General features: G+C 47.3%; 4 protein-coding genes across 21 annotated transcripts; 1 reads left to right on the forward strand and 3 right to left on the reverse strand.

The window, feature by feature from the left end:
* Window positions 1-18,634: 18,634 nt before the first annotated feature.
* Il17b (interleukin 17B) lies at window positions 18,635-23,176 on the forward strand. 2 transcript variants are annotated; one of them, XM_020170013.2, is made up of 3 exons: window positions 18,635-18,745; window positions 20,808-21,097; window positions 22,721-23,176. In XM_020170013.2, the coding sequence occupies exons 1-3, from the start codon at window positions 18,725-18,727 to the stop codon at window positions 22,950-22,952; spliced, it is 543 nt and encodes a 180-aa protein (XP_020025602.1). In that variant the 5' UTR covers window positions 18,635-18,724; the 3' UTR covers window positions 22,953-23,176. The 2 variants fall into 2 exon arrangements, with proteins under 2 accessions (XP_020025602.1, XP_073932776.1); XM_074076675.1 differs by lacking the exon at window positions 18,635-18,745 and adding an exon at window positions 20,270-20,356.
* A 4,379-nt stretch (window positions 23,177-27,555) lies between these two features.
* Window positions 27,556-38,024, reverse strand: Pcyox1l (prenylcysteine oxidase 1 like). Of its 7 annotated transcripts, none has more exons than XM_074076678.1 (7): window positions 37,891-38,024; window positions 35,350-35,440; window positions 33,154-33,360; window positions 32,059-32,233; window positions 30,158-30,369; window positions 28,872-29,012; window positions 27,556-28,414 (listed from the first exon to the last, which is right to left on the reverse strand). In XM_074076678.1, the coding sequence occupies exons 3-7, from the start codon at window positions 33,176-33,178 to the stop codon at window positions 27,756-27,758; spliced, it is 1,212 nt and encodes a 403-aa protein (XP_073932779.1). In that variant the 5' UTR covers window positions 33,179-33,360; window positions 35,350-35,440; window positions 37,891-38,024; the 3' UTR covers window positions 27,556-27,755. The 7 variants fall into 7 exon arrangements, with proteins under 7 accessions (XP_073932779.1, XP_073932780.1, XP_073932778.1 ...); XM_074076679.1 differs by lacking the exon at window positions 32,059-32,233 and adding an exon at window positions 33,003-33,052; XM_074076677.1 differs by having other exon boundaries at window positions 33,154-33,415.
* Window positions 38,025-40,245: 2,221 nt separating this feature from the next.
* Grpel2 (GrpE like 2, mitochondrial) lies at window positions 40,246-50,651 on the reverse strand. The gene is made up of 4 exons (XM_020170015.2): window positions 50,498-50,651; window positions 47,168-47,321; window positions 45,997-46,078; window positions 40,246-43,973 (listed from the first exon to the last, which is right to left on the reverse strand). The coding sequence occupies exons 1-4, from the start codon at window positions 50,572-50,574 to the stop codon at window positions 43,609-43,611; spliced, it is 678 nt and encodes a 225-aa protein (XP_020025604.2). The 5' UTR covers window positions 50,575-50,651; the 3' UTR covers window positions 40,246-43,608.
* A 2,181-nt stretch (window positions 50,652-52,832) lies between these two features.
* Afap1l1 (actin filament associated protein 1 like 1) lies at window positions 52,833-108,028 on the reverse strand. Of its 11 annotated transcripts, none has more exons than XM_020170008.2 (20): window positions 107,912-108,028; window positions 100,502-100,693; window positions 84,187-84,315; window positions 82,992-83,075; window positions 82,185-82,282; window positions 81,075-81,183; window positions 77,518-77,616; window positions 76,716-76,927; window positions 74,407-74,586; window positions 72,451-72,543; window positions 69,939-70,020; window positions 69,587-69,739; window positions 68,318-68,529; window positions 66,527-66,672; window positions 65,743-65,815; window positions 63,791-63,905; window positions 61,154-61,318; window positions 58,971-59,164; window positions 56,194-56,322; window positions 52,833-53,777 (listed from the first exon to the last, which is right to left on the reverse strand). In XM_020170008.2, the coding sequence occupies exons 2-20, from the start codon at window positions 100,524-100,526 to the stop codon at window positions 53,754-53,756; spliced, it is 2,322 nt and encodes a 773-aa protein (XP_020025597.1). In that variant the 5' UTR covers window positions 100,527-100,693; window positions 107,912-108,028; the 3' UTR covers window positions 52,833-53,753. The 11 variants fall into 11 exon arrangements, with proteins under 11 accessions (XP_020025597.1, XP_073932787.1, XP_073932785.1 ...); XM_074076686.1 differs by lacking the exon at window positions 100,502-100,693 and adding an exon at window positions 92,186-92,291 and having other exon boundaries at window positions 107,912-108,026; XM_074076684.1 differs by lacking the exon at window positions 100,502-100,693 and adding an exon at window positions 94,520-94,588 and having other exon boundaries at window positions 58,971-59,149; window positions 63,791-63,902; window positions 107,912-108,011.
* Window positions 108,029-109,327: the final 1,299 nt, after the last annotated feature.

The raw sequence follows: 109,327 nt of genomic DNA on the forward strand, positions 1-109,327 counted from the left end.
GCTGGGACCCTAGGGATGGGGTGCTGTCCTTGGCCTTCAGAGGCTCCCAGTCTACTGGGAGAATAAAAACTTCCTCGTTCCCTGCTCCCCATCCCTGGGCATCGACAGGCCTGTGCACTCCTCCTGCCTTCATCACTCCCTAACTAGGCGGTCTGGGCAACACCACCCACAGGCGCTCTGCCACCGTGTCCTCCTCTGTGACAGGAGGGTACTAACGGCCACCTTGCTGCATTGCCCTGAGGGTTCTGTGGGGTGGCAGTGTGTCCTGAGGGCAGTGTGAGCAGGACTCTGGAGTCAGCTTGGGCTCAGCTCCACCCTCCACTGCTCAGGCCTTGAGAGTCCTGGGGTTAACTTCTGTGAATCCACCTTCTTTCTCTGCTGAATGGGGTGGACGCCATCATTCACTGCCCAAAACTGCTGGGAGGAGGAAGCGCTCCTGTGCTCATGAAGGATTTAGCCCAGGGCCTGCTTCAGAGCAGTTGTCCTCAACAGTAGACATTATTTTATTTGCAGTACTAAGGTTTGAACTCAGGGTCTCAGGCTTGCTAGGCAGGTGCTCCACCACTTGAGCTACTCCCCAGCCCTTTTTTTGTTTTAGTTATTTTACAGGTAGTGTCTTGTGTTTTCCCACTAGGCCAGTTTCAGACAGGAATCCTTCTACCTACGGCCTTCCACGTAGCTGGAATTATAGGTCTGTACCACCATGCCTGGCTTGTTTGTTGAGATGGGGGCTTGCCTCAAACTTGCTAATCTCCACCTCCTCAGTAGCTGGGATTACAGCTGTGAACCATCATGCCCAGCAACAGTAGATGGTATTAAGTGTTGTGGTGCAAGGATCTGACAGAACAGACTCACCACTTATGTTACCCTTTCCTTCCTTCCTGAGCCAAGAAGATGGATTCCACTGTTCATAAAGCCCTGGGGTGTAGGATCAGGAAGGCTTGTGACCCTCCCCTCATCCAGCACAGCATCCTGATTTAAAACTCCAAAGGGTCACCAGCAGAGCTCAGAGGAAAGTAAAACCAGCTCCGAAGAACCATTATGGACAATCCACTGTGGAGACAGTGACACTGAAGTGATGCTACTGAATAAATATCAGAGTCTTCAAGACAGAAAAGAAAAACCATCAGTCCAAACCTGGCCCAGCACTGAGTCATCTCCACCTGTGGGTCGACGGCCTTGGTTATCAGAAAGCCCATTGTGAAACCAGGTGTGGTGGTGTATGCCTGTAGTCCCAGCTACCTAGAGGTTGAGGCAGGAGGAGCCTTGACTCCAGGAGTTTAAGACCACCCTAGACAGCACAGAATTATCCCATCTAAAAAAATAAGTTCATTGTCAGGACAAGGAGTTGAAGAGATCTGAAAACAGTTCTTAGGACATTGGAAGAAAGGTGTTCGGCACTACAAATATTTTTTTAAAAAGCTAGGTATGGTGGTGCATGCCTGTAATCTCATCACTTGAGAGGCTGAGGCAGGAGGATTATGAGTTCAAGATCAGTCTTGGCAATAGAGCAAGTTCGAGGCAAACCTGAGCTATATGACGAGACTCCGCCTCAAAAAAGAAAAAGCAAAAAAAATTTCAAAAGAATAACCAAATGGCAGCCGTTCATGACTCAGTCTGTACAGATCTGTCTCGAACACTGGAAGCTGTTTTCTGTTTCCTGCCCACACTGTCTCTCGGGAGTCTGAGCACTTCAAATCGATGAACCACTGTGTGAAGTGGCTTTTCTTTCCAGACTGTGGAGCAGCAGCCTTGGGATCCCTCTGTTCCCAGGGGAGTCAGATCACCAGCCTCCCGCTCAGTGTGCATGAGTAAGGCTTCGTGGGAGGTGAAGGAGGCTGTTTTTGGGAGCTAGGTTTGAGGGTGCAGCAGAATCGGCGAGCTCTGTATCCTCCATGGTGTTCAGTGGAGGGAGGAGGAACCCCATCTAGGAGACTGAGGGGAGCTAGAGAAGAGAGAGCTGCCTTGACCTCTCTGCAGGGTGACCAAGGAAGAGCTCCCATTGGTACAGCTGGAACCTTTGAGAAGATGGAGTATAAGGCCGGGTGTGGTGGTTTAGCCTATAATCCCAGCTATGAGGAAGGTGAAGGTGGGAGGATTGTGATTTTAGGCCAGCCTGGGCAAAAATGTTAGTGAAACCCTATCTCAAAAAAAAACCAAGCCAAAGCTGGGTGCTGGTGGCTCATGCTTGTAATCCTAGCTTCTTGGGAGGCTGAAATTGAGAGGATTATGGTTTAAGTTCAGCCTGGGCAAATAGTTCTCAAGAACCCATGTCAACCAATAGCTGAGTACAGGGCTGCCCACCTGTCATCCCAAGCTATGAGAGAAGCTCAGATCAGGAAGATGGTGACTCCAGGCCAGCCTGGCCAAAAAAGCTTACAAGATCCCATCTCAGCTGAAAAGATCTGGGTGCCTGTCATTCCAGTTACGCTAGGAAGGGTACACTAGGAGGCACAGGCCAGCCTGGGCAAAAAGTGAGACCCTATCTCCAAAATAATCAGAGCGAAAAAGGACTGGACGCATGGCTGAAGTGGTAGTGTGCCTGCCTTGCACGCTTGAGGCCCTGAGTTCAAAACCCAAGGAGTGCCAAAAAAGAAAAAAGAAATAGGAGAAGATGGAGTCTAGCTTCACATGGGAAAGATGTTAGGTCAGTGGAGACCCCAAAGGTGGAGGCGCTACTGACTGTGCTGGAAGGTGGTGAGCTCCTCATCACTAGAGAGGTGCAAGTAGAGGCTGGAGGGCCACCCAGTGAGTCTCTTCTAGACCTGAGACCCTGTGGACTTCACCTCACACTCCCTGTTGTCACCCCAACCTGCCCTTGGCCTCTATGCCTGACTTCATACCAATTCTACCCAAAGCCACAGCCCCGAGGGGAAACTAAGCCTCATTTGTTCTTTTCAATGAGCATAAGACTTTTGGTGATAGAGTTTGAATCTGGGAGAGTTCATAGACAATTACTGAGGAAATTCTTATAATTACTTGCCTTGTAATAAAACAAATTTTCCCCGAACATCATGCCATAGAAAGTTGTCTACAACATACTGAGGGTATTTTTATATAGCTGGGTGTGATGATTCATGCCTGTAATCCTAGCTATTTGGGAGGCTGAGATGGAGGCCAGTCTGGGCAAATAGTTCAAGAGACCCCATCTCCAAAATGACCAGACCAAAATGGACTAGAGGTGTGGCTCAAGTGGTAGAGTGTCTGCTTTGCAAGCATGAAGCCCTGAGTTCAAATCCCAGTCCCACAAGAGAAAATCATGGTATATAGAAGATACACGTATAATCCCATTGAAGTAGGACGATGTGTCTGTGGGGATGGGGAAGGGTAAGTGTTTGTGCAGTCAGGCGCCTTGCTGGAGGTTGGATTCATGTTCTTTTGCTCCCTTAATCTACTGCACAGGCAGGTCAGGACCCATCTCACTGTGGAGTGCCAGAAGGTTAGTATCTCTGGGAATGGAAGGGAGGGTAAGTCACCCCTTTGTTCTGAAAGAGGAACTTTTTGTGCTGCTCACCAGGGAAGAATGGCTGAGGAGGTGGGCAGAACAATGGAGCAACAGTCTTCCCTAATCTTTGTGAGGGCCTGGCAGGGACTGCTGACAGGAAGTGGAAAAGACTTGCATTGAAGGGCCCTGCATGGTTGGCTAGGAGCCCTTTGCTGGTCGAGGGGGATTATCGCCTTGCCACCCATCCCTGTAACCTCTCTTTGGCCATTGTGAACTTGACCCATGACTTGGTGCGTTACTCAATATCAGCTTGTGCTTGATCGTTCAGGTTACTCTACTACAGTCAGCGCATGAATATAGGACCAGAAGGGGCTGGATACCACCCCCACCAAGACACCTGGAGGGGCTGGGGACCCTGTGTGTAAGAGGGAGGTGGGAGAACCCAGGAGAGAGCAGCTGGGCTGTGTGTCTGACCACCGTGCTCTTCCCAGCTCATGGGGCTGGAACATTTGACCTCCCTGGGCCAACTGAGTCACCCTAATTGCACTCTGAATGGTGCAAAGGGACAGCCCTGAAACACAGGTGAATGTACATGTGATGGTGTGTGTACCAAAGTACACAGTGTGGGACTGCGCTCAGTAGTTAAGTGCTTGCCTAGCATGCACAAGGCTGTGGGTTCGATCCCCAGTACTGCAAAACAAACAACAAAAACCAGAAACAAAACCAAACTGCACTGTGAAAGAAGGTGTGCAAGAACACTCAACAAAGCAAAAACAGAGGTTCCCCTGATTTCCCCTGAGCATCCATTGTTTTTCATTATCAGGGAAAACCAACAATTATCACTTTAAAAAGGCACATAATATGGGCTGGTGGAGTGGTTCAAGTGGCAGAGTGCCTGCATAGCAAGCAAGAGGTCCTGAGTTCAAACCCTAGTATGGCCAAAAAAATAAATAAATAAAAAATCACTTGCTAGCTTACTCTGAGTTAGAACTTAGGTATGTACAAAACTAGAAATTTAATGTAGTATTCAATGTGTAATGAAGTGGTGCCCGCCAGGGCCTGGTTGAAACAAACCATTCCTGTTCATTTAAGCAGGTTGGGCATTACTGCAGGGAATTGGATGCTTGCACAGCGGGGGAGGTTGGAGAAGTGGGCTCTTGGCAGGACCCCTGGGAACAACTAGGATAGTAACAGAGCTGTCAGCTCAGCAGCTGCTGGCTCTGCTGCCATCAGAAAGACATGGTGTGTCCTGGTTAGTTTTTTGTGACAACTTGACTGGGCCAAGGGATGGCTGGTAGCACTGTTGCTGGTATGTCCAGGAGGTGTTTCTGGAAGACAATGGCATGTCAACCAGCAGTCTGAGTACAGGAGATACGCCATCACCAGGGCAGTGGGTACCATCCAACCCATCTAGGGAAGCCCTAAATGGAAAAGAAAGGCGAAGGGAGGGTGAATTCCCTCTTCCCATTCTTAAGCTGGGACACCCATCTCCTGCCCTCAGACATTGGAGCTCTTGCTTTTCTGTCCTGTGGCCTCTAGACTGACACCAGCTCCCAGGTTCTCAGGCCTTTAAACATGATTGAGTTATACCAACAGCTCTCCTGGGTCTGCAGCTTCCAATGGCAGACTGTGGGACATTTTGTTTGTGTTTGTGTTTGGGGTGAGGGTACTTCGTGCTTGCTGGGCAAGCACTCTATCACTTGAGCCACGCACTCAGTTCTTTGCTTTTAATTTGTTTTAGTTAGTTTTTTTTGATAGAGTCTCACAATAACTGCCTAGGCTGGCCTTGGTTGGTGATTCTTCTACCTCCACCTTCTAAGTCTCAGGGATTATAGGCATGGAAAACCACACCCCTTGGATTTATTGACCTCCTTGGCTGCAGGAGCCAATGCCTGTCATGAGTCTCCTCTTTTAACCCTCAGGACACCTGCTGCTTCTGTTTCTCTGGAGGACTCTGACTATGCACAGTAGACTTGGGGAGGGAGCTCCACTTTCAGAGCTAAGAACACACTGCTGTACCTGAGTCCAGGCCAGGTACCTCTGCCACACTGGCTCTCAACACCACTGAGCCAGCACTAGGCCATGTGAGTCATCAAGGACTGCTGTGAAAGTACCACAGATGGTGTGGCTGGAAAAACAGGAATGTATGGTCTCAGTGTCAAGACCAAGATGTTGGCAGGGTCGGTTCCTTTCCTTCTCAGGCTATATGAGTCTGGTCCATGTTCTCTCCTAGCTTCCAAGTGATTTGCAGGCCATCTTTGATATCCCTTGGCTTGTAGCTACAGTACTCCAATTCTGCCTCCATGTTCACATGGCACTGTCCCTGGGTGTGTCTGTCTCCAAGGAATGGTCCTTTTGTTTGTTTTCTTGAGACAGGGTCTCACTATATAACGCAGGCTGGCCTCGAACTCATGATCTCCTACCTCAGTCTCCAGAGTTCTGGGATTATAGCTGTGTACTATCACACCAGGCTCTAATGACCCCTTTGTAGAAGACAACAGTCATGTTGGATTAGGGCCCCACTCAATTCTACTGTCAGTTCATCTGAACTAATTACATTTGCAAAAACTCTATTTCCAAATAAGGTCAAACTGTGAGGTGCTGGGGATTAGGACTTCAGTTTGTGGGAGGGCCATGAGCCTGTAAGCAGACTTTGCTGGGGACATCCCACATGGTAGTGCTTCCAGCAATGACAGTGAAGAGCAGGAAAATGGCCTTCGAAGTCATTAGCTGATAGGTGGCAGCCACAGCTAATCAACCTTACAGTATGGGCAGCTGTCATGCACAATTCACTTAATGAACTCCGTGGTGCCCACAGTGATGACTGCATTCTAGGGAGTAGTGACACATTCTGGGAACTGACTTTGCAAATTTGTTTGACAAAGTTATCCCACCCAAATTCATTTATTATTTCTTGCCCTCCTGGAATTAGTTTGAAAGCTAAATGATGCATCCTGCTGCCACCACTTTCCCTGGGTCCTGAGAATTGTGTGCACACACAACCCGGACCCCATGCTCTCCTCTGACACACGATAAGTGGTTGGTTTAGAAGGGAACCGAACCAGCTGTCCAAGCTTCTCTACTTTGCTGTGCCACTGCCTTGCTATGTGGCTGGGACCTCTGCTACCCCACCTGTGACCAGGATCACTAGTCTCTGCCCACCTGGCAGAGCTTGGGCCTGGGGTGGTAGAGGAGGAGGAACCGTGATGTGTATGTCTTCTCTTCTCTGTTGCTAGCTTGCTCATTCAGGGCTGCATCTGTTGTTCTCTTTTCTCAAAAAAAATATATCTGAGTATCTATTGCTGCGCTCAGCACCATGGTAAGTAGAAAGGGAAGTCAGAGCACTTCTGATACAATTAGGGGAGTTAATACTCACCAATACTTGCTTTTGGAGAGGAGTGGAAATTCCACACTTGATCTTAGTCACAAGGCCGAGAAACGATGAGGAGTGGAAACTGAATTTGAGGTTTTTTAAACAAGAGGGCAGCTCCTGTGATCAAAAAGTCCGAGGGTAGACCAGCTTTAGGCATGGCGGGACTCAATGTTCCTGGAATTGTTCTCTTCATGAGAATGAGTTCTGGCAAATGAAAGAAGGGAAGAGAGGGAAAGAGGAAGAAAGATGTCACCTGTAGATGTGCCCAGGAGTAATGTCACTATAAGGAAGACAGTGTTCTGTGGTAGGAGAGCTCTCAGGGAGATGCAAGAGGATTTCAGAAGAGAAGGAACTGAGACACTCACGCAGTTGCTCATTTCTTTATTTGGGTCTTAAACATTCAGCTCCCATTTTGGACTTCACACTGAGCTCAGCAGGTCCACCAAAGATCAAGAAGTCCTTCTCTCAGGGGTTCCCACCATCTATTGGAGAAGGCAGACAGGTAGAAAGCCAGTTTCTAATTTGCGCAGTGTCACAGGGACACAGAGGGCACACTGAGAGCTCCTTTCCTCCCGGGAGGCCTGGGAAGCTTCTTGGAAGCAGGTTGCCATGACTCTGAGAGAGCAGGGCAGGGCAGGAAAAGAGCATGAGCAGAGCAGAAGCTCAGACAGGCTTGAGAGCCACTGGGGACCTGGCATGTACATCCCTCCCCACTCCTCCAGCCCGGCAACTGGGCCTCAGTTTTTCCATTTGTTAGATGAGTTGCTGAGGCTGAGGGAAGGGGAAAGGATCACACACACACACACACACACACACACAGACGAAACTCACTGACCTCACTGACTCCCAAAGGTGAGGGGTTTAGGTGCCAGAAGGGAGAGAGAATAAAATGAGCCTCATCTGTAGCAGGTATTATATTGTCATTTAAAAATAGTATTCATTGTTTGAATAGATAATGTCGACATTGTCATCATGACAAATGTACAAATGGTGTACTGAACAGAATAGGTTCCTGCAAAACCTACTTCCTTCCCCCACAAGAGTGAGTTAAAACCCTCATCCAGTGGCCCCAACCCTTTCCTTCCCTTTCTTTTCTTACTGTTCATTTTTTTTTGATAGGGTCTCGCTGTGTAGCCCACCATGGCCTCAAACTCGCAACCCTCCTGTGTCAGCCTCCTGATTGCTGGTATCACAACCTCAAGGCTTTCTGATCATAAACCACTAACTCTAAATAACTGGGGTTTTTTTTGTTTGTTTGTTTTGTTTTTTTGTTGTTTTTTGGTGGGACTGGGGTTTGAATTCAGGGCTTCGTGTTTGCACTCTGTCACTTGAGTCACACACCTCCTGTAAACAACTGTTTGTTTGAATACAGTTTATTTTATGTTATTAAAAATAAACCACTAAAAATAAAAATAAATTGTTATTTATGAATTTTTATAAAGAACTATTATATTAATGTTTCTTTAACACAAATAAAAAAAGTCAAAATTAGAAAGATAGATGTAAAAATAGAGGTCCTTAATATTTTTTCTAATTCTCAAATGGCACCCCTTTTGGCAATACTGACTTAGCTTTTTTTTCTTTTTTTTGGAAGTACTGGGGTTTGAACTCAGGATCTTGGGTTTGCTAGACAGGTACTCTACTGCTTGAGCTGGGTTCCAGCTGTGACTTAGCTTTAAGAATGTATAGAGCTAGTCGGGCACCGGTGGCTCCACTTGTAATCCTAGCTACTCAGGAGGCAGAGATCAGGAGGATCACAGCTCGAAGTCAGCCCGGGCAAATAGTTCTTGAGACCCTAACTCGATAAAACCCTTCACAAACAAGGGCTGGTGAAATGGTTCAAGGTGTAGGCCCTGAGTTCAAACCCCAGTACTTGGGAAAAAAAAGAAAAAAGAATGAGCCGAGGAGCTTGGTTGACTGAGGGCCTCGGAGGCCTTCATGTGCATGTACGTATGTGTGTACATGCGTGTCGTCTGTTTGCATGCATGTGTTCGTGTGCACCTGTGAACATGTGAACTAAGGGATGGAGACGTCGGGAGACTTGGAGACTTGAGAGATGTCAAGATCTGGGGGTCCCCTGAGTTGTGGGGGCTTGGGCCAAGCTTGCAGTGAAGTCCTGAATGAGGAGGATGTTCCTATAGGAACCATGGGCTGGGCCTCTTGGCACCAGGAGGCCTGGAAGGTCCTTGTACCCCATTTGGCTGTAGAAGGTAGAGCACCTTTCAACTTCACGATTGCACTCTCTCAACACCAACACCGGTGTCCACCCCTGCCCCCGCCTCTGTGGATAAAGAGCTGAACTACGGGTGGTGCACTGGGAGGTGGAAGCAGGCCCTTCGCTAACGTTTTCTGGGGTTGGGGGAGAGGCCACTATTGTAGGGGAGTCAATTTGATTTACACAAGAGTCAGAAAACAATTATTTCACCTGCTCGCTATAGAATGAATCCCTGTTGGCTCCCCATGCATGGAAGGGTTATGCCATAAAGGGGAGATGGAGAGAGGATTCCAACTGGATTCCTGGTTAGTGGGATTAGTGAAAATCGCTTCACTATCCCCTCTCGGCCTTGGCTTCTTAGGACTCTGCTTGTCCAACTTCTCCTATGCTGTGGAGCCGCCCTCCCTCCCTCGCTCTGCTCCTGCCTCTGCCCTGTCTCTCTGACGCCCCTCAGCCAGACCTCAGGACTGCCACTGACTCCAAGCCTTTGTAAACCACCCAGGACTGTTAAACAAATCCTATAATTAGAAGCCAGGTTTCCTAAACGAAGTGAAAAATGTAATGTTACCCTCTGTTTGTTCACTGGATGCTCAACTCATGTCCCATGACCCAGAGGAGCTGTGACCTTGGGTTTTCAAGAAGCCTTAATAAGGTAATGTTTACAAGGTTCTTAACTTTACAACTCTGCTGGAGTACAACTCTGTGAAGTGAGGACAAGCCATAACTAAAGGCGATCCCCTCTCCCCCATCCCGATGGGGAAGAACAGGTACCCTTAGGTTACACATGGAAAGCCCCACGACGTAATAAAGAAAGTGACTTCTGGTCTCAACTCTGACACTGACTTCCTGTGTGACATTGTATCAGACACTTTCCCTCTTTGGACTTCTGTTTGACTATCCATGAAGGAGAGGAGATGATGGGTATTGCTCTAAAAACGTCTTCCAAAGCTGGGCGCCAGTGGCTCACACCTACAATCCTAGCTATGTAGGAGGCAGAGATCAGGAGGATCGCGGTTCAAAGCCAGCCTGGGCAAATAGTTCACAAGACCCTATCTCAAAAAAATACCTAACCAAGAAAAGGCTGGTGGAGTGGCTCAAGTGGTGGAGAACCTGCCTAGCAAGCATGAGGCCCTGAGTTCAAACCCCAGTACCACCAAAAACAAAACAAAACAAACCCTCTTCCAAGGCTAACATTCTACAATTGTTTTCTGTGTCTACCACTGAATTTCTTCTCAAGTAAGGATTCTTTTCCAATTCCATTTTCCTTCTTTGGATTTCTCAGAAGGACTGGGTAATGAAATTTAAACTGCATAACACTAGTCTGGGGTTGGAAAGAGGCTGAGTTGTCCCAGCACTCAACTCCCAAGGGCCTCTCTGGTGAGATGAAATGCATAAAAGTCAACGTGAAAATGTCTAGGTGAAAAAGAACTGACAAGTCAACTCTCTGGGGTGATAAAACGTGAGGACTGGGGACAGTAGCCAGGACTGCTCTTTTGGGCGGTGGTCGCACTGCAAAGTCAACTTAACAGTGTGCTAGCAGTGTGAGAACTGATGTTTAATGTTTGTTGATTTCTTCCTATGAACCAGACTCTGCATTAAAGGCTTGCGTCTGTCCTCTCAGTTCGCCTCCCAGAAAACCAGGGAGATGGGTACCTCCTCGTTTTAGATGAGATGAAAGAGGGTTGGGGGTGTCAGTCAGTGATAGAGTGTGTGCCTGGCATACTCAAGGCCCTGGGTTTGATCCCTAGCAATGCATTAGAGAAAGACAGAGAGAGAGAGAGAGAGAGAGAGAGAAAGAGGGGGAGAGAGAGAATTTGTCCCTGTTGTGGTCTTGTGGTTGTGAGTGTTATATGGAAGTTCCCATCTCTGTGTCCCTGAATCCTTCTGAGGAGCAGAGCTCTGCCAGCCTGTACAGGACATGTGGCATAGGTAACAAAGACGCTTTTGCTAGGCAGAGCCTCCCAGATTTGGGAGCTGCTTGTTGCTGCAGCACAACTTAGCATCTCCTGACTGACAGAGCATGTGACAGACAGAGAGATCAACTTTGCTTTGCATATTCTCAGATAGCCAGTATGCAGTCAGCAGACAGAAGAAGCAGAAACATTTAAAACAACCAATAAGAGACCAAAGAGGATTTAGAAAGATTACTATCCAGAACCCAGAAATGTGCCCCAGTGGGGCACTTAGAAGTCTAAGTCACTGCTTTTCAGTGACTCTGAAAAGCAGGGTTGCTCAGGGGTTGAGCAAATGGGATGGAATACAAAGGAATCCTAGTATGGAAGACAAAAGTTTTGACCATATCTATGTGAGCGTAAGACTGAGGACCAAACAATCCTAGTTGTTTCCATCAGCACAGTGCTGGGGAGAGGGAGGCCAGGGTCAACCTGACCCTGCCGTCTCTCCAGAGCTCACCCAGAGAGCACGTCCCTCTGGCAAAAAGCCCTCTCGCCATACTCATTCCCTCCACTGCAGAGTGGTGCATGGAGCACAGGTGGCCATGAAAACAGTTTGGAATACTTTGGCTGGCCTTTGCTCCTCTGTGGAAGCTGCCTGATGACGGAGTGCCCACTGCTAACCACTGCCGGTTTCGATGCTTGTGAACTTTCCCTAAGCTGGGCAAGGGTTAGGGAAACTGGTGGCCAAAAATGACCACAGGGACCCAGGCTTCCATCCCAAGATCTATCTCTTCCCCCTCACCACATGGCCATGAGCAGGTGAAAATGGGATGTGAAAGTGCTTTTCAAACCGTACAGTGCTCTATGCACAGAAGGAGTATCAACACTCCTGCCAGACAGTGGGCAGCGGCAGGGCTGCTTCTGTCATCCAGAGCCAGGAACTGTAAAGCTCCTCCTGACATCAGAGCAGTTATCAGGCCTTCTTTCCTGGGAATGATGCTCTGGAAATGGGCAGATTCCACGCTAGCCGCTTCTTCCTCTTTCCTCACAGTATCTATGACAACTGACCTTCCAATGGAAATTTGGCAAGATTTCACATTCTGGAGACGTACTACCTTCCTCCACATGCAAGGTCATGGGCTTCCCAGAGGCCCCAGAAGTTCCCATTGAGGAGGGAGGTGCAGACTACTGAGAGGAGAGGGGCCCAACAAAGGTCTCCAGTGGCAGGCTGCTTTTGAAGTATCAGCCTTGTCATGTCTGCAGTCCTCCACCAGAAACTAAATAAGCTCAGGAACTGTTGCAGTTGTCCCCTGCTGCGTCCCCAGTGCCTAGAACAGTGCTGGGCACACAGTAGGTGCTCAATCTGTTTTTGTTAAGAGTAGTGAATGACCCCTCTCTCAAGAATTGTCAAAGGCTCTTCACTGCCTGTAGATGGTGCCTTGAAGGTCCCGGCTCACAGACACTTCTAGAGCAGACTGGGCAAGATATGAAAACGCCACCTGGGGCCTCCTCGAAGGCCTAGGTCACAGAGACAGCTGTGAGGGAGGCTAGGGTTGTAATTCACCTTGGCCCTAAGTGCTAATGAGTTTTCTGAAGGTCAGGAGGACAGGGACAGAGGCCTTTGCTCTGGTCACCAAGGCTTCTTGCTCAAGGATAATGCAATGTGTCTCAGACTTACTGCCTGTCCCCCAAACGGTGGGTCATGAGTGGCCCTTGGGGTGTCCTTCAGCAAGTCCTGTCCTGGCCATGCTGGCCCCAGGCTCCCAGGCTCAATAACAGAACAAGGAGAGCCTAAGACGCCATTCTCAAGTTCACACCCAGACACACACCAAAACGACTGCAATAAAACAGTTCTGCCTGTGCCCGGAACAGACAGCGATGTGCACTGCACACTTTGACGAGTGCCACTTGTGCAAGTAAACCTAGTGTCAGGGAGCAGGACTTGGAACCTGAGCCGCGGTTCAGGTCAGTCCCCGCCCCAACCTGCCCTGCCTCACCCTCAATCCCAGACTCCTCTCTTGGAAGCAGTCAACCCTTTTCTTTCCCACGTCCCCACAGTCTGGTTACTTCCTACACCTGGGTTGGAACTCTGGGCTCCGAAGAGAGCATTTCTGAGGCAGCCTGTCCCCTTTTCCACCTTCTGCTGAATTGTGGGACTCCCTCCCCCAGACAGACACTGACCCACTAGCAAGAGGAGGAGCTGGAAGCTTTGCTGGGGGAAAGGCAGAATTCTGGCTCTTGTAAATCCAGACGTCCTATAACTCTGACCAGATTATAAACATCCCCTGGGCCTCAAGGGAGGATATGTCTGTGGACCGGGCGCCTCAGCTGCCCAGGGACAGGCTGTTCATTCCATGGTCCCCACAGGCTCCCTTGGGCTCCTTCCTGCTCCAGGTCTGGCAGGACAGCGCCACACGGGGGCCTGAGGGCTGCAGAGAAGATCCAATTTGGAAGGAAACTTTTAACGCTTGAGAAGCCCAGCGCCCTCCCCACCTTGCATGCCCTCAGTGTCCCCAGTCAGGCCTCAGCTGGAACATCGGGCCCTGTGGGGGAGGGGCTCCTTTCTCTGGGCAGTCCATTTTATTCCTGGAACTCTCTGGTGGTTAGAAGTTTCTAGAACTACACTAGAATATTCCTGTGCCACCTGATTGGGCGGATAAGAACCATGTGTGCAACAAAATAATAGCAGGGCCAATCCCAGAGCACCTGCCCTGGGACAGCATTGTACACACATGATCTTACCACTGACCCTCCTCGAGAGCCAGGCTCAGGTTAGCTTACCTGCCCAACGTGACCCAGCTGTTGCGTAGTCAGGCTGGGGTCCAGGTCACTCTGGTTCAAAGTTTGTGCTTTAAATATTAGTCTAAACTGGCTCTTCATGAAAATCAAAAATTTAAAAAAAAAAATAGCTCACATACCCACAAGAACACCACACGACAAACACAGGCACACAAGCCAGATGACAATAATGGTGGCCTAACTGGCCAAAGCTGAAGTGCCATTACGTACAAAGTCCATCCCCAGGGAGCAAAGTCCATCCCTGGGTGGGATGGAGGTCACCAGCAAAGACACTTTAGGAGGTTCCTACATTAGTACTGGAATGACACTGTGTACCCTACCTCTTGATGGTCCATGGGTGGCGAGTGCTAATAAGACACCTAGCTACAGTGTGGAGTCAATCTGCAGCCCAGAAGCGTAAACTTGAAACTAGAAGGAGGGCGTCTTGGAACCTGAAATCCCTGCCCCAACGTGCACTTCTTTGATGTCCCTGTGTGGGCATTGGTGCTGAGGGTCGTGCTGATGTGACCCCTCCTCCCCCCAGCTGGCATGTCTGAGGGACCGCCCATTCACCAGGACTTTCCCTTTTTTGAGAACTGGGAGCTTGCTGGCTGGGGATGTTCCCAACAGTGTTCCCGTCCAGGGAGCTTAAAATAGCCCCTCTTGGCTGGGGCTCTGGAGTGAGCAGCGAGGCAGGCATTTGTGCAAATATGGGCCTGGGAGAAGGACTCCATCCCAGGAAGGAGGGTGGGGTGGGCAGCATGGCAGAGGAGCCAGGACCTCCTGGGGGATGCTCCCTCTGGGCCACAGCCAGCAAGGCGCCTGTTAGCCTCCTTCTGCCTCCCTGACCTTACTGGGTCCACTTGGGCAGGGTTTAGAAAAATCCCTCAGGTCTTCCTGGCTTACTCGAGGCTCCAAAGTGGGCCCACTGAATAGTGGTCTCTGCATTCTTCTACTGGTTCTAGCCTCCTCCCCACCTTTTCCTGCCTGGGAACACTCCGGAAGCATCCTCAAAGGCCCAACTCAAAACTTATTTTAACAATAGCAAAGACAAGCCAGGTGCAGGTTGCTCACGCCTGTAATCCTAGCTACTCAGGAGGCAGAGGTCAGAAGGATCTCTGATCTGGGCAAATAGTTCGTGAGACCCTATCTTGAAAACACCCAACACAAAAAAGGGCTGGTGGAGTGGTCCAAGGTGTAGGCTCTGAGTTCAAACTCCAGTACCACAGAACAAACAAACAAAAAACAAAAGCAATGACAATCTCAGTTGCCATTAATTGAACACTTTTTATATCCCAGGCACTGTGTTAAGCATTTTAACATGAATTGTCTCATTTGATCCTCACATAAATACATTGAGAACCAAGTTGTTATTAGCTCCACTGTGCAGAAGAAATGAAGACTCAGAGAAGTCAAGTAATGTTCCCAGGTCACACAGATAAAGTTTGTCAACCCTAGAGTCTGATCTTACCCCTAAGGTTGCACCTGCTTCTCTGGGTCCCCACTGCTGTGGCCTCCCGCTCTCCATTTTAGCATTGCCATCTTGGATTACAGCTGGTTTGATAAATGTACCAAATATTTAGTGAGTGCATTCCATGTGCCAGAAATGGTACTGTTCACGCCCTGGAGCTCTCAGATCCCCCAAGGACTTTAGTTTGGCCTTGGGTCATGAGCTCCTGACCTTGCAAAGGTCCGGGTTGCTTGAGGATGTCAGGGGAGACTTTGGCATCACAGCCCCTGCTTGATGACCAGCTAACCAGCCGGCCAGTCTCATGCCTCTTCTTTCAAAGTGCCTGCTCCTTGCCCCACCGCAGTGGACAGCAAACAAACTTGCTGTGAATCTTCTTTGACTTTGGGCAAATGGTGAAGTAAGCTCTGTGAGCCTCAGTTTCCCTGATCACAAATTTAGGGGATAAACTAGAACTCCAGTGCAGGGGTCGAGAGGATTTCATGAGCCCACACACACTAAGGAGTTGGCGCAGTCCCCGGCAGTTGGGAGATGACTATTAAGCAGCAGCTATTATTATTACTAGTTGCTATTTATTTCCCATAGCTTAGCAGACAGAAGCCCTCAGCCCCACCCTGGTGGCCATACCATTCCTGCCTGACATGGAAGGGGTCTGGGTGAGCATCAGGTCCTTGGCAGAATCAGACTTGCTCAGGAAGCCCACTGTGCGCCTTGCTGGACCCCTCATGTTCAGCCTCAGTGCCCAACCCAGGCTGAAGAAATGGCTGATGCTGGGGGTCACCAAGGTTCCCTGCTCTCCTGGTCTGTCTGCCTTTCTGCTGGCGCCACCTGGTGGTGCTTGAGTGAGGCACTGCTTCTGGTGGGGCTGCAGCTGAGGCTTCTGAGCACCACTGCCACCCCTCACTGTCCACCCGCTGTCTACCCATCCATCCACTGTGCCCTCTTTCACACATAACCACGGCCTCTTGTGGGCAAAGACTCAAGAACCCCAGCCTTGTTTATGGGTGGAGCCCCTGAAGCCCTGTTTGCTACATCTCCCTCAGCACTGGCACTACTTCTGGGGTCCCACGACTGCCTGCTTTACACTCAGGACACCACTATGGGAAGACTACCCTTTAGTGGTTTCTGAAAGCCAAGGCAGGAGGAAGGGTCTCCTTCCTGGCCTGAGATGGCCCAGGGATGGGAAGTCTACTGATGGCCACTGATCACATCTCTAGGACCTCCCAGGCTCCTGTTGTGAGGTCTCTGTGGCCCCAGAAGGACTAGCATAGCTCCTGAGTCCCCACCAGACCAGCAAGGAGTCCCAGCCTAGCCTGGAGCTGCTGGTACATACTTTAAAGGAAGAGCAGTGAATAGAATCAGGAAGTCGGTTCTGCTCCCAGCTCCACCACAAACATGTTGGAAGGCCACTCCTTACCTGAGTTTTAGTTTCCTGGAAGTACAGTGGGTGGGGGACAGGCTAGGTGAGGGGTGAGGACTCCCATAGCTTCCACACTGGGCTTGTGTTAAAATGCACATTCCCAGGACTCCTAGATCAGGATCTCTGGGGCTGGGGGCCTGGTACCTCTGTTAGCAGACACTGCGGCTGGGAGGCTGTGCATGCGAGCAGTAAGGAGACTGGTGGCTTCAGGGGTCCTCTGTGCCCCAGTACTCATCTTTCAATCTCCCCATCTTTCTGTGGCTATGGGGAGGGATGCCCCAGCTGCATGTCTGTGGGGTCCCACAGCAGCAACAGAGGGAGGCAAAGAGCCGGCACAGAACCCAACCAGCTGCCTCCATTCACTCCCTTTCATTTGTTCAATGACAGTGGCGGAGGGGCTGGGACAGGGGGGCTGGGGGTGGGGGCCCTTATTGCCCGAGGAGGTATTTTCAGAGTCCCCCTCCCTCTGGAGTTTCCAAGGACAGAACAGAGCCCTGTGTAGTATTTGACCAAATATGGTGGTATCTCTCAGAGCTCGAGCCCCAGCCAGCTCCTCAGTTATGCTGTGGAAACCTGCCCCACACAGATTAATCTTGTGACATTCAGGAGCGCCTCTCGCCCTGCCTTCCTACCCTCGCCAATTCCTGTAAATGGCCAAGAATGACCCTCAGTTAGACAGGGCACAGCAGGCTGTATGCTCACAGGGGCCCTTCCGTCCTCCTCTCACCCCCATTCCTGCTTCCCTCAGAGGATTTGCTGCCGATCCTCTCTGGCTGGGCTGTTCACCCAAGGTGAGAAGCCTTGGCCACAGGGGCTGGTCAGTTTATCTTGTGAGTTCAGTCCCTGTGGACCCTGGGGTCAGCTGAGCTTAGGAAGCTGTGGCCTGCATCTGGGAAGGTCATACTGCCTCTCAGCCAAGAGGGGCCTGAGGTATTCAAAGGAGGGGATGGCTGAGTAACGACAGCCATGCTAGTGCTTATGCTGATGAGGCTAGCTTATGTTTACTGTTGCAAAATCATTTTAGAAAAAATAATTTGTATAATGAATGGCCAAGTGTTTATTGAGCACTTACTATATGCAAGGCATGTGCCAGCTATTTCACATGGGTTATCTCCTTTATCCTTCTAGCAGCCTTAAGAGATGGATGCTATGATTATTCCCATTCTAGTGATGTGGGGACTGAGGCTCAGAGAGATTCAGGGAGGAATGTGCTAGGCCACTGTCTATTCCTGGATACAACTTCCATTTACAAAGGGAACTGATGCTGAGACAGACAGAAGGTCACAAACCACACAAGGGGCTGGCCCCAGGAGTGGAGACTTTCCATACAAGAGGGGCACAGGTGCTTCAGGGCCAGAACAAATGGCTGTGAGATCCTCGCAGATCTGCAATGGGGCCTATGTGAAGTACACAGATTCAGAAACATGTTCGCAGCAGGCTGGAGTTGTGCAGAAAATACCCCAGGACAAACAGCGTGGGGGCGTGCATAGAATTCTGGATGGGAACCAGGCCCAGGCCCCAATTCTGACACCTCTAACTCTGTGCAATACTGGGCCTCAGTTTCCCTGCCTGTGAGCTAGAGGAGTGGGCCATTGAGTTCCGAGGCAGGCAGAGGCTGGCATGCCTGAGGTGGTTTCCCAGAGAGATAGGGCCTGTGTCCTTCTCTTGGCCAACACACTCCGAGAACATTGGCTCTCCTGACCTGACCAACCGACAGCCCACCCCTCCTCCACCCTCACCCCTTGCCATCTGCAAAGCAAACGAAGCTGATTGTCTTCGCCTGCCCTGTGGGTGCTGGCCCAGAGGCCGGCCGCAGGCCACAGGCGGAGGTGCCACCGGCCAGGGCCCCCGCCAGACACACAGGGCATTGTCCCTTGGTCAACAGCCCCTGGGCACCTCAGTCCTGCTCCTGGCCTGCCCCCACACCCCTCACCGCCTGCCACTGCGCTGGGCTCAGCCAGCTGGGGGCCCAAGGCTCCCAGCTGATGACGAGCCCACCCACCCACGCCCCCAGCAGCCCCCTGTCGAGCTATAATTGCCTCGCTCCATCCTGTTGCTGCCATTCTCTCCACGGCGGCATCTGGGGTTCCAGGCAGGCGGCAGCTGCGGGGCGACCGCTGGCTTGGCGGGATGGACTGGCCGCACAGCCTGGTACGTGGCGTGTCCCCACCCTGCCCCCACCTCCTTGGGCCGAGGGCTTTAGCTTTTCTTTCCTCCTGATTAATGGCTGCCTCTGTTTGGCTTGGAATCTGCAGAGGCCAGTTCCCCTCTGTCCTCTCCTCCAGGACTGGAGAGAAACAGAGATGGGTCTCAGAGCCTGCAGCCATGGCCAGGAGCTCGGGCTCCGGATCAGGGGTTCGGCCCATCCACACTGAGCTCTTTCAGGCCCAGCCATCGAGGAGCTCCTGGCAGACTCAGGTCAGGTTTTTCCAGGCCTGGTTCCTGGGATCCAGCAGGCTGAGTGACCTTGGACAAGTCCTTCTGTCTCCGTGTCCCATCTGGAAAGTGAGGGAAGGGGACTGTGAGTCTCTGTGCTTCTCCAGTACAGCCAGAGTTCAGGAATGCCATGTGAGGAGCTCAGCTGAGAGAGCCTATTGTTGGGGAGACTTTTTTTTTCTGCCACCAAAAGGAAGCGTTTAGCAACTTGAATCTCTGGGATAGATTTCGTGCCAGGAAGTGGCTCTGCGAAGAGAGGCTCTGCTGGAACTTGTTTTTCAAGAGCCAAGACTTGCTGGGTTGCCTGGATAAATCAGACCCAGGCTCAGTGCACTGTGGGGTGAGGGATGCCAGGAAGGCATAGAGAGATTCAGCAAAGAGATAAAAGACACGTAGAAAGTAGTCTGTTCTGGCAGCTCTGCCGCCACCCAGGTATCCGTGACCCCTCTCTCCCTTTCTTCCTTTTCTTGTTCTTCCACGTGAGCCAGGGGCTGGCAGGTTGCTCCTGGGGAGGGAGAAGAGGGTGGCAGGGGGTGGATGGCTATCAGTGGTGTGGGGCAGGCAGAGAAGGGCAGTAGGTGTGTCCTGGGGATGGAGTCCTCCAGGGAGTCCTCAGCCAGGACTTGTCCATCCCCACACTCACCTCATGTCCCTTCCTCACACCCAACTCTATTTCAACCGTACCATTTCCTCTGGGCAAAGCTCATAAACAGTCAAACCTATCTCCCTCTTCACCCTGCCTGGAAAACTTTAGAGTCCCTCTGCTCATGTCTGTCTCTCCTTATCCTGCAAGCCTCACCTGACATGTCCCCTTCGCAGAAAAAGCTTGACCTGGCTGTTGCCCTGGGCCAGGCTAAGCAGAAGTCCTGTTCTCCAGTCACCCCTGCACTATTGCTACTGCTGGCAGCAGGACTGAGGGTCAGGATGTAGATGGTGGTGTCATCCATTCACTCAAAGTGCTCTCTGAATGCCTAAGTGCCCGGCACCACATGGGGGCAGACAGTGGGTGGAAAGGGACACAATGCTCTCACGGAGTCCATGCCTAGTGGGAGACAGACATAAAGGAAGCACACGTACAAATGTGAGATTGCAGTCAGGCAAGTGGCTGGTGGGTTATGAGAGCCCCAGAGGCACTTGAGCCCACATGTGGGGACGGGAAGTTGTTCAGAAGGTGAGGGGAAAAGGCAGAACTCTGCAGGTAGAGGCCTACGCAAAGTCCCTGTGGCAGGGATGAGCAGGTGAGAACAAAGACTGAGAGGAGGCCAGAAGCTGGAGCACAAGCACCAGAGGAAACAGACAGGGGCCTGGGAGACCCACTGGGCAATGGTGAGGGTGTTAACTCAGAAGGGGACATTACCGAATTTTCATTTCAAAAGACTGTCCTTGGCCTTGGTGTGGAGAATCAATTGGAAGAGCCAGAGGTGGTTTGGGGAGACCAGTCAGGAGGCTGTACTGCTGTCCGAGAAGCAGTGATGGTGCTGCAGATGGAGCAAGTGGGTGGGGGGGCGAGATTTTCAGGAGGAGCCATATCTTTAGGACTTAAAGGTGAGTTGCATAGAGGGGAGGGAGAGGGAGGCATCACTGGTGCCCATCATGGAGTGTGGTGTACAGTAAGTGTCCGTTACACAGAACCAGGCCAGGACATGGCAGAGGCAGAGGAGGCAGCCCACTCAGAGGCCCTTTCCTCTTCTGTCTTCCCTCTCTCCTCTCTGTACTCTGAGCCTTGGTCCACAGAGACTTGGTTCTCCTGCCTTTGACCAATGGTCTTCCTCTTCAGCTGCTCCTTCTTGCCATCTCCATATTCTTGGGGCTGGGCCAGCCAAGGAACCCCAAAGGCAAGAGGAAGGGGCAAGGGCGGCCTGGCACCCTGGCCCCTGGGCCTCACCAGTTGCCGCTGGACCTGGTGTCTCGGGTGAAGCCCTATGCCCGCATGGAGGAGTACGAAAGGAACCTTGGAGAGATGGTGGCCCAGCTGAGAAACAGCTCCGAGATGGCCAAGAGAAAGTGTGAGGTCAATCTGCAGTTGTGGCTGTCTAACAAGAGGAGCCTGTCTCCCTGGGGCTACAGGTAGGTGGGCTGGGCAGTAGAGGGTCAGCTCCCTCCCACCCCCCCACATCACTGTAACAGGAAAGACCTTGGCTTTAGTTGTTTGTGGGTCTGTTTGAATCTTGTCTCTGCCTCTTACAAGCTGTGCGGCTTTGGACCAGTTGCTGAGCCTCGGCTTCCCCAAATGGAGGAGATTATGGTACCTGCTTCATGGGCTTGCTATAAGATGATTTCCATACAGACTGTTTATTATCCTTCAAACCTCAGCTGGCCTTCCCATAATGCACTTTGTCCAGCCCCGTGGTGCCTTGTGCACTCCTCAGCCTCAGCACTTCCGTGCTGTGTTGCTGGCTGTATTCGTGTCTATCTCACTCCAGACAGGGACCTTCCTGATGCTTGCATCAGACTCATCTAAGGGTTCCTATGCCTCACCGGGTCACAGTCTCCACGGATGAGGCTTACAGCGTGGTAGTCTACCTACCTCCATATGTTTAGGGCACACAGACAGGTTTGCACTTGGGAATCACCCTGTCCTAGGTGACAAGGCAGTGTCTGACCTGGTTCCAGTTCCATCTCTCAGCTCAGTGCCTAGCACCAGTAAGTACCAAATGTATACATGTTGAATAATAAATAAACAGCTGACTCTGAAGGGTTCTCACTCACAAACTCACATCAAAGATTTCTAGCCACACAACTTATATTCTGGGACCCTAGAATAGCAACGCTGACGAGAATTTTCTGTGATGGTGTAAGGTCCAATATAGCAGCCACTGGCCTCAGATGAGCAAATGAAGGGCTAATTTTGGTTGACTTAAGCTGGCACATGTGGCCAGTGGTTACTGCATTAGACAGCACAGCCCTGGAAAGCGGCAATGGCGAGAGTCAGCAAGGATCTTCCAGAGCCTGGCTTCCCCACTTTACTGCTCCCAGGAATCTCTCCGGGGTCTTGTAAAAACACAGGCTGTGATTCAGGAGGTTCTGCATTCATTTCTAACATGCTCCCAAGCATAATAAGGACAGGCCATGCTGCATGTTCACAGGTCCAGTTCATCTATAACAGAAGAGGAAACTGAGACACAAGGAAGGAAAGGTTACAGCAAGTCCTATGTGCTCGGTTCCATGAGAACACCAGGAAGGGCTCAGCTGGTTTGTTCATTATTGACCACCTAAAGTCTAGGACAGAACTGCTGAAGGCTGGGGCCCACAAATGGTAGAACCACACCAAAAACAAAACAAAACAAAACAACTTGTTGAGTCACTGGAGACTCAATCATAATAGAATCTGACTCCTCTTCCCTGGGAATTAGGCATCACATTTTATTTCTGTAGATCAAGTTCCCCCAAAGTATAAAAATAGAGTGGGGTAGGTGGAGGGAAGCTTAGGTTTCTTTGTGGTCCCCACAGTACAATCTAGTACCGGGGTGAGCATCGTGGTGGATGAATGAAGGAAGCTGGTGACCTTAAACCATGGGGCAGTGACTTGCCTTCCTGATCTTCCTTTCCTCACTGGGAACGAGGAGTGATTCCTGCCTTTCCTCCAGTGCCGCAGTCTTGCCGTGAGAATCACGTGGGGAAGGCACCATTTGCCATTTTCTCTTTCTGGACCACCCTCACCCCACGCTCTCTCTCACTCGCTCCCGGCAGCATCAACCACGACCCCAGCCGCATCCCCGTGGACCTGCCCGAAGCGCGGTGCCTGTGTCTGGGCTGCGTGAACCCCTTCACCATGCAGGAGGACCGCAGCATGGTGAGCGTGCCTGTGTTCAGCCAGGTGCCAGTGCGCCGTCGCCTCTGTCCCCCGCCCCCGCGCCCGGGACCCTGCCGCCAGCGCGCTGTCATGGAGACCATCGCAGTCGGCTGCACCTGCATCTTCTGAGCCCACCCCGCAGCCAGGCCGCGGCGGAGACCGCCCTCCCCGCACCTCAGTGCCACGCAAGGCTAATGAAAAGTAAACGCTGTCCTTTGTAAATCAAGGCTTTGGGTTTGCTCCTTGTGGCTCGGAAGCCAAATCTGGAGGAGGGCTGGAGACCTCTGGGAGGCAGTTTCCATCACTCTTGGTTCTCCAACACTGACATAGGCTATTAAAAATACTGCCACCGTTTCTACCATTTTGAACAGTGGCAGACCTCCTTTAATTTGGGTTCACAAATCTGTAATTCAGCCATATTGTTGAAGCTTGGGTAGTGTAAACCAATAGGGAGTTAACAAGAACTAACACCACTCAGGCACCTAGCTCCTTTGAAGAGGTGACTGACAGCGTTAAGGTAGGGCTGAGCCTTTCTGGTTGCCACAGATGATCCATTTTGTCTCAGCTTCTCTGCAGATCAAAATTGGGTGAGAAGGCGGCTGTCCAGGTTGCTAAAAAGCAGGCATTTTCCACCTGGGCCATCAACCCCCTAAGGCTTCATGTCATTTACATGTTTTTTTCTGGGGCAAGGAATCCCAGCTTTGAATAGTCACTTGAGCTTGAGAGGTGTCAGTATAGACCATTCTAACCACCTGGTTAGCTGATTTGTTGGTACCAGTGGTTCTCACACTTCAGCTTGCATTAGTTACACCTGCAGAGCTGTTCAGGCAACTGGTGGGCCCCACATCTAGATGTTCTGACTTAAGTGAGGACTAATATTTTGCATTTTTTTTTGATATTTTTCATTCTTATGCATTGGGTTCTTTTCACTAGAGTGGCTCCTGTTGATGCTGCTGATACTGGTCTGGGATCACACTTTGGGAAGCACTGGCTTATCTCAAAACACTTCAGAAGGACTTGTCTTAATGCCCATGCTGGCTCTTGCCCCTTGATGCTAACTCTGCTTCCCCCTTTAGCCCCTAGCAATTCAATCCTCCCCCTGGGCCCTCTTAACCTCCCAGCAAGTCTGAATCAGCTGTCCTAGGATCTAAAAATACCCTCTGTCCCCCAAGACAGCTGAGGGGCTCTGGCTATTTTCTGAGGGTGAGAATAGCTAGCACTTGGAGTTAACTTCCATGGGGCTGATAGCCCCATGCAGGAATACTTTGCTTGGCTGCCCAAGCTTCTGTGGTCACAGCAGCCTCGGCACTGAATGTTTTAAGGGTCTATTCATGAAAAACCAATGGTTAGGTATGTGCCCCTAGTAAGTAACTTACCTTTTTTGGTATTGTTCTAGAGTGGATACTGGTTAAAATTACTCAGGAAGCTTCGGCCTGGTTCCAGACACATGGAAAATAAACTTCATGTGCCAGCCGGTGCTGATCCCTGCAGCAGTCACTTCTCCCTCAGGGGGTTGCCCATCTCTAAGATCCACGCCCTCTCTCCCCAGATAGCTATTCTGGTCTTTTCTTCCCCCTCAGTGCTGGGGATAGAGCTCAGGGCTCCATGAATGCTAAGCACACGCTGTCACCACTGAGCTACACCCCCAGCCCTGTGATCTTCAGCTCTCAAGACTTAGGCCTACATAAAGGGCATGAGGTGCCAAGGCCTTTTGGGAGTGAAGGTGTAGGAAAAGTTGAGCTGCTGGAGGGTTGAGACTAGTCCTGGCCTTGCACAATTACCCTGGGGGCATAGGGATGGAGGGACCTCTCCATGGTGAGAAGGGGCAGTCTTTCCACCAGAGCATCAAGGGCCCCAGAGATGCTCAATAAAAGTCAGTTATAATCCCCAGTCCCACCAAAAAAAAAAAAAAAGCCAGTTATACTTGGATGACACCTTTTCCTCTTTCTGGGCTCTGGTTCCTCACCTGTGGAATGACCAGATGACAGGATTTAGGGACCACTAAATTTCCACTCTCACCATTCTGTGATCCCATGAGCCTGGGCTGGCAGCAGCTGGGTTGAGAACAGGGTCTACATGGCACCCTAGAACCTTCCTTTGCTCTGAGTCTAAATGTGTTTTCTGTTTCCCACTCCATGGGATGGGGGCCTCAACCCCTGGGCTCAGTGTTGCACCTCCAGCACCTGGCCCAATGCCAAGAGCAGAATGGGGTGCAATGCTTATGAAGGTGCTTGCAAATGAATGCAAAGGTCCCTGGGGGAACCCAAGGTCTGCCCCTACTCCCTGTGAGTGCTCCTTCATGGGTGGGTGTGAGGATGGCCTTCCTTCCCTGTCTACCCCATAACTTACCTTCCACAGTGGTCCCTTCCTCCCCCTAGTGCTGAAATTTCGCTCTGGTCTCTTGCTCTCAGAGGCAGAGTTTCTGTGAAGGGTTTTAAATGTCCACTACATTTAGCGGATGAGGTTGGTCCCTTTCTTGTTTGACAGGCTTGCTTTGCAAATGCTCTCCCTTCTCTCAGCAGTCTGTGAGCCTCTGGGGGCTTCTGCTATGGTCTGAGAAGGCCAGGGTGGGCTTTGGGACAAAGCTTTCTGCTGGCTCTCATTCCCCTTCTTGCCTGCAGGAAACCTCGCTTTCAGGTTTAGTCTGGGGAAGCAGGCCTTGTGGGCATGCTGGCTGGCTGTGGCTCGGAGCTGTCTGAGCTTGCCCACCCAGGTAAAGGAGGTTTCTGAAGGATGCAGCCAGCTCCACTTCGTGCTTGGGCCTGGAGCCAAAGCCCCAGCCGAGGATTGAGGACCAAATGTAGCTGCTCTGGGCTGTGCCTTTCCCTGCTTAGAGACACAGGAAGGGGTAGTTATCAGGGATATGTTTTGTCCTTCATCCTCTGGCTCAACAATAGTAATCAATGACACATGACAGCCCGTCCCATTCATTTCAAACAAAGCCCATAAAAAGATGCCATCGTACACTGATTTTACTGAACTTGAGAGTGGGGAAGGCATGGGCCCCTCTGTATGTGGCTGACACTTAGGCACTCTCCAATCCTCTTCTCCCTTGACCTTTGGGTAAGACCACCTCTGCTCTAAGCCAATCAATGTAATCTAATCCCCTGTGTCACAGTGATTGGTCTGGTATTTGAGTGCCAAGCCAATCACTACATGGCACTTCTGTAGCCACAGGAATTGGCTCAGGGTGGTCCAACTGGCCTAGGGCCTAGAATTTGGTTCAGTGGTTGTGGGAGGACTTCTCACCTGGGGAGCTGTTGGCAGCCATCTTTGGCTGTAAGAAAAGTAACAGCTGGGGACTGTACAGTTCTCTGTGCCTGGACATTAAGTCATGATAACCAGTAACACCTGTATTGCCGAAGTCAACTTAAGTTTAGTTTTCCTCTACTTCAACCAAATGCCATCTTTCTGATGTGTCAGTTTCTCAGCTTCTGTGAAAACAGACGCATGCTGCTTGTGCGCTAAAGACTCTATCTCTTTCATTGCCACTGTTGTGAGTCTGGGCACAGAGAACTTCAGAGCCAGTTGGGGTTCCCACTAGGCAGTAGGTTATTTTGTTTCTAGCCAAACTCAATTAATTTGAATGAGAAGCTAAGGATTTGAGCTGTTCTATGAAATCACCAGAAGATGTACGGCAAGTTATTTTCCTCATCTTGGGCTTTTCTGTGTATCTAAAGAAAAAAAAGTGAAAGGAAAAAAGAAAAAAAGAGAGGGAAGTTGCAAGGTGACCTCCAGGATTGTTTCTGTTGGGAAAGCCAAAGTATTGGTACCATTTGGCATTGTTTCCTCTAGGGACCCAGGCCCAGTGGGACTGGGCATCTGCACTTTCAGGCTCTCTCCCTTCTCCAGGAGATTCAGATGTGGTGGCTGGCCCATCAATCATCCTTGTTGGGTGCTGACGGCTCTATTTCTCCACTCACTCCCTTTACAGAAAGGCACAGGCACAAAAGGAATAAAGATAATTTTTTACTTCCTTTTGTTAAAACTACTGCTCTTTAAAGGTCTGTAGAAAAAGCAATGCACAGTTCTCCTCTCCAGTCTAGCTAGTGTCAAAGGAGAAAGCATGAGATTATTAACCTGTGAACTCCACTTCTCCTCTCCTCTGCTGGGATGTTTGGGGATGGAGTATGAGTGCTCTCCACCATCTAGGGACTTGTCTCCTTTGTAAGACAGATCTGTCATGTTATTCCTCAACCCCTGCATATGGAACAGAACAATCAATTCCCCTGGGTACCAAAGAAAAACTTCATTCTTTCTATAGCCTAGTTTGTTGCCTTTTCCCACAGGTTCCAGGAAGCTCAGAACTACACTGATGGCAACGTGGAGTAAAGGTTTCTTCCTCCGGTCCCACCAGTCATCTCCCTCAATGTAGTGTTGTTGGGGAGGCCTAGAGAGGGTGTCTACGTCAGTTCTGAACTAGATGCCTCAGACTGAGTCGCCCCATAGCAAACAGGGGCTATAGGTTTTCTGATCTTCCCTTCTACTGTTTGTAACTATCTGGTGCTCAATGTTTTATTATAGGTTTTACATTCTGGAAGTAGGTAGGGAACACTGAAAAGAGATTAGATTCAGAATTCTCTGCCTTACACTCCCTCCCATAGTCATCCTGGCTCCTAGTTAGAAAACCAAATCAAAAGCAGCTTGAGAAGATGATTTTTATTTCTTCTTAAAAAACAAACAAAACAAAACAAAAACCACCCCAAATTTCCCTTCTTTTCTTACTTTCTCCCTTAAAAAGTAACCCTTCTGAGGAGCCTTAAGACAGATAGGCAGAGAGTGGGTCACCTGGACCCACACTGAAGGAAAAAGATGCTTGACACAAGAGGGGTCAGAAAGAGTGGCTGGGCAGGTGAACGTGGCTTTGCCAACTTTGGGTTGCTGACACATCTTCAGTGTGGCGCAAAAATTCCTGGGGTCTAGCTGGAGCCCTCACAGTTCAGTCTTCACCTTGTGCATTAAATCCTTTTGGTCAATCTTGTCCAAGTCCTGGTACCAGCGATTGTACGCCAGCAAGGCCACATTCTTGGCAGCTACGGCCATCACCTCCACGGAGCTGGCTGCCCATTCCAGGGCACTGAGGTAGAAGAGTTGGTCATGGAGCGCAAACCTTGGGAAGCCAGTGCGAGAGCCATACAGAGGGTGGGCCTGCCACTCAGCTGTCTGGACTGAGTAATAGGAACGGAAGAGGGTCTTCAGCTGGGTCCGAAAGAGGGGTTTGGGAGACTGGACTCGCCAGACTGCTGCCTCCTGGGGTTGTTTCCGCCGGAAGCTGGCTGAGATGTTGACAGGACAGATGTTGTCCAGTGTGCAGAAGAAGTTGGGGAAATCTGTGGTAAGGATATTGGCGAAGGGGAAAAGCTTAGGGTCAGGGAAACCAAAGTAGGAAGAGTTGAGGTAGCCGTGGACCAAGGAGATGACGGTGGGCTGGAAAGAGCCCTGAACATCACTAATTGGTGGGTTGAAGCCTTCGAAGGTGAAGTTGCTGCTGTTGTCCAGATGCAGGGGTGTGGCGATGACCACGATGTCGTAGAAGTTGGAGCCACTGCCCATCTCACTGTCGTACCCCACCTGGTACAAGGCTTTCCCTTCTGGAAAGACAGAAAAGAGAACACACACAGGTCAACTTCTTCCTTGGCTTCTACCCACTGACCTCCCACCTGCGGCCCAGCACTGGGGACGGCTGAGCTGTCTAGATGATGCCGGTCCCCATCTTTCCATAGTAGGGTGGCTGCAGGGCAGGCATTGGACAGGATGTCAGAAGGCTTAAGTTCTTCCTCTGGTTCTGCTGATTAGCTGAGGGAGCTTTCGCAAGGCTGCACTCAACGTCCTCACTGATCAAAGGATCAAGGCCTGATTAATGGAAGACTCAGCTTCCCAACACTGACATTTGACTCATGGCCACAGCGCCCTCTAGTGTCAATGAACCTTCACACTACTGTTTTGGAAAATGCTCCCCAGCTCAGCATAGACCAGGGTAGAGGTGCAGAAGAAACTGTAGGGCTGGCTAGGAATGGCGTGGCCACACCCGCTGCTCTGTCCACTCACCCGTACTGTGCAGAGCCACAGAGGTCACTGTGGCATGGATCAAGTTGGCCTTGGTGAGCTTCAGCAAACCGGAACACACCAGCTTGTTGCCCCCTTCCACCGACCACAGGTTACCTTGGGCCCCAGCTAGCGACATGGCTCCTGACAAAATGGGATGGATGGCTGGTGGGTTCTCAAACCACTGGGTAGTAAAGCTGGAGAGCCCAACACTATTCTCCCTGGTCCTCCCAGCCAGGGCACAGGGAGACTACAGGTACACAAAAAAATACAACCAAGTCCACAACACAGTGAAGGGCAAAGGTGATTCTTAGTCAAACAGCCAGCTCCAAAGGACAACATAGTGTCTGATTTTGTTCCATAGGATGCCCCAGAATGGGCAAATCCACAGACACTGACAGATCTGTGACTGTCCAGGGTTGGAAGGCTAGAGATACTGCAGAGCTGATGGCTAAAGGGTATGGAGTTTCTTTTAGGGGTGATAAAAATGTCCTAAAATCGCAGTGATGGTTGCATAACTCTGAATATATTAATAACCACAGAACTCAATACTTTAATGGGAGAATTCCATGGTAGGTAAACTACATCTCAGTACAGACATGCTATGAAGGATACACACAAGACACTGGAAGAGTGAACAGGGAGGCCACACTGTGGAGATGCTGAGGCAGGACCTAAAGACTGGGAAGGGACCACAGGATGAGTATCTTGGGGACGTGAGAGGTGCTAGTTGACACACACCCTCTCATTTATTCATCAAAAGCACATCAAGTGCCTAGCATGGTGCAGACCCTTTTCCCAGTGTTTGGGGTGGAGCAGTGGACACAAGACAGCAAGAGTCTCCTCTTGTGAAGCCTACATTCTCTGTTGTGGGAGCCTATGTGGGAGAATGGTGGGCTACATGCATACCCATCCATTCTAGTAATGAGCTGGGAATATAAGGTGACAAGTAGATGAACATCAGAGTGTCAGCAGTGCAGTTCTTGAATTCAAACTGTGGACAGTAAGGCACCACATCAACTCTGACACTTAGCAAGCGGAAGAGATTAGCAGACAATCAGGAGTAGAGGATACACATTAGATCCCCACCTGAGCTTTCCTTCCACCGTGGTGAAGTGGGAGTAAATACTGTGCTGCCAACTTGGAGCACTGATGCCAGAATAAAAGAAAGGAGCAACAAAGTGCTAAGGCAGCACAATGAGTGGGACAGATGTGAGGTTGTCACAGGGACCTCAGCTCATTCTTGGCAGGGGTAGGGCAGGCAGGCTAGCTGAGAGCTGGATACTTACCAGCAAAGGCGGGCATTGTTGCAGACTGGCCGTAGCTGGCCCGCAGGACGGCAGAGACGACATCATCAATAAAGCGCTGTGTGACACCCACTTGGAGCAGGGACTCGGCCACAGAACGCTGGGTCATGTTGATGAAGGCAGCCTCCCCCAGTGAGTACAGCAGTTCCTCCACACCTGAGAAGGCATAGCCGTGGGCCTGGTACTTGTAGATCCTAGAAGACACAGCGAGCTGAGTTCCTGTGCAAAAAGGCCTTTTGGCTGACCACCCATCATGGGGTCCTTGTGGACCTGGAGGGCCCACCAGGGACCTGCCACCTCCTCTACGTATGGGTTGGGAGAGGAGGCTGATTGTGTTCCCCTTGGCCTGTTTTGTGGTGGTGATGGGCCTGTCCCTCCTAGAGGGGCAGCATGGAGATAGGGGCAAGTTCTCCGGAATCCCACAAACCCGGCTTCACATCACAGCTCCCTTGAATGCCAACTACATAGCTTCTCTGAGCCACTCCCTGTCTTAAATGACAATCCACAGCCATCCTCATTCTGCCCTGGCATCTTGGACCACACTGGACCTCATGCCACTACAGTCCTCCCCTTGACCTTGATCTGGCAGGGCCCCCACTTACTTCAAACTCATGGCTTGTCCCTTTCCCATTCACCCAGTGCCCAGGACTAGCAGGGACTGGAACCATCCACACATGCATCCTGTGAAATGCTACTCATTCTGGGGCTGCTGTGTAAGCATGCTGAATTTGATTTTCAATGGGACGTGGGATAGAGGTGTCCAGAGAGCTGAAAATGTGGGTCTGGAATGGAAGGGAAATGAGCTGGCAGGAGGAAGTTATCTCCTATCACCAAGAGAAGTCAGCACTGAGGGTCCACATAAAGTTGACGAGAGAAAAGTGTAAGAAAAAAGGAGGGGCACTGGGTGCCAGCGGCTCGTGGTTGCAATCCTAGCTATATAGGAGGCGGAGATCAGGATGATCGAAGTTTGAAGCAAGCCCTAGGCAAACAGTTCTCGAGACCCTAGCTTGAAAAAACCCATCACCAAAAAAAGAGCTGGTGGAGTGGCTTAAGGTATAGGCCCTGAATTCAAACTCCAGTACTGCAAAAAAACCATCTGGAGAATACAAGAAAGAAGTGCCATATTTGTATGGCAGCTAGAGAGTGGGAAGGGAGTGGAGAAGTGCCAGAAATCAGGGAAGGGATAATGCTTGAACATCTGACACTGAAGAGAGGGAGACAATGCAGGGGCCAGAGGAGCAGCCTCTGCCCAGGGTGTTGGGAGGCAGGGAGATCTTGCAGGAGGGGCCAGGGCTGCTTGGTGTGTGAGTATGGAGTAGGCATAGGCCACCAGTCCTCCATACCTGGAGGTGATGGAGAAGGGCTGGCACCCAAGGAGGAGAGAAGTGGTAGAGAGGAGTTTGTTCTAATGCAAAAACTGGGGATGGCAAAGTTTACAATTTCCAGCTTCCAGTCTGAAAACTGAAGATCTAGCTACATGAACTTTCACATGGCTGGCCACAGAGGGCTTCAGCGGTGTGCCTGGTTGCCTCTTTGAGATGGCTTGGTTCCTCAGGTCACCCAACATCCCTGTTCTCTCCCACCTGGCTGCTTCACTTTTCCCATCCCACTTCTGCCATCGTAGGTGAGTGAGTTTGCAACCCATGTTGTCATCAGTTCAGTGGAGGGAAAGACTGAAGACTTGTGCCATAATGCCAACGGCACCAGTCCCACCCCATATGAGGCCACTGCTCAGGCTCTGAGCCTTCACTAAGTTGTGCTGGGCACTTATATCCACCAGGTACCACCTTCTGTTTCACAGTTTACAGTCCAGCAGCACCTTCCCAAGCTTCTTCTCTCCCCCCTGGAATGCCCTCCTGCAGCTCAGCTCAGCCCAGCCCTACCTCATGAATTTCTCCATGACCTCCTCCACCCACATCTGCAGCCTCAGGAAGCTGATGCCGTAGTGCCACCAGAGGCGGAAGAGGTTCAGCAGGTACCAGTCGGTCTCCTCCAGCACGAAATGCTCCCCGCCAAAGATAGCGCTTCTGCCTACCACCTCGCGCCGCTGCCTAAGCCCTGCAGAGACCAGCAGCCCTCAGGTCCCCTTCAGAGCCCCCCACCCCACCCTAATAGGCCTGGTTTAAATTCAGGACCTTCCTGAGGCAAATCAGGACCCAAGATTACATGGAAATAACCATAGCTCCTTCTGCCTATCCAGCACTCAGTAACTTATAGAGCACTGGACTCAACATGTATTGGCCATGATCTTGTCCTTCCCCACCCCCACATCCTATAGACACTGCTCTGCACTGTATCAACATCCCAGATCTTGGAGATTATTCTCTATCTGGCTACAATGGACTTTCCCATTCTGGCCACAGAAAGCCTTGTGTATACTCACAGGTCATGTATTTAACCCCAGCTTCCAGGAGATGGCAAAAGAGGATACTTTCAACCTTTTGCTATTACAAACAATGCTAGAATGAATGAGCTTGGATGTATCCACTTTGAACATCTGCAAGACCACCTACAGGATCACTTCTGAGAGGTGGGATTTTTGCAGCAAACAGCCTGTGTGTGGTTTTGACAGATGCTCTAGGGTCTGACTCACAGATCTCTCACTTCCTAGCTGTGTGGGTTTAGCTGAAATCTGTCAATTTCCTGAGCCACAGTTTCCTTAAAGGCGGTGCTAAAGAGGCCTCGAGGTAATGCCCCGTACCACCTAGCACGGTGTTAGGCAGGTACCAGCAATGTGGATGCTGATATGATCACAGCAAATTGAAAGGGAAAGAACTGGCCTGGGAGTCAAACCTGAGTTCTAGTTCCGGCTCTGCAACTAACTCACTGTGTAACCTCAGGCAAGTTCCTTCCCCTCTCTGGTCTCAGCTGCTCCATCTGTAAAATGAGGAGATTGGGCTACATAACCATCTGGCCTCGAAGGTATGGGCAATCTGGGAAGGGCCTGGTGGCTGCTGCCAGCCCTGGGGAATACTCACCCAGTAGCTTGACGAAGTCCTGCATGTGCAGACTCAGCGAGTGGAAGGAGGCTGCCCCGCTCTCATAGTGTTGCTTGTTGACTGAGATGGTGGCCAGGCGGCCACCAACAGTTCCCTTCTCGTACACGTCGATCTGCACCCGGGGTCCAAAGTGCTGCTGGAGGAAATGGGCCACGGCAGAGCCCCCAATCCCAGCCCCAACCACGGCTGTCAGCAGGCCCAGGAGGCAGGGAGGGACAGCACAGGAGAGGCTGTGGGTTACCTTTACAGGTTCATGACATTTCAAAGAGGAATTTTGCAGTATGAGTTTTGAGTAGACCTAGGACTCGTGAGCAAAGGCCAACTTGAAGACTACCACCTACTGTTACTTTCATTTTGTAAAGAGAAAGACAGGGCTAGAGTATGGCTCAAGTGGCAGAGCACCTGCCTAGAAAGGGAAAAGCCCTGAGTTCAAACCCCACCACCACAAAAAAAAAAAAAAGGAAGAAAGAAAATAAAATAAAAAGACACTTTAGCAGGGAAAGGGCAGGAAAAAAATCTCTGAACTCAGGATAATCATTTAAAAAGAACAAATTTAGTTTTATACATAACTCCAGGGGTCAGTGAACTATAGCCTGCAGGCCAGAGTCATACTAGGCAGATGCTTATTTTTGTAAACCAAGTTTTTTACTTATTCATTTTATTTTTTTGTAGTACTGGTGTTTGAACTCAGTCTTATGCTTGTTAGGCAGGTGCTCTACCATTTGAGCCACTCCCCCCCAGCCAAATTTTATTGGCACGCCTTTTTTTTTTTTGAGACAGGATCTCACTATGCTGTTCAGTCTGGTCTTGGCTCAAGTGAGTCTCCTGCTTCAGCTTTCAGAGTGCCATTATATCTGGCAACAAAGTATTATTGGAACATAGCCATACATTTTCTTTTACTGTCTATGGTTACTTTCATGCTAGGCAGAGTTGAGTAACTGCAACAGAAACTGAACGGTCTGTTAAGCCTAAAATATTTACTCTCTGGCCTTTTACAGAAAAAGTCTGCCAACCTCTGGTTTAAGTCCAACCTACCACCTGACTCTTAAGTCATTTCTACGTCTGTGTTGGCCAAGACTGGAATGCACCCTGTGATGGGCTGCTTGTGACCTTATAGGGCCCTGGATTCCAATCTGGACTGTTGTTACGATTTTTGCTTATTGACATTTTTTGGGGTCTTATCATCCACTGTTTTTAACCACACCTCCTGCCTTCCTGTTCTTTGCAAACTCGGTTGACTTGCCATCAGTATTCTCATCAAAATCACTGATAATAACAATTCACTGGACAGAGCTCTGAGATGCTACTAGGAACTGCTGTCTAGACAGATACTAATCATCGAATAGCTCCAAGGGAGGAGAGCAAACCAGCTATGAAGCTACTGAGCTGGGCCATCACTGTACAAGTGATTTTGCCTACCATATATCTCAAACACTGCTTTCCTCTCATCTGGACAGTCTAGTAATACTATCCAAAAAGAAAATGGCATCAATCATGTATCCTTACTGCACTCATGTTGGACCCTGAGACACCAGCTCCGGTCAAGAAGTGGCAGTAATCCTCAGAGAATACAAGGCTCTTTGAGAATCAGCCTCCAATAACCCAGTCTCCTCTCTGCCCTCCCCTCCACACTCTGCCTCCTGGTCTGGCCCACCTTCTTAAGAGTGTGGTACCCAGCTGCCTTTTCTTTCTCCACCTGGGCCTTTGCCTGAGCTGCTCCTCTTATCAGGAATGTTATCTGTGACCCTGGGCCTTGCTGACTTCTACAGCCCTCAACTGTCACCTTTAGCTTGGCTTACCTGAGCCACCTAAGATGAGTAGGTTTCCTTTGTGTTGAAGCCCCAGACTCTGTTTATCTCTGGCCTATCCTTGCCACATTGTATTCAAATAGTTTGTTTAAGGACCAAGAGGGAGCAGGGTCATTACCATGTCCTCAGATGCTAGCAGGCAGAGTGCATGAAGTATTTGTTGAATGTTGAAAGAATAACCACCCCTCTTTCCTCAGCATTTACACAGCCTCGCTCAAGAGTGTCCTTACTCTTTTCTTAACCACTCGGTTGCCCTCCCCTACATTTGCAAACAGAGTCCCATTTTCTCCAGCGATACCTACATTTCAAGGCCTTAAGCCACCCCAGGGCTGTAGGGAAGACGTCATATCACTATGACATGACATACCGGGGCTCAAAGTTGAACCAAACAGGGCTTCTGTCCTCAGGAACCTAGGCAGTCAGTGGGCACAGACTCACGCACAATCAGCTACGACAATCTGTGACAAAGTAGGACAACAGTGTTTCAGGGAGCCCCAAGGAGGAAGCAATGGATTCTGCCTGTGAGTGTGCAGGGACATAGGCTTCCTAGGGGAAATAACATTTGGTCAGGACCCTCGAGGACAACTGGCTGTGCCAGTGAGAGGAACCACCTGCTCTGCAGAGAACAGCATGAGCAGGGCAGTGTATGTAACTGTATGGTGGGTTCAAAGGATCTTCAGGCCACTCTGAGGTGTTCAGATTGGATCCTTAAGGAGTCCAAGGATCAACTATCTTAACAGGAAGCTCCTTGTTCCCATCTGGGTAGAGCTGAAACCACCAAGAGTGGACAGAGGCTCCTGCCAGAGGGCTGAGGAAAATCAGGAAAGCTAAAGGGCAACCTGGCCTTGCCTGGTCCTGTTCTGGATAACTTCAGCAAGGAGGATGAGGCCAGCTAGGAGGTGGGTAGCAAGCTTTGTATTGCCAGACACTCCTGCTGCAAGGAGGCCCTGCCCTTTCCCCCAAAAACCAATGGTAAAAGTCCTGCCCTACTGCCCATTCCCAGGAGAAAGAATACTCTATACTCTAATCACTGCCTGCCTAACTCTTCCCCATCCTTTCTGTTGGCAATAATGGGCTGGTAGGTTTCAGTTCTTACTGCACCCTTAAGCTTCTGTTTTCCAGGGTCATGGTCCTGCCTCAAGTCTAGCTTGAATCCTCCTTCTGCCCCAACCTCCAATCAGCATGAACCATAAGATCCTAACCAATCAGATCATGCTGAGTCCCACTGAGGGGTATTTAAGCCCCTGCTCCTCTCTCCCTCTCTCTCTTGGCTCTCTGCTCCCTCCCTCTCCCACCCAGCAATAAAGAATCTCTTGTCGAGATCACTCCTCTCCACGTGGTCACTTTTGGGGCCTATGTTTCCTTACACTTTCAAGCCTGGCTCAAAATCCGCATATTCCAGCCACTCTACTCCTCAGGATTCTCTTTCATGAACTGTCTCAAATTCACTTCCAGCATGCTTCAGTCTATCTTAATCCTTTATGGCCTGGTCATGGCTTTCCAGCATAATAAACTTTAGCCCTGCCCTGGCCCTGGTAAATTTGTGGTGCTCCCATGAGACATCCCAAGGCATCCCTGCCAACTGGAGGGCAGCCTGGTAAGAGTTGAGACTCTGTCCTCCCATAACGGAAACCCAGCATCTTTGGGTCAGTCATGTAGAGTTAAAGTGATAATTATTATTATTTTTTTGGCAGCACTGGGGTTTGAACTCAGGGCCTCATGCTTGCTAGGCAGGTGCTCTTACAACTTGAGTCGCTTTGCCAGCTCTTTCTTTGTGATGGGTTTTTTTCTAGATAGGGTCTCACGAACTGTTTGCCCAGGGCTGGCTTTGAAACTCAATCCTTCTGATCTCTGCCTCTTGAGTAGCTAGGATTATGGGTGTGTGCCACCAGTGCCCAGCTTAAAATGATCATCAAGAGGGGGAAAAAAGCAACGAACAAATATGGAGCTGCATTTCATGACAGGCACAAAGAAGTATTTAGCAAGATGTGTTGGTATCTGCAATTTATTCAGAAATGAATCAAAATGTAAGATGGATGGCTAGAAGGACATATGTGATAAAGCAAGAAGAACAGCAATGAATGGCAGTTTAAGTGGAGGGCTTACGGATGATCACTGTGAAATTCTCAGTTTCGCTGCATGTTTGAAATTTTTTACAATATTGGGAAAATCACACAAATAATAAAGAAATGTGACTGCTGTTAAAAAGTTCCCACTGGGGACATAGCTCAGTGGTGAAGCGTGTATCCAGCATGCCTGAGGCCCTGGGCTCTATCTCCAGCACGGAGTGTGTGCGTGTGGATGTTCCCTACTCTTATCATCCAGCAAATCGATCTCTAGCTGACCTATTGTTCTGCAACTGTCTCCTACCGACCGCAAGTTTTGGCTTGGATTTTACTTGTCGGAAGCGCTCTCTGAGCCGGCAAAGCCGAGGTGAAGCGTCCTCGCTCGGAACGCACGGTACTTTCTCAGCCCTGAACGGGCTTCCCGTCTCGGGAGGTCGCGCCTCCGAGCAGGAACTACATACAGCACTCTGCCTGGTGCACGGACGGCCTTCAGAAGACCACTGTGAACGCCATCGCCCTGCTCCTGTCCTCTGCCACCCGCGCGCCTAACCAAGAGCCACATCCACTGCAGATGCCCGGTGACCCTGCACCTTCCGGCGAGATCAGTGGCCAGTCCTGCCCAGCGCTCCAGGTGGCCTTCACATGCCGGTGCCCCCCTCCCCATCAGCACCTTTCCTACTGCGGTAGGTTTCCTTCCTCGCCTCTCCTCCACCCAGCTCGTCTCCCGAGGACGACTCCTTCCCCGACCTGGCCTCCCCTGCCCCCAGCCAGCTGCAAACCCTTTTCCCGCCCAGCCTTCCCCTCAGCTCGGCTCGCCCCTCACCCCCCCGTCCTTCCCGCACCGATTTTTCCCGGCGGGGCGTCTCCGCCCGCAGCTGCGACGACGAGGAGCGGGGCCAAGGCAGCGAGGACCAGGGCAGCGCGAGCCATGGCGGGCGGCGACCGGGGAAGCACGCTGGGGCTCGGCGCTCGCTCCCCGCCCCGCCCTGGAGCCCCACTGACCGTTCCGCCTGCCAGCCTCTCATTGGCCGAGCAGACGTCCCTCTTCAGTTCGAGGCCCTCATTAGCTACATCGCTCTACGAGAGGGCTTTATCATTGGCGGCCTCCCCGTCCCGCCTTCCGGATGCGGGCTCCTCATTGGCTGGCTCATTCTGCCCGGCGCAGGTGTGTGCGCTTTCCGGACCTCAGCATCAGGACCACGTCCCAGCTGCAGGGAGCTGGATTGAAGGGGAAGAACTGAAGTCCAACGTCGGAGGAGTTACTAGCTCTGTAAAGTGCCTTCTGCGTCTCTGTTTTCACTTTAATAAAACGGATGGAATAATCCCCGCTCAATTTTTTTTAGGTTGTGGTGACGATCATGTGAGATAAGAAATGGGAAACACTTTTGGGATTTGACACATTCTGCAAGTGCTGGAAATTGCTGATCAAGCAGGCGGCCAGGCGGACTGGGCTCTACCCTGTGCACAGGCTGTGTGTACCGTACTGTAGTTTTTTCACATGTGTGTTTGCAGTTTCTATCTATACAGTTCTCTTTTTTTAACATAAGGATTTCATTCACTCTTTTCAGAAAGGAGAAATGTAAGAGGTAAGCTGCCATTTTCATCCTCCAAGACAACAAGGGCAGCTCAGTGTGGCTAGTTTACAATACTGTGAAGGGCAGATTTCTTTCCTCTGGCAGAGGAATAGAGTTAGGAGTGAGTTTCAGGATAAATAAGGAAAATCTTTATTTATGGCTAAGAAACTGAAGGGATCCAGAGAATGGTAAGAGCTTGTAGCTGGGGTTCTAAGTCATCTTTGTGACTCTTACTAGGTCCAAACTGGATCCCTACTAATACATAAATATATATTTCTTGTAATCTCAAAAATGTTTTTTGGAAACATTTGTGTCAGAATGCACAGCTCCAAAGATTCAAGACATACCTCGAATTCTTAAAAAGCCACAAGCATTTGATCATTTGATGCCAACTTCTCTTATGTATTGACTTGTTTCTTGTAGTTTTTGTTTTCTGTAGAGTAAATCATATTAACTTAAAAATTCATCTTCTTACTCTTTGCAATGTTGGAGTCTTTTCTGCTAGGAAGTTCTAATTCTAGTAGCCCACTGATAATGTGTGCACTGATGAGGTGGTGGGAAGAGGAAAAGCAAGGAGGTGCAATTTGTACAGAAATGCTAAAACAAATAACAATAAACTTAGCTGGGACTGGAAATAACAAGAGAAACTGTATCAGTCATCTCTTGATGTGTAACAAACCACTCAAAAACTTAGTGGCTTGTTCTTGGCATGATGTTAAATTCCTAGTGTGAACATCAAGATAGGATGTGGGGCTACCAGTTTTTTAATGTTTGGATTCCAAAACTGGCAGTGTCAGTTTCATCGTATCCTGTTGATCAGGCAGTCATAAAGCTCCAAAAAGAGTGGACATAGATCCTCAGTGTGTAAGTCGAGGAACTCTTTGGTTCTACTTTAAAACCACCATAGTGAACCTGAGAGCCTGGCCAAGGCCTGAGTGGATGGGAATAAATGTATTTATTGACTACACTGGAAATAGGTAACAATGGATTGCAGAATTATGTTTTATAGACAAGCCTGGAAAAATGATGGAAGTGCAAGGCCAAATCCCAGGGAAGATTTGCTCCAAAGACAGGAATTGGGGGCATGGAAACCAATTGAGAAGCAGAGGTAAAGACACGGCCAGGCAGTCAGAAGTTGAGAACATGGAAACTGAAGATTAGATTAAGGCCAAATGCTAGGAATCATTAGGAGGATGGTCAGGAGTCCACCAACACAAATACAGCAGTTAAAGCAGGTAAGACAACTAGAACCAAGACGCAAATACAAGAAAACAAGATAGTGCTAAAGAAGATGGCAGAAACAGAAGTCTAGGTCTAAGAACGACATAAGAAATCAGAAAGGGGCAAATCAAGGAGGTAGAAAACCATACAAGATTTCAACACTGAGGTATAGTGTAGAAAGCCAATACTGCATCCATATGGCTGTGCTGAGATCTCAGGTACTTCCCCCCAGCATCCACAGTCAATGAAGTGACTGTAACATACCAGTATATGTGTAAATCAGGCAAAGACTAAACTCCTGCACTGAGACTGGGTGTGTAGCTCAGTGGTAGAGCACTTGCCTAGCACATGCAAGGCCCTGAGTTCCATCCACAGCACTACAAACCAACCAACCGACCAGAATTGCAGTTATTTAGTTTATTAAAGTTATTTCTGAATATTACATTCCATCCTTAGTTTCCTCTTTTTGATTTTGCTTCAGCATTTTAAAACCCTTTCTTCATTTATTAAATCTTTTGTAATGAATGAGAGCACCAAATAACTTACATTAATGTCAAACTGACTGATTCCTTTTTAGCAGTAAGGAAAGTCAGCAAATGATTTGTAGAGTCTAAGTACTAAAACACCAAAATCTCCCCATCAAGTGAGCCAAAGCAAGCCAAGGTCTTTTTTACTTCACCATCAAGACAAAAATAATTAACAGCATGAGCACATTTTCTTATTCCTTCAAAATGGGTTTCTTGTGATATGGCTAAAACCAAAACCAAAACCAAAACCAAAACTGCAAGGAAAGTAAGTCACCGTGAATGACTAGCTTACAAGTTTTTTTTAAAGTAACCACTTACCAGTCTTCCCTTTTCCCTAGACTTTAGGCAACTATAAAAATGCAGGAAAAACAATGTGCATAATTAAGAATAAACAATAAAAATAAATATGAGGGCCTACTGTAGTAGGCAATTTACACATTTCACTTAATCCTCACAGTATCGTAAGAGAATTACTATACCCAGTTTATAAACAAGCTTGAAGAATCACATGACTAGTGCCAGAAGTCACAGAGGTGACGGAGCTGAGACTTACGTTCTAGTTCATGCCTACCAGCCTACACTCTACTGTGCTGCTCTGGCTCCTTAAGCCCTTCAAGTTGAGCTTTTTGCTATTACATCTTCATCTTGTAATTTTAAATGTACACTTTAAGTCTGCGAAACTACTCAATCATAAAAGAACCTAAAATTATTCACAATCTACTTGCAAAAACAGGAGGTTGGAGAGGACTAGAAAACTCTTTAGGTAATAAGAACATTCTGTACCTAAAATTATAGTTAATTCCAGTTCACTGGTAACGATAGCTAGTATTCCCAAACCACACATAGGTAATTTAATTGGTTCATTTTCTTATTGTTACCATCTGTCAGTATCATAGAAGTGAAAGCAAAAAGGACAAATCCCTATTGTAGAATTTGACTGCTAATTAAATTTACAGTGTACAATTAGTGGAATGCCAGAAGAAAAAAAAAAAATCAAAAAACTTTTTTTGAGACAGGGTCTCACTATGTAGCCACACTATCCTGGAACTTTTTATTCTCCTGCCTCACCCTCCTGAGTATGGGGATTACAGGCATGTACCACCACACGCAGCTCAAAGAGTCTTATTACATTTAAAAGTGCACATTTACTTGTCTGACCTCTCCCCTAATGCCACCTACAGCTCTACCACCTCCAGCCCTACTTGTTTTAAGTGTTTAAATCTGATGGAGCTGGTAAGGCCCACAGTACTGGTAATTCTAAGACACCAGGATCTTAAGTAGTGTTCTAGAATTACCAATACTAAGAAGATAACTTACCACTCCAAAATATACTTCTTTGGGAGCTACTGAGCTTGGAAACTGCAGACACAGGAGTAGCTCTGAAAAGTTGTCCTTTTGTAAAATAAATGGACACCTAGAAAGGAAACTCACATTAGCAAAGGTACCTGTATCAAAAGAGGGCTGCTCCAGACAAATTTTGTTACCTTTTTATCTGTACAAGACCATCTTTATTCATCCTTGTTTCCTCCACCCCAGCCCCAGAAGCTCAGGGTACTTTATAAGCATCAATTATCTGACCCTTTTTTGAATCTATTTTGTAGGACTCCCAGATGTACATACCACAACACAGTACATTTTTCTCTTGTTAGACCATCTTGTGTGAATTAATCTGAAGCCCAAAGAACCTGGAAGTGTAGAAGAAAGCCAGTTTCTGCTTCCCTACAGGGTCACAGAGTTCCAGCAGAAATGGATTTTACGGGTAGCTAACTTAAACCTATGCAATCTGGACATCTAACAACTGAAGACATATTTGCATGTACATGAATCTTAAGTGACTAAACTTACTATATACTTGTTCCTTATTCTTACAGACTGACATTTAGTCATTGGAGACTTTCTCCCTTTGGGTCCAGTTCTAAATAGGACTTAATTTTCATACTTCAGAAGCAGCAGAAAGGTTGAGATGAGATTAAGGCCTCTTCTAACATTAAAATACTATTTAACCTTCTTTCTAAAGTCTACCTGATACATTATCCATTCATTAAGTCGTTTACTGGATAAACCTTTTACACAATACCAGCTGTTAAGACTGCAAAAACCACTTAGGTCCATTAACTTTAGGAGGTTAATACATAAAAGCAGAATTAGATGTTTATACAGTATGACTAACAATGGCTACGCTACACAAACTAGGAAATAAAGCTTGTTGGGCTAGGGGTGTGGCTCAGTGGTAGAATGTTCTGCCTAGCATGTGGGAGACCCTGGGTTCAATCCCCAGCACCAAAAAAACCAAAAAAGTTTGTCAACGTAAGAGAGGTAGTGATTGGTATCAACTAAAGAAAAGAAAAAACAAACAAACAAAAATCTTAGAATGAGATGAGAAATTACGAGAACCTAGCATTTTCTCATAATCTAATATAGAATCCTAAAGCAAAGGTAACAAAGAGGCAGAAGAGTCAGGTCTGGTGGAATGAAGAGCTACAGGTAATTACCTATACAGACTTGTTTGGGCCATTAGCTGTTGGTGCTGCCTTGGTTTGCCTGAAACTATAAACCCAGGGAGGCTGAAAATAGTTACTGGCCTGAAAGGAAAGGGGGTATCTTGAATTTGTTAAAGCTACCTGCCTTCCAAGTCTGGCCTGGTCCTTTAGCCCTTCCAAATGGGATCAGAAAGGGATAGGTTTGGGACAGTAAGATAAGAGGGACCCCTAGCAGAGGACTACAAGGATAAAAGATGACTAAATGTAAAATAATAAAAAACGTAAGTTCTGAAAATCTATGTATATAAAAATCAACTCAAATGATCTACATCTATACAAGTGTAAAGCTTTATCATCCAAGTACCCAAATGAAGAACTAATTCCTATTGTTTCCTTTTCCACAAAAGATAATATATACAAGACACTATACTAATTCCAATTAATGTGAAAATACATGCTTAAGAGGATTTTGGATTCAAAGTCATCAGAGAACCAATTTAAAAATAATTTTCGTAAACACATTTTGATAAAGGCCATAAGAACACTTGTCACATTGTTCAAGTGCCCAGTGGCAAGACTTCTGATGAGACCAATAGGTCACATAAAATCAATAGAATAGCTTAGAAATAAAGCCAATATGACTAAATCCAAAAACAGATCACATGAAGTACCTCATGTACAATACAAACCTAGTTTAATAAATAAAGGAAACACAGGTGACTGTACTCTGGGAGAATGTTCAGTTCCTGATGGCCTGTTCAAAGTCGTCTCTGAGACTCTACTGCCACTTCCACCTGGGCAAGTCTAATGGTGCGGCCATGAAGTTTGTAGCCATCATGCCTTACTAATGCCACAGTGCCAGGCTGCACCCCAATACCAGCTGGCACATGACAGATGAGTTCATGCTCATGAGGGTCATATTTGTCACCAATAGGTGCCATCTTCTCCAGGCCATGCTTGGCAAATACACTTTTCAGCTTGGCTTCTAAAAGTGACAACCCCCTGAAGACTTTTTCCAGAGTGAGCTTCTGATCTTCAGGTTCTGTTTCTTCAGATATGCACTTAGTAGTCTTCTCCAAAATGTCTGCCACTTCCACCAAATCCTTACAGAAACTCTGGATTCCTACAGAGAAATCAGACACTTAGTTTGTGATAAAATCACTCTACCTTTAGGGGTGGAGTGTGGAGCAGACCCATATAGGTAGCTAGAATACAGTACAGTGGGTACCCCAGAAACTGAGAAGGTTGGTACACAGGATTTAGGAATCATCATCTTTGCCACCCCAACTTAACTGCCAAGTCAGTGTCTCTTTCAAGAAGTATATATGATCAGGAACCCTACTGAGAAATGGGAAAGAGAACTATGTAAGTCTACACTCAACAGCCTGTTCTTTAAAAGTCAACTATTTTATTTTTCATTTTTATTAGCATACATTCATTGTATAGAGGGGATTCACTGTGCCAATTCCCAATAGCCTTACACTGTACACTGGTTAGACTGCTCTCATTACCCCTGCAACTCCCTCCCTTTTTTTTTGCTTCTTGCATTTTTGTTGTCATTCACCTTTAAATATTGAGTTATATACATTTTGAAAATTTCTTCCTGTATTAGTTGTGTAAAAGCCATTCTCAAAAGGGACAAGATACTACATTTTATGGGTGGGGAGAAACAAACACAATAAAGTCAACACTATGCTAAGGATGCTAAAGAGTGATTTATTCTATTCTATTTGTGATGTTTGTGCTGCTGGGGATGGAACCCAGCGTCTTGTGCATGCTACGCAAGAACTCTACCACTGAGGTATATCCCCAGCCCACAAGTGGTTTATCCTCGAGAACTGGCTAAATAGGAACAGAAGGTAAGATCCACCTGTAGATGAAGCGAGTTTCTAATTGCCTGCTATTAAGTTGCTAGCAATAGGCCACAAAATCTTTTAGAAAACATGAACTGTCACAAGATAAAAAGTAAACTCAGCAGCACTAGGGAGGCAGAGGCAGGAGGATCAGAGAACAACAAAAAAACCAAAACCAAACAAATAAAAAGTAAACTCAGTTGTTGAGAAGTCCCATATTCCATTCCTCTCTTCTCATACTACAAGTTGATTTTTCTACCAGGACGAGGATAAGGAATGTCTTCATTAGAGATCTATGACATAATCAACGGGAACTGGTGAGGGGACAGGTCTTGTGCCAAAACAGGTAGCTGCCTTAACCATACTCACAGGTAAGAAGGAAGATCAGCTATAGCAAGTAATAAAAGATATGACAGGAGAGAACTGAAGAGACTTGCTGTCTATATGGGAGGGAAAAACTGAAGGAAATCTACCTCTTTCTTCCAGGTGAGAGATCCAGTAGAGGTTTATGAGGAAAACAAGTGGAAGCCTGATTCAAATTAGTTGAATAGAAGCATACATAATGGATTCAGGGGTATGACAGATAGAACAGGAAGGATAGGAAAAATAGGAGTGCCAAGTGAAGTAGTCTAGGTGTGATATGGCTTGGTCTGGTGTAGAAGAGGAGGCAATAGTGGGGAAAGAGTGAAACCGAAAGGCATTTTCAAGGAATAGCCAGTTTTTTTTTTTTTTTTAAATAAAATAAACATTTTGAAAGACTTCTAAGCCCTCTAAGGTTATGTGATTCTGTGATCTGAGCCTCTGTCTTCAAGCTGTTTTATAATTGTCTACAGAGTACTGATCTTACACAGCACTAAAAACTTTCTGGTGGCAAATACAATTGACTATCATCCTGTGGATATAGACAAATTTTGCTTCCATTAAGCAAGTTTCAGCATTCCCAACTTCCTATGTGTCTGCTGTTTGGGTTCACCCAATCACTTTCTCAATTCACTTATTCTTTAATGAACTAAACACAATTGTTTGTGTAAGTACTAGAATGTTGGAACTGCAATAATTGTACATGCTTAGAAAATAAACAAAGGTTTGGTTAAAATAAAGGCCAACAATATTTTAGCATATGGCTAATTTGATACCACTCCAAATAAGTAGCACAGAAAGCCTTGGGAAAAGTGGAAGGGTATGGGAGGCATCAGTTCAGTACCCAGATGTACTTTTACTATGCTCAGTTTGCATATCTGCTAATTAAATGCCCTTTAACTGAATATATTTTACTGTGAACAAATCTCTCACCGAATATCTTGGCGTCTTCCACACATCTCTGGGTTCTTCTCCTTATGTTTTCACAATCAGCTACAGCTCTCTGGTATCTCAGCTGAACATCAAAAACAAAATCAAAAAGAGGAAAAAATAAATGCTTATCACTGGAAGAGAAATGCTTTTAATTACTCTATAAATTTCACTCTTGTGATAGGATTTTATAAGACAAACTAGGAGCTGTAAAAATCTTAACTTTCTTTCATTGACTTGAACAATTTAAGTTTTAAAAGTGTGTCATCTAGCCTGGTGCAGGTGGCTCATACCTGCAATCCTAGCTACTAAGGAGGCAAAGATCAGGAGGATAGTGGCTCAGAGCCAGTCCACGTAAATAGCTTTTGAGACCTTATCTCAAAATACCCAACACAAAAAAGGGCTGGTAGAGTGGCTCAAGTGGTAGAACACTTGACAGTGAGAACTTGTCTCAAAAACAACAAAAAACTAAAACCAATCAAATAAAAAGTAAACTCAGTTGTGGAGAAATACCGTATTCTATTCCTCCCCTACTATTCTACAACTTGATATTTCTTACAGAGATGAGGATAAGGAATGTCTTCATTAGAAATCTATGATGTTAATACCTGGTGGGGGTTGGTAAGGGGCAAGAGTGTGGCCCTGAGTTCAAGCCCCAGTATCTCCAGGAAAAAAAAAAAAAAGTGTGTCATCTATTTGAAGGCAATAATTTTAGCCCCTTTGGTCCTTTACCATTCTTATAATTCCTGGTTCCTTTAATTGCTTTCCAGCCTCTCTATCACTCTGAGTAATTTCGCTTTGGAATCACTCTTGTATATCTAGCTTATCTCCCTGTGTGTCAGCCCAGGACTGGCACCAGTATACCAATGTCGTCTGATCAAGAGTACAATAGCCAATAATCTCACTCATTCACAAGTACTTACTGTCTACCACTTGCCACACAATGTATCACCTCAGGGCCTCTCCTGCTTGCTAGGCAGGCAACATACCCCTAGCCTTAGCTTTTTTTCTTTTTCTTTTTTTTTTTTTAACCTAGTATACCTTGCAAGAGAGCAGTGGAGGGGTAAAAAAGCCAATGAGAGGAGATTTCATTTAAAAAAATGACATAAAATCTTTGCTTGAATATTTAAGCCAGAGAAAAGGTATAAAGAACACACAATATAAATTTACTCACTGTTAAATCCTGGACTTCTTTCTCCAGTTTAACAGCTTTTAGCCTTAAGGCTTGTTCAGCAAGAGAGGGCCCAGGCTCATCAGGAGGGTCCTCAGAACTGCAGTCCTCACCAGCAGTTCTCTGGGTGGCAGTGCTAAATGGGTGCAGCCATCCCCTAAAGTAGGAAGGAAATAGCCATAATGAAGAAATGCCATCATAAAAGGTAAAATTACAACAAAATTTAGAGTCTAGAAACTTCTCCAGACTGAAGCTTTAGAGAAAGTGTTTTCAGTCATAGAAACAAATGAACACTGCAATGTCCTTACTAAGCTCCAAACACTGTTTTACTTCTATCACCATTTGTCATCTCACAACATGTGAGGTTAAGCACTACTTTGGTTTCTTGAAGAGCTCTTTTTCTGGTGGTACTGGGGTTTGAATTCAAGGCTTACCTGCTTACTAGGCAAGTGCTCTATGGCTTGAGCCATTCCGCCAATCCTGTTTTGTGTTGGCTATTTTTGAGATAGGATCTCATGAACTATTTGCTGGGGATGGCTTTGAATCCTCCTAAACTCTGCCTCCTAAATAGGTAAGATTACAGGTGTGAGCCACCAGTGCTCAGCTTTTGAAGAGCTTTTTTAAAAAAATAGCTTGTACCAATTAGAAGTCATTAGCTATTTCCATCAAATCCTCTGCCCTGGGTGAGTGTGACATAGTTTTTGTCTTAATATAAAAGGAATCATATAATATGTGGTCATTTGGGAGTAGTTTCTTTCACTTAGTATGTGTTTCTCAGGCTTATCCATTTATCATTATTATGTATTTATCATTAATTGGTTATTTTTTATTGCTAAGTAATATTTCACTATGCAAATATACCATACTTTGTTGGATTGGAGTTTATGGACAATTGTGTTTCTCCCACTTTTTTGCTGTTATTAATTTAAATATTATCATCATCCCTGTTTTGCTGATGAAAAAACTGAGGTTGACAAGTTTAGGCTTAATGACTTACTCAACATCACACAACTACTCCTGGCAAGGTGGTGTATACCTATGGTCCCAGGACTGGGGAGGCTGAGGTGGAAGCCTTATCAACATAGTGAGACCTCCTCCACCTCAAAAACAAACAAACAAACAAACAAAAGATCACACTGTTAGTATTCTGTTAAGGCAGGATATTTAGTATCAGGAGTAACACAAAAACATACAGTCCTGGTTCAATTCTTCATCTTCCCTTCTACAGAAAGGGAAAATTAAGTCTAGTACAGGGAGCTGATTTAGGCTTAGAATTCTAAGCCTTCTTGACCACAAGTTAAGGCTTTCAGGGAAGAGAAACTATTGAGAAAGAGAAACTCTGAGTTGGACTATACAGGTCACTAAAACAGATCCTTGTGTTCAACAGTTATGTTATCTACAATTCTGTAGAGCTAATGAAATTGGTGAAAGCCTGGACACATCAGACATAAATTCCTTAAATAACAAAGTACTTAAGTTGACTTTCAGGAAGTGCCTCCAGAATCCATTCAAGGACAGTTTGAAACCAGCTTTTCAAAAAACAGACATGCACACAAGACAGCTTGTCTGGTCAATGACCTTTTAACACCATAAGTTGAAAAGCCTCTGTAAAAAACATAACTGCTCGCTGAAAAGAAACATGTGATCTATGAAGAGGTCACATGCCTATGCAGACTGTCTAGGCCTGCACAGAAGAACCCTTCAACAAGCAGCTGCTCTTCCCTCCTATCAAGTACCCTACCAACTAAATGGGCAGAGAGATTTGCACTTTCTGCTGCTCCTGACTTCCTTCTACCAGTCTACCTCACAATAAAGAATAGTATACCATAGCATTGGCTTCTATGTGTGCAGGGCAGCAAGTCCTTGCTCAGCATCACTAAAATGTTCCATCCACATTTAGCTGTTTACACAGGAAGAATTTAAACTGGGGGCAGTTTATAGCAGATCTTGGACTGTGGGAGTTCTGATCCCTAGTTTAATGAAGTTTCCATTACAACTGGATCCTGATAATTTGATTTTAACGAATAGTTTATTATTTATATGAACAGTGGTCACTGAAATGACTTCTGAGCAAAGGCTTAATTGGGGGTGGGGGAGGGGGGTAAAGGAGTTAAGAAAAGGAAGAGTGAAGAGCCAGAAATGCAGGCAAGAGAACTTTTATCCCCCAGACTTTTCAGGCTGGCCTTAAATCCAGTTGTTATGATCTATGTCCGATTGTACATGGTTCCAAATTTTTGGTTCAGAAAATATGGTCAACATAGATCTGGGGCAAATTATACATGCCTCCTTTCTCTTAAAAAAAAAAAATCCAATTTGAAGACCAAATTAGTCTCTGGGCAAGTCTGAATAGAAAATGGTCAGAACTCAAATTATGAAATAGAGTTGTGGCTGATTCCAATTCCACTCCATTGGAACTGCAGTGGGGGAATCTTATGAGAACTGTTTTTTTGTTTTTGACACTTCCTTATCTCACCAACAATCTGATAAAAATCTTGAAAACAAAAACACAAAACTATTCCTAGCCTCAAACCCTAAATTCAACTCCGAACCTGTGTTAGGGCAGGATGTTGAGTCAGGTGTGCTGAGATTTTTAAAAAGTGACAAAATAGTTATCCAAATTTCCATGGAGGTAAATTTACAACTCAGAGCTCAACCCTATCCCTAGCCTTTCCTCCGCCGCAGGAACACCTCGAGAATAATCAACAATGTTCACCAATAAAAGCGTCGGCTCTCTAACCCTGACAAATTAAGTTTCCAGTCCGGGTTCTGCCACTTCCTGTGTATTAGTTTTTCCAGGCTTCAGTTATTAAACTGAGTTAAATGCTCTTTAATTATTAAACGTGAAATAACAGAAACAGCTACCCATCGTTCTGCAGTCGGCGTGTACAGTACCCTGACACCTGGGAGAAACCAGGTCCACGCCCTTCTTTCACCGGCAGGTGACACGATGCCCGGGAAAAGAGGAGACGACCTAGGGCTAGGAGTCAGGTTAAGAACCCAAATGAGCACCAAACACCATCGAAGAGCAGGGGCCGGGAGGGACGGAGGTACAGTTCCAGTTCAACCGATGTTTGGGGCTCAACAGACTTTCCACCTCTCAGGCCAAGATCTCGGCTCTACCCACCTTTCTAGGCTAGGGAAAGAGGCACGCCTATGGGGCCTCACTTTCCCGCTCTGTAAAATGGGACCGTGAACGCGAGGTCCTAGAGGCCGAGAGGCTTGGCGGTGCCTCTCGCCTACGACGTCAACCTCACCTTCCAGCCCACAACCGTCCTGCCAGCACACGTGTCCGGCATAGCTTCACATTTTCGACCCCTCGCCCGCAACGCTTACCTGCTCTCAGACGCGGTACTTGAGGCCAGCAGGCGCTGCACCCATCGCCGGACCGCCCACATCGACCGCGCGGCCATATTCCAGACCCGAGAGGACGGGCGCAGCGCACGCGCACTTGCTTCTAGAGGCCAGACGCGCTCACTTAAAAACCACGCCTCCCGGCAGCCTCTGCGAACATTTCCCTCTCATGACTTCCGGACGGGAACGCTACGTTTTTGGTTGTCCTGTGCACCGTGCTGTTCTTCCGGGCAGGACGCAACGCTTCCGGTTCACAGTGTGAACCTAGTGGGTTCTAGGGTGCGGAAGCTCAGTGGTCGGCGAGTGGCTCGCGGCGAGCAAAGCGGATTACCGCTGTATTCTTGTGGAGCTACATGACGTTATAAATGTTCAACACAAGCGCGATATAAAAATCAAAATATGAGCGGTGTTTAAAGGGGAGGGGCGTATTACTACGGAAGCCTAGAATACAAATGGGCCGAGAAGTGGGAAGTTTTCCTAAATGATTGATGTTTGATCTGAGAGCTGAAGAACTGGTAGAAGAAAAGAGGAAGAAAGTGGTTCACACAGAAACGTATTCTGCAAAGATCCGGTGGAGAGGAGACTTGAATGCAAGGAACTGAAATATAGAGAGGGGAGTGGTGACAAGGCTAGGGGATAGGTAGGATCGGATCACGTGAACGATCAAAAAAACGATTGCAGTCTGACCGCTCCTTCCCCCTACGCCTCCTTGCTTTTTTCTTCAGTACCTCTATTTTCTGACTTAACTTTTTTAAAATGATGTGTATTATCTCGTTTCCTCTTGTTAAAATGAATGCTCTTTCAGGACAGAGATAATGTTACCTTAACGCAGGTGTTGAATTTTTGTTTTCCTGAACGAACCTTAGACTCACTCTGATTGCAGTGAGAACGTGTGATGGTTTGAAGAGTCATCTTGCTGTAGGGAGGAGATGGCAGGGTATAAGAAAATAGGTAGGAAAGACAAGCTGTTGCAGTAGCCCAGGCAAGAGGGGATGTGTTCTGTCCTGCAGTCCTCCCTCCTTTTTTTTTTTTTTGAGACAGGCTCTTGCTATGCCACCCAGGCTAGCCTGGTATTCCCCGTTCACTTACCCCAGCCTCCCTTGTGCTGGCATGAACTACAAGCCCTGCTATCACTTTAGATAGGGTACTTTTGTAACCACCACCCTACTTAGTTGTGTCAAGCGCCCTTTTTGTTTCCGTATTTTATTCCTTTCTTTTTTTTTCCCTGACTAGAGTTTGAGCTTCATGAAGTCTTTTTCTTTTCTTTTTTTTTTTTTAAGTTTAATGGACATTTATTCCTTTAGTTGAATAACCTCTGCACATAATCAGTATGTGTGGTGAGTAGAAAGGAATTTAGGTCTCAGTGTTTTATGAGTCTGCTGTATTTTCTGGAAATCAGCAAGCCCTTTTAAAGAGCCTGATGACTGCTGCCAGATGGAAAGGATGAAGTCTGTCCTGTTCAAAACTGTTTTTTTTTTCTTGACATCTCATATGGTAGGTGCTCAAACATTTGTGGGATGAATTAATGAAGTTGGATGGTTCCAGTGAAGATAGGAATATGTGGATGAATTTTAGGGATTTAGGATGGAAGATGATGAGCTAGTGATTGGGATCTAGGGTGCTTGTAGTGGCCAGCTTAGTTACTGGAGAGCCCTTAAAGTAAAACAAAAACAAACCCCCATGATATGGCTTATTTGGATATACTATATGATTTTTTTGGGGGGCAGTACTGGGGTTTGAACTCAGGGCCTCATGCTTGCTAAGCAGGAACTTCAACACATGAGCCACTTCCGCAACCCTATTTCCAAAGATATGGAAAGCAACAGAGAAGCCCAGTGGCTCTTCTGAGATCACCCCACTGGGAGGCAGAGACAGATCTCAAACCCAGCCTTATCTAGGTCCAGAATCGTGACACCTAAGTCATATGTTTTGCCAGTGATCAGCTGCTGATTTTGGACAGGTTAGTTTTCCAGCTGTGCTCTCAAGCTACTTCAGAGGATGGTAAAGTTTCAGTGAGGCTAAACCGTGTTAAGCCTTAAGTGGGTAAAACATACCAAGACTCTAGTAAAGGGTTCACTGACTATTCTGGGATCCTTGTCCCCATTCCCCTCTTGAGCTAATCTCTGAGCTCTTAAATGGTTTTATTTTTATTGGAAAGAAATGTGTTAAGGACAGACCCATAAAGTGCTTACAGTATTGCGATAATAGTGAGTAGCATAGAAAGGAGGCTGCCTGGACTTGAGGTCCTTGTTCCTCCTATAAAAGAATCAAGTGCTTGTCAAAGGCTTAGCACCTATGTGGCAGAAATGAGCCACCATTCTCTTGGTTTTCCTTGATAAATTTACTTTAAAGAAGATGCTGGAAGGGCAGGCTAGTGGGTCTACCAATGCAAGATGAGGATTTCATCAGGCTGAAGGCATTAGTTTTCTAACCATAGTCCAAGGAGCCTCGGTGTCAATGTAAAGTAGGTAAAGGACAGGACTGACAGCACGTGACCCCACTCTTCAATGCCCACAACATTCCATGGATGTTAGAACTCCATGCTCCTGTCACTGCAAGCATAAAATATGTCACCAGATCAACTTCTCTTTGCTCCCTGGGTATTTGGGTATCTGATTTTAAAATGCTTAAATCTGTAAGATTCCAGTAGTTGCACTCTGCCTAGTTTAAACCAGAGGAGGAATGAGTGTAGAATTTGAATGTTTCAATAGTTTTTGTTCACTTTTGTGCAGGCAAGGATTCAACCCCTTAGTCTTGCCCAGAGGTTGTCTGTAATGCCCAGCAGGAATGCAGTTGGCACAATGTGATCAGATGGCCAAGTTTCTTCTCTCTTCACTGCACAACTAATGTTACTGCACTGCCTTCCTTTGCCTTAAGGACTGAGAATGGGCTGTTGAGATGGGATGGAATGGCTTATTCACATGTGCTTTCTTTTCTTCTTTGGAAGGGAAGGTAAAGATACCAAACAAAACTTTTACATCTGTACAGACTTCTGTCTCCCTCTACCCCCACTTCTACCCTTTGTAAAGTCATAAGGTTGCTTTCTATTTCCTCCTTCCTTTTTCTCCTTCCCTCCCTACAAACCCTAAAATCATACAGACAATAACATGGTCTTTTGGGTGCCCCAGAGAGTAGGGGGGTTACTCCAGTCTTCTCCTGGTTTTCTGTGTGAAGAAAGCATTTCTGCCTTAGATGGACAAGTTGATGGTTCTTTTGGAATGGAATCTTCATCCTCTTTCTAGGTCTTCTTCATTTCCCATTCCTTAAGTACAGAAAGACAAAATAAATCAATTTGTTGAGTGTTCTAGTACAACTGAAGAATAAAAAACATTTTACTGCACCTACTTATATAAAGATCTCCACCGGCCAGGCCAGAGAACCTTGGATCCTGATCCTAGTTATTTTGTGGCCTTGAGTAAGTCACTTCTTCATGCTGCTATCTCTTGTCCCTTCATCCATTCCAAACAGAGTAGCCAAGATGGCCTTAAATATGTGATTGACATGAAAAATGCCTTGCTCAAATCTGGTCAGAGAGTTTCCTTTTTTTTTTTGTGGACTGGGGTTTGAACTCAGGGCCTACATTACCAGCCCTTTTTGATGATGGGTTTTTCGAGATGGGGTCTCATGAACTGTTTGCCCAGGTTGGCATCAAACCATGATCCTCTGATTTCTGCCTCTTAAGTAGCTAGGATTACAGGTGTGAGCCACCAGTGCTCAGCTGTCATTATGTTAAACATAATCTAGAGATCCTCTAATGGCCTATAAGTCTTAGATAAAGGATTGTCTAAATATGACCTATTGACCAGATCTGGTTTGTTGTCTACTTTTTCGTATAACCCATTAGCTAAGAATGTTTTCTACATTTTTAAGTGTTTGGAAGAAAAAAGAAAGAGAACAGTATTTCATGATGAGTGAAAATTATATGCAATTCAAATTTTAGTCTTTAGTTTTATTGGGACACAGCCATGTTGTTCATGTAATTACCAATTGTCAATGGCTATTTTTGTGCTACAATGGCAGAGATGAGTGGTGGTAAAACAGACTATATGGCCCACAAAGTCTAAAATATTTACTGTCTGGTACTTTACAGAAAGTTTGTCAGCTCAGGACTGGACAACTGGCCCTAGCTGGTTCCTTCTCTGATCTCATTTCCTAATGGTCACCCTTTGTTCCTCTCACTGGAACCACTCAGATTTGCCTGATGGTTCTCAAACATGTTAAGCTTTTTCTTCATTTCAAGGACCTGGCACTTGCTCTTGCTCTTCTTTCTTCCTGAGTCACCTTTCCCTCAGATACCACTCACTCCCTCACACTCCATTTGGTTGGTTGCTTATGTGTTATCTCTCGAAATGGCCTTTGCTGCCATTATAACTAACAGCAGCCATATCACTTGTCTTCTCTCGCCTTCCCCTGCTTTCTTTTACATCACAGTACCTATTACCAACTGGCATCATATTCTTTATTTATGTGTTTATTTAAACTCTTCCTCCCAACTCCTTGAGGGCAGGGACTTGTTTGGGTTCCCTGCTAATTTTTCATCTTAAATAGAAAACTCATTGATCTTTACATCAAACTATCTTTCCCGTCTCATCTCCCACCAATATCTGAGACATTCTGTGCTCAGCATCAACTTCAGCAAAGGCTTACTGAGCATCTCATATGTGCTAGGCAGTTTTTTTTTTTGAGACATGGTCTTGCTATGTAACCCAGACTAGCCTTGAACTAATGACCCTCCTGCCTCAGCCTCCCGAGTGCTACCATGTCCAGCACTGGGCTTTTGTTCTTCAGGTCCACACTTTTTATCTGCTATTGTGAAATCTAGAGAGCTCTGAAGCTAACATATTTCTCAAGTGTTTTGGTATAAACTCATTGGTGGCAAAGTCTGGTCTGACCTGATAGGAAGCTGTTGGTTAGTCCATGGAGGTGAGAACAGTCATGTGACCTAATGAAGAATTGTTAACAAATGTGCTTACAGGTACTACCTAAAACTTGGAGTTTTTCCATCCTACTTAGCATCTGCCATTGTACAATTCAGTGAGTTCTGAAACACAGCTGAGTGTGAGTTACCCAAAGGGACTATGACCCAGCTGTACAGTAAGAACTGGAAGAGGGGTGTTTGTATATCCACTTTGCCAATGATACCTTGCATACCCTTTGGCAAGTCCTATCACCACCAGATCTTGTTTCTTCACTTAAGAAATGGGACCTTTCCTGTCTTAAAACAATTTTAGGCTCAGAAACCAAATGATTGAGCTTGTCAGAACTATGCATTAACAATGAGTGAATAAGTTCTGGGTGAAATTTGAGGATTATGGCTCTTGATGAAAACTCATGAGTTTTACTGCATGGATGTACTGGCAATTTCCTCCCTTTCTTACATGCTGATATTTTTGGTTTTGGTGAGTTTCCATATATAAAGAGCTACCAGATCTGTGACTTCCTTTCTTTTTTTTTTTTTTTTGGCAGAACTGGGGTTGGGGGTTTGAACTCAGGACCTCATGCTTGCTAGGCAGGTGCTCTACCACTTGAGCCACTCCACCAGCACAAAGTATCATTTTAATTTTTTTTCATGGGGTTTGAACTTAGGGCCTCACACTTGCTGAGCAGGTGCTCTAACTCTTGAGCCATTCCACCAGCCCTCACATCTGTGACTTTTGAGTGTGGAACTGTTGGTGTACCTTGGCTTTCTGTAGCACCCTTCCTTGGTTGGAGGTTCCGATGGATGGGCTCCTTTTCCTCAGCTCAGAAACACAGTTGACAGGGAGAGACTGCTCAGAGACATTGTTCTGGGGTTTAGTTGAAGTTTCCTGTTGGTAGTCCAAAAAAAAAAAAAAAAAAGATCTAATGCTGGCTATCTGCATGCAGCCTGCCCTCCAAGTAAGGCACTTTAAAATAGAAGGCATTAGGCAAACATGTCAGCATTGAACAAGGGTGAGGGGAAGAAGATACTGAGGTCACAGACTTAAACAGTAACAACCATGATTACCAAACCCTCACATTGTACCAAGCACTGCATGGATTAGCTCATGCAACTTTCAACAAGTTCACAAAGTAATACTATGAGCCATTCATTTTACAAATAAGGAAACCGGGAAAGTCAAGTTGCTGTGCAATGTCACTGACTGGTAAATATGAGAGCTGGGATTCAAGCCCCACAGCTCTGCTGTTGTTTTGAGCCCAGGGCCTCATGCATCTAAGCACATGCTCTACCACAGAGCCATGCAGCCCTACTCTTCACCTCTCTCTGGTATTTCTTCTTATTTTCTGCACTCCCTTCACCCTTTACATCTTCTAGACAATTGCTTAATGTCTTACTGGATGCAGTTCCTTAAGTGTGGTATCTTAGTAGCTAAGACTGTAAGGAATATAGAGAAGACTTCTCTTTATCTCCAAAGGTATCAGAAAGATCCAAAGTGAAAAGTGAAGCACTCTGGACAAGGAACATCAGGGTGTGCTAGTGGGAGGAAGCAGCTGTAATGGATGAGCCAGTTCTAGTTCCTCCACCAGCCCTCTGTGACTGTGAGGAAATGTTCCTCATCTGTAAAATGAGGTTGGAAACACCCCATGGAGAGGAAGTGTGGAGGTGTAAGACACAGTTCTGGCTTCAGAGTCACTGGGTGTGATCTGGAACAATAGCAATAATAACACAGCTCCCAATCACAACTCATATTTATTAAACAAGCTGTTTGTTCTCTTTGAGTCTCAATTTTGTAATGTGAAAGCAGGAAAGACATTTAGTCATTCAACAAGCATTTATTACACTCCTACTATTCAGACTTTGTAAAGGTCTAGTGATATAATAAACAAAATACACAGTCTTAGTTCCTTTTTTTTGGTGCTGGGGATTGAACCTAGGGCATCAGACAGGCCAGGCAAGTGTTATACACTGAGGTACACTCCTAGGCCCCAATTACTAATAAAAATACAAACTAGTTGTATGTGTGGGAGACACACATTATGCAAAGATAAATACAAATACACATAAAAGTTGTGGGTTCAATGCTATGAGGAAGATTAACAGATGGGACTCTTGGTAATTGAGACTAGTGTTTCCCCATTAGGGATGATTTTGTCTTCCCAGGGACATCTGGCAATTTCTGGAAACTTTATTTTTTCAGCCAGGGTCTCACAGCACAGGATGGCCTGGAACCCACTATTTATTCCAGGCTGACCTCAAACTCATAATCCTCCTGCCTCCGCCTCCTAAGTGCTGGGATTATAGATGTGTACCAATTCGTCCAAATGATGAATGACAAACAAAAATGGAGCCATTTTTGTTATCAAAACAGGGTGGCGTGCTATTAGCTACCAATGGGTAGAGATTAGGGATTCTGGTAAACATCCTAGGATGCACACAACAGTCCCCTATAAAAAAGAATTATTGGTCCCAAATGTGAACACTGTTAGGATCGAAAACTCTAATAGAGGAAAATGGATGGAACTGGAGATCATGTTGAATGAGATAAGCCAAGATCAGAAAGACAAATATTGCCTGTTCTCACTCATATGTAGAATCTAGACCTATAAAAAATTTGACATGAATGTAAAAGGGGGACCAGTGGGAGGGATCGGGGGAAGCAGAAAGTGATGGGGGAGTGAATATGATCAAAGTACATTATATGTAAGTATGAAAATAAACTCACTAAAAACTAACATAAAGAGGGAATGAAAAGGTAATGATAATAGAAAGTAATAGAGGGGGTAAATTTGATCAAAGCACATTATATACATATATGGAAATACCACAATGAAACTCCTTTGTACAATTAATATATGCTGATTAAAAAAAAAAACCCTGATAGACATAAGGTCAGGGAAGTCTCTCTGAGGAAGTCCTGTTGGAGGTGAGAGTACCACCTCGCAGGGCTGCCAGGAGCATGACAGAGAATAGATGCAAAGCCCTAACGATAGGACTTGGAGATCTCAGGAAAGGTCACGTGCCACGGTCGTGAAGCTCTATAGTCAGACTTCTTGGGTCTGGAATTCTGTCTTATCACCTCACTGAATGACCTTGAGTAAGTCATTCAAGACCTCTAAACCCAGTTTTCTTGTCTGTCAAGTGAGGTTAATACATGCAACACTACCTTATAGGATTGCTGTGAAGATTTAGTGAGGTAATACAGCTTAAGTATGGCCTTACTGGCCATGGTAATCCATCAACATGTTCGCTATTCAACATGGGCTAGCTACTGTCATTAATAACCCCAAAGCCATTTCTAAGATCTCAAATGTCTAAGACCACGGTGTTGCTGCTGAGGAGGGAGCGACAGGCTGGAGAGCCCCTAGAACTTGCTCCAAGAGTCCTCTTCCTAGCTGTGCTGCAGGTGGTACATGCTCTCACCTCTCTGGGCCTTAGCATTCTCATCCGTAAAGGAGCAAACCTGCCCCCAAGAAACAGTCCTGAATGAGACATCCGTAGTATAAAAGGGGACTGAGGGTCAGGCAGTGGACTCACCCCACTCTTGTTCTTGCTGCTCACTGAGAGCCCCAGGGCCGGGCCCCCTGCTAGGGACTGCTGCAGGCGCTCCTTCACAGACACGAGCCTCAGCTCTAGGTCAATGCGGCGTTCTTCCTTTGCCCGACACTCAGCTTCCAGGGTGGTCACAGCATCCTCCAGGGCCTTCAGCCTTGCTCCTGAGTCCAGAGACACTGATGAGAAACAGTTGAGCCTAGCCTGGAGCTCAGGGAGTCTTGTCAGGGCCTCCAACTCCTATCTGTCCCTTCTGCAGTGTCTCTCCAATTCCTTAGTCCTGGTTATGAGATGGATTTTGGGCCTGGGCTTCCAGCTCCATGCTGAGTGATGAGTGGTGTGGTCTTTATCTGCCCAGTACCCATCTTCCAGAAATAGCACCCTGATTTTCTACTGGAAAACCATCTTTCCCCTCTCATTCCTTGTAGTTTGAGTGGGGCTGACCTCATTCCTAGATCAAGGATTTGGCACATAACCTAGGCCTGTCCTATGATCACGTCTCATTTTTCTGATCACAATGACTGGCTTAGGGATAAGACTTGGGTCTAATTAGAGTGAATCCTGAAGTTTTGGTAGCAGTCACTGGAAAGAGAAACTTTCTTTGCTGGGGTGGCTAAGAGGACTGGGTAAGGGCTGAGGCCTCCCACAAGAGGGAAACAACAAAATCAAAAAGAGGGACGGTACAAATATGAGTTAGAGAAGTTAGCTTCCTGGTGACATCATTTAGAGCCCTATGCCTCAATACACCTGCTTCTCAATTTTGCAGCTCATTTTTCTTCTTTTATTTCCATGCCATTTTCACTTTTGTTTCTGCCACTTGCATACCGCAGTCATAACCCAAGGCTTTACACAGACCAGGGTTTCCAGTAGGATTTTGCTGCTTACAGTTTAATCCAACAAACCTGCATAGTATCTTTGTTGTGCCAAACGGTGTTGAGTTTTACTAGGTTTAAAAATTAGTCCCATTCTTTGGACTTTACACTGGAGGGTTTCCCAGTCTGTTAAATCCATTCATTCATTTCTTCAGTAGATATTTATTGTATTCTTACTATGTACCAGGTACTATCCTAGACCCTTGGGATGTATCATTGAGCTAAACAGGCAACGATACTTGCTTATATTTGTGTATGTTATAAGAAATAAAATAATAAACATAATAAATAATCTACTATGTTACAAAGTGAATAGTGCTATAGAAAAAAAAAAAAGTTGAGCAGGACAAGTAGGATAGTGAGCCTGCTTCAAATCCTGGTTCCGACTCTTGGAAAATTCTTTTTTGAGGTACTGGGGCTTGAACTCAGGGCCTTCACCTTGAGCCACTCCACCAGCCCTATTTTTGTGAAGGGTTTTTCGAGATAGGGTCTGTGGAACTATTTGCCTGAGCTGGCTTTGAACCACAATCCTGCTGATCTCTGCCTCCTGAGTAGCTAGGATTATAGGTGTGAGCCACCAGTGCCCAGCTTGGACAATTCTCTGTAATGAAACCAAACTACCTCTAGGCTCCTCTCTCCCACTGATTCTGGTTTTGAGACACACAATGTGTCTTATCTTCTGAGGTTCATTTCAATCTGTGGATGGGCTTCGGGGAAGGTCTATAAGAATTGGCCTTAGGATCGATCGGTGCTTCAGAGGGTGATGCTATCTTGGACATGTTCTGTATGGACAGGACTTCTGTTCCCCCCAGCTTATGGAGGAATCTCAGGCTGAAAATGTTAAACTGAAGCTTGAGAGAGAATTAAAGGAAACTCAGAAGAAAATGGGTGTGGAGGAGGCCAGAGCAGGTAGGGCCTGCTGAGGTCCCTGGATTTCTGAAGAGGATGGTGGGAAATGTCACTGTCCATCATTCCTAGACCCTGGACCAGCGTCTTAACATATCTGTGAGTGAATGCACGTGGGATTCCAAGGGATTGCTTATCTCCTTGAAGTTAAGGCACACTTCTAAAACCAGGTTGCCTCTTACTACTGTTAGGACTACCATTATTGTGATGCTTTTTCATCCTCTAGCTAAAAGCAGTCACTAAACTACTGGCCCTTCCTTTAGTGAGGAGGATGAGGGGAGAGAAGGCTACCTCTTCTGTGTGGGAAACTGGGTAGCCTGTGCAAGAGAGCTCCCGTTGCTGTGCCAGGGGAGGTGCCAAGGCTGAGCCGTTCCGCACCCATGCAGGTACCTGGGTTGTTCCGAATGGCTTCCCTCAGGTCCCTTTTCTCTTGCCGCAGGGCCATCAGCTCTGTCCGAATTGTCTCTTTCTCTTTCTCCAGCTTCTCTTTTTCTACTAGGTACCTCCGGGCGTCCTCCTCAGCTCGGTTCTTACCGTACTTGTATTGATTGGCACCTGCAGAGGGAAGAAAAAAGCCTCAGTTCTGACCTCTGGTGAGGTGTAGGTGGTGCTAGCTTCTCTCTCAGCCTCGACTTCTCTGTCTATAAGCTCAGGAATATTTAGATTTGCTCCTTTAGATATATTTAGTGTGAATCCCAAGGAAGAAAGGCGCAAAGGGGAAGCAGCAGAGCATGGAGACAGGGGCAAGGGCTTTGGAACCAGGCAGATCGGTCCTTACTGTTGTGTGATGCCGGGCGGAAGTGAATGGTATTCCTTTCCGCCAGGCCTCACCTTCCTTACATGGAAATAGGGATATTGACAACATGTACCTCACAGGATGCAGTGAGGTTTAAATGAGATAGTTAAGTTACTTAGTATAGTAGTTGGCGAATGGTGAGTACTTAGTAAATATTAGATAATAACGACAATGGTAATATATAATAACAAATTTTATGATGGATAACACACTTTGGTTTTAAAAGGAAATGTTTTATAGGAATCAACTCTCAGGTACGTATGAGATAGGGAGACAGCTACAAACAACTCAGCTCTACAGAGATTCCGACCTGGGCTAACGTCAGGCACTGCCCATTGTTTTGCTGAGGAAGTAGTCTACTGTAGGTGCAACACAATCATGGACAGTAACAACAAAAGATTATGGCAAAAACTAATTGCCCGGTCACTATATGCTAGGCATTACCTGCTAAGGCATTTACTTTCATTCCCATTTAATCCTTATAAAAGCTATTTTATCATTAGCGCTATTATTTATTTGCCTGTCTGCTAATTACTTATGAGCGCTATTTTATTGTTGAGGAAACTGAGGGACAGAGAGGTTAGGTCCCACTACAAAATGGCAGAACCTTTGTAAATGGGATTAGTGTCTTTACAAAAGAGACCACAGAGAACAATAAGAGGGCCATCTATGAAACAGAAAACGGGCCCTCATGGACACCAAATCTGCTGGTTCCTTGGACTTTCCAGCCTAGAGACCTATGAGAAATAAATGTTTGGTTTTTGGTTATCCAGTTTATGGAATTTTGTTATAGCAAAAGGCTACGGGTAGACTAAGCACCTTTCCTTTTGTGTTCTTTAGTTTCTTCATGTGAAAAGCAATCATGTTGGACTACATCTGTGTTTCCCCACTGTGGTTTCCAGTTGCTTCTCAAGAAGCCCTGTGACTTTACCGTGGTGGCTAATAGGCCACTGTGGGGGCACAGGAGAGGCCTTAGCCAAAGTAGATCCATTCGTATCGCTTTCATGAGAGATTTGATTTGAATAAGGGGTCTAGGTATTTTTTTGACATTTTGTGATTGCTTTATTCTTACATGCTTGTTTCAGTTAAACTTCCCTTTAAAGTGGGGTTTTCACAAGGCTCTGAATTTCCAGTGCCTAAGAGAGCAGCATTTAAAGAGTGTCACACATCTCTTAACTGTTTAGGGAGGGAACTCGGTCCCAGAGAGGAGAAGAGACTTTTTCAAAGTCACATAGTAATATAGTGGTCAAGTGAGGAACAGAAGACAAATCTGACTCCCAGGAGAGATGATCTGTAATAATGAAATGGAGCTATAGTGTAGAAAAAGTAGTTTTTCCAAAATAAGTCTTCACAAAGCAAAAATAGAATGTGGCTTTGTTCAGGTGCAGGGGGAAGAAATGTAAAGGAAGGAAGAAGAAACTCTTGGAACGTGTTGTTCTGCAGGAAACTGGCTTGCTGACAGTCACAGGTCACACAGGAGCAGAGGCAAGAGCTGGAAACACAGAACTTGCAGCCGTTATCTGGCACACTTAGTCAATCCTGTGTAGTGACAATCAGGAACTTCTGTGTCCCATGTGGTGCTGGGTAGAGCTCAGACTGGGACACAGGTGAGCTGTGGCTCTCATTGCAGTCCCCTCCAGGGTGTGTGGAGGGGTCTGGATCTTCACATTTTACCCTAGATCAGAAACCAAAAATTGTTGGCCTCTGCAACGGATATAGTTTAGAGATGAATTCTGTATCTGTCCATACTGAATGAGTGCATATGATGTATATACACTCATCTATGTACACACTCATTCAGTGTTAGAATTTTAAAAAACTATTTCCTAATATTAAAACGTGAGATTTTAATAAAGTCTAGATTTCTGGCCTTTGGAATAATCAGTAAGTCTGGCATCAGGGGCTGTGCTCCTGTGTGGGGACCACTCGAGGGCGTAGTGGTGGCCATAGAGTTGGGGCCCGAGCACTCCAGTTTTGCTCTCCCTCCATCTCTGTACTTTGTTGTTACTTTTCCTTTTTCTTTTTTTCTTGAGCTGCTAGGAATGGAACCAGGTTCTTGGGCAAGCTGTCTACCACTGAGATACACCCCGGTGGCTGTTACTTTTCTTAGGGTACAGTGTTTTCTTTCTCCTCTCCTTACCCATTAAATTTGCCTGCCTGACACCAGGAGGAAGCATGGTCTGTTTCCCTCCCGCTCCCTGCTCAGCAGAGAAGGCCCGCATGGAACTCACTGGAGGCATGGCGCTTGACTTTGACCTGTGGGTCCACTCGATGGGACTTCTCACTGCAGGAGGATGCATGGCGCTTCACCTGGGTCCCAGTGGGCCGCTCGGGCTCTTCATCCTGCTTGGGAGATGAGGAGGAAGATTAAGTGCAGGCAGGCCTAGACATCGAGGGAGGGGGGCTCTGTCCTTGCTGGAGGGTGAGCATGGTGGGACCTCTGAGAACTTGGCCTTACGTTTGTAGACTTGTGCCGTGCAAGTTACACATTTTGTAAATCACTTTCACTAGCAACATACCATGTGAAGCTCGTACTTGCTATGGGAGGCAGCAGAAGGCACCCTGCTGAGAGGCTAATCAAGAAGTCTCAAAAAGACTGTGGGTCATTAGATTTGATTTATCTTAGGTATTTTTGTCCTCACATCACTTGGAAACAGACTTCTAATTTTCTGAATTGCTAGTAGTTTCCCTCAAAAAAAAGAAGAAAGAAAGAAATGTCATAGATGAAATGTCATAGATGAAAGGAGTTAGAACTTACTAGACTGGTGCATTAAGAATATTACAGTCAGAGATAGGCGCCAGTGGCTCATGCCTGTAATCTTAGCTACTTGGGAGCTGAGATCATGAGGATTGCAGTTTGGGGCCAGGCCAGCTAGCACTGATAGTTCGAGAGACTCTTATCTCCAAAATAACCAGAGCAAAATGGACTGGCGGCATGGCTCAAGTGGTACAGCGTCTACTTAGCAACTGTGAAGCCCTGAGCTCAAACCCCAGACCCACCAAAAAACAAAAAGAATATTCCAGTCAGGTGTGGTGGTACACACCTGTAATCCCAGCTACTTGAGAGATGGAGGTGGGGGATTGCCATCTGAGGCTGGCCCAGGCAAAAGTTAGTGCGAGACTCTGTCCCAAAGCAAGCTAAGCAAAAGGACTGGGAGTATGGCTCAAATGGTAGAGTGCAGCACAAGGCCCTGAGTTCAGTCCTCAGTACCACAAAGAAAAAAGTAAACAAAAGAATATTACAGATGCTCAAAATCCTGGAATAGGATAATACGTTTATATAACAACTACATTAGTTCTACTTACTCCTCTGTATAAAACTTTACAATGTGCAGGCACTATGCTAATTTTTTTACATGAAGTATTTCATTTAGTTATTGCCATACCCCTAAAAAATAGGCTTTTACATGTGCACACTGAGTTGGGACGTGAGGGCCACAGAAGCAAGCCTGAGCAGGTGGCCTCAGCTGAGTCTGACTCCAGTGTTCATGTCTGAAGCGCCAGGCTTCCTGGCTCCTACTTGCCTTACAACCGAGCAAAACCTCAAGCTACACCCACTGGTTCATCTGAGTCTGAAGAAAGACCAGGGAAACAGCAGGGTGGCTGGGGGGAAGTTTCTAGAAAAGGTTGTCTGTGGAGGTGAGAGCTCAGTGTCACCCAGCACTGTTCATGACAGGACTCTGGCCTTGGTAGTCCTTCTGTGTGTCACAGTCACTTGGGGACGTGTGACAGTGGCAGAGGCCTCCCTGTAAATTAACGAGCTGCCTCGTGGTTTAGGGAGAAAAATAGATGAGGTGTAAATGTAGAATGCCACCAGGTGAGGGCTTGGGGGTGGTTGCCCGGTCAGCATTGGTCATCCCCAGGGACACTGGATCTGCAGCCTGAGTTCACAGAGCAGCACACAGAGGACAGCTCAGCCCAGCCCCTTGCTCAGCTGGACCCACTGCCTCATGGTCCTGCAGGGGACACAGTCTCCTGAGCCCTTTCTTCCTCCCAATCTAGGCCTCTTGCTGCTGACCAGCCACCCTGCTGCACCAGGGAGTCCTCACTCTGAACCACATGCTGCAAGAAGACGGGGCTCCCCTTCCAGCTGCTAGTTAGACACAAGCACAAGGGGCCATGAGGGGAAAGAGAGAGACAGCAAAGTGGTCTTTGCCATGTTCATAGCTCCAGTGGACTGTACCTGCATCTTTTCGTAAGGAACGTCATCGTAGACTCGGGGCTCTGGCCACTGATCCTGGCAAGATCTTGCATAGCTAGAAAAGGAAAGGTACAGGGATGATGGAAATGACACTTTGAGACTTACACTACTTCCTGCCACCCTCATATGATTCCAGCAGCAGCTTAACGTAGTCAAAAGATCATGTGCTGTGTGAGGCCTTCAGGGGCAGGAATTCATCACCACCATCTATAAATCAGGAAACCTGGTCCAGGTAGCAAGCAACCTGCCCGTGCTTCCACAGCTGGGGTTAGAGAACTGGGACTCAAACTCAGCTCTTTTATTCTTTTTTTGATCAGGGTCTCACCATGTAGCCTAGGCTGGCCTTGAACTCTCAGTCTTCCTGCCTCAGCCTCCTGAGTGTTGGATTATAGACGTGCATTACCATGCTTGGCTTCAGCTCTTCTAAGGCTGAACTTCATGGACCAGCTACATGCCCACCTGGATGCTTGGGGGTGTGACAGCTTAAGGTCCCATGGCACGAGGGCAGAGCACAGACCACTTCTCCCCGGCTTCCGCACTTTTGCTCATTCTATCCACAGCTGAAGGACCCTGGCCCAGGTCCTTCAGCCAGTTCCCTCCCCCATGCTGGATGAAGAAGGCCCCATCCTAGCATCCCAAGGAACAATCCTCCCAAGGGCTTCCTCCCTTTCCTCCCAGTGCCTGAAGCTGTACGCAGAACCTCCGAGATGGAGCTGAGACAGGAAAAGCCCTTGGTCAGGTGTGTGTGTCAGGGCCTGACCCTTACAGGAAGGAGTTGCGCCCAGCACTGACGATGCTGGTTAAGGTCTCCACATCCACGTAATCATAGTGCAGTGCCTCTGGGGTGACTTTGGAGCCCATCTCCACCAGCAGCAGCCCAAGCCAGCGACCCATGTCCTCTGAACAGTTTGCCTGGAAAAGAGGATGTAGAGTGCAGTTCATGTAGCACTGTGAGGGTTTCTGGCTACCTGCTTACTTCAGTCAAACCCACAAATACTTTTAAGTACTTACTGGATACCCAACACTTAGGGGTAAAAGAAGAATAAGAGTAGAACACATATCCAGAAATCAGATTCCTTCCTTCCTCCTATTCAAATTTATGCTCAAAAGCCATCTCCTCCGAGAGGCCCTCCCTGACTACCCCTTTAAGAGAGCACCCTCACTCCCACCCTCAGGGTCCTCCCAACCATCTGGTGTAAAAACAATGTTTAGGTATTCCCTGAAATTTGCGAAAACTATGCTTTTTATTATAGGAGGCTATGCTCATAGAACTCAAATGTGTTGTGATTGCCAAATAATTATAGTGCTTTATATAGGAAAATTTCCAAAACTTGCTGATCATCTAACCACATACTTAATTCTCATTGAAAGAGTATTATTATAAAGTCAACATAGCTTATACAAACTAAACCTGCATAAAGGAAGTATCGTTTTAAATTAAAAAGTTCTGTGTATAAGTTAAGGGAAATAAAAGAAGACCCCCTCCCCACTCCTGTTTTTGTGGTGCTGGTACGTGCTAGGCAAGCGCTCTACTGCTGAACTGTATCCCCAGTCCCCAGAGGCAGTGGATATTGGGCAACACCAAAAGGCTGGGTTTTAGTTCTAACACAATACCAAGAGACTGCTGACTCTCTGTGTAGCCCTGGACAAAGCATCTGGCTGACCCAGCCTCAGTTTCTTTACCTGTAATGCAAAGAGGCAGGTAACATTTTAAATTCTAATAGCCAAGGGACTGTCATGTGGAGGAGAAACTCAGTGTCATCATGATCTCAGAGAGGAGGGCCAGTGCCCAATGGGCAGGAAGGAGGGTGAACAAGTGAAATGAATTCCCAGTTCGTTCATCCATCGCTCAGCTAATGTTTATTGGACCCACAGGATGTGCCTCACGTGTAATGTTTTAGAAAAATGAAAGTATGCAGAGCATACGCCCCCAGCCCTTCCAGCTTTAGTTTACCGATAAGGCCACTTTTGTCCCGGGTTCCCCTTGGACCTTGATCCACCTACTTCCATCTCCCAAGAAGCTGGGTTCACGTGTGTACCACCACACCTGGCCTGAGAAACCTTTCTAGAAATTCAAGTTGCTTGCTGGGAGGGGCAGGCTAATTGAAGGACTCTATTCATCTGAGATGGAGACCCCTGCTGGGAAGGGTTTAGAGGGGACCCCAGAATCAAATGTGGGCCTTACATCAGATGAGATGCCTTTCAGATTTGGAATTTTAAGGTCGGGAGCAATAAACAAACCTTGGTTCTAGGGCTACCAGAATTAGGAAGTAAACATATGGAATGCTCTTAAGTTATATGAATTTCAGATAAAAACAAAACAAAAACTCTAGTACAGGTATAGCCCCTAAATGTATGGGATGTACTTGTGTTAGACATGTTATTGTTTAGGTGGAATTCGAATTTACGTGTGTGTCCTATGTTACTGGCAGGCCTACTAGGGCCTCCCCGCTCAGTCCCTGCAGTGCAGTGTCGTGGCAAGCCCACCACCTGCACAAAGACAAGACCTGGAGGCCAGGGTCCAGTGCTCAGGACCTCTCGGGCCTTCTCCTCTCACCTCCAGGATGACCACCTCCTGCCGGTTGCGCAGGATCCTGAAGGCAAATGGGTGCCGGGGCCCAAAGCCCGGGGCCACCTCGCAGCCGCGCAGGGCGATGGCGTTCACGTGGGTCCGCAGGTCCGCGCGGTCCTTGTGGAAGTACAGAGTGTTGCACTTGAGGCGGCACCAGCGTTCCTTCCAGCCCTGGCTCACCAGCACGTTCAGATAGCCTGCGAGGGGACAGGGCGGCGTGACCTCCCCACAGCCCGCCCAAACCCCAGGCGGGGAGGGTACTGCGCCCGCCTCCCTCAGCCCGTTCTCCCGCCTGTGCCCTTCGGCAATGACTCTCGCAACCATTCATCACTGCACACCCTGGGGACCACGCCTGGTGGGAAGAAAAGCGCGGGAGCTCCATAGAAGATAGATAAGACAACTCCATCCATCCGCCCCCATCGAAACTGAGCCTGAAAGGTGGAAACTAATGGATGGCGCTGACACCTAGCGGCAGCGCGTGGGAACAACACCATCCGGCCAAGGGAAAGAATGGAAGAACTCTGGGAAGGCCTCAGATGGGGTTAGAATTGTCTCTCAGCCCTTCACACTTACTTTTCCTTTTACCGTAGCCCGCCTTGTTATGTGCTTTTGGAGTATTTTTTTTTTTTCAGGGCTACTAGAATATTTCTGCATATCCGAAACAGATGATTTTATTTTATTTTTTTGCAGTGCCGGGAATTGAACCCAGGGCCTCACGCAACCTTTCAGCCCCTTAAAACAGACGGTTTTCCACTGGATTACAGTGTATATTCCATATACTGCATGTACGTGAAAAAGATAATGCTTTCCCTTCCCAAACAGTTTTCACTCACATTGAACACATTTATACTAAAAAGTCCTTAAATAATTTTATCCAAATTTCCTTTGAGACAGGGCTGTAACTTATAAACCTGGCGAGTTACATGCTATGAAATAAGTCACAGTCCTCTCATTACAGCAGAGGACAGTGAGAAACTGAGGCCCAGAGATGGGCAGTGGTTTAGACTAAGGACACAGGGAACGCAGACATGGAGTCAGTTGGCTTTCCCTTTGGCTGAGCATTGGGGCCTCATGGGAACCAAGTGAAGCAGGACATGGAAGTTCACGGAGTGGGATTCAGCCATCCAGAGGCTGCGATCTCTCCCCTGCCTTGGGGAGCAGGTGGACAAGGCATGGGGAGGGTCTCTTGGCTTTAGCCCTAGGAGTCTGGATCTGTAGGGTTTGAACCCCCGTGCTCCCCATGAGGTTACCTACCACAACATGGAACCTCCTCCTCTGCGGAGAACGTCTGCAGGTCCTCAGCCAGCGCCTTCTTCTTGGAAAAGCTGATGATGCGGGTAATCTTGCGGCCAGCAGCCCTGCTCATGGAGCCCTTCAGCTCAGCCAGGCTGCTCTTCTTCCCTTTGCCTGGTACCGCAGAGATAGATCAGAGGGGGCTGAGGGCCCTGCAACCCGGTTCCGCCCTCCCTGGCAGCCCTCGCAGCCCGCCCACAGGGACTGGCCTGCAGTCCCAGGTATGACAGGAACAGGCTCTGCAACTGTGTGCCCATGGGCAAGGCCACTGTAGCTCTGGCATTCTCCAGCCCCAGCTGGCAGAGGCTCCTACCATGTTCGCGGCCAAGGGTGGAACCATTGTCGCCCATGCCCAGGCTGTCGGAGTCTGAGGTCTGCTTCTCTTGGGACAGCCTCTGGGGAGGGACAGAGACAGCCTCACAGCAGGAGGCACTCAGAAGGACCCCTTTATTGATTCAATCTTCCCTTATGTCTCCAAAACATGATAAATAGTTTAAAAACATTGTCAGTAATGATCATGTGCCTGATATGAAGTACCCCAGATATCTGGAAGACATCAATGACTTGGGCATGTTCGTTTCTTCCTGTTACAGTATTGAGAATAATGTCCTAGGAGTTTGCACTGTATCCAGCAGGTGACAGGGAGCTGGGAAGGTATGTAATCCAGTGACGTTGTGGGGATGGACAGCAGGGGGTAAGACTGGATGCAAAAGATCCACTGAAGAGAGTATCATCCTGGTAAGATGAGACTCCAGAAGGGGATGAATCAAGAAGACAGTGAGGAATTACGATGAGAGTGAGGACGGAGTAAAAAGGATGAGCTAGCAACCATTTTCAAAATAGTCAAGACAGGACCTGGAGCCCAACAGGAGTCTACTGTGATTCTAGTGCAGAGGAGAGGATGATAAGGACAAGAACACACACACCATACTAACAACTTTGTTGCCAGCCAACATTATTTTTACTCATGATACCAGTCCAGGTCATTGATTCACTGAAACAAGGTCAAGGATGTACTAGGTGGCTTGGAAGGAGGAGCATAGTAGTTAGATTGACCTTGGAAGAAATTATTCTTATTTATTAGCTGTAGGAATGGAGCAGAATCCTCTCATCTTCCCAAGGCTTGGTTTTCTCATCTGAATTATACTCACTTGGAGAAGGCTGCTGTGAGGTGCCAAAGAGCTGGCCCAACAGAAATTATGGATTTCTCCAATAGCATCCACCAGGCTCCAGAATCAATGCCCCCACTCTCCCCTGATCCCACACCTTTGATTGTGCTGGCTCCTCCCTTGGTCCACTCTGCCACAGTAACATCTCACCCATGATTTAAAGGCTCAACATGAGCGCTTATCTCCCCTAACCCCTCCTGGCCCTTCTAACCAGTGTGAGCTCCCGTCCCCCACTATCTCTGTCCAGGACCACTCTAAAAGGTAGATGAACTCCCTTCTCTCTGAGCCAAGCCACACCTGCCACGTTCAATTCCGTACTTCCTTCTGCGCCAGTGCCTGCTCCCACCACTTGGAATATCATTCTCTTCCCCATTCTTGAAAGTTTTCATCTGAAAAGTCACTTCCTCCAGAACCTTCCTGAGCTTCTAAGACAGGGGCAGGGCCCCTGATACACATTCCCAGGGAACTCACCCTCTAGGGCCCCACCTAGCATGCACCCGGCCAGGCAGTTATATGTCCCTGTGGTTATTGACTTACGCTGCTTGCCTACTGGGCTGTACGTGCTGTTTGGCTGTTTTTGTTAAAATGGCTCACCAGGACTGCACTGTGCCTGCGTGTGGGGATCCTCATTAAGGACTTGCCCAATGGGTGCTTAGGCTGCTCCACTGTCACAGCAGTGCCCTCAAGAGCCACATTGTCTGGGCTTAAACCCTAGCTCTGTGTCTTATGTTTTCTCATCTGAAAATGTACCTACTCTAAGAGTTGTTACAGAAAGCAAATTAGTTAATATGTGCAAAACATTTGGAACAATGTTGGGCACACAGTCATAGTCTATATCATGTGAGACCCATGTATGTAGTCTCAAGCCTCCCCTGGACTGTTATAGCCTTAAGGGGTTTAGGTTTAGTACTGAGTGAGTTGCTTTGTTATCTACAACAAAGTGTAGACACTGGGCCAGGCTAGGTGGCTCACTCCTGTAATCCTAGCTACTTACTCAAGAAGACTGAGCCAGTGAAGAGGGAGTGAGGAGAAGGGTGGGGCGAAGATCATGAGACCCCCCAACTCAACCAATAAAAAGCTGGGCATGGTGGCATAAGTCTCATCCCAGCTACATAGGAAGTATAGTAGGAGGATGGAAGTCCAGGCCGCGAGACCCTATTTGAAAAAATAACTGAAAAAGCAAACAGAGCTGGTAGAGTGGCTCAACTGGGAGAGCACTTGCTTAGCAAGCGTGAGGCCTGAGTTCAAGCCCCAGTACTGCCAAAAGAAAAACAAGTGTAGACACGGGTTCATATTCACTCCAGGCCTGACTAAGTTCACTCATGTTCCAAGCAGGCATCGTCCTTTTCTATTGGGGACATTTCAACTGACTTTTCATGGCACAGTTCAAATGTGACCTCTTTCTGTCCTGGCAGGTTAAGCCACTCCTTCTGCCTCACACTGCACTCTGGACACAGGCACTCATTTATTTGTGCATACATGAGAGCAGTAGAGATTTATTGAACACCTACTGCTTTGCCTGTTCTGCTGGGCACGCACAGCTTGGATGGCACCACAGCAGGGGCCTAGCATCATTGTCAGCCTGTGAGGTGCCCCATGTGGGAGTGCTGAGTGCCCAATGCTGGGCTGGGAGGAGACTGGGGGAGGCAGACATACCTTGTCCAGGTCCAGTTTGCACAGGAAGACTGGAGACCTGGGGGACTCCACTCCCTCTGCTCCCCCAGTGGGCTTGCTGACCTCACGGATGACCTGTGAAGAGGATGCACAGCTGGGAACAGGCACATAGGGAAGCTCCGGGGGCAAAAGGGTGATGGGGTGGGAGAATCAGGGCTCTGGTGCAGAAGGGTTGGGGGTCACAGGGAGGAAGGAAGGCCTGCGCAAGTGTGGGGCATGTCAGTGTCTGACAAAGCTGTTTCCTGTGTCTGTCCTTTGGACAGAAAAGATACAGAGCTGGAAACCAAGAGGGTTGGTGTCTAGACCTGGCTTCAATGCTAATTAGTCATGCAGTCTTGGAAAAGCCACTTGCTTGCTCTGGGCCTCAGTGTCCACACCTGTAATATGAGAATACTGGCCATCAGCTGGGGTGGTCTGAGGATAGTGAGATTGAGGACATGAAGGATGCGAACCATAAAACCTCACAAGTGTGAGATCTGACAAGAGGCTGATGAGGCTCAGAGAGGCCAACCCATGGGCCAGGTAGCAGCAGAGCTAGAAACAGCAGTGTGGCTGCCTCTGAGCTCCTGTCCCAAGGAAGTTCAAGCAGGTGTCTTTGAACTGTGGCCAAGGGCTCCTGCTTCAGAGGCTCCCCCAGTGAGCAGGTTCTCTCCTTCCTTCTCCTCCAGAGACAAAAGCAGTATTGAGAAACACTGAGCTTTCCATGGGGGAACTGGTTATTGGCTATCACAGGAAGGAAGGGAGGAAGAGAAGGAGAGAGGGAGGGGCTTGCTTCCATTGTTCCAGCAGGAAGATCAGAGGAGGAGAGAGAAAAGTGTCAGTGTGGAGTAGAGGCAGTGGAAAGGACTGGAGGGAGGGGATCTGGGGAGCGGGACATCATCATCTTAACAGAAACCACTGACTGTTATTGGCCACTAGTTTTATAATAAGCACATTAACTTTCATCATGAAAAGCAACAAACTTTGTTCTAAAGTGATTAAAAAAAAAAAAACCTTTCTGGCAACCACAAACAAACAAAAAACACTGTCTGTCTACCAGGTCTTTTGGGTTTTGTGTGTGCTTAACTTTTGCTGAAGTGGGTGAGCTGGGACCCTGAAACACTGGCTCTGAGCTTCTGTGCACAGGCCAGAGGTGGCAGGCACCATGTCAAGTGCTCCCTAGAATCCTTATAAAAACCATTTTACAGACGAGGAAACTGAGGCACAGAGAGGCGAAGTCATCTGGAGAAGATCGCATAGCCAGAGTGCTGCTTAGGCCTGGGACTAGAACCCAAGTCCGTGTGACACTAGCGTCTTCCATTGTCATCGCTATGTCATTATACCTAAGCCTTTGAAGTAGATGTATGTACTTAGCTTCCATCCTGGCCCCAATCATTTGGTTGTGTGACCTTTGCCAAGTCACCTAAATTCTCTGTACCTCAGTTTCCTCATCTTTACATGCAAACACTAATAGCTCCATTGAGAAGGGTCAATGAGGTCATGTATGCAAAGCTCTCAGCACAACAGCATGGCCCAAAGCTCATGCTAATACATGGTAGCTCCGAGTGTTTTGTGTACCCACAAGGACACAGATGCTGGCCCACAGGTTGTTACAAAGATGCATATTTCCACTAAAACAAGACAGGATTTTCCTTTTTTTTTTTAAAAATCTAATGATAAAACCACTTTCTTTCATAGCTATCACCTCCCCATTCCAGGAGGTACACAAGTGAAGACTGGACATGCCCACAGCATGGATGTTAGAAAGAAGATTCAAATAACTAGAAGGGGCAAGGGCCTCCAGCATGGATCTTTCTTTTGTGGATATCCAGGCCCATTTGACACTTGAGCCCCAGCCATGGGCAGGACACCTGAGCAAGGTTTGGTTCTGCCAGGGACAGGACATAGGCCACTGAAAGCAGGCTGGGGGAAGACAGGAGTGGTGCAGGCCCCATGTACCTTCAGCCACTCCTCAGCTTGTTCCCGGCTTTGCAGTGCCAGCACCAAGACCTCAGTGGCTCCCTGGGAGAAGCGCAGCTCATGCCTCTTGTGCCGGCTGTCCTTGGGCACATAGGTGATGCTGCAGGCATCCAGTCCCAACCTCAGATGTGGCTGCCGGTCTTTGGAGCTTTTGTAACACTGGACAAGGAGAGAAGGGGTCAGGAGGAGAGTAGAAGGTAGAGGAGGGTAGCACCTTCACATGCAGGCTCTGGGGAAGCTGGACCTACCCCAGAGGAACCCTCCACTCAGCCCAGTCATGGACCCCGTCTGGAACGGCTGGGAAGTCTGAAAAGGGGTATCTTTGGGAATCTTCTGGCAAACTACCCATGAGGAAGAGGCAGATTATAGCACAATAGCAGGAAGATCATTCGGGACTAAAGAACCAGAGAACAAACGGGCTGGCGTGGGAGGAAGCCAGGGGAAGGGGCTGCGTGGTGGGACTCTGGAGCGACCTCTAGCAGGGGTGGTGAGCTGGCCTTGGGAAATCAGCACTTTACAATAATGGTCCTCACTTCTGCATTCTTGTCAAGAGGCCAGTGTTACTTCGATACCAGAATGTGATAATGACATTACATAAAAGAAAAAGTGTAGGCGAATTTCTCTCATATCATAGCTGCAAAAGCCCTAGGTTTGCTAGTCACAATCCAGATAGAAACAATAAGTATACACATCAAGACCAAGTGGAGTGGTTCAACAACCAAAATCAACCACATTACATTAACAGGAAGAATGGAGAAAAATCACATGCCTCAACAGAGGTAGAAAAAGGTATTCTATAAAATTCAGAGCCCATTTGTGATATAACTCCTAGGAAATTAAGAATGCAGGAGAGGGGCTGGGCACTAGTGGCTTACTTCTGTAATCCTAGCTACTTGGGAGGCAAAGATCAGGAGGATTGCACTCCAAGGCCAGTTTGGGAAAATAGTTTGGTGAGACCCTATCTTGAGAATCCCAACACAAAAAAGGGCTGGTGGAGTGGCTCAAGTGATAGAATGCCAGCCTAGCAAGTGTGAGTCTCTGAGTTCAAACCCCAGTCCCACCAAAAGAATGTAGGAGAGGGATCATCCTTCACGTGATAACAAGGAACATCTATCTGTCAACACCCCCCAGAAAACATCAGATTTATCAGTGAATTATTGAAGCTTCCCCTTTGAGACCTGGACAGAAACCAGCTGCCTGCTCTCATCCCTCTATTTACACTGGGTTGGAGGTCTTGGCCACTACTATCAATCAAGCAACAGATGAGGGAGGCATAAGGAGTGGGAACAGGTCCAAAGTGACACTGAGATTGGTGCTGAGTGTTCTCTGTCCCAGGGTGAAAGAAGGTCTGGTTTCAAACACATGTAGGTTGAATAAGATTTTTTTTTTAAGGAAGAGCTATAATTTTTTTCTAAAATTTATTCATTTTCCTACTTTGGAATTCAAAGTGAATTTTCTTTTATGAAATGATAAGGATGAGAGATGGTGAATTAAAAGAAAACCTATAAAAAAGCAAATTATATAATAGCAAGTGTTGCAGGGGATCAGCTTTGCAAAATGTATGGAAAAGAGGGTGGAAAGATTTGCATGAAAACTTTTCAGTGGTTCTCTCTCTCTCCCTGGTACTGGAGTTTGAGTTCAGGGCCTTGCCCTTGACCTCATACTTGCTAGGCAAGTACTCTACCATTTGAGCCATGTTTCCAGTCCTATAATGGTCATCTCTTGATCATGAGGATTTTTAAAAAATATTATTATTATTATTATTCTTGTAGTACTGGGGATGAACTCAGGGTATAGAGCTGGCTAGGCAAGAGCTCTACCATTTAAGCCACTCCCGAGCCCTTTTGTTTTTAGTTTGTTTTCAGATAGGGTCTCTTGCTTTTGCCAGGGCTGTCCTCAGATCTCTTCCTATCTCTGCCTCCTATACTGGGGTTTGAACTCAGGTTCTTGTGCTTGTTAGGCAGGTGCACTACCATTTGAACCACTTTTCATTTTGTTTTTCTTTAGTTTTATAGATAAGCACATTAACTTGCATAATGAAAACCAACAAATGTTTTAAAGCGATATATTCTTTTCTGACAAAAATACCCCCATAAACTAGGTAATCCTCCACCAAGTCTTCAAGCTTTTCTTTTTGTGTATGTGTATTTAATTCTGCTGTAGGGGACAACCGGGACTTCAAAATGCTGAGCTCTGAGCTTCTGTGCACAGGCCGGGCCAGGTGCCAAGGTGATACATGGGCAGGGACACAGGGACACGAGCACAGGCAGTACACAGGAGGTACTCACCAGGAGCTGGTCCTCCTTGATGACGGTCAGCTGCTTGGCCCACTGCCCAAAGCGCTTTTTCCGCAGCAGGAAGGCGCATATCCTGCAGTCCCGCACCAGGTGCATAGAGGCCTCCTCTGAGGGCCACTGGTGCCGGGGCTGTGGCCCCTTCCCTTCCTCTTCTTCCTCATCGTAGGACTCATAGGAGCTGCTCATGGCGTCAGAGTCATTGTCTGCAGGTGCCACAGAAAGTAATGTCACTGTGCAGTCCCTGGGGAAGCCCCTTCTTACCATCCGCAAGCTCTGAGACTGAGACTGTGGAAAGTGGGAGGCAGGACATGGTTTGGCTGGAGGCCCTTATTCGGGTCACTGTGTTTCAGATTTACCACTTGTTTTGTGATTTGGTAACTTGGTGACTTCGCTTTAGGCAGGGTCCTCATTAGTAAGAGGTCACAACAAATAACAGCTCCTACTTCATCTTGCTACTTGAATGTTTAGCCCAGTGACTCACACACAGCAGGTGCTCAGTAAACTTCCACTACTGTCAGAACCCTATCACCTTTGTAGCCATTATCACAGGTGATCATCACAACTACCCGGAAAAGCCCCAGGCCAGATAAGGAAGTTGGGCTTCTCTAAGATCAGTCACCAAGAATAGGGCAAGCTCCTGACTCCTCCAGTCCTGTGGTCTTTCTGCTGAACCCTGGGGTCACTCAAATCAAGAGCTTTGGGGCCTCTGTGGTGGTGACCATGGTCAGGGTGAGGGTGGTGGGCATGTGCTTGCCGAGGATGGGCTTTTGATGAACAGCCACCGGGTACTTACAGGAGTTCTTCAGCTCGCCGTTCATCCTGGTGGTGGGGTAGCTGCCATCTGCATCCTCGTAGTAACCATCCACAATTGAGGGGGCTGGGCTGCAGCCATCTGTGGAATGATCAGAAATTGCTAAACTTGGAGAAATTTGGGTAGAGTGCCTACTTAGGAAGCATGAGGTCCTGAATTCAATCCTAGCACTACCAAAAAAAAAAAAAAAGCCATAAGGTTAAGGTCAGGTATGATGGTGTGTGCGTGTAATCCCAGCTGCGCTGGGGGTGGAGGTAGGAGGATTGAGAGTTCATAGCAAAGATAGTGCAAGTCTGTTTCTGAAAACAAACTAAAAACAAAAGGGTTGGAGGTGTGGCTCAAATTGGGAGAACACTTGTCTAGCAAGCTTGAGGTCCTTACTTTAATCCCCAATACCCTCAATATCCCCACAAAAAAGTCAGAAGTTATTTTGATACAGACAGTTCCTGCAGCAGATGTGGAATTCAGTTGGTAAAAGGGCATGTCATATGGGCTTGATCTGAGTCGGGTTCAAATCCTGTCTCGACCGTCTACCGAGCACACTTGGAGAGAACCGTTTCCCTGCATTTCAGATTCTTCATCTGTTCAGCGAACAGTTCCCATCTTGGATTAGAGATACAATGCGTGTAAACATGGCACAGTGCCTGGCACACAGAACGTGCTAGACAAATGCCAGCTACCGCTATGATTATTGTCTGCTTTGATCCTCACAATGCAGGGAGGGAGGTTCAGCTCCATCTTGTAGACAAGGAAATAAGCTACACACAGTTTGCTGAGTTTCCAGACAGAGCCTGGATGAGAACTGAGGTTGCCAGGGCAGAGGATGGGTGCTCATTCCCTATTGTGGGAGGTCTTTCTTCATCCAGGGCAGCTTACAGTCACGCCATACTGTTTTTAGAGCCCTGCTCTGGGCTCTAGGCCTCTCCTGTCCATCTGTTTCCTGAGGACAGCAGTGCTGAAGTTTCCAGCCACTGGGATACCTGGTTCTACTCCCGAGTGAGGCTCAGAGTCTGCCTTTCCCAGCAGGCACTTTGGGGACTCCGAGGCTGGCCACACCCGCTGTGAGGGGGACTAGGGGTGTCAGAGCCACAGGAGTGGTGGAGGGGGGGTATAGTGGGGATCAGAGAGGGAACACTGGGACAAAGTGCTCTAACTCCTGGTGGGGCTGGATGCTGTGTGTGAACAAAAAGATACTCCCTGACTGGCTTGGCGCTTTCTCCTGGACAAGGTCCCAGGCCCTTCCTGAGGCCCTCCCTTCCCTCCTGCCCCAGGATCCCAGCTGCTCCCAGGAGGGGCTTCCCTGCCCTGTCTGAGGGGGAAGTGTGTGCTCTGGAAGGTGGAAGAGCCTCGTGTAGCCAAGGGGCTTGACCTGGGATTTGGGATTCGGCAGTACCTTGCCCAGTCCTTCCTCCCCTATCCTTGAATGGATGATATTGGAAAAATTGGCTGCTTGCAGTGACTCAGGGATTGAGACTATCAAGGCTGAAGAGGGCCACAGATCAACTAGTCCAACCTCACCACAGCCAAAAGATGGAAACAGCCCAACTATTCATTCATCAATGCAATGTGGCATAGCCATAGAACGGACCATTACTGAGCCCTAAAAAGGAATGCAGTTTTGATACATGCTCCAACAAGGATGAACACTGAACACAATAAGCTAAGTGGAAGAGGCCAGATATAAAAAGTCAGATATTATATGACTCCATTTATATGAAATGTCCAGAACAGCAAAGCCGTATTGACAAAGTAAATTGATGGTTGACAGTTGCTGCATGAGAGCTGGGGAGGGACTGCTTCATGGTACAGTTTCTTTGGGGGATGATGAAAATGTTGGAAACTAGATAGTAGTGATGGCTGGGTAACACTAAATGTAGGAAATGCCACCCACTGGGCATTTTAAAATAGTGAAAGTGGTCAATCTTACTTGTATTTTACCACAATAAAAAAGTTTGCCCATGGTGAAAAGGTATAGGCAGCGGAAGAGTGCAGATGACGGCTATGCTCCTACTCGCCTGGCATTCTTTCTTCCTTCCTTTCTTTGAGATGGCGTCTTACAGTGTTGCCCAAACTCCTGGGTTCAGTAATCCTCCCACCTTAGCTTCCCGAGGTAGCCGAGGCTACAGGGTATGCCATCTCACCTAGCTTAAATAAGAAGAGTATTTCTAGCTGGTGCAGTGGCTCATGCCTGTAATCCTAGCTATTCAGGAGGCAGAGATCAGGAGGATTAGGGTTCAAAGCCAGCCTGGCCAATTATTTCATAAGACCCTATCCAACACAAAAAAGACTGGCTCCTAGCAAGTGTGAGGCCCTGAGTTCAAACCCCAGTACTGCCAAAAAAAAAAGAGAGAGAGAGAGACAGAGAGAAGCGTATTTCTCAAATCACACATTGCGTTCACATCGATCATATATACATATATATGTGTCTATCTATCATATATATGTATATACACACACACATGTGTGTATAGGCTGGTAGGACATATTCAGCCCTTTTTGCTCTGATTATTTTGAAGATAGCGTCTTGCTTTTTGCCTAGGCTGGCCTGGACTGCAAGCCTCCTATTTTATGCTTCCTGCATAGCTGGAATGACAGGAGCATGCCACTGTGCCCAGCTATTGGTTGAGATGGGCCTTGCAAGCTTTTTCTCCTGGCTGGCCTCCAACCACAATCCTCCTGATCTCAGCCTCCCAAGTAGCTAGGATTGCAGGCATGAACCAATGGCCACAACTTCATGTAGAATTTTTAAAAAGGTGTGTTGAAATAAACATAAATGAAGCCCCTAATATTTCTGCCTACCCTAGCTTATGACTTTGCTGAGTGGGCCCAAGAAACTCTGGAGACCTTGGCTTAGGTCACTTACTATATCCTATGTGCTGACTTGATAACCCATCTACCCACATGGTGTGATTTTGCTGGGACACAAGTCATTTCAGCATCTGCTAGAGAGGCAGCAGTTTTAACCATCTGCTGTTGGGTTTTAGTGCTTGGAACCAGGTAACTGCTGTCTGCATCCTTGTACACATATGTGAGTATATGCAGCTTCTTTCTCGTTCTTCCTTCCTTCCTCCCTCCCTCCCTTCCTCCTTCCCTCCCTCCCTTCCTCCCTTCCTTCCTCCCTCCCTCCCTCCCCCCCCACCTCCTTCCCTCTCTCCTCTCCTTTTCTTTCCTCCTTCTCCTTCTTGTTTGTGTAGCTGGGATGACAGTGCACCACCACACCCAGCCATTGGTTGAGATGGGGTCTTGTGAAATTTTTGCCCAATTGTGATCTCTGCCTCCCAAGTAGCTAGGATTATAGGCTTCAGCCATTGTGCCCAGCTTCTCTTTCTTGTTTTAAAGGTAGAGGAACAGAGGTCCAGAGAGAGGAATGGGTTGCCCAAGATCTTAGACTAGAATCCAAATTCCTGGGCACAGAAGAAGTCAGGGAAGCCCCTTTCTAGGAACAGGGAGACAGTGCTGGTCAGGCTCGGCTGGGTGTTCCCACTCCTGCAGGCCTTAGGGAGGAGATGCCTGTAATCTTCTAGAGGATCAAAACTTACTGTGGGAGCTGATGTACTCAGGGGACTTGCCAGGTCCTAGAGGAAGGGCCTCCTCGTAGTAGTCCTCAGGTGGAGGCTTGTTGGGCAGTGGTGGAGGCAGGTCGGCTGTCTGTAGGGTGACAAAGAAGGCCTGTAAGAAAGAAGGTGGGAAGCAGAGCAGAGGGGAGCAAGTGGCCAAGAGGGAGGAGGGCAGAGGAGGGGTGGGAGCTCTCAGGAGGCAGGTGGCAGTCTGAATGTGAAGTCGTAACTTTTAATGAGTCACAGAGTTGGCAGAACTTGACAGCATCTTTATCCTGTGCTCCTTACACAAATCGTGCACACACCACAGCTCTTCTGTAGCAATGTCTAAACGTTTCGTGGACTGCCAAATGTGGCAGTCGTGCTTGGGCCCACACACAGGTCTCAAACACTATCATGAGTTCTGCAGTGTCTGCCACCACATCGACATGTACAAGAGCAGTTGAACAACTAAGCATGAAGTGAGTTATTTAGTGAAGTGGAATCACCCAGTGGTGCAGAGCTGAGGATTGGGGTCAGGGGAACCCCAGCTTTATAACTAAGTGCTGTCACTTACTACTTGTGGGACATTGGGTATATCACTTACCTTCTCTGAGCCTCAGTGTTCTTATCTGTAAAATGGGGATAGCAATTGTGCCAAGCTTATTCAGGTGCTGTCAGCACGTAAAAAGGACATAGCAAGTTGTCAACAATTGATTTCACCGATGGTGGTGATGATAATTCCATGTTGACAGACAAACACTTCTCTCTAATTCTTTGGCCCCACGTTTGGGAAACCTAGATCTGATCCAATCCTTCATTTTGTAGGTGAAAAACTCAGGCTTTTGAGAAAGGATTTGTTCAAGGCCACACAGCAAAGCAGTGGGGATGGCAGAAGTGACCCATCCCTGGCCCAGAGCTTTTCCTGTCACTTGTACATGGAACCTGAGGTTGTGGTGGTGATGTCCTTTGGGCCCAAGGGCACAGATCAGTTCACCACATTCTCCCTGCTTAGCAGAACATAATAAACAGGTCATAGGTCACTGAGATGCTCACCTGATGGCACTTTTACCACCACCTGGGAGAGAGGGTTATGGAGAGAGCCTCCCTCACCTTCACTGGAGATGGGCACTTGACTGGCTCAGGGCTGGTTCCTTTACTGGGCTCCCCATCATCTTCTGGCAAGTCCTGAAGGTCACTCAGGTCACAGTCTAGAGGGTCAGGACATTGGGCAGAGAAAGCCAAGGATGAGCAGGGCAGAGGTGGAAGACAGCTGGGAGCCTTGCATTTTAAATTGGTCTCTACCACTTCCTCCATTAGTAACCTGAGCAAGTGGCTTCATCAACCACCCTGGGACTCTGTCTCTGGAAGCTGGTCACAATCCCTGCCTCACCTGGCTTCCAGGGTTATGGAGAGGATGAAATCAGACAGTCTTTGCTGTGGTGCTCTGGAAATCTTCCAGGATTTTGTGACAGTCTATCAGTCCTGAAAACTCTCCCAGACTACAGCTTTCTCTCCAGGATGGAGCCAGATGGCAAACACCTTCCTACACTCCCGTCTGGTTACTCCCAGGCCAGGCAGCCCCTGCTCCTCTGTCACAGTTCTCATTTTCTGCTGAGCTGCTGGACAGCTCAGACCAGGGTCCCTGGTGGCATGACCAGTGGACAGCAGTGGCAGGTAAGAGAATCCCTCCATGTGCCCTTTTTTGGCTTGTACATTTGCCCCTGCTGTTCCTCAAATCTTGGGGATGATTTCCCACAGTGACAGATTTTGATTACTCTTTCAGAGGTGGCAGAGCTCAGAGAAGCCAAGGTGACCCAATGATGCAATGTTACAGCCAGGCCCACTCAATTCGGGACCCTTCTGTGCACTCGAGGGAGAGAGACTGCTTCACTGCTGGGGTTGGGAGAGGGTGCTTACCAAATTCTTCAAAGAGGGACTCCACGAAGCTGGGCCCTGAGTGCAGGTCTGCAGTGTTCACATACAGGCAGGAGACTTCCTTCGCTGAGGGAGGAGGAGGACACACTGGCAGTGAGGAAGGAAGGAACCAGGTCTTCTCACCCCTCAGACTTCTGTCCCACGTGGGCACAGTGCTCAGTTGGGAGAACATGTTCACATCCTCTTATTTCACTTCTTTTCACCCTGTTCTTCCTTCCTTCCTTCCTTGCTTCCTTCCTTCCTTTCTTTCTTGGGGTACTGGGGATTGAACCCAGGGTTTTGTGCATGTACACTCTATCACTGAGCTTTGTCCCTAGCCTATTTTTATTTTTTATTTTGAGGCAGAGTCTCACTATGTAGCCCAGGCTGGCCTTGAACTCTGAAATCCTCCTGCCTTGGTCTTTTAAGTAGCTGGGATTACAGGTGTATACCGTCACACTTAGTCTCTTTTGTTTTAATCTTTACACTGTGACTGAGATCTTTGTCTAGAAGTGAAAGGATGCTCAGAAGCTTAGTGCTATAGTACTGCTTTGGGGACAGTCATGGGCCTCGTTCTCTAACAAGGGGGAGAACCATTGCCCACTTCATCCTCCTAATGGTCCCATGAGGGCAGCAGGTGACATCAACTCTATTTTGGGGAAGTGAGGCTCAGTCACCCAATGGCGACTTCTACCACATCTCTCAGACTCCCTGAGGCCAGCAGGATCTGGAAACTTGTGCTAGATGGGGCATAAGCAAAGATGTGGGAGGCACACAGCGCCTGAGGATGGGCGTGTGTCAGAGGGTGTGCAGGAGTGTATGTGTGGGAGCGTGTAATGTAGGTCAGAGCATGTGTGTTTGATGTGGTGTACATATGTATGGTATATGTTAGTGCACTGTATGTTGTGAGAGCATGTTGTGGCTTGTGTGTCATGTGCAATGGGTATGTGAGTGTGTGTAGTGTGTGTGAGTTTGTAGAGGCTGGGGATAGAGGAGGACAAAGAGCATGGCCAGGACTGTAGAGGAGGGGCAGGGCCTAAGTAGAAGAGGACATTGGGCCAAAGCATGCATGCCGAGTACCTGCCATGCTACAAGGCTTAGATGTCCCTCTGCACAGGCCTGGGGAGTTAGTGAAGGTTCTTGAGGAGGGTCAAGAGAGGCATTGCTGTTTGTGTAAGCGGGGCTTCACCAGGCTGACCTGGGAGGGGCTGCAGGCTCTGGAGGATGGAGGCCACAGCCATCTTCTTCTCCAGGGTGCTATCACTGAGGTACTCATGGTCCAGGAGGCTGAGCAGCCCGGTGAGTTCTGGAAGCAGCTGCTCCAGCACTGTGGAGGAAGACCAAGGCATGGTCAAGCTCTGAGGCCAGGGCTTGCCCTCCCCAACTACTGAAGACCAGGGCATCCTGGTGCACCAGGGAGATTCAGAGGCCCTCACACAGCTGTCCCAGGACTGGCCTCCAGCCTCCCTTGGGAGGGCTCTGCCCATAGCCCATAGCCCTGTGGTATCCCTCCAGCCTCTACTCTTTGCCTCAGACCTCAGAAGGCCTTGGCCTGAGGGCTGGACCTCCCTGGGTTCACCTGGCAACTCTGAGTCCAGGCTGCCCTGAGCAGGGGCCCCTAGGCCTCTCTTTGTCCCAGCCTGCTCTTGGTTTTACAGGCCCAGGGGGCTCAGAGCAGGTCTCTGGCCAGAGCCCCTGGCTGGCCAGGACTCAGGCAGGAAAGGAGCCTTCCTGTCCCATCACTTCACGTGCTTTAATCTCTGCAACCTTCTGTTTCCGGTGCCTTGACCAGAGCCAAATTAAACATTAACCCTTCCCACCCCGTGCCCAATGCTCTCATTGCCATCTTTCTAGGTGTACATCAATGCTTCTAGAACTTGAGTGTGGACAGTGATCACTTGCAGATCTTGCCAAGATGCAAATCCTGATTCAGGAGGTCTGGGGTAGGAGTGGCAGTTTTCATTTCTGACAAACTCCCAGGTCCAGGATCACATTGAACTGAAAGATTCTAGAGTACAAAGTCCTTTCAAAACTGGAGCGTGCCAAGACTATGATGTCATTGATGTGTCCCTGACCCAAACAGTAACTTGGGACTTGGTTTGCCTTAGAGCCAAAGGCCAGCTTCATCACAATAGGAGCACTGTTGTGCTTTGCAACTTATGAAGTGCTTGTGCGTGATGATAAATGTCAATTTGTGTCGAGCCTTTTATAATTACTGTATCATTTAATCTCATCTCAGGCATTTTGATACTTCTGTTATGTGGAGGATGAGATGAAAATACCAGCCTCATCAGGTGGCCGTGAGGATTTCTTACACCTCAGCCTTGGCCAGCTCAGACGGAAGGCTTTCCCCAAGTCAGCTGCTTTTTTATTGGCACTAGAGCCACTGAGCTGTGCTGTGCATATCAGCCATTGGCGCCTAGCCTCTGAGAAGGTGTGGGCTGGACTGAGAAGTGCCTAGAATGGGGCTTGCTCGGCACAGTGCTCTACGCATATGTGAGGAGAGACAGGGTACGTGACTGACCACGCTCACACTTCTTTCAAACGGCAATCTTCTGTATAGGCAGTAGATTGCTGAGGAAATGTGGCATTGCCCCAAACTTGGGAAAATCCCAACAAGACTGAGCTAGTGGCTTTAGGTTTCACCCACCATGAAGCTACAACTAGTCTAACTGAGGTACCCATTTTCCAGAATGTGGTGCAGAGGCTGAGGGAAACAGACCAGCACAGCTTTGTAAGGGTGCAACCCAGATAATTTCCAGGCTGTGTGATTCCTAGGGCCATTGGGACACAACTCCAGGGCATGCTGACCCCAGAGTCAGCCAGAGGAACCTGAGACCTGGTGTCCCCAGGGCTTGAGGCCTACACACCCTCAGGAGCCCCCCTCGGGTTCTCTATGGGCAGGCTCACCTTTTTAGAGCAGGAAATCAATTAAAATCAGCTTAAACTTCAACTGTTTGAAAGGACATCTTTTCAAATGGAATCACAAATCTTGCTGGCACCCTCAGGGACACACTAAATGTCAGTTAACACAATTTGAAAACATTTATGGAACACTAATTATGTGCCAAGTTGTCCAGTCAAGAAATTAGAAAAAAAAAAGATATTGTCCCAGTGGATAGTCTGTCACACACACACACACACACACACACACACACACACACACACACACACACACACACGTGCACCCCATAGCATGCTCACCCAATCTCTCACAGTGGAGTCAGGGTAAATATAACAAGGTAGGCTTCACAGGAGCCATGGTTCATGTTTGAAAATTCATGGGGCTGTTGTGTTCTCATACCAACGACAGAGTTCTGTAGGCACTGGGAGGATTGCCCCTTTTTAATCTCAGGACCCCTTTATATTTTTAAAATTATGGAGGACCCCAAAGAACTTTTGTTTTTTTGGTGGGTTGTATCTATCAATGTTTACTGCATTAACAACTAAACCCAAGCCGTGTCTCAATCAGCACGTAGCAGATGCTCAATGAACACTTATTTGTAAACACTATGTTTTGATGACCTGGTCTACCCCTCTCATTTTAATGATATGGAAAGTGAGGGTCAAAAAGATTATTTGATTTGGGGAACCAGTTGGGGCCAAAAGTATCAGTGTTGGGCTGGCAGAGTGGCTCAAGCAGTAGAGCACCTGGCCAGTAAGTGTGAGGCCTTGAGTTCAAAACACAAAAGTATCTGCACTAAATTCACAGAAAATTTACCTAAAGCATTGAAGAGAAGCTAAAGGTACAGGCTGTGGAAAATCGAACTCCCCTCCCAGCTCTGCCATTTTCCAGCTGTGGCCCCTGGGGAAATTTCTTAACTTTCCTAAGCTTCCAATTCTTCTGCAAACACTGAGGGTAATAACAGTGGCTGCTTCACAAGGTCATGGTGAAGATGAAATAGTGATGTGTGAGGTGCCCAGCACACGGGCCAGCTGCTCTCCTCATGCCTATGTGGGCTCCCAGGACAGAGTTCCAGGAGCACTGGGATGCACAAGGTTGGGGTACAAGGCAAGAGGACTTCGTGGGACTCTGCACACTTCACCCCATATACTGCTCATGGCTCTGCCAGTGAACACCTTCCCTCAGGGTGCTTATAGCCAAGTTGAGGGGACAACAGTCAGAGGGGCAGTAATGCCATCCAAGAACCAAGTCCTTGCTGAGACAGAAGTGCCTCTAGAAACCACCATTATTTTCTCCCTTAAAGAGTAGAAAGAAGGAAAAGCAGTACAGACCAGAATAAGGATAGTGTGAGGACTAGGACACAACCAATCAGAAAGCTGCAGGCACAGCCAACCAGAATGCTGCTTTCTGCACACCTAATTAGCACAGAGATTGACCAATGCCCTGGAGAAAATGGATAAAAACCTCAGACCACGTCATTTCTCTGGCAACCCACTCAGGACCCCTCCCTTCCCATGGAAGCTTTCATTTTTTTCCCTTAATAAACTTTCCTGCCTCTATGTTCACCTTTCATTGTCCAGGAAGCTCCAGAGCACCAGCCCTCCCTCTGGCTACACATCTAAGCCAGCAGGTTGAGTGGAGGCTTTCCGTCCTACACAAATGTGTAACACTGCCATCACAGGCAGGAATTCTCTCATCCACAAATTCCTAACCCACTGACTCCCATCTTTACTCCTAATCAGGTCACCTGTACTTTCTGGGGGCAGACTGGGGCACTAGGACAGGATAGTCCTTATGTAAAAGTTTACTTAGAAGCATGAATAAGTTTCATCTGTTGTACTTGGTTTAGTTTAGTCTTAGGGAGGGATGGTGAATTCCAAGGATTGAAAAAACAGGAAGAAATGGACTAATTGCTCATAAGTCTTCAATTTTTTAAGTGGGACAGACAGGCAAAGAAACTCAGGATGGGGGATAATTATTTCTGGGTTGCAAAAAAGTTTTTCAAATAAAATTAGAAACATTTAAAAATATACCTAAGATTATACTGCTGAGGGCCTACTGTTCTTGGGGTACACCCATTTAAGACTAAGATCAGTGTTTTCTGCTCCTTAACCCTTGCAAAATGAAAATAAGATGTTTATGTAGCAAAAATTCAGCCACAGACCAAAAAGCACTGTCACTTTGTCCTTGGTCCATATCCCTGATGCAGCCAGAGTGAAACCTCTAATCCAAAGCATTCAGCACAGACAGTAATGACAATGGCATACAGAAGCTCAGGTTTATTTAAAGATTTGCAAGGTAATGAGTCTAATTTCCATGACAAAAGAGAAGTAAGTGACCAATTTAACCTCTGTAAACCACAGGAATAAGAAACCCTACATCGGCTCCTATGAGTTCAGGCTCAGGGGTGGGCCTTTTGACTCATGATGGCAATCCAGTGCACCTTTCACTCTGGAATTAACGAAAATGCTCAGCTACAGTTTACAAATTACAATTCCACTAAATGCAAATCAGTACGAGGAAATGCAATCCCCCATGCTCGCACGCACTATTTGACAAGTCTCTTTATAGAGATCACAAAGACAACTCATCCTTCTCTGTTTTCACAGTCAGAAAATGCAAACAGCACAATTTTAAAATGGAAAAGGAGAGTTGTCAGAATGTGGTTTTATGAAGGGCCTACAATTTTTCTTTTGGTTTACTCAGATTTCCTTTCTTATTTCCAAGCAGTAAACTAACCCAATTTCCATCTCCTAAAGGTTCCTGTTCTGGAGAGAGAACCAGAGCATTACTTTAAAAATGTCTGATCCTGTTTTAGAGGTGGCTCTCTGTATACAGTATTTTAACAAGCTAGGACATTAATGGAGTCTCATCCATTTAGAATTGGGGTGGGGGGTGGAGGACAAATCACCAGGAAGGAAAGTAGCATGCTTACTAGGTGTGAGGAACTTGTTTGGATGGGGGACAAAAGGAAGAGGAGTCTTCTTGTGACTTTCAAACCCTGTGAGCTCTTCCAGACAGACCTCCCTCCTGGCCACCCTCATGCTCTGTTCCTCAGCCTTCTAACCCAAGCACTTTACACAAGTGTTCCTCTGCCTCTGAGAACTTCCTTCCCCTGCCACCTGGGTGTGTACCTCTGCTGTCTACTCAGTCATGATGTCCCAGGGAAACCTGTGTCCTCTTGACCATGCTTGACCATATTTTATGCTATCATAGTCCCAAGGATCTCTCCCTGTGGCATTTCACGTAGTAAGATTTTATAGTTATGCAGTTTTGATTACTGTCTGTTTCTCTTACTTGAGCTGAGCTCCACGTGGGCAGGAAGAGCACCAGCTTTTTGCTCATGCACAGAGTAAGTGCTGAAGTACTGGTGAAATGAATGAATTCCTGGAGCAAACTTTCTTCTTGTGATGATAAAGTATAGTAACTAATTAATGTGATTTTAAAACCAGGTCTGCCTTTATAGTGGCTCAGCGTAGTAAAAAGATGCTTGAAAGAAAGTGCACAACTATGCACAATAGCCAAGTTATGGAAACAGCCAAGATGCCCCACCACTGACAAATGGATTAAGAAAATGTGGTATCTATACACAATGGAATTTTATGCAGCCATGAAGAAGAACGAAATGTTATCATTCGCTGGTAAATGGATGGAATTGGAGAACATCATTCTGAGTGAGGTTAGCCTGGCCCAAAAGACCAAAAATTGTATGTTCTCCCTCATATGTGGACATTAGATCAAGGGCAAACACAACAAGGGGATTGGACTATGAGCACATGATAAAAGCGAGAGCACACAAGGGAGGGGTGAGGATAGGTAAGACACCTAAAAAACTAGCTAGCATTTGTTGCCCTTAATGCAGAGAAACTAAAGCAGATACCTTAAAGCAACTGAGGCCAATAGGAAAAGGGGACCAGGAACTAGAGAAAAGTTTAGATCAAAAAGAATTAACCTAGAAGGTAACACACATGCACAGGAAATCAATGTGAGTCAATGCCCTGCATAGCTATCCTTATCTCAACCAGCAAAAACCCTTGTTCCTTCCTATTATGGCTTATACTCTCTCTACAACAAAATTAGAAATAAGGGCAAAATAGTTTCTGCTGGGTATTGAGGGGGTGGGGGGGAGAGGGAGGGGGCGGAGTGGGTGGTAAGGGAGGGGGTGGGGGCAGGGGGGAGAAATGACCCAAGCCTTGTATGCACATATGAATAATAAAAGAAAAAAAAAAAAAGAAAGTGCACAACAAAAGGCCTGGTTAAAAAAAAGAAACAGAGGCCCAATTTCTCACTTGGCTAAGCTCCCAAAGACTGTGTGGTGCAACTTGTATTCCTCACATGAATATGACTGCCAGTGGATTCAGTTATTTATTTATTTTTTGAGACAGGGTCTCACTATGTAGCTCAGGCTGGCCTAGAACTTGCAATCCTCCTGCCTCAGTTTCCTAAATTCTGGGATTTACAGGGGTGGGCCTCCATACCCAGCTTGTTGGTGGATTTTAATTCAAACACATAATGGGAAATAATAACTGGCAGATATTGAGCAACCCAGCCTTTCTGAGTTTAAGCCCCATTCCCCCATTTCCTAGCCATGCACATCTGGGACACTGAAAAATGGCCCCATGCCTCACGTACATCATTGGTAACTTGTATGCATGTCTACTCTATCAGCAGGAGTGGGCCCTGACATAAGTGAATGTGCTTTAGCAGCGACTCAATAAATGTTAGCTATTTCTACTAGTCTTCTGTTACTACTACAAGGCATACTCTGCTTTAAGAGTATGTTATTTACATCAATTAATACCTACAAAATGGCTAGCCCCATTTTACAGGTGTGGGAACTGAGGATTGCAGAATGGGAAGGGATGATTGTGATGCCTCCCAGTTTCCCCCACAATGCTGCTTCCGTCCGTGCCCAACTCAGGTTTAGCTCTGCAGAGGCCATCAGCCTCACGAGAGGCCTGTAGAATCCCCCCTTCACTTTGTGGGTTCCGAAATCTCCCCTTCCCTGTCCATAGTCTCTTCCAAGTTGCTGCAATCTACCTATCTTGAGCTACAGGTGTCTCCCTTCCTTCCTCTGAATTTAAAAGCGCTCTTCTCTGAGACCAAGGGAAGGCCAAACAGTGGGCAAAACATTGGAGGGGACATCCCCGGTTGGACTTGTATTTTTATCACCAAAACAAATACTTCCTGTTGTCTCAGTGTGTAGAAGAAAGATCATGGTGCATGTAGGATGGTAAAGAATGGAAAAGGAGCAGCAAAGAAACCCTGCTTGCAAAGCCAGGGTTAGTGCTCAGTGCCTTCCAGGAGGTAAAAATAGCTCCTCTGGAGGGAGTGGGGCATGCTGGCTGGTCACCTTGGATGGCTCCTGTGTGTGTGTGTGTATGTGTATGTGTGTGTGTGTGTACATGTGCATTAATTAGAGCTATTGCAGGAAACTGGGGGTATCTTTTCATGGTGGAAGGAAGAGTCCAAGCAAGACTTCCCAGCATGGAAACACAGGAATAGTCATCAGGAAGGGAGGTGGTGAAGACCAGGGTGTGTGTGTGTGGGGGAGTTTGAGACTTGGTCTCAGAGGACTTGGCTTGGGTTCTAACTTCTCCAACTTCCTTGGGAGCAATTTTGGGTAAGGTACTTAACTCCTCCATGGATTGGATCATTTTCCTTATCTGTAAGCAGCTGCAGAAAATCCATGTAGGCTTCTGTAAGGAGGAGAGGGGGAGTGGCTGTTTTTTGGCAGTACTGGGATTTGAACTCAGGGCTTCAAGCTTGCTAGGCAGGTGCTCTACCATTTGAGTCACTCTGCCAGCCCCAAGGGAATAGCTGGGTATGGGTTTGCAAACCCAGGGATTATTATTAGGAATGGTAGGCAGGCATAGTTCTCTGACCTGCTGTTACTTCAGGAAGACAGGGAGGCAAGAGGTCAGGGAGGTCATGGGTCAATGGGGAAATAGGTCATGGGTTGTTTCTAGTGACTCTCCCCAGGAGGCAGGCCCTGGTGGCAGGGTCAGGAGGTCCTGTGTCTTCAATGCCCTTCGTAGCAGCAGCTCTGCTCCTGTTCCTCTCACCCTCCAGAGGTGGCACCTTGTTTCTTAGCTCTGGGCCACCAGGGAAGCCATTTCCAGACTACACAGGTGGAGGTGGGGGCAGCGCCACCAACTTCTGAGGAAATAACTTTTGGCTGTGGGACTGGGCTCTCCCAGAATTGTTCCTTTGTCTGTGGGTTCCTCCCCATTTAGCTCATAAAGGAAATGGTTCCAGGAGGAAGTGGAAAACTGACACACAGGAGGCTCACCTCCCCCTTCCCAAGATGGCAGCTGCTTCCGTTTGGGGCAGTCTGCACCATGTCCTTCACCCAAGGCTGGGGAACGGCAGCAGTCCCAAGGAGCAGTCTAGGATGCCTATAATAAAAGCAGACAGTATTTGCAAGCTATTAAGTGATGTTCCAGATGTCCTTATGAGGACCTTGCTTCTGTTTCTGCCTGCTACTTTACACCACAGGGGCCGGGTGAGGCTAAGAGAGGCATAGCCATTTGTCTAAAGCACAGAGCAAGCAGATTGAGATTCAAACCTGGACCCAGCTCTAGAGCTTAAGAGTCCCATTGCCTCATCTTAATGCCTTCTGGCCTGCTTTCTTATTAAACACTTCCTTTTATTTCTTTTCAAAAATAGAAATGGAGCCTTAGGTGGACAGAAGTTGGATGAATCCTCATTCTCGCTTCATGAGATATTCTTATCATTGGCCCATGACTGCCTCACATTTTTATTGATGTACCAGTTACCTTTGATAATGCAGTAAGCACCCACTAATCTACCGTTCCAATCAAAAGCCAGGACCTGACAGCGTCTTACACCTAACTTCCACTTCCCGTGTATTTAACCATCCCTCACCCGCCTTCCCAGCCTAACCTCTCCTGACCACGTTCCTCAAACCCTTGCTTCCCTTCTCCATAGTTTCACTGCAACTAGAAGTACTTCTGAGAATACATATTTAAAATTTTAGTTATTAGCTTCATAAAAGGGTATAATGCTATAGGTAACGTCTTGTAGCTTTTCTCTTTAAGACGATGCTCCAAAGATTTTTCAGACTGCTGCCTGTCCCTGTGCTCGTTCCTTTTCACTGTTGCGTGCTATTCCATTGCGGGAATACTCTCTGTGCCTAACACTCTGCCTGTTGCCTCATTTAATCTTTATAGCAGCCCTGTATGGGATGAACTCTTTTTATCCCAGTTTTGCTGACAGGAAACAGGGCCAGAGAGGTTAAGGAATGTGTGGAGGCCACAGGGCTGTGGTTAGCATCTTTTGGCCTCTCACTGGTACTGTGTTGTGGTGCAGTGGAGAAAACACAGGCACTGGAGCTTAAATCCAGGGGCTCAGCCTCCGGCTTTTCACATGGCTGTGTGGCATGAGAAAGCCACTTCATGTCTCTGTGTCTCGATTTCCTCAATGTCTATGTGGTGATCCTACCATGCTTACCCTGCAGGCCTGTGGTGAGACTCAAGTCCCACCATGCTGGTGACATGCAAGCACTTTGCAAACTGGTGGAAATTGAGATGAATGGTAATCATGTAGTTACTAGCAATGTGCCGTCCTCCAGCCCCTTCGTCCAACTGAATGATGGACACGTGTGGATTCAGGAGAAGAGGCAGAGCACAGCTGGCTGAGAAGCCCAGGAAAGATAAGGTGGAGGTCAGCTTTCTGAGGCCTCAGTGCAGAAAAAGGAGCCAGGATGTCATCAACAGACACCTCAGATTGCACTAAGGCAAAACTAGCATGTGTTTAGCTTTGTTAGACTTTAAAAAATATTCTCATTATTACTTGTTACTATTTCTGACCTACTTTTAATATGAGACCTGACCCCAGTGCTGTTTGTTCACAGTGGCTTCCTATGAACGACCTGTTCTCCAATTGCTACCTCCAAGTAGCTGTGTGACCTCAGGCAAGTTACTTAACTTCTCTGTGTCTGTTTCTTTACCTGCAAAATGGAGATGATGTAGTCCTACCTTGAAGATTCAGTGAGGTATTGCATAATGTGCCTGGAACAGTTCCTGAAGCCGACCATTATATTTGCCTGAAATCTCCCCTTGTCCCCAAACAGTGCCCGCTCATCCCCTGAGACTGTTTAAATATCATTTCCTCCAGGAAGTGCCTTCCTGGACAGCTGAGGTCACCATGTTCTGGGCTGCTGAGTAGATAACTTGTTCAACAACCTTCTTCATTAAGCTATGAGCCCATAGAAAGCAGGGTTAGTGCCTGACTTAGTGTGTAACACAGTGGCTGGGTGCCCAGCCCAGCAGTGGGGTCACAGTAGGTGCACTGGGGAGGAACTCCCTGGAATCCAGAGCCAGGGCCATAAGCAGGGGAGGCACCAGTTGACTCCTCTTATGGTGATTTCTCCAGGAACAGAAGGGCTCATGGACATGGGGGCGGGGAAGGCAGGCATGCTCCCTGGAGCACTGGGGCGGTGTCAAGACCAACATATCGGGTTCTCCATAAAGAAGAATGTTCTAGCAACCTAAACTAAGAAGAGAAGCAGATGTCCTGAGAGAGGCTGAGCTGGCTGGGAATGCAGTAGCACAGAGGACAGTGGCTACACAGCAAACTGGGGTGAGAAACACCCAGAACCAACCTGGGACTTGCCTTCCCTCACTCAGTGACTTGGGCAGGTGACATCCTTCACTGAGCCTCTGTTTCTCACCTGTAAGACAGAGATTATAAGGGCACTTGCCTCAGAGGGTTGTAGGAAGGTAAAGTACAGAGTGTGTTTGCACTTGCCAGACACACATCAATCACGTTGGGTAGCTTTGTTATTTCTCATCCATGTGGTTGCCTGAATTAGTGATCAGATATTCCAGGTGGATAAAGGCTAGTGATAAAGGCTGACCAGCCATCTTACTACCACCTTGTGGTGAGGCAGGCTAAAAACTCGGGAAAGATGCCATGGGACTCTTCAGACGCCATGTAACTTTCTCTCAGCCCAATTTGTAAATTGTCTCACACTTTGCAGTTGTAAAGTGTAAGTCTGCCCTCCATCACCTCTCAGATAAAAGCCCTGTGTCTAAAATGTGACTAGGATCACACCCTACGCATGTGATTGAAATGTGAATAGCTAGCTTCAGTGCATGCGGAGCGTAACTGCCAATCATCCTCGTCCGACCCATTAGAACTGCCCAAATCTTTCCCCAACTGCAGGCTGCTGCGATTAGGAACCGCCCAAATGTTTCCCTACCCACAGATTATTGGCAATTTAAAAAGGCCTCGAAACACAGAGCCACACTTTCCTTTTTCTAGTCCACTTGACCCATCTGGCCAGGGTGGGCCACCATTGCTTTTTGTGATACCTTCCTTTTACCTTTATTAAGCTTTTATCATCATCCTCATACATCTTACGTGTCCTGCCTGAATTCTTCCACTTGGCATAAAAAAATTTAGGAGTCTTCTGATCAGGGATTAATAGAACCTACAACAGTTGAAAGTCTCCCTCCTTTCATTTGTGGAACCCTTCTAGTGCTCATGTCCTAGATTTGCCCCTGGGCCAGGCCTCAGGACTGCACTCACCAGGACTGCACCCACCAGGAGCCAGCTGTCTCCTGGGCATTCCGGGGATTCCTGCATGCATACTTGGGGATCCAAGAAAAGCTTGGTTACAGGTCAAAAAAACGGGTGTCTTGAGTTCTAAGCGCTCCCAATGAACATCTCTGCTTCTCATGACACTAACAGTCCTGTACATTAACTATGAAAATGGTGTGCTTAAAGCTTTATGTGGCTCTGATTTTAAACATCAAGGTGAGTTCCTCCCGGACTGTCTGCGCTCACCTGAAGTATTTTTCGCAGCTTCAAATTGGCCACTCTATCCAACCTCCCCCTTCCCACTCGGCTGTGAGCTCCCGGAGGGCTTTGACAATTGGCACACGTGGCCACACATCTAACCTTTTCTGGCTCACACTTAACAGCTCCTAGGGCCCAGAACACCAGCTTTCCGTGGGGACATCAAGGATGAAAGAGACTCGTGTCCCAGGCACTCCCTGGGGCTTATCTCTAATTCCTGTCTTCCTTCCCTGGGGGAGGGACATGCAAAGAACTGGAGGAAAGGTGCCGGATTCCTCCGGACTTACGAAGAAGGGCGCTCATTTACAAACCTACATTCCAACCACTCACTTTTTAAAAAATGGTCTGCATCCCATGTGCTCAGTGCCTGTCCTTCCCTGCTGTGATCGCTGGTAGACAGGAGACTGTTGTGTCCATTTTTAGATGAAGAAAAGTGAGATTCAGAGGGTTAAGTAGATCAGGCAACCCGACACCAACAAGGAGTCAAGGCACTTGGCTCTGGCCTTATCTGCCTCTATTATTAGGTACATCACAAGCACCACAGCCTCTAAGGACCATGACACATACAGTTAGGGACCTGGAAAATATGGCCCTGGCTCTCCTTTGTGGAAAAATGGAGGCATCTTTACTTGTCCCTGCTCCCCTGGCTGCAGACACACTTCCTGCCTTGCTCCCTGAGTACCTTCTGGGCTTGCTTTCTTTTCCACCACTTTCCACCTGGAATGCCGTCCTGCAGTGTTTCTGAAGTTCTTGGCTAGAAAGTGTCCCTTGAGCCCTCTGTTCCTTTTTATATTCTTTTTTGATGGACACTGACCAGACCTAACCTCAAGTCACAGGCACATGTGACTAAATCTATCTTTGCTACATTAGGAAATTCCCCGGTACAAGGGCCCTGAGCACCCCCTCCCCCTCGGTCCTTGGCACCCTTCAGAACTGCACCTGGCTGCTGGCTGGAGGCCAGGAAAAGCCACCAGTCTCTCTGGCTTCCTGGTACAGACCCAGCAGATAAGTTTTCTTCTTGGTTCAAGGGGAGCTAAAAAAAAATCCCCCATGGCTTCCTATCAGCGGGATCTGCCCTCAGCACACCCTTTAACAAGAATGGGCAGGAAGGGGAAATATTTATTCTACAAATGAACAAATCTGATTCCATCTTCAAAAGAACACTTTCGTATAAATTATCATAACTTCTCCAGCCCAAGATGCAATTGATTTGAAGAGATTTTTTTCCTCTATTGAATAACAGGTTTTTTTTTAAGGAGAAAAAATGAATTATTATGTCAATTGTAAGTATAGTCTGAGCTTTTTAAAAAAAATGTATGCTCTATTTCCATTTTTTTTTTTTTTTTTGTGGTACTGAGGTTTGAACTCAAGGTCTCATAATTGCTGTTGCTAGGCAGGTGCTTTACCACTTGAGCCACTCCACCAGCCCTTTTTTTGCTTTAGTTGTTTTTTCGAACACAGTCTTGAGGGTTTTATGCCCAGTCTGGCCTCTGATCTAGATCCACCTACTTTTGCCTCTTTGAGTAGCTGGGATCACAGGTGCTTACCACCATGCCTGGCTTATTGCTTAAGATGGGGTCTTGATAACTTTTTGCCTGGGCTGGTCTTGAACCATGCTCCTTCTGATCTCTGCCTCTCAAGTAGCTGGGATTACTAGGTGTGTACTGCCATGCCCAGCCCCTCTAATTTTCGTCTTATTCTTTTGGTCCTGGTGTGCTTAGAAAAAAAGCTTCCAAACCCTGACTCAGCCATGGTAATGCATGAGCAGGTACCAGCAATGGGTCCCAGCCAAGCCCTAGTCATGAACCCTGTGGACTTTCTAGTCAGCACGTGTTGACCAGGTCACTCAAGTGCTGATGGCACCGAGGCCCTGCAAAGCTAGTGGACAGCTTCTCCTCTGCAGAGATGTGTCTATGCTCTTATGATACCGCGTGAGCACGTCAGTGGTTCTGTGGAATGGCAGCTGAGGGTTCCATCATATAACCTTAGGCAAGATGCTGCCCGTGAGCCTCAGTTGCTCTGGTTATAAAATTGGACACATAGGGTTAGAGAAGTGGTTCAATGGTCTTCTGATGAAACCTGTGGGATTAGTGTGGCCTCTGCAGGGCTGTCTTGGGAGTGGGAGGCCAGAGTGGGCTGTACGCAGTGCTGTCATGGCCACTGTGCCCAAAGCAACTCTACTGCTTAAGGTTTTGTTTGCAAAATGATTCTGAGGCTAAAAATAATTTGGAAAACATGGGTAAATGGCCTTCTGGAGTCCTGCCCACAGTACTCTTGAATATGCACCCTTGTATTGCCTTTCTGGACACACCCTCAGAACCCCTCTCACCCCTACGCTCCAGGCAAGCACTTGATCTCTTATAGCTTAATCCAGGCCTTGGCAATGTTTTCTGTAAAGGACCAGACTCTATTCTAGGCTTTGCAGTCTACCTATGGTCTCTTTCAACTACTCCACTCTGCTAAGGAGAAAGTAGCCATAGACAATATGTAATGAATGAGCATGGCTGTGTGCCAATAGAACTTTATTTACAAAACTAGGTGGTGCATTGGACTTGGCCTATGGGGTAACATCTGCTCATCCCTACACTATAACTCTTCATTCCAACAGAAGAAGAAACTGAAGCCCAAGTAGGCGATTCAAAGAGCCAGTCTGGGACCCCCAATTTTCCACAGTGAGCAGGCTTCTTCCACTCCACACTGCTCACTTAGCCATCAGTCTTGCCCCAAATTGAACTGTGGGCATCTGGGGACTACATGGTTGAGGGAATGGTGCCTGGACAAGATATGCGCTCCACCACTCTCTCAGGAGATCAGTTTTGCTCTAGGTTCTTTGAGGGCTATAAAAAGCCCCTGGCCTGCCTCCTGTGCTGTGTGCTGCTGGTGAATTCCCCAGAGCTGGAATGACTGCAATGTGGTGTCACATTCTGCCCCTGCCACAACATGACAGCTGTGCCAGGGAGAAGAATCACGCCTGGCCGGCTCTGCACCTCCAACTCCACTTTGGGTGTGGCTGGGATTCCCCGAGTGGAATTTGAGTGGAGGATAAGCATGGGCCCTTGTGGGTCAGCCTCCTTCTTAATTCCACAAGGCTGAGAGCTTCTTGAATTCTGAACACCAGAACTCTGGGGCTGCAGTGGAAAGGGGCTGTGACCCTTCATTGATGGAGGGTGTCCCCTCCTCTTCTTCTCAGCACCCTCCCTGTCTCTACCTGCAGTACCTACTTAGTCCCTGTAGTCTGCCCAGCCAGTCCTTCATGTAACTAACCTGGGAATGGCCCTCCAATGTTCTTGGAGAAGCAGGTGAACAATGGTAAAAAACACAGGATTGGAGAGAGGCAGGGCTGGGTGAATACACACATCATTCTAGGCTTCAGTTTCTTCATCTGTAAAATGGGATTAATGACAGTATCTACTTCATGACTGGAGTCATGGTAAGTGCTTGGCAAAGTAGCATTTGACTGTAAGTATTCAGCATCTTCTGTATGTAAGATGCTGAGAATATGATGCAGAAGACAGTCCTGGATATCAGGATTCATATTATAGATAGAAGGCATATTTAAATACATCACTAAAATCTTCTAAAAGTCATGACTGAGGAGGAGACTAGTAATCCAAAGTTCAAGGTGAACCAGAAAGTAGAATAGCATAGTCATTCTTCTGACTCTCAGTTTTTGCATCTGTCCAATGGGGAGAATGTCTTTGCTGTATACTTCACAGGGCCAATGCCAGGACTGAGGGAAGCCACAGAAGAGAAACTCAGGCTGAAAGCATCTCCAGACAAAGGACTTTAGTGGTGAATTCCCCCATCATGTGGGTTTGTGCCCATAGCAATTTTCAGTGAATGGCTACTGAGTGAGAGCATGCATGATTCCCATAAACAGAGGTGGCCTAGGCTCTGCACCAAGCTCTCCACAGATGCTCAACATCCCTGAGACGAGGCTGAAGTGAGTACCACTGGGGAATACTAGTAGGGAGGCTGAGATCAGGAGGATTGTAGCTCAAGGCCAGTTGGGGCAAAAAGTTTGTGAGACTCCATCTCAACCAATAGCTGGGCACATGCACATTATCCCAGTTACACAGGAGGCTGAGATCAGGAGGATCATGGTTCCAGGCCAACCCAAGCAAAAGGGACCCCAGCTACTGCAGAAGTATGAAATAGGAAGATTGTGGTTCAGGACAGCCTGAGCATGAAGTGAGACCATATATCTTAAACAACCAGAGCAAAATAGGTTAGAGGTGTGGCTCAAGCAGTAGAGCACCTAGCAAGTGTGAAGCCCTGAGTTCAAACCCAGTGCCAAAAAAACCCCTCCAAAAATGTAGGCACTTGTATCACAGAAGTGAGTGGCCGAGCTGGGCTACAGCATGGCAGTTGGGTTTCCATGCCCAGACCAATTTCCCCACTGGCACTGTGTGCTGGAATTTATTGGAGGCCTGAGTTTATATAATCTGGAGTCCATGGCAGAGGGGAGGGTGGGAGAAACCTGAGATAACACCATTCATCTCTGGATCCATTTTGCATGAAGAATTTTCTTGGGGTATAGTGGAAGCTAAATATATTATGGGCTATAGGAAAAATTTAGCATGGCTTTTTAAAGTTAGAATGGGACAGTGCAAGCTTTCAGAAGGCTACTTTGAGAAGATATACCCAGATCCAAGAGCCCCACTCTAGGAGGGTGAAAGGTGGCTTTACGGTAGGCGACAGGTTTTAGAGCAGGGTCAAGGGTCATGGCAAAAGCAGTGCCTTAGAAGAGTGGTGACTGTTCTTGTGAGGACAATAGACTTACCTGGGGGCTTTGCAAAAGTGCACATCCCCAAATCCCACTCCAGACCCACTGATCAGATCTCTGGGGTGTATTTTCAGTAGGCTCCACAGGGCATGATTCAGAGCCCAGCGAGATTTGAGAACCGAGCTTTAGACAAATAGGGAGTGGTCCTCAAGGCAGGCTGGAGAAGACGAGAGTAGAAACAGGAAGCCCCTGTAGGAAGCAACAGGATATAGGAGAAGAAGCCATTTCCCAATAATAGTCAACAGGATTTGGGGTTTGATTATACAAAGGATGAAGGCAAAGGAAATGATAGATAATGATAGAGTTTACATTTCTGTCCCTAAAATGAGACTCATCGATATGGAAAATCCTGGTACTGAAAGGGGCTATTGCCAACTTCCACTCTGCGAACTGCATATTCTCACTTTTATTTACTCACCATCTTGACAGAAATTTATTTGCTAAGCACCTACTACGTGCCAAGCATAGCGCTAGGTGCTGGGACTATGAACAAGGTAAGAAGGGCTGTGTCTTCACAGAGCGCACATTATTCAATCCCACAGCTAACTGTAATTGTGAAAATGGCGGCCAGTGAGAAGTACAGAGCATCTGTAACTGGGGAAATTAGGAAACACTGCCCTGAGGAAGAAATGTTTGAGCAGAGAGTGAGGATGAGCAGAGAGTGAGGATGAGCAAAGGTGAACCAGGTAAAGTCATAGAGCACTGGAGGCCGAGGAAGCCAGGCCAGTGTGAGGAGAACCCACAGCAAGAGATAGGCAAGGGCTCAAAGTGAACTGGAGAAGTGGGCAGACAGCAGACATCACAGGCCAGGAGGGCCACCACTAGGACTGAGGCTTGCATATTGCAAACAACAAAAAACCACTGAATGGACTAGCCTGAGCAAATCGATAGCTTTCATAATTATCCTTCACTTCATCAGACTCTCTTCTTCCCAAGCACTGACAATCCACAAATCCCATCAAAAGCTATGGTACAGCGTGCAGCTCAATAAAAGAGGAATGCTTTAGGCTTAGGTATACATACCTGGAAATCTTGGTCTCTACAGTGTGCCAAAGGGCCATACCTATGGAAACCTCTAGAAAATTAGGTAACAGTAGTCCTTACCTACACATTAATGTGGTCTCCATCTGTGGTCACTCAATCTGCCTCATTATGCCCCTGGGCAGCTCCTATCTATCATCGAACAGTTCTCATTTGTGTGCTCCTCCTAGATGGAGTCCACATTGGCTTCTTGTTAACCTCTGCTACAGCCTTCCAGAGAGTCTTTCTGTTACCTTTCCTATCCTATATCCTTCAACAGCTTCTCACGTGGTTGTGTTGCGAACAGAAAAGGAGAAACAGGAAGGCTCATCTGATGTGGTGATGAGTAAGATGAGTTCAGAATTGGGTCAGTTGGAGGTGGAGCTGATCTGGGAATGGAAATGTACCACAGGCCGGAGGTGATGCAGGAATGGAACCCAATCATGGCTGATGATGACAATTGAGACCCACCCTCCAAGAGGGCCTTGGTTCAAGAGGGTAGGGACAAAGGGAAAGAAGACCAAGTGCTATCTAAGAGGAAAGAGCAAGGAGGTAGAGAGAGCAAGTGAGGAAGAGAGCTAGTGTGAGAAGGGAGATAACAATTAGTAAGCACCTACTATGGGCTAGGTACTGTGTGCTGGGTAGATATTACTGCACTTCAGCCTCCCAATTCTGGGTGTCATTCTTCCTGTTCACAAACCAAGGGAATGACTCAGTTACCCAACTTACTCTGGGCAGAAGAAGCCTAGAAGCTATGAGCACCTTCAACAGTAGGATGGGATAAGGAAAAGGATAAAAACTTCCTGGAGAGATGGACAGTTGTTAATTTCACCTAGACTTATTCAATTCCAAAGCCTTTACAATATAGAGAATAACTCAGAAGAGAGCAAAGAGAAGAGACAGAGAAGTCCAGAATATGGGACATGGAAGAGGCACAAGATGAGCCTTTGAGCCAATGGAAGGGGAAGCCACATGTGATTGTGGAGGTGGGAGTTTCAGCAGAGGGAGGACGTGAGGCTGGAAGCAAGGATGTAGGAGGTCGAAGGAGGAGGGTGTGGGAAGGAATCAGAGGCTGTGAGTGGCGGCCATTGATTTGAGAAGTTTGACCAGGGAAGGAAGGAAGAAAGTACTTAGGAGTGTTGTGTGTGTGTGTGTGTGTGTGTGTGTGTGTGTGTGTGTGTGTGCACGCTGGAGAAAAGGGCACTTTTTAGTTTAATTGCAAGTTTTTGTTTTTCTTTTGAAGAGTAAGATGGATATGAGAAGCTGATCACATCCAAAACCAGGGTTGTTTCTGGACCAAAGACGAGAAAGGAGTAATGATAGGTTGTTGACTGAGGGTGGGGAAGGAGGAACTTACTTGGCAAGTTGCTCATGATGTGAAAGGGGGGGTTTGAAACTGATATTTGAGGGAGAGGCAGAACAAACCCTGATGAAAGCGGAGAAGCCAAACACCATGGGGGCTACTGGGGACAGGAAATGGAAGCAGGGCCCAGAGACCAGTAGAAGCCTCTGCAGGGAAGTTAGTAAGGTGAAGTCTTACGACCCCAGGGGACTCCTTCCCCCACTGCGGCATGTGGCCAGCATTCAAGTGCTAGCTTACACGAGTTACCTTCTCCCATGACTTTCCTAATGAACAGCCTGAAGTTCACAGAAACTAATAATCTACCCATGAGGTAGAAAGCTGCAATCAAAACTTAAAACTCAAGTCTCTCCTTTCTCTGAAACACTCAGGCTCTGCTGAATCCCCAGGGTGGCAAAGATGACCTCATGTTCACAACAATTTGTTATATGTTTTATAAAGAAGAAAAGAGAGGAGTTCAAAGGTTCGCAACACAATGAAATTATAAATGTTTTAGGAGCTAGAAATTAAGTTACCTTGATTTGATCATTATACATCACACAGGTTTGAATTATACACTGTGCTCCATAAGTATGCACAGTTATCTGTCAAAAAACCTCAGTGAGAAAAAAAAAGATGACCTTTTGGAACAATTTAGGATGGAAAAGACAATTATAATATGGATAAGTGTTCCTTTCAGAAGGATCATTACTGAGAGGAGTAGGGTGTAAACTTGGATGTCAGGGATAACATGAGCCTGTTTGGGAATTCAGAGCTTTGGGAAGTTGGTGGGTGCTCAACATAGAGTTAGCTCTGGGCTGCTTGGCCAATGTATGCTATAGGGACAATGTGGCCCTCTTAATGTAGATCTCACAACTGACCCAGCAGAGGCAAGACATCAGAATGGATTCTTCCACCATCTCTGGAATAAGAAGGATCTTGTTCAATGAAAAAAACCAGGGTATTTTACTTCTTTAGTTGCCCAGTGAACAACATGATCTCCCAAAGAACACAGAATGCAGCAAAAGAAGCTCCCATTTTGGGCTGAATTCAGCTGATTGAAAAAGAACTAGTTGGAAAGTGGCAATAAGCTGGAGAGGTATGACATAACCTTGGACATTAAGAGGGCAACCTTATAAAACCAAAGAAAATTAAGTCAAAGACTTTAAAGTAAAGATGGTTCAAGAAGACTGGGACGTTCCCAAAAGAAACATTGTGATGATATAATCACAGTAGGCATAAGGAGACAGAATAAGAGAAAATGGACATGCTGGCAAATAAATCAGTATTTAATCAGTTAGAAATGTCAGTTGGTGATCCAATGATTGAGATGAGAGGATTTCCAAGAGACAAGCACCATGAAGGAACTCTAGGATATAAGGATGACATCTTTGTCATTGTTTTGTACACAAAGCTGTCTAGTTTAGTACTTAAATCAGAGCAGACACTCAAGAAGTGTCATCAGAGTCAGACCAGCTTGTAGAGGGAGTAAGGGTCATTGTATAAAGCAGTTTTATTATGATAAGTTTCACAAAAGAGATCATAATTATTACAACATCCAGCATTCATTGAGTGGTTCTCATATGCTAAGTATTATTTCCATACATTTAATATAACTATTAAGAAATAGTTATTTTCACAATCCACATTTTATCCTCATCCAAAGGTAGGATGTCCCTGTACAAAGCAGTGTCTGTGCCACTGGCTTACCTGTGTGTCACCCTCACCAATGGCTGGTTCTCTGAATGATCATTATGAATCAGGAAATTCTGCTGAAGGAATCCTATGAGGAGTGCTTTCTGTTTGTTACTGCATCATCAGAGCCCTGCTTTACTCATGGGAAACCATACATCCTGTGATAAGACAAATCCTATTTCCCAGGTTTGTTTCCAGTCTCTACTCACTGGACTTTGATGTGAGCTTTTATGCTGCAATTGTGAAGAATATCCGAACAGTGCAGCTGAGGCATGGAAGAGGTGCCACTGGCCTACAGTAGGAAGATGTGGCATCTAGTCCTATTCTAGGGCTTGGGCAGGTCACCTGCCACCACAGACAGTCAACAGCAAGCTTAAAATCAGGACTTTGATGCATGCAGCACTGGGTTCAACCCCCAAAACTGTGTTTCACATGGGGAAGGTGCAATTTTTTTTTTTGTGGTACTAGGGTTTGAACTCAGGACCTCACTTTTGCTAGGCAGACACTCTACCATTGAGACATTTCTACCAGCCCTATCTTGTGATGGTATTTTTTTTCTTTTTTTGAGGAAGGGTCTTGAGAACTATTTGCCTGGGACTGGTTTCAAACCCAGATCCTCCTGATCTCTGCCTCCTGAGTAACTAGGATTATAGCTGTGAGCTACCAGTGACCAAACAAATTCATATGCTGAACTTCTAACTCATACGTAACTGTATTTGGAGACAGGGTCTTTAGGAGGTAACTAAGGTTAAATGAGGTCACAAGGATGGAATTCTAATCTGATAGGAGTGGTGTCCATTTAAAAAAAGGAAGAGACACTAGAGAAGAGGCTGTGTCCTAAGGACACAGCAAGAAGATGGCCCTACCAGCCAGGAAGAGAGGCTTCATCAGAAGTTAACCTTGACATCATCTTGATCTTGGACTTTCAGCATCCAGAACTGTGAGAAAATAAATCTTTGTTGTTGAAGTCACCCGGTCTGTGGGACTATGTGATGGTAGCCCTGGCTCACTAACACACTGGCCAGAGCTGCTTTCCTATGAGGTGGACTTAGTGATAGTACCCACTTGTCACTTAGAGGTGCCCCTGGCCTACAGCAGAAAGATTTGTCATTTAGTTCTGTTCTAGGGCTTGGGCAGGTTACCTGCCACCACAGTCAACAGCACATTTAAAATCAGGATTTGATGCTCAAGTTTCAGGTAGCACTGGAGCCTGGTACCCAGTAAGATCTTGATGATTTCAGTTGTTATTGCTGTTATGTACTTTGGGCATGACAAACCCTTCCCCTGCAGTATGGTAGGAATGAGGTTGACATGAGACCTGTATTTCTTAAACCTCCCTGACAACAGGAAAGAGTGAGCACCTACCTGGGGACCGGAGCACAATAAGGAAGACCTGCTAACATAATTTCCTTAGGTCTCATGTTTTATTTTAAAAATACATACAGATTTTGCATTCTAGTTCATAATACAATCACATTTGCTTTAATTTACAGTGTTTGCAATAATTTACCAGGTTAGAAAACCGAGGATCTAGATAACCTAGTTTTGTGTGCTCTAGCCACACAACCACTTTACCCAAAGTTTGAGATGGCTTTTTGTAAGTCACAAAGAACAGTACTGATGGGAAGATTTAGCAGGATTCTTTTTTATTTTTTAACAGGATTCTTTTTTAAATGAATGTAGTGATTAATTAGCTTGAGCTGCACTTTTTATAAAGCATGTTTCATCTCACCCATTAAGCCACACTAGCGAGCTCCTATCACCTGTTAGGCACTGTGTCAGCAAGGTGGTCACTGGCTCCATTCCCTGCCCTCTGGAAGTTCACTTTTGAGCAGGAGTAGGAAACACTGGGGAACTAACACTACAGAGCAGATGGCACATTGTGACAGCTAAGAAGAAGGAAAGTAAGGTGGAAAGAAAGGATCAGAGTCCAAGAATTGCCCTGAGTACCAGAGACTCCTGGGAGGTCCAGCCTCCTAGGAAAAGTGTGGTGGAGGCTGCCTTCTGAAGTGGTGGCATTGGTTACAGAGCATTTAAACCTTCGGGCATTAATGTCACCCTTGTCTATTTTCTGCAAGTCTTCATAGGCCGCAGGATGGATTTTTGTGTAAGAGAGCAGACAAGGTGGTGTTTGACAAATAGGGGGTGTGGGAGACTGGGACAGTGAGACTAAGAGACATGAGAGGTGCCTCTTCTTTTTCCGTTTTTACTTCCTGGTGAGTGGCTGCACTCTTGCCCTAAAGTCAGTTACAAATCAGGCCTCAGTTCCTGAAGAACCAAATGGAAGCCTCTCTATTGATCTGCTCTTCACTGGTAACTGGGGAGGCTAAAGTGGAGGGGAGGTCCCCTATGGCCTCTAAGCTTGTTAAACTTGGTTTTTACCTGAAGTGGGAGTCCGGAGGAGGTGACCCCACATCTGCTTAACACTCAGGTCCTTGACCCGGTGCCTCCTAAGTACTTCCACCCTCCTGGTCACTCCTGAGGGTCACAGCACAGACAACAGGCAGAGGCGGGGAAAGGGTGTAGATGATTGTGGGAGGGGGAGGAATTTTCCATTAACAACAGCAACAACAACGCTTCTCAAGAGGGCAGCCCTACTCCTCAGTTTACCAATTGCCTTCCCACCTGTTCTTTGGATCAGAGATGCGGACTAGGACCCAGATGTTCGGGATTCCAGTCTTTGACACTGACACTATGCCCACGCAGGTCACTTCTCCACGCATACTTGCCCATTGCAATGCCCAGATATTTACTTAGGATGAGCGCTTTCCCACCCCGAGCCCCCATCAATGCCGCTGTCTGTGCTGGTCAATCCCCATTTTGGTGGTCCCCACCACTTCTGCCAAACTTCTACCCAGCGCACACAAGCACGCGCGCAGGCGCGCTCACACAGCCCCGCCTTCTCCCAAAGCCCCAGGCAGCTGCAAATTTTGGTCTCCTGGGGCTTCTCCTCAGGGCCACAGCTGGGATTTCACATGTGGGGTGTTTGGGGAGTGTAGTCTGTAAACCTTATAATGCCTTTCCTGCGTGCAGTAGAGTGGGAGGAGCTCGCTGTCGTCAGGAATCTGTTGGGGGATCTTTTATAAAGTTAGGAATTAGAGTGTATGAAAAGCTCCAGTTTCACACACAGGAGGCTACTCAGCCGCTGGACGTGAGCGGCTGACACGCACTGGGCTGCTCCAACTGCAGAAGGCACCTGTGCACCCAGCACTGTCCCCTCCGACGGTCCCCCATCCCCCGCCCCATCGCCCACCTCTCTTCCTCCTCCTCCAGCTCCTCTCCCGCCTTCGATCGCCCACGTCTCCCTTCCCCACCCACGCAGCAACAAGTGCGGGCGACGCGGCTGTTCTTACCCCGGCCTCGGTCCATGGCTCCGGCCGCGATTTTCCCGGCGCGGAGCGCAAGGCGCAGTAGCTCCGGCGCGGCTGGCGGTGGCTGGCGCGCGGCGGCCAGCGCTCTCGGCGCGTCCCCTCCCCCAGACAGGATGCTCGCCGGGCGCCCCCGCCCCCGCCCCGCCCGCCTGCCCCTCCCGCCGCTCCCGGAATAGACCCGAGCACGCCTGCCTCCTGGGCCGCCGGCCGGTGTCCCGTGTCCCGCACACGTCCGCGCCGCGCCCTGCCTTCCGCATGCCCTCGCGGCCTACCCGCTGGGTCTGGAGGACCCACTTCCCGGTCCACACGCTTGGGTTCCGGTGCCGTAGGCCCACCAAGGCGGTGGTCAGTTTCGCTTGCCCTCAGCTAGCCATGGCTAACCCTCGCCACTCAGCCCACTCCACCTCGGATGGCCACTGTTCCAAGGCAACGAGTGTTTCGCCAATAGACTCGAAGTCAAAACCCGGTTTCCTGGCTTTTGAGTTCTTCTACTCCATTTGACATGCCTTTCCTGAGCACCTTCCAGCGCCAGACAGCGATCCCAGGGATAGGAAGGTACCAAGTCAATAATGGTGTGAACACGACTGAGATAGTAATAATAAACCAAGATCCTCAAAAACAAAACCACCTAGGAAGAGGAGAAACAGAGGACTGCTAAAAAATGGGCAATAGTTTGGGTCGCTTCCAATTTTTGAAATCTCTGTGTACTAAAATGTGAAGATATGCCAAAAAAGAGTGAGAAAAGTGGCAATGAACAGTTTTAACACACAAAAATAGAACACAGTATCAGTATGCTCCTTTTAGGACAATTATAGGATGTAGAAAATATATTGCCATAGCCAGAATGGTCCAGTAATGGGATTTAAGTTTAAAGTTATATTAAAAAAAATGTCAGTCCTTCATCCTGATAGTGTAGCTTAATTCACTTATGGACAACATCAAATGCCTGAATTTAAGTCTCTTCATAAAGTGAAATTCAGGCCCAATTGTCCTTCTGGACACCCCTCTTTCCCCACGTGGATCAGGTCTGGTTTTCCATTTTGTCTGAGCCACCAGTTTACTTAGAAAATTATGAAATTGGCAACACTTTGTGCTAAGGCACAGAGGCAAGAAGGGTCCTGGGAAGGGCCTCCAGTGCCGTCCTGGCCAGGTTATACTTTCTCTATTGCCTTCACAGGCAGGTTGAAATGAACACTGTCTTTGCAAAGAGCATCAGTAGTTTGTTCAGCTTGTTTGTGTGTGAGCCTCAGGGGGGACATGGTAGAGAGAAAAAACTGGGTTTTGAGTTTGACAACTTGTGTATGAGCCCTTGTTCTACTACCCGGTAGGCTCTGTGTGTAACCTCCAGCCTACGAGGCCTGCTTCTCTTCTGTGCTGTGGGAAACCTCCTGCTGACCT

The sequence above is a fragment of the Castor canadensis genome, chromosome 6 (genome assembly GCF_047511655.1).
Source record: "Castor canadensis chromosome 6, mCasCan1.hap1v2, whole genome shotgun sequence".
Taxonomy (NCBI): Eukaryota; Metazoa; Chordata; class Mammalia; order Rodentia; family Castoridae; genus Castor; species Castor canadensis.

Excerpts from the sequence above, each read along its gene's own strand:
- Il17b (XM_020170013.2), top strand. The coding sequence starts at position 18,725 with ATGGACTGGCCGCACAGCCTG. Across the intron at positions 18,746-20,807 it reads TGGACTGGCCGCACAGCCTG|CTGCTCCTTCTTGCCATCTC; the intron begins GTACGTGGCGTG and ends CTTCCTCTTCAG. Across the intron at positions 21,098-22,720 it reads CTGTCTCCCTGGGGCTACAG|CATCAACCACGACCCCAGCC; the intron begins GTAGGTGGGCTG and ends CGCTCCCGGCAG.
- Pcyox1l (XM_020170001.2), bottom strand. The coding sequence starts at position 37,978 with ATGGCTCGCGCTGCCCTGGTCCTCGCTGCCTTGGCCCCGCTCCTCGTC. Across the intron at positions 30,370-32,058 it reads GTCATGGAGAAATTCATGAG|GATCTACAAGTACCAGGCCC; the intron begins GTAGGGCTGGGC and ends TGTGTCTTCTAG. Across the intron at positions 29,013-30,157 it reads AACAATGCCCGCCTTTGCTG|GAGCCATGTCGCTAGCTGGG; the intron begins GTAAGTATCCAG and ends CCATTTTGTCAG.
- Grpel2 (XM_020170015.2), bottom strand. The coding sequence starts at position 50,574 with ATGGCCGCGCGGTCGATGTGGGCGGTCCGGCGATGGGTGCAGCGCCTG. Across the intron at positions 47,322-50,497 it reads AGTACCGCGTCTGAGAGCAG|GGGATGGCTGCACCCATTTA; the intron begins GTAAGCGTTGCG and ends TTCCTACTTTAG. Across the intron at positions 43,974-45,996 it reads GGAAGACGCCAAGATATTCG|GAATCCAGAGTTTCTGTAAG; the intron begins GTGAGAGATTTG and ends ATTTCTCTGTAG.
- Afap1l1 (XM_020170007.2), bottom strand. Across the intron at positions 72,544-74,406 it reads AAGCTGAGGAGTGGCTGAAG|GTCATCCGTGAGGTCAGCAA; the intron begins GTACATGGGGCC and ends TCCTCTTCACAG. Across the intron at positions 53,778-56,193 it reads GGGTGCTACAGAAAGCCAAG|GAATGGGAAATGAAGAAGAC; the intron begins GTACACCAACAG and ends TCTGTACTTAAG.